Source organism: Odocoileus virginianus, chromosome 27 (assembly GCF_023699985.2).
Source record: "Odocoileus virginianus isolate 20LAN1187 ecotype Illinois chromosome 27, Ovbor_1.2, whole genome shotgun sequence".
Classification (NCBI taxonomy): Eukaryota; Metazoa; Chordata; class Mammalia; order Artiodactyla; family Cervidae; genus Odocoileus; species Odocoileus virginianus.
In genome coordinates, this window is record NC_069700.1 from 18,922,234 (window position 1) to 19,055,727 (window position 133,494).

The following is a 133,494-nucleotide window of genomic DNA, read 5'->3' on the forward strand; positions in this document are numbered from 1 at the left end:
TTAAGCAATAAAAGAATCAAGGCTGGGGAAAAAATCCTTGTACAAACATGCATACATACACACCTTTCCTTTTGCAGACATATATGTAATTATATACGTAATTTTGTGCATGAAATATCCAGAGGATATTAATAGTGAAAATACTGGGTCAAGAGATAATGCATGTTAGATAAGTGTTACAATAAAAACATGCATATATCTCTTGACCCAATATTTATTTATCCTCTGGGTATTTCCTTGTAATTCAGCTGATAAAGAATCCGCTTACAATGCAGAAGACCTGGGTTCGATCCCTGGGCTGGAAAGATCCCCTGGAGAAGGGAATAGCCACCCACTCTAGTATTCTGGCCTGGAGAATTCCATGGACTGTGTAGTCCATGGGGTCACAAAGAGTCAGACATGATGAGCAACTTTCACTTCACTCACTGAGTATTTCAAAACGTGCACCACCCTCTCACCACTACTATTCAACATAGTTTTGGAAGTTTTGGCCACAGCAATCAGAGCAGAAAAAGAAGTAAAAGGAATCCAGATAGGAAAAGAAGAAGTGAAACTCTCACTGTTTGCAGATGACATGATCCTCTACATAGAAAACCCTAAAGACTCTACCAGAATATTACTAGAGCTAATCAACGAATATAGTTAAGTTGCAGGATATAAAATTAACACACAGAAATCCCTTTCATTCCTATACACTAACAATGAGAAAACAGAAATTAAGGAAACAATACCATTGACCATTGCAACAAAAATAATAAAATACTTAGGAGTATATCTACCTAAAGAAACAAAAGACCTATACATAGAAAACTATAAAACACTGATGAAAGAAATCAAAGAGGACACAAACAGATGGAGAAACATACCGTGTTCATGAATTAGAAGAATCAATATTGTCAAAATGACTATACTACCCAAAGTAATCTATAGATTCAACACAATCCCTATCAAGATACCAACAGTATTTTTCACAGAACTAGAACAAATGATTTCACAATTTGTATGGAAATACAAAAAACCTTGAATAGCCAAAGTAATCTTGAGAAAGAAGAATGGAACTGGAGGAATCAATCTGCCTGACTTCAGACTCTACTACAAAGCCACAGTCATCAAGACAGTATGGTACTGGCACAAAGACAGAAATATAGATCAATGGAACAGAATAGAAAGCCCAGAGATAAATCCACAAACCTATGGACACCTTATCTTCGACAAAGGAGGCAAGAATATACAATGGAAAAAAGACAACCTCTTTAACAAGTGGTGCTGGGAAAACTGGTCAACCACTTGTAAAAGAATGAAACTAGAACACTCTCTAACACCATACACAGAAATAAACTCAAAATGGATTAATGATCTAAATGTAAGACCAGAGACTATAAAACTCCTAGAGGAGAACATAGGCAAAACACTCTCTGACATAAATCACAGCAGGATCCTCTATGACCCACCTCCTAGTATATTGGAAATAAAAGCACAAATAAACAAATGGGACCTAATGAAACTTAAAAGCTTTTGTACAACAAAGGAAACTATAAGCAAGGTGAAAAAACAGCCCTCAAATTGGGAGAAAATAATAGCAAATGAAGCAACAGACAAAGGATTAATCTCAAAAATATATAAGCAACTCCTGCAGCTCAATTCCAGAAAAATAAATGACCCAATCAAAAAATGGGCCAAAGAACTAAACAGACATTTCTCCAAAGAAGACATACAGATGGCTAACAAACACATGAAAAGATGCTCAACATCACTCATTATCAGAGAAATGCAAATCAAAACCACAATGAGGTAGCATTACATGCCAGTCAGGATGGCTGCTATCCAAAAGTCTACAAGCAATAAATGCTGGAGAGGGTGTGGAGAAAAGGGAACCCTCTTACACTGTTGGTGGGAATGCAAACTAGTACAGCCGTCATGGAGAACAGTGTGGAGATTTCTTTAAAACCTGGAAATAGAACTGCCATATGACCCAGCAATCCCACTTCTGGGCATACACACCGAGGAAACCAGATCTGAAAGAGACACATGCACCCCAATGTTCATCACAGCACTGTTTATAATAGCCAGGACATGGAAGCAACCTAGATGTCCATCAGCAGACGAATGGATGAGGAAGCTGTGGTACATATACACCATGGAATATTACTCAGCCATTAAAAAGAATTCATTTGAATCAGTTCTAATGAGATGGATGAAACTGGAGCCCATTATACAGAGTGAAGTAAGCCAGAAAGATAAGCACCAATACAGTATACTAACACATATATATGGAATTTAGAAAGATGGTAATGATAACCCTATATGCAAAACAGAAAAGGAGACACAGATGTACAGAACAGACTTTTGGACTCTGTGGGAGAAGGCGAGGGTGGGATGTTTCAAGAGAACAGCATCGAAACATGTATATTATCTAGGGTGAAACAGATCATCAGCCCAGGTTGGATGCATGAGACAAGTGCTTGGGCCTGGTGCACTGGAAAGACCCAGAGGGATGGGGTGGAGAGGGAGGTGGGAGGTGGGACGGGATGGGGAACACATGTAAATCCATGGCTGATTCATGTCAATGTATGACAAAACCCACTACAATATTGTAAAGTAATTAGCCTCCAGCTAATAAAAATAAATGGAAAAAAAAAGAAAATAAAAAACGTGCGCCAAATTATGCAGGAAGAGAAGAATGTGACAGAGGATGAAATGATTGGATGGCATTACAGACTCAATGGACATGAACTTAGGCAAATTTCAAGAGATGGTGAGGGACAGGGAAGCCTGGCATGCTGTAGTCCTTGCAGTTACAGAGTCAGACACAACAGAGCAACTGAACAAGAAGAATATGAGAACTTCTATTACAAATAGATGCTGAGGACTTCCTTGGTGATTCAGTGGTTAAGAATCCACTTGCCAGTGCAGGGGACACCGGTTCAGTCCCTGTGTTGGGAAGATCCCCTGGAGAGGGAAATAGCAACCTACTCCAGAATTCTTGCCTGGGAAATCCCATGGACAGAGGAACCTGGCGGGCTACCGTCCATGGGGTAGCAAAGAGTTGGACATGACTTAGCGACTAAACAAGAGCTAATCACCAAGAAGTAATGCACACAGCATAAAGCTTGACAGCCTGTGTTTGTAATCAAGAAGACCTGGGCTCAAGTCTTGGCTTTGCCATTGTAGGCTCCATGACCTTGGAAAAACCCTTAACCTTTCTTGTTCTGCAAAATGGGGATTACCATTCTAGCCGCCTTACAGGACTGTGATGAAGATGAAACACGGTAAAGAACATTACGATGGTTAACATGGCACCCTGCATGTTGACATATTTGATTAATTTAGCTATTACCATTGATTAATAGACAGCTATTGGCACTCTTCTTCACAACCATCTAAAGGAAGGTTAAGGAACTCTGAAATCCACAAGCTGTAGTCACCCCTACCCTCAAAGTGCTAATGCCCTCATCTTCTGACTCACCTTGGTTAACTATAGCTCAAGAAGCAGGTGACAGATTCAGTCCTAAGGCATTCAGATTCAGAAGTTTCCAATTTTAGAGAATATTTCTCTTTGCTATGCTCTACAATAACATATTTTTCTGGCAGAAATTGAAGCACTTTTGAGAAAACACTACACAGCAAAACAGTGATTAAAACAAGAAATGTTTAAAACACACACCCAAGCTTTTCTGCCTAAATTAGCTCTAAGAGTATTTAATGCCTACAACTGACAATTGAATTGACATGGGGTTGGGGGGTGGCTATGGATTTGGAGATGGTGGTAGTTGACATCAGAGTTAATTTCAGCTAATCAGGCTGTTCTTTATAGGACCAAAAAAAAAAGTCTTTTCTGAATTTTCAGACACTTGTCTTTAATTATTGACCCACCTTACTTAGTGAATTCCACAGATGTCAGTAAAGTTTAGAAATGATTTTTCCTTCTTCCCAGCTGACTCTGATAAGAACCTATCAGAGTGGCCACTTATATATGGTTTTCTAGAAATACAATTGAAGTTGTAGGTCTGGGTTCCACTGATGTGGCCACAAGCAAGGTTTCAAAAAAAAAAAAAGAAGGTGGAAGAGATGGTGGGTGATTCACTCTTTTAATTTCCTACTCCCTGAATGCACTAGTCTTTATTCCTAGCTGCAGCCAATCTTGAACCCTAGAAATAGCTGGGTTTATATGAATACGACTGCAGCAACTGGAGATTCTGAGCATTTGACCAAATGAGGATAAATTCTGTGAAAGTATTTTTAAGGCCTGAATAGACCACTGATTGGGTATATTTAATGGGAGGGCCCCAGGTGGGTCCAAGTCTTTTATGAAACAGCTTCTGGCACAACTTAGAATCATGAACTTCTATCCAGACTTGCATTAGAATAATCAAACTATACACTAGACTATTGAAATGAATGTATATGCACTGGATACTCTAAACAAAATTGGAAAAGTGGCATAATTCTCCCTCCTGGGCATCTGCTGTACTTAATGAAATGGGGTCAAAGGTCCCATGCTGACCAGACGCTAGGGTTCTTGTATCAAGTAAATGTGTAACAGAGGGAAACACAGGCAACTCCAAAGTACAAGGCATTTATTGTTTAAAGATTGAAAAAACACAAAATTTGCTATGCAAAATTACAAAATTACAGTGAAAATTTAGTATATTTTATATTTATAAACTTACATACACGGGCTTCCTCAGCAGTAAAGAATTTGCCTGCAACACAGGAGACCTGAGTTTGATCCCTGGGTTGGGAAGATCCCCTGGAGAAGGGCATGGCAATACACTCCCGTAGTCTTGTCTGGGAAATCCCAAGGACAGAGGAATCTGGCGGGCTACAGTCCATGGACTAGCAAAGAGTTAGATATGATTGAAGCAACTGAGTATGCATACAAACATATATATATACACACACTTATATATATGTGTATATGTATATATACATACTAAAGTAAATGTCTATAAATTATGTTTTTATAAACAAAAGAAAAAAGACAGGAAGGCAATAAAATAAAACATTAATAGTGAATTGTGATAGCATGGTAGGTTGGGTTATTTTCTTCAAACTTTAACATTCTACAATTCTAGTTTTCTACAATGAATCTGCATTACTTTTATAAACAGATACATACAAAAAGAAAGTATAACTTTTTTTAAACTTAGATTCTTAAGCCAAACAGTTGGAACCAGCATATATTTAAAAGAAAACTCTTATATGCTGTTGATGGGAGTGTAAATTGGTGCAGCCACCATGGAAGACAGTAGGGAGTGTCCTCAGAAAGTTAAAAATAGAACTAGCATATGATCTAGCAACCCCACTTCTGGGTATTTATCCCAAGAATACACAAACACTAATTTGAAAATATATATCACCCCTATGTTCACAGCACCACTATTTGCAATAGCTAAGATATGGAAACAACTGAATGTTCATCGACAGATGAATGGATAAAGAAGCTGTGGTGAAGCGGTGCTCTGTGACATCCTAGAGGGGTGGAATGGGGTGGGAGGTAGAAGGGGGTTCAATAGGGAGGGGACATATGCATACCACGGCTGACTCATGTTGATAAATGGCAGAAACCAACACAATATTGTAAAGCAATGATCCTTTAGTTAAAAATAAATAAAAATCAAAAAACAACAACAGTAGAACAGAATAAATAGAATCCACTGGCCAAAGCAGGAGACAGGTTTGATCCCTGATCTGGGAAGATCCCACAAGCCTCGAAGCAACTAAACCTGGGCACCACAATGAAGAGTAGCCCACACAGCAATGAAGGCCCATCACAGCCAAAAATTGATAAATGAATAAATAAGTAAAATTATGAAAAACTTCTAAAAAATCAGCTAAGCAACACTATAGCCCTCAATACAAAAGTAAGACAATGATTCGCTCTCAGTATTACAGATTAACAAATCAAACTGTCCTTTAATATTGATCTTGTACCTTTTTTGTCACCCTGCTTATTTAACTTATATGCAGAGTACATCATGTGAAATGCTGGGCTGGATGAAGAATAGGCTGGAATCAAGACTGCTGGGAGAAATAACAATAACCTCAGATATGCAGATGACACCACCCTTATGGCAGAAAGCAAAGAAGAACTTAAGAGCTTCTTGATGAAAGTGAAAGAGTACAGTGAAAAAGCTGGCTTAAAATTCAACATTTAGAAAACTAAGATCATAGCATCTGGTCCAGTCACTTCATGGCAAATAGATGGGGAAACAATGGAAACAGTGACAGACTTTATTTTCTTGGGGTCCAAAATTACTGAAGATGGTGACTGTAGCCATGAAATTAAAAGGTGCTTTCTCTTGGAAGAAAAGTTATGACCAACCTAGACAGCATATTAAAAAGTAGAGGCATTACTTTGCCAACAAAGGTCCGTCTAGTCAAAGCTATGGTTTTTCCAGTAGTCATGTATGGATGTGAGAGTTGGATTATAAAGATAGCTGAGCACCAAAGAATTGATACTTTTGAACCGTGGTGTTGGAGAAGACTCTTGAGAGTCCCTTGGACTACAAGGAGATCCAACCAGTCTATCCTAAAGGAAATCAGTTCTGACTATTCATTGCAAGGACTGATGCTGAAGCTGAAAGTCCAATACTTTGGCCACCTGATGCGAAGAACTGACTCACTAGAAAAAGACCCTGATGCTGGGAAAGACTGAAGGCGGGAGAAGGGGATGACAGAGGATGAGATGGTCGGATGGCATCACTAACTTGATGGATATGAGTTTGAGTAAGCTCCGGGAGTTGGTGATGGACAGGGAAGCCTGACATGCTGCAGTCCACCGGGTTGCACAGAGTCGGACATGACTGACTGAACTGAACCTTTCTTGTCAATTTGAACGTGCATCTTTTACACAGTTGTGCAATTTTGGTTCCACCTTTTGTTTTTGTTTTTTTTGGCCTCGTCACGTGGCATGTAGGATCCTAGTTCCCTGACTAAGGCGTGAACTCGTGCCCCTTGCAGTAGAAGCTCTGAGGCCTAACCACTAGACCTCCAGGGATTTCCCTGGCTCTACTTTTTCTTAACCTTCTCGTTAACAGTAATGTTTTTCCATGGCTACATTATCTTTTTATAAAATGTCCGTTAAATGACTGCACCACAGCCATTGCCTAAACCACTGGTGCTCAGTGCAAATGTCCAGTCATTGAACCAAACCTACTGAATTCAAAATACAGCTGACCCTTGAACAGGGAGGGAGGTCAGGCATACTGATGCCCCAAAGGTCAAAATCCAAACATAACTTTACAGTGGGCCCTCTCTAACCCAGCTTCTTCTGCATCGTTGGATTCAATCAACCTCAGATCAGTTGTACTGTGGTATTGACTATTGAAAAAAATCTGCCTTTAAGTGGACCCATGCAGTTCAAACCTCTGTTGTTTGAGGGGAAACTATACCGGGAGTAGGACTCAAGAACCCATTTTTGCTTTACCAAAGGCACTCACCGAGTTTGGGGATCAGGGAAGGAAACAGACACAAAGGCCTGCCCTTCCAGAATCAAAATGCATCAGCACCTTTTCGCTTTCTAGGAGTTTGACGCCCCTATGGAGTATGCCCTGGGCCTGATGTTAAGTGTCTCTGCTTGTAGCTTCAGTCCTGTCCTCTTACTGTGAAAGAAATGTGTGACCTCTAATAGCTAAAGAAGTTTGACACAGCCCTTCTACCTCTTTCTGTTAAACTTGAGTCTGCATAAATCTGAGCTTCAGAAGAAGTTTTGGAATTTTAGGGAACTAATTAGGGCAACAGAGAGTGAAAAAAAAGTGTGCAAAATTTTGACAGCAGGTCACTGAGTCATGTGGCTAGAATGAGGCTTGTGGAGCTGAAAGCTGCACATTTAGGCCTGGTTTGAGACCAGAGCAGAGGGTTTCAGGAAAGGCCATTTAAGTTTTGGGTAACTGAGAGTGTTTTGAGGTTTTTGAGGAGGAAAAATAAGATTCTACCTGGATTAAGAAGTTACTTTGGCAGTAGTGAGAAGGAATCACCAGATGGGAGGAAGACGAATCAGAGGGTGTTTACACAGGTCCATGATGAAATTATGGACTCATAGCTAGTAAAAACAGAATGTCGTGGCTGCAGAAGGAGAGAATTCATGAAAGTGATGAGCATCTGGGAAATGTTTGGTAGCATTCATTATCTAAAATTCAGGGCAGGGACTTCCCTTGGTGGTCCAGTAGTGAAGACTCTGTGCCCCCAATGCAGGGGATACAGGTTTGATTCCTGGTTGGGGAACTAAGATCCTGCATGCTGCTTGGCACAGACAAAAAAAAAAAAATTCAGGGCAATAAGCAGGCTTTTGACAGATGTGAAGAACATAATGAAAGCAATTTTGGATATTTTGTACCAGTTATCTAGGACAGCACAACTCATATCATTTATGCCAAGTAATTATGTTCAATTCAGCTCAACCTGTATTTCCAGAGGTCCTACCACTTGTTACGTGTTAGAGATCATAAAAAGATGAATAAGACAAATCTTGCCTTTAATAGCTTTCATGCTGATGAAGCGAATAAATACAAGCAATGATAAAAGGTGAAATACAGTATTTTATAAGACAGGTACAGGAGCCATCCAGACCTGAAGAAGGCAAAGACTATATAGTCCTTTGGGGTGATCCCTAATGGTTAGAATAGGGTAGGCTAGGAAAATATATTTTTTTTAATTAAAAAATGTTTGTTTCTTAAATACCAAAAATATCTATTGAAATCATCAAATTCAGAGACGTCTAGTAAATGTTAACTCAATGTGCACCCAAGTATGATGAATATACTACCAAAATCTTAGTGAATTTATTCCTAGGGAATGACATGAGATGTGTAGGTGAAAATACTTGCCTAAAAACAGCAAAGAAAAAGATTGACATAGATTATTCGGGATACTTGGATATACTGTAGACTATATTTGAAATTCCTAGGTGGCTCAATGGTAAAGAACCCACCTGACAATGCAGGAGATGTGGGAGACTCAGATTTGATCCCTGGGTCAGGAAGATCCCCTGGGAGGAAGGCATGGCAACCCACTCTGGTATTCTTGTCTGGAAAATCCCATGGACAGAGAAGCCTGGCAGGCTGCAGTCCATGGGTTTGCAAGAATCAAACACGACTGAGTGAATGAACCAGAGACTTTACTTATAGAATGGAGATGTGCACACTTTGGTGATTTCTCGTTTCTGCTTCTGAATGATCTGAAATACCAAGTCAGTAGGCTTTCTCTGGCACAGTCAGTTCCCAAGGCAGCTTGCCAGTTGAGGTCAGCTTCTCTCTCTCTTTTTTTTCCCCTTGACTGCACTGCTGGGCATGTGGGGTCTTAGTTCCCCGATCAGGGATCACACCCAAAACATGGAGTCTTAACCATGAACCTCCAGGAAGTCCCCAGGGCAGCTTTTTAAAATACTTCAGTGACTAATGGGAGCACTTGCATAAATGTCCTTTGCAACTCCTAGATTTTTTAGTACTACTCTTTTCAGTTTATTGCTAAAAATGAATATGCATTTTCTTCCAAACTGTCAGCAGTAAGTTCTCCGATAAGTGGAATGTGAGAGCCAGGCTGTGCAGCAAATTGGTCAGTGTCCATCTCCTTCCACACGCAAATCTTCCTTTCTTTTTTTCCCCTGGAAAGAAGTTCATGTCTGGTGGAGTCTGGTACAATTACAAGTAGTGCATGTTTGTAATTGTAAATGAAAACTTTTTCATTTTTCCTTAGAATACCCGATCGTTGCCCCAGAGGAAGCAAATATTCCCCCAGCATCAAGTACTACACCAGCTCCCGCTCTTTCTGACCACAAACGTATGTTTTCAACCGCATGACTTCTTCTCTCCTCATCCTTTTTTGCAGTTTCCCTTTTCTTTGCATAGTAACTAGCTGCTTCCTGTCTCCCAATTGGGCAGTATTTTTTTTTCTCATATCTCTAGTATCATAAGAGTTAGGACTGTGGCCCATGATTCTGTTGGCTCTTTTTCTTTGTTGTCGATGATAAGCTTTGTCTTGTTTTCGTCATCTTTGCTTTCTTTACTAACTCTGAGGTTGGCTTCTAACAGCACATCATCATTAATTGCAGAGTGAGACAGCTCAGGAGTTGTGACTCTGTGTCCCTTCAAGAGAGGTGATGGATCATCGTTTTCAACTTGAGCATTCTCTGACTCGACAGGAACACCTATATTCTCCTGCTTTTTGTCTCAGGACTAGGAGGGTGACTGGAACCAGCCACAGTAGACTTTCCAGCATCTCTCAGCCAAAGCCGCTGCCCTATCCCAGAGAGGGTGTTCAAGATGACCTAGGATCAGGATGGATCTACTCAGCACGGAGTGTTGATGTTGTCTGCTTTTATCTTTAAATTTTTTTATTACAGTCACATTGGCTTATAACATTGGTTTATAACTCACGTTTCATGTGTACAACATTATATTCTACTTCTGTATGCCCTATAGCATGTTTTCCACCCCAAATTTATTGATAGTTTCCGTCCATCACCCACTGTTGGTAGCCCTCTCGCTTGGCCCCCCTCCCCTCCTCCCCTCTGTGCCCCTTCCTATGTTGTAACTGCTACTCTATTCTATGTTTGTTGTATTCTATTTTATTCCTATTAAAGTTCTAATTAACATTACTATGTAAATATTCACATGATTTTAGGAAGACGGCTTCTTGTCAAGAGACAAAGACCAAGAAACAATACAAAACTGTAACCATTAATTTTGCTCATAAAAATCAACGACTACAGTAACTACTAGCACAAGTTTAGAACCCAGAAATGTCCACACCAGGACAATTTAGTGTGCAGACACTATAATCACATTACATATAATATCACTAAAGCTTTCCCAGAGCCACTCAAAAAGCTAAGGAACCTTGACATTTATATGACGTAGTTATTACTAGAATAAAGGGTTTAGATTATTCCATAGTCCCTTAGTATCTCTTGTTGAAATGTATTCTCTAGCATTACAAATAAGAAATGAGTCAAGAAACTTGCTAATTTATATAATAGTGATTCTTCATAGTCTCCTGTTTGGCACCATATCTGTAAGGTTAATCTCAGACAACAGAAGCATTTGATAGGAATGTTTCTTCCCCATGCCTCTTCGTTTCCCTGTAATGCTCACACTTTCCATTGAAGTGGGAGGTGATGGATGCTAGAATCATTATCAAGTTAAATTAAACCAGTTGTTACTTAAGAGACTCCAGCCAAAGTGGATGCTTCTCTATTTTCAGATAACTACCTCTAATTCCTACATGGTCAAGAGCAAACATAACCATGAAAGTGAAAGTGTTAGTCACTCAGTTGTGTCTGACTCTTTGTGATCCCATGGACTGCAGCCCACCAGGCTCCTCTGTCCACGGAATCCTCTGTCCAGGCAAGAATACTGGAGTGGGTAGCCATTCCCTTCTCCAGGGGATCTTCCCGACCCAGGGATTGAAACCCCGTCTCCTGCGTTGCAGGCCGTCTGAGTCACAGTCATGGAATGTCTTAAATAATGGACAGAAATAGCTTTCTTTTCAGAACTGACAAACAGGAATAACTCATATTAGTAACTCAAGGACTTGTGATATCTAAAAACATAATGCAAAGTCCTAGCCATGATCCGACCATTACAATAGAAGTTAAGGGTAAAGTCCCATCAAAGACACAATTCTCACTGAGATTAGGATGTGTGAATTTGGGTAGTATTGAAAATATACTCCTTACTCAACCCCCTCCATACCAGCAACAAAACAACAATGCTATAGACGGTTGGTCCAGGTACTGAATGCTGATAACTATTGAAATAGTCAGACAAGGATATAATCTTAGACCTTATAGAGATCTTTAAAAAGAACCAAGCTACACTAATCTAAAAACAGCAATAAATATAAATAGAGAGGATAAAAACTTATTTGGTACAAACAGCTTAGCATTTACTATGGGTCTGATTTCATTTGCACAGAGAATATCCCTGCATTTTTTTTTGTAGAGTATTGAATTCATATTCTAGGCATAGAGAATGAAATTTTCTTCTGTGAACTTGAGTTTTCCCCCCTCTATTCCCAGGGTTAGAGTCAGTTTCAGCCCAACTCAGATGAAATCTTACTTCTGTAGATGCCTACATCATTCTGCACAGGCTGGACCTGGTGTCCAGCCCAGGTGATGGCCATCCTTCATCTGGGACAAGCTCAAAGACCTGGGCTGTTTCCTAAACTGTGTGGACGGCTGTAAGGATGTGCTGGTTGTTGCTGCTGTTCAGTCTCTCAGTCCTGTCCAACTGTCTGCAACCCCATGGACTACAGAACTTCCCTGTTCTTCACCATCTCCCAAAGCTTGCTCAAACTCATGTCCATTGAGTCAGTGATGCCATCCAACCATCACACCCTCTGTCATCCCCTTCTCCTCCTGCCTTCAACTTTTCCCAGCATCAGGGTCTTTTCCAATGAGTTGTCTCTTCGCATCAGGTGGCCAAAGTATTGGAGCTTCAGCTCCAGCATCAGTCCTTCCAGTGAATATCAGGGCTGATTTCCTTTAGGATGGACTGGCTGGATCTCCTTGCAGTCCAAGGGACTCTTGGGAACCTTCCACAACCCCACAGTTCAAAAGCACATGCTGGGGTCAGGCTCAAATCCCTAAGAACCCACAAGATCAGCCCTGCACCAGTTCTGGGTCTTGGGTCTCACACTGGCTTCTGAGTGTCAGACAATGTCCAACAGTGGAATTTGTCTTAACTGGTGTCTCTCCATCTTCTCCCATATGATTTGTCCTCGGGGCTAGTGCACATTCTGTGTTTGGGTCAGTACTTGCCTGGCTTCTGCATGGTTGAAAACCTCACAAATAGGACAGTGTTGGACACATGAAGACAGTCATTCTCCAAAAACATTCTTAAACTTAAAAACAGTACAATGTTTTGAAAAGTGGGTTTGTTTTCTCTTTTTATTTTGGCCATGCCACTCAGAAAGCTGGATGTTAATTCACCAACCAGGGATCGAATCTGTGACCCCTGCAGTGGAATCTTGTAGGCAGAACCACTGGGCCACCAGAGAAGTTTGGAAAAGTGGGTTTCTATAGTTGAAGTATCAAGGAGTCATAACAAGTGAAACTTCTCAGAGTTTTATGCAAAAGATCAAACATGTGGCTCTGGTAGAAATAGCCCCAAAGCTTAAGCTTCTCTCCAAAAGCCAGAACAGATAGAAAGCATCACTATGATCACAGTGAAAAAGAATCTCATGCTTGTGATTAACATTACTTGTGCCTCACCTATATCTCTTACCTCACTTGAGCCTCTTGCCTCAGATTAGAAAGCTCTTTCACACTAGGTACTCATTTGATCCCATAACAATTAAGGAACATTACACTGGGCTTACTGTCAACTTATCCTGTTACAGTAAAGGAAATACTATCTGCAGAAGGTTCTCATTTCAGCCACAAAGGAAGCACTGAATCTTACTGTGCATGCTCTCCTTCCACCCAGGCTTTTCCTCATATGCCTTTTTATACATAGCATATTCCACCAAATTCTAAATTCTTGGGTTCATCACTATCTGCTACCCTCCTGCCCTCCCTGTAAAACAGACTTCCTGGTGTCATGGACATTAGTGAAACCTTCATCGCAGAAATTTACTCATCCTCCCCCAGGGCTCCCAATTGTTTCACCTAGTGCCATCTAATAGAACATAAGGAGAAAGCCACTTATATAATTTTAAATTTTATAGAAGTCATATTCTGTGTGTGTGTGTGTTTTTAAATTTAATTTTAATTGGCGGATAATTGCTTTAGAAGCCATATTTTTAAAAAGTAAAATCAATTTTTCAAAATGCACTGTGGTAAAGTATACATAAAATTCAAACTTTAACCACTTTTAAATGTACATTTCAGTGGCATTAAAGTACACAATATTGTGCAACCATCATCACTGTCCATTTCCAGAATGTTTTCATCATCCCAAACAGAAATTCTGTACTCATTAAATACTAACTGCCCATCTCCCTCTTCCCTAGACCCCTATAATCTTCATTCTACTTTCTGTCTCTATAAATTTGACTACTCATGTGAATGAAATCATATAATATTTTTCCCTTTGTGGCTGGCTTTTTTCACTCGGCATGATGTTTTCAAGGTTCATCTCTGTAGTACCATGTATCAGAACATTATGCCTCTTTGAGGCTGAATAATATTTCATTACATACATCACATTTTGGTAATTGAGTCATCTGTTGATGGAAATTTGGGTGTGACCATCTTTTGGTTATTATGAATAACGCTGCTATGAACATTGGTATACAAGTTATCTGTCTGGGTCCCATTTTCAATTCTTTAGGCATATTCCAGAATTAATGAAACCAATTCTAAAAATATTTTCTACTTAACCTAATATATCCAAAATATTACGATTTCAACATGTAATCAATAGGAAAAAAGGAGATACTTTACAGTATTTGTGTGTGTGTGAGTTTTCAAAATCCAGGGTATTTACAGTACTTCTCAATTCAGATGGTAAAATTTTCAGCAAAAACTGATCTCTGTTTACATTTCATAAAATTTATAGCTGAAAAAGTAAGATTCACATACCCACATTGTTCTAAATACACTTTGTGTGTGTGTTAAGTCGCTTCAGTTGTATCCGACTCTTTGCGACCTTATGGGCTGTAGCCCGCCAGGCTCCTCTGTCTAAGGGATTCTCCGGTGGTTAGCTATGCCCTCCTCCCGGGGATCTCCTGGACCCAGGGATCAAACATGCATCACTTTACATCTCCTGCACTGGCAGGCAGGTTCTTTACCACTAGCGCCACCTGGGAAGCCCAAAATATACTTAAGAACATGTAAATTAATTAAAATGAAATAGAATTTAAAATTCAGTTCCTCAGTCACATTTCAAGTGCTCAATACCCACATGTGGCCAATGGCTCCTATACTGAACAGTCGCAGGTCTAATCAACTGAGTAGAAACGCCTCTCTTTGACCCACTCAGTCTGCTCCATCCAACCTTACTCAGCCTCCTTCCCACTATTTCCCAACAACTGACCCTGATCATTAACTCAAGAAATATTTATTGAGCACTGACAATGGGCTAACCATTGTGCTAACCACTGGATATAATGAGAAACAAACCCATGTCTGCACAGAGCCCAAAAACAGGTGGGGCCAGCAGACACCAAAAACAAGCTATAGTTATAAGCTTTATGGGGGGAAAAGAAAGGTGTGATGACAGGACAAGCAGATGTCAAGAGAGTCACATGAAAAACAATATCAAAAGTTTTGATAAGTACCTGGAGAAAAAAAAAAAAAAGATCTGAAAGGAGTTATAATAGTGGGCTTTATGTAGAAGAGAAGCTTCTCAGAGGAAGAAACGTGAATCTGAGAAGGAAGGACAGATGAGTTGGGAACAGGGAAGAGAAGAGGGCAAGCTAGTAAGATGACAGGCAGGGAGTCAATATGTGTGAAAGGCCTGGGGTGGAGAGAAAGTTCCAGCTCCGTGAAACAGAGATGAGTACGGTGCAAGTACAGACTCTGTGGCCCTGATGGGGAGGTAAGCTCAAGCCAGTGAAGACAGTGGGGCGAATGGGCAGGTAAGCAGGACCCAGCTTATACAAGTTTTTATATCAAAGTAAAGATTTGAGATTTTGTACCAAATGCAATAGGAAAGCTGTTTTTAAAAAAAAAGTGTTTAAGAATTAGGCTGCATATAAGTTAAATTGTTGGACTGGCATTTCTTTCTATTTTTTTAAGATTTTTTTGGATGCAGACCATTATTAAAGTCTTTATTGAATTTGTTACAATTCTGCTTCTGTTTTATGTTTTGATCTTTGGGGCATGAGACATGTATAATCTTAGTTCTTAGCTCCCTAATCCCCCTCCATTGGAATGTGAACCACTGGACCACCAGGCAAGTCCCTGGCATTTCTTTAAAGCCTGCCCTGACTGTTCGGTGAAGAAAACTCCTGACTCTTCAGCTTGGAGCCTAAAGAACCCTTCTCTCCTTCTTCAACCTTTTGCCCTACGATGCTTGGGCAAAGCTGAACTGTAATTCTTGCCTCATATTTATCTATTGTCATTGTGTGTACTGCTTATGTTTACTGTTATTCATTCATACACTCAGCTCATTAACGCACCTCACTCTAATTGCAATCTTTCCCAGTTGACAATAAAAACTTCTCACCCATTTTTTGTGTATCCATAGCCTGGAATGTGGAGCAGTCAGCCCCCACCCTGACAATTGTTAAATCATATTGAGGTCAAAATCGAATCATAGTTTGCTATTTTCTCCAAAAAGCATTCTGTGACCTAATTAACTCTTTGATCCAACTTTTCTGTACTCCGGTTGCCACAAAGACTGAAGGTCCTGTGCAAGATCTGGGCAGTCCTCCCGCATCCGGGATGGCAATACTTAATTATAAAAAAGGCTTTTGTTTCAAGTCAGGCTAGGATAGTAAAAGGCATCAGCTCATGTGTGACCTAGTATTTCAGAGCTTCAAGGAACTCTCTTACGTTTCAAAGTTCTGGCACAGAAACTCTGTACTTCACAGAGTTTGCAAGCAATGAAAATCCAACTCTGAGAAGTGCCGGCACTGGACTAGATGTGCCAACCTTAGCTAAGGGCACCAGAAGCGTTAGATTCCTTTCTACCTTCCATTTATTGTGGATTCCATCATCTGGGGGTGAAGAAGTGTGGAAAGAGTCCAGACTTTGTGACATACAAACTGACTTTAGCCAGATTAATATCTGAGCCTGTTTTGAAGTCTAAAGCAGGTGATAATATCTATCACTACAGACTGGTTAGGGGGATTAGGTGAGAAGCGAAACTATCTGGTAGCATTTGTGGACAAACTGCTTTCTTTGCCTTAAGGTTTTGGGTGAGAAGGAGGAGAGGGGGGAGGAAGGAGGGATTTACCTTTGCCACCAATAGAAAAGCCACTAGTTTTCCTTTTAATCCTTCACCTAATGGTGAATAAGACATTACGGTAGATAGTTCAGAAGAAAACCAAAAGCATATTTATGAAACATACTAGGAGAGATATTGTCAACATCATCAAGTTTTGAAAATACAAATATAAACATAACTTTACCAGAACAGAAGCAGCCTTTTGTTTTACCCCCACTTTCAGCAGTCTGGACAAGCATTAGCAAAGTCTACAATGCAGGCTAATTCCTGGGTTATAAAAGATGACTGTGAAAGATGCCTAAGGACTTCAAGCTTCTCCTCCAGCCCTTCCCTAGCATCACACTTGGGCTGAGCTGCCCAGAGACACGTTTTTCTTGTTCATTCATCTTCCCGTTTTCTCCCATCCCACGCAATTCCACCCAATGGCCCATCTCAGGACTGGGAGCATCCTCTGTGCCAGTCTGGATGTTCCTCACGGCTCTCTGGGTCCAAGGGGCATTGGACCACTGTAGTCAGGACTGAAGTAGGAAACAAATGGGACCGTGGGCCAGACAGCTGGTGTTTTGTCAAGTGGAGTAAAACAAACTTTGCTCTCACCCAGATACTCCAAGAACAAAGAGAGTGGCAGAAGCCGAGCTCCGCTGAAGTAAAGAGATAAGATTACCACTCCTGAGGTCAAGGAAAACTTCCTTAGGCACACGTCTGTGGTAAAGCTCCATGGGGATCAAAATGGGAGAGGACACCACCCCATAATAATGGTGGACATACCTCCACAGGCTTCTGTAGTGGGATCCATCTTAGCAAAAAGATGCACACATGTTGGCAAGTGTCCTAAGACTGGTCACGTGTGAAAAAGAAATAATTGGTCAAAGATAAACAAAGACCCAGAAGGATTATGCTATATGAGGGATTTAAACTACCTCTTTATTTTGCTACTGTTGCTAAGTCACTTCAGTCGTGTCTGACTCTGTGCAACCCCATAGACAGCAGCCCACCAGGCTCCCCCGTCCCTGGGATTCTCCAGGCAAGAACACTGGAGTGGGTTGCCATTTCCTTCTCCAATTCATGAAAGTGAAAAGTGAAAGTGAAGTCGCTCAGTCGATTCTTGGCGACCCCATGGACCGCAGCCTACCAGGTTCCTCCATCCATGGGATTTTCCAGGCAAGAGTACTGGAGTGGGGTGCCATCGCCTCACCTCTTTACGGGACTACCCAAAAGATCCACTAGTTAGGACTCTGAGCTCCCACTGCAGGGGGCACCGTTCCATCCCTGGAGAGGGACTAAGATCTTGCAAACCATGAGTCTCAGCCAAAAAAAAAAAAAAAGAAAGTTTTTTTTTTCAAATGTCTAACTGGGAAAATGAAATCCTTTAAAAATAAAAATGAAAATTATCTCTTTACTATGTTCCTCCTCACCAGAGAGGATGCCCATACCCTTTTTCTCGGAGTATGTATTTCTGTCTTGCTTCTGACTTAAATAAATAAACTGCTTGTCTGTGTAGTTTCCCATATGTTGCGCTGTGTCCCTAACAATAAACTTTGTACGTGTGTCTGTGGTGTTTGCCTCTTTGAAACATTTTTTGCTTTGGGGGGGGGGGAGGGTGCGGGGGGACGAGGAGGCGAGGAGAGAGCTAGAACCACTTTGTTTCCAGCCTCCAGCCCTGGAGGTCCAGAGGCTAGGACTCCTGGCTTTCATCCAGGATGTCCATGTTCAACTCCTAAGAAGGGATCTTAGGGTTTCTCTTGAGGGGCTGGCTGCTGCGAGATCAGGACCACTTTCCATTCTTCCTCCGAGGCCCTGACTACCCTCAGAACCCAAGACCCCGCCTTCCAGGCAGCGCCGCTCTCCGCCCCGTCACCCCGAGCCTCCTCACCCCCACCCAAGTCCCCGCAGGGTCACCGAGGGGCGGAGGCTGGCCACTGCCCGGGAATGACCCCGGCCTGCGCGAGCCCCGGCGGGGAGAGGACGAGCGCGCGCGCCGGGCGCGGCCCCGCCCATCGCCAGATGCGGCGCCAAGGGTGCGCGGTGATTGGCGGGCACGGCCGCTGGATGAATGGGGTGACCGCGGCGGCCGAGCTGGGCGGGGGCTGCGGAGGGCGCCGGGCGGGGGCGGCACCGCCCTGCGCGGCTGCGGGCAGTTAACGGTCCCCACGCCCTGCGAGTGGAGGAGGGGTCCGGGACGGGCTCTGGTCCCCGGGCCCGGTGAGGGTGCGGGGGCCCGGAAGTGATGGAGGATCAGGAGGGGTGCGGTCCAGACTCGGGGGCGGGATGTTGGGGTGGGGGAGGAAAAGCCGCGCCCGCCCCTCTGACTGGCGACACGGCGCCTGTCCACCCCCGAGGATCCCTCCTGGAGGCTCGGAGCACGTTGTGTAAAGATGGCTCGGAGCTCTTCGGAGGAAGGGCTACGTTAGGAATCCATGTCCGGACACGCAGCGTTTTTCCATCCCTCCACCAGTATCCTGTTTTGACTTCACATTTTACACTGGGTCATCCAGCTAGTGTCTATGGAGCACATACTTTATGCCCGGCACACCCCAGTGAACAAGGCGGACTTGTTTCTGCCATGCCGAAGTTTAAAGGCTAATTGGGAAGGGAGGGATAAAATTAGTAAGCAAAACGATCGCAGTGCTGTGAACTCAGCGTAAACTAGTGGCCGAGGCAAGAGCGACTCCTGAGACGGGACTGATTTTAGCCGGGGTAATAGGAGAGACCTATCTGAAAAAGGGACTTTTAAGTTGAGACGGGAAAGGGGGAGATGGGCAGGCTTTTAACTACAGCCTTTGCAAAGGCTCTGCTGCCTCAAGACCCTTTTCTCATTCTCTCCAATATCTGAATTTCTGTGGCACCTTTTTATGCACTTCTTAAGGTACATCACCTTTTATTTTTAACCAAGTATTGTAGTTTTATTATCTCAATTTTTGGCACACACCATGTCCTCTAAAAACAATCAGTAAGTATCAACGTAGTATCCACTGACTTTCAGATACCCTGCAAAATGCCCCAGTTAATTTAAAAAGTGAACAGGCTATTCATGAATGTACCTTGAATATTCATTTTTTTTCTTTCTTTCTTACTTGTGCTATAGCACCCCCTAATCCCTAATCTATGGGAATTTTTCCTGATTTATTTAACCACAACCCAACTTTCCAGGCTTTCATGCTTTCAGAGCTTAGTTACTTCTTAATTGGCTGATCCAGTAAACTGAATGGGTACACTCATTAGTGAATGAAAGTACCATACATTATTCTTACCATATAATGTTTGTGTTTGTTTTTGTGTTGGTGTGTTAATAGTAACCTGTAATGCCTCAATTCAAAGTTGTTGTTCAGTGGCTAAGTCGTGTCCAACTCTGCAACCCCATGAACTGCACCACACCAGGCTTCCCTGTCCTTCACTGTCTCCCAGAATTTGCTCAAACTCATGTCCACTGAGCCGGTGATGCCATCCAACCATCTCCTCCTCTGTCTCCCCCTTCTTCTCCTCCTGTCCTCAGTCTTTCCCAGCATCAAGGTCTTTTCCAATGAGTTGACTCTTTGCATCTGGTGGCCAAAGTATTGGAGTTTCAGCTTCAGCATCAGTCCTTCCAGTGGATATTCAGGATTGATTCCTTTAGGATTGATGGTTTGATCTCCTTGCTGTCCAGGGGACTCTCAAGAGTCTTCTCCAGCGCCACAATTCGAATGCATCAATTCTTCCACACTCAGCTTTCTTTATGGTCCAGCTCTCACATCTGTACATGACTACTGGAAAAACCATAGCTTTGACTATAGAGACCTTTGTCGGAAGATGATGTCTCTGCTTTTTAATATGCTGTCTAGGTTTCTCATAGCTTTTCTTCCAAGGAGCAAGTGTCTTTTAATTTCATGGTTGCAGTCACCATCTGCAATGATTTTGGAGCTCAAGAAAATAAAATCTGTCACTATTTCCACATTTTCCCCAACTATTTGCCTTGAAGTGATGGGACTGGATGCCATGATCTTAGTTTTCTGAATGTTGAGTTTTAAGCCAGTTTTTTCACTCTCCTGTTTCACTTTCATCAAGAGATTCTTTTGTTCCTCTTTGCTTTCTGTCATTAGAGTGGTATCATCTGCATATCTGAGGTTGTTGATATTTCTCCCAGCAATCTTGATTGCATCTTCTGAGTCATCCATCCCAGCATTTCACAAGATGTACTCTGCATATAAGTTCAATAAGCAGGGTGACAATATAGAGCCTTGACATATTCCTTTCCCAATTTTGAACCAGTCCCCCTTGTTCCATGTCTGGTTCTAACTGTTGCTTCTTGACCTGCATACAAGTTTCAGAGGAACTTGTATGGTGGTCTGCTATTCCCATCCCATAAGAATTTTCCAGTTTGTTGTCATCCACACAGTCAAAGGCTGTAGCGTAGCCAATGAGGCAGAAGTAGTTGGGGTTTTTTTGCAATTCGGTTGCTTTTTCTACGATCCAACAGATGTTGGCAATTGATCTCTGTTTCCTCTGCCTTTTCTAAATCCAACTAGTACATCTGGAAGTTCTCAGTTCAGGTACTGTTGAACCCTAACTTGATGGATTTTGAACATTATCTTGCCAGCATGTGAAATGAGTGCAATTGCACTGTAGTTTGAACATTCCTTGGCGTTGCCTTTCTTTGGTATTGGGATAAAAACTAATTCAAAGTAACAAATAAAAATTGGAGGCACTTGACTAACCCCCTGACTTGAAAAAATGTTTATTGATGTCAGAACGAAAATGAGGGTCTCTTTCCAGTAAGCCCTCATTCAATGCAGTAGCAGTTTGTTTCCAGGATGGCCTGTCTTGATCGCTATCTCCTCCTCGTCAAATGTGGCAGCCTCTCCCTATATGTGTAAAATTGTTTTGTGTGATAACAGAAAACCATAATGGGAAAGGCAAGCTCTTGCAGCTGGAATATTGACCTAGTTATCAAAATACTAGGCATACCTAGATTGTTCTGACAAGTAAGGTAAATAGATTTTATTTCAATTCTTCTGTCTCTGATTTCTGTTTTTAAAAGTAAACTACTGATGTTATCTTCATGTGTACGTGCTCAGTTGCTTCAGTCATGTCTGACTCCTTTGCAACCCCATGGACTGTTGCCAGAGTCTGTTGACAGACTCCTCTGTCCATGGGGATTCTCCAAACATGAATATTGGAGTGGGTTACCATGCCCTCCTCCAGGGGATCTTCCCTACCTGTGTCTCAAGTCTCCTGCATTGGCAGGCAGATTCTTTACCACTAGCACCACCATAGGATACATAGCTATTGGTTTGTAACAATTATCTCAAAACAGTGGCTTGAAACAACAGTTTTTTGGGTTTTTTTCTTTTTTCTTTTCTGTCAAGCCACTTGGCTTGCGGGATCTTAGTTCCCCAACTAGGGATTGAACCCAGACCAGAGCAGTGAGGAAAAGAGGAAAAGGGGGTGACAGAGGATGAAATTGTTGGATAGCATCATTGACTCAATAGATATGAGTTTGAGCGAACTCTGGACGATAAAGAAGGACAGGGAAGCCTGGTGTACTGCAGTTCATGGGGTCACAAAGAGTTGGACATGACTTAGCAACTGAACAAAAACAACAATATGGCAGTGAAGGCACCAAGTCCCAACCACTGGACTGCCAGGGAATTCTCACATTTTTAACTCAAAGCTTCTATAGATGAGAAATCAGTGTGTTGCTTACTTAGGTGGGTTCTCTGCCCCAGGGCTTTTCACAGACTATACCCAAGATGCCCACAAGTCAGGATAAAAGATGCCCTCGGGGCCTGTAATCATCTCAAGGCTTCAGTGGGTAAGGATCCACTTCCAAGCTCACCCAAGTGGTTGGTGTCAGGATTCTGTTCCTTGTAGACTATCACATTGATGATTTGAGTTCCTAGTTGTCTATTGGCTAGAGGCCACCCTTAGTTTCTAACAAGACATGTGAGCATTTCCAACATGGTACTTGTTTCAAAAAGGCCTACAAGTCAAGAAGCTATGTTTATTTATTTGGTGGTGCTGGATCAAAGTTGCAGCTCACAGGAGCTTTCATCTTCCTTGCAGCATATGGAATCATTTGGTTTTGGCATGCAAGCTCTTAGTTGTGACATGTGGGATTTAGTTCCCTGACCAGGGATCAAACCCGGGCCCCCTGCAGTGGGAGCTTGAAGTCTTAGCCACCAGACAACTGTGGAAATCCCAGAAGTCACTTTTTTCCTATCTAATCTTGGAAATATCATTCCTTCATTTTTGCCATGTTCTTTCTGTTAGGAGCAAGTTACTAGGTCTAGTCCATAGACATGAATATCAGGTGCCAGAGATTACTGGAGGCACTTTCAGAAGCTGCGTACTACATTATTAAAGAACATTAAACTGCTGAAATAAACTTGGGCCTTCCCAAAGTCTCTCATGCATATCCTGAAACAGCCTACTATGTTTTATTTGATGTCTTTATCATGAAGAAAGTAAACAGTCTTTGGAACCTTGTTCAGTAAACATTCATTGAATATCTACTATGTTTCTGGCATAGCATAATGCTAGAGGAACAAAAATAAATGACACATCTTCTGGCTTTAAGCAAGAGAAGTATAAGCAAATGATTACAATATTAACATTATAAGTGATAAAACAAAGGCCTGTACAGAATGCTCTGATTACAGGGAGAATAGGAAAGAAACATTTTATCCTAGGTCACATCAGAAAGTAAAAAGGGTGCAGGAAGTTGCAGAGAAAAATGAAAAGATTAGATACAGATTAAGACTATGTAGAAATTAATCTTACTGATCAGCAAAATACACAACAAGATATTATTGTACCTCTAATTTTCTAGGCTTTAAATAACTTTGTGTGTATAGGGTATCAATCTGACAATAGGATGTATTCATTCTATTGAAATACATCTGATGCAAGTCAATGCATCATTTAAACATTCAGATCAGAAGACAATACAACAAAACCATTAAACCTGAAAGGGAGTTGACTGAGTAAACCTAACATTAGGGAATGTATGAAAAAAAATTTTTTTAATGTGCTTCACCACCAGACGCCAAGCAATAGTTTACAGACATAACTGCACAGCAACATACACTGTAGATTTAATTTGAGACTTAAGATGCCACATTCATTCTCAAGGAAATTTGAGATTGTGAAATGAAATGGCATTGCCAGTTTTTGACATGTAAGAACATGTCTAGCTCTGTGGGTACACAAGAGGAATAAATTTTATGATATGTTATGCATGAAACTAATAAAGACCATTACAGTATACTAACACATATATATGGAATATAGAAAGATGGTAATGATAACCTTATATGCAAAACAGAAAAAGAGACACAGATGTATAGAACAGACTTTTGGACTCTGTGGGAGAAGGCGAGGGTGGGATGTTTCAAGAGAACAGCATAGAAACATGTATATTATCTAGGGTGAAACAGATCATCAGCCCAGGTTGGATGCATGAGACAAGTGCTAGGACCTGGTGCACTGGGAAGACACAGAGGGATGGGGTGGAGAGGGAGGTGGGAGGGGGGATTGGGATGGGGAATACATGTATATCCATGGCTGATAAATGTCAATGTATGACAAAAACCACTACAATATTGTGAAGTAATTAGCCTCCAACTAGTAAAAAATAAAAAAAAGAAGAATCACATTAGAAAAACATAAGAAATGAAGTCAATAAAACAAGTTTTAAGTCATTTATTTAAAAAAAAAAAAAAAACTAATACATTGCATAACCTAGAATAATTAAACCAATTATGGCTAATGTTTGGGAAACTTGTTCCATAAATGTCAGAATTAGAGCAAAGTATATTCTGTACCATATCACCAACATCCAAGCCATCTAGAACCCACTTCTCAAGTAGGACATAGTCCACACAAACATGCTCTTAACAACAGAACCACATCACTGCTCTTTGCCAGTTGCACATAGTTTTTAGCTAGAAGTGTGGTTATCATCTGCTTTTGTCTACTTTCTAGAATTCTTTAGCTCTTTCATATGTTGTAGAATGAAATATATCAATTAAGACATTTCTCTTTGGATAACCAGAAAAATAAAAGACACATTGAGAAGCTTTCCTGGTATAAGATCGTGTCTTTAGCATAGCTCGGCTAGTAGAGAGGTTGAGGGCTGAGACCTGAATTCAATCTTACCTCTGCACTAATTGCCTTTGTAACCTTGGGTGTATCACTTAAGTCTTTTGTGGCCCAATTTTCATCTCATTATGGTGCTGAAAGGATAAAAGGAGAGTGTAAATGGAAAAGGTTTTAGAAACGTATGAGTAGTAAAAAGAGAAAGAACTGGTACCCAATTTGACTCGTCATCTAAATGATGACCATAACAGTCTCTATTTCAAGAGAAAGTACTTGATATTCAAGATAACTGATACATTTATAGAAGAATCAGTCAGTCAGTCAGTTCAGTCGCTCAGTCGTGTCTGACTCTGTGACCCCATGGACTGCAGCAGGCCAGACTTCCCTGTCCATCACCAACTCCCGGAGCTTACTCAAACTCATTTCCATTGAGTCAGTGATGCCATCCAACCATCTCATCCTCTGCTGTCCCCTTCTTCTCCTGGCTTCAATCTTTCCTAGCATCAGGCTCTTTTCCAACGAGTCAGTTCTTCGCATCAGGTGGCCAAAGTATTAGAGCTTCAGCTTTAGCATCAGTCCTTCCAATGAACATTCAGGACTGATTACCTTTAGGATAGACTGGTTTGATCTCCTTGCAGTCCAAGGGACTCTCAAGAATCTCCAACACCACAGTTAAGACATCCCAAATTCATACGAATTTAAGACAATGGTATGCCTTTTTCATCGTAACCAGAGTTACAGTCTTTTATCCTCTTTTAAAATGGTGTTTTAAAAGGTTAGGTATTCTCTTAGAATGTGTTAACTTTTCAGATTTTTAAAAATTTTATTCATTTACTTATTTCTGGCCGCGCTGGGTTTCCATTGCTGCGTGTGGGCTTCTCTGTAGTTGTGGAGAGCCCCGGGGGCTACTCTCTAGTTGTGGTGCTCGGCCTTCTCATCACGGCGGCTTCTCTTATTGTGAGCACTGGCTGTCGACACGTGGGCTTCAGTAACTGCAGCTCACGGGCTCTAGAGCACAGGCTCAATAGTTGGGGTGCACACATAGGCTTAGCTGCTCCGCGTCATGTGGGATCTTCCAGGACCAGGGATTGAACCCATGTCCCCTGCACTGGCAAGCAGATTCTTAAGCACTGGACCACCAGGGAAATGCCTAACTTTTCAGATTTTAACATTTCAGAAAGGTGGCAGGAAAAAACAGAACAGAAAAATAATACCCATCTAGAGTAATTTTTTAAATTATTGTACTTGGTATTTTTTTTCTTAGACTTCATTTTTGGCCAAGTGGTACCTAGTACAAACATAAGTGTAAGTATTACCTGAGGTCCCACTAGGTGCCAAGCAGGGTTCCAAGTGCTGAGGTTTCAAGCAGTGGTGAAGAGAACAGTCTGTGCTCTCAGTAAGTTAATGGCACGAAGATAAATAAATATTAAAAGTGAACCTATGCTATGTCTGACAATAAGTGCTAGGGAGGAAAAAAAAAAAAAAAAAGCAGAGGAAAAGCTTCCAGAATGGGGGAGGCAATGAGGGAGATGTTACAAATTTAGAAAGTGATCAAGGAGAACTCCCCAAAAAGAGCACATTTATAGAGATCAGAGTGAAGCCAGGATGCAAGACTCAGAGATTTCTGGGTTAGATTATTCTGGGCAGGATTTTGCTGATGCATGGAGATAAGATGTGAAAGAGAGAGAGGAGTTAAACATAACTCTAAGGTGTTTGTTTTGAGAACACCCCAAGGGGAGCAAGTCTGGGGAAAAATCAAGAGCTCATTTTTTTTATTATTCTCAGTTTGAGATACCTTTTAAATAGACACCCAAGAGAAGGAGTCATTAAAAGGCAGTTAAGAATATAAGTCTGGAATTCAGGGGAAAGGTCCAGGCTGGAGAAAATACATTTGAGAGTTAGTAGATTATAGATGGAATCTAAAGCCATTAAAGGGGTAGTGATAACATCACTGGGAAGTAAAGATAAAGATGAGGACACAGATCCTTTCTTTCATTATCCAGTTGCTCCTAGAGAGAGAACTAAATATTCTAAAATGAAGTGCAGAAGACAAGACCAGAGAATCCAGAAATAGTTTAAATTGTTTACATTCGGCAGATATTTATGAGCATCTGCTATTTGCCAGAGGTTCTGCTAGCTGTTGGGTAGCAACATGGTAGCCAGGCATGGGCAGTGCCTTCCAGTAGCTCACATCCATCAAGATGTGAGGACTAGAGATAAATCTGGGTACATGTTGACCAGCAATAAAGAGGAGTGGCAGCAAAGTAACAATGGAAGCATAGAACTAATTCCAAGGTCTGAGAAGGAAAGGAAACTGCCTTTTAATCTCTCTCTCCAGCAAAGACAAAGCAGGCCAATGGGAACCCCAGCAACAAGATAACAAAAAACACAAATTAGAAAAGAAGAAAAAAGAATCACAGGGAAGAAAAACAAAAGGCAGAGATTGAATAACGTCACCCTTAGCTATAAACTAGCTCACGAAAGTGAAAGTATTAGTCACTCAGTCATGTCTGACTCTTTGTGACGCCATGGACTGTACCTTCCAGGTTCCTCTGTTTATGAAATTCTCCAGGCAAGAATACTGGAGTGGGTTGCCATGTCCTCCTTCAGGGGATCTTCCCAAAACAGGAATCAAACCTGGGTCTCCTGCATTACAGGCAGATTCTTTACCATCTGAGTTACCAGTTAACTAGGTTATACCTGGCCTATATTTTAATCAGAATTCAAATGTCCAGAGGCAAACAGGGGCTTATATATTATTACAAAGGACAGGTTTCGCTGAGTTGTGCAAATACCTTCTCAGCAGATATAGTATTTCATCTTTAAATCAAACAACACTCCTTCAAATGGTATGCTTGTGAAACTTTCAATCATATTTCTTAATTCAACTTCAGTTGCTGTAACAATAGAAAAACATTTCCAATATTTCTCAATACTGAAGCAACCTTCTGATACAAATGGAAGTGTATGGTTGAAGGAGGTCTGGGATCATTGAAGGGAAAATATTGCCAGAATTTAAAAAATAGAGAAAAGCAAGAGGAGGAAGAGGAGAAGGAATAAATAGTCAACTATTACATGAAGGTAATTCACCAATCACTTTTTGGGGGATTACCATGGATGCTTTATGAAATCAAGCAAGAGTTACAGGGCTTTGTATGGCATCTACTTGGGTTCACTTTTGGCAGGTTGGTTGTTAGGTTTGGAATGACTTCACCACAGGGCGTAGGACCCAACTTGGCAAGGAAGTTGATTCTGACACTAACATACTTTTCTTGAACTCTGGCATGGAGTCCTATCCATTATTCTGATTTTGAAAAAAAAAAATAGCCACAGTTAAGTTGGTGAGCCATTTCTTACAACTTTATCCATGAATATGATGGAGCAACCAGATGGAGTAACTCATACTGAGGTCATGGCAGCCAGTTTACACTGCAGGGTGTGAGATGAGTTAGGTGGGGGCAGAAGTTCCTCCCTGAATTATATATGTATTGGGAACCCTAAGTCTCTGGATGGGGAGAGAATAAGAACACGACCTTACTAGCTTAAGTTTGAGAGGAGTCAACAGTCTTGGGACCTATCTATCTGAGAGAGTTTTCGAGTTCTGGAGCAGGAAATGGAAGTACCAATGTGATGATGGTGAGGCAAGGATAAGAGCTCACATACTTATTAAAACATATTTACTAAGCTTTTATTATTTATCAGGACTGTAGTAATATCTGAGAATAAATAATGATCAAAATTCAACACACAGTAAACTCCCTTCCAATAGACTTTACAATCTAAAGTAGGGGTCTTCAAAGTGGAGGTGCAAGCACCCTACAGACTGAACACGATGTGACAATCAGGAAATTACAATGCAGAGTGAAAAACGCCCTAATGGAAACCAAGATACACAGATAATAACTAAAGCGTCTGTCAAGAGCATGTGAAAAGACATCCTTTGGGAGATAGGAATAAAATTATAATAAACTTTATATTTATCTTAAAATGAGAAAAAAATGTTTAATATTTAATGTATGATGACAGTTACATAAGTCCATGTGCATGCATGCTAAGTCTCTTCAGTTGTGTCTGACTCGGTGCGACCCTATGGACTGTAAGTACATCAGGCTCCTCCATCCAAGGGATTCTCCAGGCAAGAATACTGGAGTGGGTTGCCATGCCCTTCTCCAAGGGATCTTTCCAACCCACAGATCGAACTCAGGCCTCTTGTGTCTCCTGCATTGGCAGGTGGATTCTTTACCACTAGCACCACCTGGGAAGCCCATATAAGTCCATAATTTAAAATAAATACAGATTTGGTGGTTCAGATAGTAAAGAATCTGCCTGCAATGCACGAGACCTGGGTTCGATTCCTGGCTCAGGAAGATCCCCTGGAGAAGGAAATGGCAACCTACTCCAGTATCCTTGCCTGGAGAATTCCATGGACAGAGGAGCCCGGCAGGCTATAGTCCTGAGGGCACTATAGTCCTGGGGTCGCAAAGAGTTGGACACGACTGAATGACTAACCAAAAACAACAGATATTTTGATAGTATGGGTTTAAAACATTTTATTGATAGGTAAACACAATAAAAACAATTCTGTGTGGTATAAAACTTGAGATTTTTGGAATATCAAGTTACATTTGAAAATTTTAAAACCTGTTAAGATAGATTTGGATAGGGTGACAGAGTTGAACCACCTCCGGCCTTGAACTTCCAGCAGAAGAGTGAAGAGTAAGGGAGGCATCTTTGCTCAACTCTCTATGCCTCTGACAGATGCTTTTTCACATGCCCCTTGACAGAAAGTTATTCATCAACTTATGTATCTTGGCTTCTGTCAAAGCAGTTTACCATTCTGCACAGTTGTTGTTTCCTGACTGTATCATTTTACATGGGGGAGGGAATTCTTGCAGTTTTTTACACCAAGCATAATATTGAAAACTGCTGTCAGTGTTGGTGGAGTAGAATGGCAATCAGATATTAAAAAGCTCAGTTATTTGTGTATGTTTACATTACCTAATTTGTATATACGTTGAACCTCTTAATTCTTACGGCAATGGGTAATGGCCCAGTGCCTGGAACACACTTGGCACATGATAAACATCACATTGTAAGTATGTAAAATAAATTTTCCTGCATTAAATAGGTGGCTGTGTTGGATCCATGGGCACTGGGTAACAGAAATACAATTAGAGTGCACTGGGAGAAAGGTTTAATTTCTGAGACCTGATATGAAGAAAGCATAGCATACCAGGATGATGAACGCCTTAAATTATCCAAATATCAATGAAAAACAGCAAGGATCTACTCATGCCCCGAACACAAAGCACTTTGTCTTTTGTGCTTGTCACGAAATATGTCACTTACTCCATCACCTTATTTCCTACAAAAAGTCTTGAGGAAAAATGGAGTTGGCAGTGACCACTAAGGGAAAATCAGAATCCCTAAGAAAAATCACGGTAAATCTACCAACAGGGAGTTAAGCTATAGCATCAGTTTCCAGCACTTTTTTTGTTGCTGCCCTATTTCGTTAGCTCTGATACTCTCCGTAGGCATTTAACCCTTTCACCTGAAATCAAGAACTGGCTCCCTTCCAGAACCCGCTAGGAGACAGCACCACAGTGGGCATCTGCCGTCCAAACGCAGCCACACAACCCTGCCACGCCTGGCACTGAGAGAAGCGGAGTTCAGGGCATCAGGAACTTCACCGGTGCTATTGCGCAGGCTCTGCGTTCCACGCAGGCTTATTAGGAAGAAAGCGGATAAAATTGCCCAGAGACACGTGAACCAGAGGGGACCAACCCGGACCACGGCCCTCCACTGCATCGGATTCTGGAATTTACAATCACGAAAGTTCTATTGTCTCACGATTGGCTCCCGGGCCGCATGACATCATAGCGCTAGATTCGGCCTCCGGACGGCGATTGGCTGGCCGCGCCATTGTGACATCACGGTCAGCCCAGGTTCTGGTTGTAGATACCCGGCGCCTTCCTCTTCCCATCGCCGCTGCTCCTGCTGGCCGATACCTCCCTCCAGCCTCCTCCCGGCTCGGCTGGTCCCCGGGCTCCGCCGCCACCGCCGCCTAGCCGCTTCTCCGAGCCGCCGCTGCGCTCGGCCTAAGAGGTAAGCGGGCGGCTCCGGAAAACTTCGGCTGGCCGCCGCTCGGCCATGACACCCGCTCCGACGCGCGGCCGGGACCGAGGGATGCAACCCGGCGGTTGGGTTCTGAACCCGGTGCGCACGAGCGACTGCCGGCCCGGCCCGCGCTGCGACCGCGTGGCGAAGGAGCCCGCCGGACCCGGGTCTCAGGGCGCGACGGCAGGCATCTCGGCCGTTTTGGCGCGATGCTGTCTCACCTGTTCAGCGGTGGAAGCCGCCGGCAGGCGATGTGCCCACTGACTGGCGCGGCGGGAATGCACCCGGCTCGTCTACGGGAGGCAGGGCGGGTGGGCTCTGCGCTCGGGTTCACCCGCCGGACTAGATGAACGCGCGGCCGGAGGTCCAGGGAAGAGCCCCGAGAACGATCGCGCTTCCTCGGAGAACAAAACCCGCGTGAGCCGGGAGAACCACCGCGGGGCCGGGGGGTCGCGGCGCGGGTCGGTCCCCTCGGGCCTTTCGTTTTCTCTCTTGCCCTCCCGCCTCTGCCCCCGCCCCGGAGGCGAGCCCGCTAGCCTGGGAACGCTTCGGTCTTTATTAAAACCAGATAACTGTAGCCAGCGGTCCTCGGAGAGGATGAGGCCGGTGGGGAAGCGCGGGGGCGGGGACTCGGGAACCACCTGGGCTACTCTTGAGGGAATCGGGGCGCGAGGGCGGTGGGGTCGCGGGCTGGAGCGGCTCTCGGCCGGGTCGTGTCTGCTGCGAGTAGCAAGGAAAAGTCCTCTTTTACAGTTTAAACGCAGATAAGACTCGCCCCCCACCCTACCCCAGCGTTCACAAGCCCGCCTCGGGGTGGAGGGAGTCGTGCCTGGAGCAAGACTTGTTCTTCAGAACTGTGTCTTGCAACCAACCGTTCCGTGCCCTTGCACTTTTAGGCTGATGGTTTCCCCTGCTCACGACTGTAGTTGAGCTCAGCTCTTGGCTTCTTGATTGCAAATTTGGATAATGCATTTGGCCCACTTTGGGGTGGGGGTGGGGAGTCCCGAATGGAAGAATCCAGTGCATGACCTACGAGCTGGGCTGCGGAACCTAGGATTGCGACGGGAGAGTGAGCCTTAATTCTTTAATAGCGGGACCGGTGGCAGGAAGTGCTTTCTTTATAGAGTGGCACGGAAGAGCTCGTGTTGCTTGTTAGGTTTTGTAACTTAGGTTTTGTTTCCCTAACCACACAGTAGATAACCTGTTGGTTTGCACTTGTTTTGCTTGCACCTCTCAGCCAACAGCACTTGGGGCAGAATCTAGAGATGCGGATACAACCTGTTTGGCGTTCGGTGGCTGTGGATGAACCCTATAACTTTCCATCCGCGGTGAGGGGACAAGCGCATCACTTTTTCAGTCCGCTTGGATGCTGTTCGCGATTCTCCAGGGAAATCTCAGTACGAGAAATGTCACTCGTGTCCCTTTTACATTCTTACCCTAGATTATAACTTTTCATCGGCAGGAAGTTTTTCTAGACAGATTGTTTTTCGCATTCTTTTTTGTTTCTAACTGAAAACAAAAGGAGGAATGTTACTGATGGTCACTGATGGCTAGTTTTACAGAATATAGAACAGAACTTAGCTGAAAGTGAAAGTAGAGAGTGTATTAAGATTTGATGGTCAGATTTTTTTTTTCAAGAACAGTACCTCATTACTTCAGATTCTGTCCTCAGCTTCTTGACTCAATTTCGAAATCGTTTCTGTCCACGGGTTTCATGTTGCAGAATTGTTAGGGATTCCATGATATGATACAGTTGAAAGTGCCCAGGATGGGGGCTTGCCAAGTAGTGGTTTGATAAATGTTTCTTCTTCACTTATTTTTCTTCTTGGGGAAGGGGAAGTGAGGTTTAGCAGATGTGGCCTGGAATAAAGCTGGAGAATCTCAAATAACTGAGAAAATATTTAAAACTAGGTTTTCACAGACACGTATTCCAGCAAAGCCGCAGTTGAAAATGAGGTGAGTTATCCCTTTCCCTGGGATCAACTGAGCTTTTTCTTTGGGGGCGGGGAGAGGTGTCAGAATTCTTAATTTGGGGATGTTTGCAAGGATCTCTTTGCCACTACCTCCTTGTTTTCTCTCAGCATAACTGTTGATTGTCCTTCTGTTTGTAGAAGTGAGTATCAGTCCTTGGGTGTCTTATTTCCAACTTGAATTACAGAAATCACGGCAAAGCTGTTTACCATCTTCTAGGGTGACTTTGATGCCTAAGTAGATAGTAGAGAGTATGAATGATGGTTCTACTTTTTACTCAGCCCCTCACTCGGCCACATCCTGTCCCTCTCCCCTAAGAAAATTTCTAATTATTTATAAGCCCTTCTTTGTGCCTACCAACTCTTATGTTACTGATGGGAACAGTTACTGTTTCCCTTAGTTACCCAATGGGTTTGTCTTTGCATACATTCAGTTTCAGGTATTACTGATGTGGGCACCTTCCTATTAATAGTTGCTTTCCATAGATAATTCTTACAGCCTCCCTGTGGGAAGTGATATCCCCTACCTCTTTTATAAAGAATTGAGAACCGAGGCCCAGAGATGCCAGGTGACTTGTCCAAATCATGTAGATCTCTCTCCTGCAACTTACCTGTCCCGTCCTCTGTCCTTGTGCTGCTTGGATTTGTTCAGTGGGCCCTGCCCTTTATGTAACTCTGTTAGTCTGTAACTTAAAAATCTAACCTCATGATGAAAGGTTCATCTTCAGGCCATCCAAGATTAACAATTTGCCATCTTTCACATCTGTAAAGTCTGTTCTTTCCTTTTAGCCCACATTTGATTCACTCTATTAATTTATTGGCTTGTCAGTTACTGAGTGTGTGCTGTGTGTGTGTGTCTTAGGGTTGTATACAAAGCTGAACAACACAGTTTCTGACTCCAAAGGGCTTTCTGAAGTGGCTTATACTTTAATCCTTTTACACTTGTACTTAATCTGCACCTTAGACTAGAAGGGGATCAGAAGCAGATTTCTGGGGGGGGGGGGACTTGTCTCACTGTATCTGGGAAAGCTTTATGGCAGAGCTTGCCAGGTTATCAACACCTCACACTGCCCAGTTGGTTAGGATGCTTTTTGTGCAAGAGACAGAGAACCCAGTGCCAGATGGGCTTAAATGACCACCCGACCTGAAAAGTCCCATAGGCAGAACTTATGTTCTGTTTCTCTGAAGTCTTCTCAGATGTTTGTTATGTCCATAGGCTGATCTTGCAAGATGACTGCCAGTTACTGTCTAGAACCCCCTGTTACCATATTCACATATGGGAACTTCCACCATTTTCCAGAGAGGGTCCTTGGCCTTGATTTAGGCCTTGGTTACTTGAAGTAATAACTAGAAGAGTGGAAATCTGATATCCTGGATCCCACCCCAAACTGGGGATGTGGATTTAAGTTTCACCTCACCTACCTGGCTGCTAAACTACACCTTCAGGGAATGTCTCTGTGGATATAGTGGTGTTTGCCAGTATCAGCTATAAGGGCCTCCAAGGATGTCAGGCCCCATCAAAGAGAGAATTGAATTAAATGAAACAGAATGGAATCCACATCTGATTTTCAGCTTACCCATCATAGAGGAATCTTACAGGTGCACAGATGATGGGCATTCTAGGAGAAAAAGTTTAGAGAGCAGACAAGTGCACCACTGGACACTAAAGCAAGTAGCCCAGATGCATGAAGCTGACAGGCAGAAGTGGAAAGAAAGGTTAGAAGGACAAGTAGTTGATAATAAGGGCTAACTTTTATTAAACTATTACTGCGTGTCAGACTCTGCACTGAGCCCTTACATGGATTTTTCTCAAGTACTATTAGTTGGTACTCTAAGCATTCTCACTTTACAGGTGAGGAAATGGAGGCTCAGAAGTTTAGATGCTTGCCCAAGGTCACAAAGCATTCTAGCCTGGGTGGTCTTGCCCTCCTAGCCTATTGTCTTTCCTGAGATGTCACAAGACCACTGAGGCTTTTGGACTGGAAGGAGTGTATCGTGAATGTTGTGCTCCAGGGACATGAGTGTTGTCAGAATGCGTGGGATGGATTGGTGAGGATGGACACAGGGGATATGAGGGCGGACTTGGAGGCTGTTGGAGTAGGCCGGGGCAGCGGTGAGGCCTCAGCTGGAGCCATGGCCACAAGCACAGCTGGAGCGCGCTAATCTTTCGAGAATGTCTCTAGGAGAAGATCTATGCAACTTGAAGACCAGCCGGATTGAGGGCCAGCAAGAGGAACGGTGCTCTCGGGCCTGGGGGTTAGAAGAACTGCAGTGTCATAGAGGGAGGGAGAGGAGGCTTTGTTCTGCAATGGAAACATCTCAAGGGCCCCTGATCCATCCAGACAGGCCCTTTCTCCCCCTCTGGTCCCCATTCCTCTTTGCAGCCAGTGTTTGTCTGCTGCATTCGAAGGATGTGTTTCCACCACATCTCATCAATTTTCAGACAGTTTTTCACATTTTAACATACCTGGCTAGTGATGAAGCTTGTAATCAGTGACATGGTAAAATCACACGAGCCCTCTTTCCCATTTTAATATTACTGAAATCAGCGTGCTTGTGGATGAGAAAAGGAAAGTCTCAGTATTGGTGAGCTTGTGGAGTCAGTTGCTGGCAGAGTAAGAACCAAGGCCTCTGGGTCCTCTCATCCACTGAATTACCTAAACTCACATAAAATAAACATTGCCTTATAAAATAAACATTGTAATACAGGATTATAGTAAAGCACATGCGTGTTCCTTTGTTTATTGTAATGGAAGTAATCTGAGAGGTTTGGAAGGCACAGTGGTTTGGGTAGGGTGCCTCATCCTTGTATAGAACCTGGCTGCCCTGGTTTGTTATCCTAAACCGGCCATCAACCTTAAATCAACTCTGGGCGTTGGCCCTTTATTTTAAAAGTAAACAATTACACCAAGGTGAATTTCAGGATCCTTTCAGAACAAAAATTTTTTATTTCGCTTTTGCAGAGAGCAAATCCTTTGCTTCTGTTTGATCAGGGATAGAGAATGAAAGTTGAAATCCTTTAGGTCTTTGAAAGGTAGATGTCAGAAATCAGGGGTGGAAATTACAGTTTTCTCTTTAAGAAGTTAAACGTAACCGCTGGAGTTATTCTGGCCTAGCAGAGATAGTTGTTCAGAAAGGTAGATCCTCCTCATGTTGGGGTTTGTGTCATAGATGCGCCTTCCCATCCCGTCCTGATTTCAACCCATAAATGTTACACTACCAAGCCGCTTGGTTCCTTCTGACATGTTTCCTCCATGAGGATACTTTTATTTGACTCGAATACATTTGCTTTTAAAATTGTGTGGCCCCTGGATTGAAAATAGTCATACTTGCTCAGTTTTTAGGAAGACTGAATCCTGTCCTCCCTGCCCATACCCCTTCTGGTCCCATTTGCGCGCAGTGGTGTGTGATAACCTCAGTGTTCCTTGTATCTTGCTAGACTTCAGTACCTTTTGTTTGATGTCTTCTTGCTGACTGGGGTTTAGAGAATAGTTTTTCACTTAAGATTTCTAGTGCTGGGACTCTCATGCTTTCTCTGGTTAGAATAACCATTTTCTTGAAACAACTGCAGCTTCAAATGACAGTCCTTATACTAAGTTCACACCCTCTTGTGAGCATATGCTCGTTACAGGTTCCATCTCTATGTTACAATTCTTCCCCTGTTGTCAACACTTTCACCCTGTCAGAGCTAACCTCTTATACATGCATACTAAACAGGCCTAATTAGAGCCACACTGGAGAGTTGGCCACTCCAGTCCTTCTCTGAGTTATCCTGAACCCTGGAGTACCTGTTCCTTTTGTCTTGGCACGGCACATGCTCCTACAAAGTAATTGATGTGAATTTCTCCTTCCCCAAAGAATAGTTCTCATGACACCGAATTCAGTAATTATTCATTTGCTTCACTGGGAAGTTTCGCCATGTGCTGATGTCCCTTGGGGGTAGCGTTTAGGGTACCTCTGCTTCAGGCTTTGGCAGAAAAAGTACATTACCTTAATATTTATAGGAGCTGTTGACACTTGTGTCTGCCCTGTTTTTGAGCTGATATGTACCTTTGTGAAAGTTTGAGTTTACCTCTTACAAAATTTCCAAATGTTTACTATGGATCTAAAGTGCATTTATTCAAAGTATCTACTACATGCTTTTAAAAGTTAGCAAAGCAGTATGGAGGGGACTGGAGAAGAGGCCTTTCAGGTTAGCAGCTGCATGGAACCAGGGGTCCAGCTGTGCCCTGAGAACTGGGCAGGCATTAGTGGGCCAATCGCTGCACCTCTGAGACTTCTGTGCCTACTTTGGGGCGGAGGGGCTGTTGAGACTATCAGTATTATACATAAAAATTAAGTAGGGGACTGACTGAATTTGGTGAGCATCATTAAAAAAAAATCTCTCTATTGACTAGAACGTTCACTGAAGCATTGTTTATAATAGAAGATTGAGTCAGCTGAATAATGTTCTTCAGAAGAATAAGTGATGCTGCATTTGAGCAGTGTAATACTTTGGGACTTAGGAGGAGGATGAGGCTGATTTGTGGGTGCTAAATACACTACGTTAGGTACTTTTCTAAGGTACCTCACCACCAAAGCCCCCCCATGAGGTAGGTACCCCAAGTTTTACAGATGAGGAAACTAAGGCACAGAAAGTTAGGTGACTTGTTCAAGGCTTCCCAGCTTGCAGGTGGCAGAGGCAGGGTTTGGATCCAGCCTGGTCGAAGGTGTCCAGCATCAGTTTCCTTGTCTGGCCCCAGGCCCACCTGGGTTTGATCTAGGAGGTGTGTAAGACCTGAGCGGTGTGGGCTGGGAGGGAAGGGCACCCTCATCCTCTTGGGAGCCTCCTGCTTTCCCTTGGGCAGAGATGTACATCCTATGTGTTTTGAGAACATCTAGATCCTTCTGACATGGGCCTGATTAAAGGCTGCTTGTTCAGGTTGTTGAGGCTAACACCTTCCCCACCCCTTTAGTTCTCCTGGGATTCTTTCTCTTTTAGGACTTCTTAGTTTTCTTTCTGGGTGTGGGTCCCTAGGTCTGACAATATTATGATGGCTCTAAGTACCATAATCCCTAAACTACGAGGATCACAGAATTCAGAGTGGTTTATATATTAGCATGGAATGTAACCAGGTGGTAAAATAACCGTTGGCTGTCGAGGAGATGATAGATAATTAGTGGGTTGTGTTTGCTTTTAAATATGCCACATGGTAGTAGGCTTTTTTCTTTTTTAAATACATTTTAACTCTGCCTGTTCCTCTTATCGCCCCCCTCGCACCCCACACCTGAGCAATTATAAAATGTGGGGGTTTAGATTGAATTTTTTTTTAATAAAAAAGAAATGTGTTTTCCTGTCATATCCTTATTTATGTTACGCTGTTTGAATTTAAAATCTAAGACCTTTTCTCTCGAGGGGGTGCATAACTTATCTGTTAATTATGTCCCTCCATTCTCTTTTCATTTAAGCTGAGGCTGTAACACTGCCTTTGTATATTTTGTAATGGATTGTCTTGGAGAACATGATAATTTATTTTGAATATTCAAGGAATCACATCAGTTAAGAGGCTGCAGTCAGATTTAGAATTACAAGCAGCTGCTCACAGCAGATGATGTTGCTTAAAAGCCTCTTAAATGTTTATCTCCCGGCCACTTGTAATTGCAGTCTGATTTGTATGTTAGAAATGGGGTTGAAGTAGAGCTCAGTCTCCTGAAGCCGGGTCTTTAAGGGACCAGTTAGAGACTTGCAGAGGATTGCCTGTCCTCATCAGTGCAGCCGTTGATTGTCTGCAAGTCTGCTTCATCCAAGAAGGTGGTTGCCTTGTGAAACAGGTCAGAGCTTCTCCAAATAAGCCCTTAAATACAGTGTTTCGGGACCTCATGTCCCGGAGAATGCTTTATGTACTATGCTTGTTATGGCAGCTCCTTCCTGTTTGCTTTGCAAGACATGGTAGTTTGGAAGAGGCTCAGTAACCCCAGAGGAAGGTGGCTCTGAATACAGAGTGATGGTGGGTGCCCTACATCCGGCCCTGGTACGGAGCTCCATGCTTGAGTTTACCATCTTTTTACAAATGAGACTGGCATGTAATAAAGGACTTCCAAAATTCAAAATGTAGGTGAATCATTGCAAAGTACTCTTGGAAACCCAATCTCAGTGGGTGATTTCCTTGTCCACGGATTCACGTATCCACCTGCCCACCTGCTGTCCATCTCAGACATTTATTTCTAATCCACTTCTGTCTTCTGAGCTCCAGATTCATCAGAAGCTCCAACTTCCCATCAGCTGATTCACTTGGTCGCCCTCCAAACCTGTCTCCCATCTGCCGGCACGACCCGGAGCATCCCCGTCACCAGTTTGCCCAGGCCATCGGTGCCAGGGTCCTTCTCCCATCAACCACATCCTTCCTCCTTTCTTCTATCTGTCAGTCACCAGGTGTTGTCTATTTGGGCTCTGCTGTGTCCGCTGCCGCCCTGCCTTCACAGCACGCCAGCCCTTGCAGCCGGTTTCCCCTGGCTCCTTTCTGCCTCTCTCTGTTCAGGTCCCAGCCTGGCTGTCACAGAGATCTTCTGACACGTCAGTGGGATCCACACACTCCATACTGAAAGCTTCGTTTACTTTCCCTTAGGGCCATCCTTGATCCCGCTTCACTTGCTGCCTGCACTTCTCACCTGAACACCCCACAGACTCACTTCTCCCCACCTGCCCTGTCAGCTCCATCTCTGCTCAGCACTGCTTCCTCGATTGCTCCCCACTGACAAAAACACACGAAAGCAAAGCCAACTAAACAGCAGAAAAGGCCCTGTTCCTTGTAAGTCAGACTCACACACCCTGGAACCTCTGATGCTATTTACTCAGTTAGCAGTTCCTACCCCTTCTGGCTCTTGTAACCTTGGTTATAGCTGACCTCTGTGTGTGTCAGCCTCCTCCTCATCAGGGGAGGACATCGAGTGCTTTCCTCCCCTCTCTGCTCCAGGTCTGGCATGTTCCCTGTGTATCCTTGGTACCTGTGTGCTGTCTGGCATGTGGTAGGTATCTGGCAATTATTTGCATAAATGTTTCTCTCTCTGTGTACCGTTTGGGTATAATCAGTTCTGTAATCTGTGCTTATGGCTTTGTGAAAGGTGAGTATGCCTCAATAGCCTGAGAAGTTTGAGAGTTTGTAACACTGCACAGATGAGGAGCCCACCCGGGAAGCCGGCCCTGGGAGACAGCAGCCTTAGGGGGCTGGAGTCCCTCCTTAGGGTTGCTGTTCCCCCAGCCAGGCTGAGGGAATAGAGCAAATTGCTAGACATCCCCCTGCCGTCTGCCAGGAGCAGAGGTTGCTGTTTCAACGTGCTGTGTTAAAGGGCCTTGCTTATTTTATTTGCATGTTACCTGGTAGAGCTTTTAGGTGGAATGAGCCAGGGATTTATTGTGGCACTGTGCCCAGAGAAGGAAGAGAACGCACGCTGGTGTCTAACCTTTTGGCTATTCCCTGGTCAAATAATGGTCGAAACTGACACTCTCTTTTTAACCTAATTTTGGTTGGCCTCAACACTGAGCCAAGTTAAGGCGGCCCATGTAGGTTGGACGGAGCCTGTCTGCTTCAGTTGCCACGTGGTCACTGATTCACTGACCATGCACACTTACTCCCCCTCGTGTTCTCTGCTGCCCCCTGCTCTAGCGCTTGGATCCTGCAGAGACATACGACAGTACATCTACTGACAGATCGTAACCCAGTGGGAGAGGTGAGGTATGAACCTGGCGCAGTAGATCATTATTGGTGCTGTGGGTAGGGCTGTGTGTTGCCACTAGGTTTGAGTGCTAGTGACAGAGACCCCAGAATAATGGCTCCACTGATGGCATCTCAAAACAAGGTGTTACTTGTATTTTGCACAAAGGGCTGGGGAAAGGGTACAAGGATGACCAGCTGCAGGCTCCTAGCTCACTATGTGTCGGGCTCAGAGGCAGCAGGATGGAGAAGGAGACACAGTAGAAGGGGCTGAGGATTCAGTCGTGTTTTCTCTTAAGGGAAGTTCCCAGAAACCAACCCTCGACAGTGTCGCTTATGTCTCCGTTAACCAGGACTTTAAACATGCAGCCTCACGAATCTGCAGACAGACTGAGAATTCTCATCTTGATTCTGAGTGGCTGTGGGCAGCTCAGAGTCCTGCCGCTGTACCCGGAATCCTGGTGACTGCCCCCCAGCCTGTACTAGGGTGGATGAGAGTGACTGTGCTGCCCATGTGGAAGTTGGAGTCTGTGGAAGAGACTGACAGGGAACAGATGCTGGTACCATAGTGACGAGCACTGAGAGCGCAGTGTGGGGTGCTGTGGGCAGACAGGAAGGGACCCCCTAAATCAGACCCAGGGGGCCGGGGAAGGGTGCCTGCAGACTGAGCAGACATCTGCCTGCTGGAGAGCGGAAGCGGGCGTTCAGGCAGAGGCTGTGAAGGAGGAGGCAGGTAGCACATGAGGAACTGATTATAAGGAGAAGCAAAGGAGGATGCAGGGGCCTGAGGCCACATTGAGGGATCTGAGCATTGTCCTATGAGCCTTTAACTGGTTTTGAGAGGCGTAACCTGGAAAGATGCTCTTTGGGAAGTGGGAAGCAATGCCAAGACCAGAGGCAGGGACCCTCCATCAGGAGGGCGTGCAGTAGTTCAGCTGATGTGATGCTGACCTTGATTGGATAGTGGCTTTCGGGATGGAGGATTTCCTAGAACTGGGAGCAGATTTAGAAATAGTTTGGGCTGCTTTTCACCGGACAGCTGATGAAAGCAAGGCGGAGAGATCAGATGGCGGGGCCGGGCCGCACAGTCAGCTGGCGGCAGCGCTGGGGCACCCCCCCCCCCCCCCGCCTGAACTCTTTGTGTCCCTGCCGAATGGCCAGCTGGGGCCACAGGGCTTTGTTGGGCGTCGGAGAGGGCAGGTGGTGTGTGAGCTGGAGCGTGGAGAGCGTCTGCGGGGACGAGCACGGTGCAGGCCCTGGAGTGGCTGTGAGCAGAAGTGGGTGAGCTGGGTGCTCCCAGTTCTGCAGGTTGAGATCAGTACGAACGGACTTCAGGGAGATAAAGTAAATCCCGTGGGAGTGTTTCGAAATCAAGGAAGGCTTCCCTGTAAGATTAAGTGGTTTAGGCGTAACTCTTTAAGCACTGGGGGCCAGTTAACATTTGGTGTTAAAGGACTGACTGGAGCTTTGACAGCATGTTGGCCATGCCCAGATCCTCATATCAGGTGCTTGCGGGCAGCAGAATAAAGTCCCTCAGAGATGTGTCCCAGCGCCCCACCACTTGTGACCGTGTGGAGAATTAAGGCTGCCCGTCAGCTGGAGCGGCCTAGGTTTTCCGGGTGGGCTCAGTGTAACCAGCCCCCAGGGGTCCGTAAGGGGTTTCCCCCGTGGCTCAGCTGGTAAAGAATCCGCCTGCAAGGCAGGAGACCTGGGTTTGGTCCCTGGGTTGGGAAGATCCCCTGGAGAAGGGAAAGATTACCCACTCCAGTATTCTGGCCTAGAGAATTCCTTGGACTGTGTAGTCCATGGGGTCGCAAAGAGTAGGACATGACTGAGCGACTTTCACTTTCACTTTTCAAGGGTCCTTAAATGTGGAAGAGGGGGGTTGGAAAGAATGAGAAGGGTGGGGTGTGAGGAGACTGGGCCCAGTGTTGCTGACCTTGAGGACAGAGGAGGTAACAGTGGAGCGATGGAAGGCAGCCTGTAGAAGCTGGAAAAGGCCAGAAGGATTCTCCCATAAAGCCTCCAAAAAGCAGTCAGGCCCGTGCCTTGATTTTAGTCCAGTGAGACCCGTTTTGGACTTCTGACCTATAAGATGCACTTGTGTTGTTAAAAGAACTTCTGGGGCTTCCTTGGTGGCTTAGACGGTAAAGAATCTGCCTGCAGTGCGGGAGACCCAGGTTCGATCCTTGGGTCAAGAAGATCCCCTGGAGAAAGGAACGGCAACCTGCTGCAGTATTCTTGCCTGGAGAATTCCGTGGACAGAGGAGCCTGGTGGGCTGCAGTCCATGGGGTCACACAATTGGACACGACTGAGCGACTAATACAACAACAAGCCACTAAGTTTGTGGTCCTTGGTTACCTGACACAGCAGTCAGTAAGTGTGTGCTGAGTGAATGAGTTGAGCTTTAAGAGATCAGTGTGAAAGATGTATGGATTAGATGGATTGGATGCGGGGAGGTTCTGGAGGCCAAGGAGTTCATAGAAGACGGTTCTGGCAAAGAGGTGATAGGACAGGACAGGATGGGGGTAGGGTGACTGGAGTCACAGGGCTGGCCTGGGATCCATGCAGGGGGGAGCGTGCTTTCAGGACTGGGTTCCTGGAAGGTGATTGGGCAAGAGCAGAATCACCTGGATGGAGTCAGGAGGCAGGGAGGCTTGGCTTGTTGGGACTGAGGTGCAGACGCACCATGTATATGTCGGTGGCACAAGCGCGTGGAAACAGCGCTTGAGTGTGGGATTGAGGAGACAGGACTGGGTGTCATTGGTCATGACTTACCTGTTCCTTTTCTTTAAATTTTTTTATGGTGAAGAAACTCAGCAGCTCTTTTGAAGGATTTAATAGGTCACATTCCTTAACATTAAGAAGTTTTTTTCCTAGTGTTTTTTGTCTACATTTTTTTTCTGCCACTTGAGTTCTATGAACCTTTAAAAAAATTTTAGCAAATAAAAATAAGTCAATACTAAATTATTGTTTTAAAAAACTAGAAATAACATAATCTCACGACCCTTGCATAGTTCACCTTGTGTTGGATGTCATCTTCCCAGAAGCCTCTGTGGCTCCCGTTGGTCTGTCAGCCAGCCAGTCACTAGTGGTCACTACCCCCCACCACACATACACACCCCAGGTCCTGACCCTATCAGATCTCACCTACTCAGCTGGGGAGGATGGAGCCTAAACAACACTTGGCTTGTCCTAGCAAAAGGGAAATGGATGGTACTTGCTAGAAAATAAAATTTGTTTTTTTAAATATCAGTTTGCCACTGAACTATATATACACTTGTTTTAGACTTGATTACGTCCTGAAAGTCCTTGGTTTCTGAATTCCTTTGTTCTTTATAATGAACTTGGTTGCAGTGATTGAAGTGACAAGTGTATCGGTGATGGAGGTGTTTTCCTGTAGCACCACACTCATTGCCTTCCTACTTGTCTGTTGCTGCCGTCTTCCCTCTCTGATCACTGACCTTCTACTTGGTGGCAGTTGCACCATGTAATTTGCATTTACAGGTTTTCAGTGAAGATTGTACTAAATTTAACTTTGATAAAAGTTTAAAGCCTGTAAGATGAGTTGACCGATAATGGTGGCGCTAGTCATAAAGAATCCACCTGCCAGTGCAGGAGACGTAAGAGACACAGGTTTAATCCCTGGGTCCAATCCCTGGGTCGGGAAGATGCCCTGGAGAAGGGCATGGCAACCCACTCCAGTATTCTTGCCGGGAGAATCCCATGGACAGAGGAGCCTGGCAGGCTGCAGTTCACGGGGTCACAGAGAGTCAGACACGACTGAAGTGAGTTACCATGCACAATGTCCATAAACCACATGTGAAGAAAATTAGTTTAATTTCAAGGAGTTCCATTTCATTCTCCAGAAAAGGAAATAAGATTATTTCCTTCTTCTTCTTAGAATGAAGATCCCATTCATTCTAAGTTAACCAACTCAACTTTCTCTTCTTTCTTCCCTTTGCCCGTTGATTTGGTTAAATAAGACTTTTGGGTGCTACCTCGTGCGTTGTCTTTCACATCAGTTGGTACCCTGGTAAGACAGAGCCCCCACAGTATCCAGGAAGTGTAACCAAGTATAGCAGAGTTAAGCCGTGTTGATCAGGAGGTGGGAGAGGACGCGTTGGTCCCATCCCCAGAGCCGCTTCTTGAAATTTCAGCTGCTGTCCCCTCGAAGCAGTCATGATGTTTCTTTTCTCTTGAAATCAAATTGTTTCCCTTAATGAGATGGTCAGCGTGACATGCAGTCATTTTCTCTGATGTATTCCAATCTCAGAAAGCAAATAGAAAAACATTTTATAGAGAAACCTGCAAATAGCTGTTCTGTGGCCATGACCTGGGGTGAATGCCCTGAGCTGTAGTCTGAAAGCCCTGGGTTTCTTCACAGACAGATGGGAGGGCGTGATGCACCTTTATAGCAACTGAGTGTTCAGCGGCACATGGATTTCATTCTCTTGTTAGCACTGCTCTCTGTCAAAGGAATAAATGATGGCAGTCATGCTTGGAGCTCTGTAATGTCACTCTCAGATTCTTATTTTGGAGAGAAGGGTGTGGCCTGTAAATTTCTCCCTCTTACTCATATTCATTCTGTTTCTGCTGACCTGCTTTTCTCCATTCAGTGGGGACCCTGCTTTCCTGTTGGTAATTGCATTCCCCAGGTGATGTCAGGGACGTACCTGCCACTGACACATGGTTTAGAGGAAGAAGAAAGTGAACCCTGGACAGGGAAGACAAACTCCCTTGAGTAGGCTGGGAAACTTCCTGCATGAAGCTCCCTTGAGCCTGTTAGCATCATGAATCAGAGAACTGAAGACTGGGTGACAATTGGACAACTGAGGTGATAGGCAAATGGAAAGTGTGGTTTTTTAAAAGGTATTTTGTTGTGGCAGAAAAATGCTGATTCTGAGCTTTCTCTTTCTCGCGTATATATATATGATACATGTGTTAGTACTTAAGCTCTTTAGCATCTGTATCCTGGCTGACGAGTTAATACATTCTACCTAATGTGACTTCACCACGGGATGTGCAGGTCTTATTTATTACTTAAAACTTTAGGTTTTGGTGAATGAGTTTCCATAAAGAGTATCTTCATTGGAAAGGAAAGTTAGTATCATGCTAAAGAAATATTCAGAGGTTTTAGCCCATATGCTAATGTGAAAATCAGCCCAGCCTGCTATATACAGTCTGATTTACTGGGAAATCAATAAGAACTTCCTTCACAGAGTGCTTTAAATTATATATATTGTACGTTTTATTCATTGTTTCTCACTGGTGCTTTTTGAGGTATTTGGGAATTTTGCATATAAGTTGAGAAGCCAAATTTATAATGCCAGTTTAGAGATGAAACTTCACAGAGGAGGAGAAATTCTGTATGCAATTTTTAATACAGCAGCTCTCAGACTTTTTGTTCTTAGGACTTGCACTTTTAAAAGGTGAGAACCTCAGAGAGCTTTTGTTTTTGTGGCTTTTACCTGTTGACATTCATCCTATTAGACATTGATTTTTAAAATAATTAGCAACATCTAAAAATAGCCGTTGCTCATTCATGGTAACATGATCTATATTTTCATGAAAAAAATTTTTTTCCAAAACTTTAGTGAAAACAGTTTGAGGTGTTTGCCCATCACTTTGGTGTCTGGCTTAATGAAAGACCGCTGGCTCCTCTTCACTGCTTCTGCATTCATTCTGCTGAGATATCATACGTCCTGTAGCTTCTAGGTCACTTAATGATGAGATGAGATTGAAAAAGTCATCTCTTGGTAACATTACAAAAGTATTCTTGATCTTACAGAACCCCTGAGAAGGACCCAAGAACCCTTGGGTATCTGGCCTACAATTTGAGAACCCCTGTTCTACCTAGACCCTATTTACTGTATTTTAAAATAAGAGCCAACCTTCTACTTGGCGATGAAAACATCCTTGGGGTGGAGGGTGTTATTTCATCAACTCTAATCTCCTGAGTCCCTTTGCCTAGTAAATTTCTTGATTTATGTCACAGGAGAATCTCTGAAGGTCACCTTCCTATGTGAACTTCATCGGGTATACTGGTTTTGGTCATTTTAAGGTCTGTAAGTACCACCTTTAGGGTAATATTTAAAAGTAAATTTATGTCCTCTAACAATGCTGGTGGCTTGCATAGATGCCATATTGTCAGTTTTTAAAATAAAAATCCAGAACGGAAAGGAGTAACTTAAGAAGGTCTCAGTGTGGTGTAAATACCTTTTTAGATATCCACTTTATTTTTTTAAATCTCATTCTCTTTGCCCTCTGTACATTATTGTATCTGGGCCTTCCGATTGGCTGTCTTTTAGAATAGTTTTCAAAATAGCTAATTTCTTTTTTGTTCATGTCTGTTTGATAGATACTTAACTTTTTTTTTTTTAATTACTGTTGATTTTAACAATGATTTTGCTTACCCTCTGAGCCATCAGGGAAGCCAAGCATCACATCCCCACATCTCCACCTTGTTCTGTGTAACCATTTAAGCTTTATTGTTTTCTTGTGTTACCAGAAGGTCCTTCTGGCCTTCTTGTATGTCTGACCATGTAGCGTTCTGCTTTTGGGAACTGTCAACACGGCATCTGCCTGCCCTATCCTTTACTCTGGGGACTTCTTTCAGGCTGTTTATAACCTCAGTTTCTGTGACGTCTTGAATCGCGCCGTGCACAGTGAGCCGCTGACTTCCGCGTGCTCAGGTGTTTCTGCGGGATATGTTTGGCATTGTCCAGTATAGTAGTCACCAGTCATGGGTAATAGTTACTACAGCACTTGGAATTTGGCTAATGCAACAGAGTTTTTCCACTTCCTTTTAATTTACCTTTCAATAGCCCTGTGTGGCTCCCGTCTCTCCAGAGGATACAGCTCCAGGGAATATGAGAGCTTCCTTTTACTGACTCACGCCTGCCTCCATCTTGACCTCAGAGTTTCTTGCAAGTTCGCCCATGCATTTTTATAGGAGTTTTGTGTATATCTTACCTGTCACTTTCAGAAGTGTTTGTAGCATGTCGATTTCAGCATCTGTAGACTGTTTACCACCAGAAACAGAACTAAGAAAGTGAAGGCTGTTTGAAGTTGACTGCTTTTTATGAAATCTTGAGATGGTTCTAGGTGATGTTCAAGGGTAGAATAGAGCTGAGAGAAGGATTTTAGGTTGGAGAGACTTGAACAGACTTCTCAGCTAATAAAAAATTGAAGATAAAGGGGGAAGTAGAGTTTAGCAGTCAGTTCTTGAAGGAGGCAGGCAAGTAGGAGATGCTGAGCCTCCCTTTATGGATTGGGAGGGGAAAAGTAGCTTTGTTTTTTTTTTTTTTTTTTAAGTATTTGAATTTTTTTTGAAGCAAAAATCATATAATAGGAAATAAATTTTTTTGAAAAGATTTTTTGGCCTCACAGCATGGCATGCGGGATCTTAGTTCCCAATCAGAGATCAAGCCTGCATTGTGCCCCCTGCAGTGGAAGCTCACAGTCTTAACTACTGGACAGCCAGGAAAGTCCCTGAAATTAACCATTTTAAAGTGGAAAATTCAGTTCACCCACACTGTGGTACCCCAGCCACCTCTGTCTAATCCCAGATCATTTTCATCTCCCAGAGGAGACTCTGCCCATCAGCCATTCTCTGCCCTGCCCTTCCCCACCCCCAGCCTTTGGGCAACACTGATCTTTCTATCTTTAGACCCTGATGCTGGGAAAGGTTGAAGGCAAGAGGAGAAGGGGACGACAGAGGATGAGTTGGTTGGATGGCGTCACTTGACTCGATGGACATGAGTTTGAGCTGCTGTAAGGACAGGGAAGGCTGGCGTGCTACAGTGCATGGGGTTGCAAAGAGTTGGACACAAATGCACAACTGAACAACAAAGGCTGCATATTTTGTATAAAGAGAATCATACAATATGTAGCCTTTGGCGTCTTGTTTTCTTTCACTTGGCATAATGTTTGGCGTTTCATCCACCTGTAGCAGGTAACAAGCACCTTGACATTTGAAGGAGAGAGTGAGTTTCAGGGAATTCATACTGACAAGCCTGAATCTCAGTAGAAAATGTCAGTTCAGCTAGTTAGATTTGTCCAGGATTAAGGGTCCACAGGGGAGGATGTGGCAGCAAGAGTATCTGTGGGATGGTTGACTGAAGATGCACCCCAGGAGCCAGCGCTGGAGTGGATGGGGCAGGCATCGAAGTTCTGGATCTGATGATGGTAATCGCCACGAGTGAATTGGCTGCCAGGGGGGTAAAGGGGGAAGAGTGGGTGGGGAGGACCCTCCCTTAAGAGGGGGAGGAGTGTCCTGTTTCTAACTAGGATAAATTTGGAGCCCTGAGTCAGAGCCCATCTGTAGCGGGGACCGTCTTTCGCATACAGACCACGGGCACCGTCCCGCCACTGCATGAACCAGTGGACAGACCGCGCTTCCGAGCCGGTGCGGTGGAAGCCATGTCGTCCTGCTGAGCTAGGTGATGAAGCAGTCCTGCTGGCCCCGGGGGCTTCTCACACAACCAGAAGCAGGGGGGTGGAAAGCAGACCCAGCCTTTTTTGCTGCTGCCCTTTGATGAAGGTCTTAAAGCTGAGTCAGCTGCCCTGGTTGGTGCTGGGAGCAGTGATGGAGACTGCGGTGTTGCCAGCGAGGCCACGTGGGACCAGGCTGTCTTTGCCCAATGACATGAAGGTCAGAGGACTTTCAAATCTTCTCCATCTTGTCCCCAGTCTGCTCTCCAGCCCAGCGACCATGCACAACTCATCCATCCCACCTTGTGATGGGCCCAGCGCCACGCTGTCCGTCCATGTGAACCTTGCCCTCGAGGGCTGATTGTATCTGGGATGTGATTCGAGTGTAAACAGAGGAACCTCACCAAGCCTGGGGCTTTGGGGGAGAGGAGTCAGGGGAGATTTCTCTGAGGACCTTTATGCAGAGGTGAGGGCAGGGGGATGAGGGGCAGGAGGCAGAGGGAACTTTCCCTGCGCAGGGCCTGCGTGCAGAAAGGAGGAGGTGGCAGGAGGCGGGTGTGGTCGGGCTGTGGGCAGGGCAGGGAGGGCAGGCTTGGGCTGGAAGCCGGGGTGAGCCAGTGATGGAGGGGCCCTAAGCAAATGAGGGGTGTGGGTTCTCTGCAGAGAACAAGGGGCACAGTCGTTGAGAGGCTTCAGGCAGTCGTGGGCCTGTCGGTTTTGGTGGCTCTGGTGCAGGGCGGAAATGGGGGGCCGCAGACAGCGGGAACAGGGTGATAGCTGAGACTGGCCATCTGGGGGACCTGGAGGAAGAACACGGTCTGGGGTGGTGGTGTGGCTGGGAGAGGTGGATGTGTGTGAGGTGCGGGGGAAGCATCAGCACACTTAGAGATGGTGCTGTTGCCCACGTGTACCGCGCTCACCCCCTGTATCCTTCCACACCTCCTTGCATGCTGTGCTTCAGCCTCAAACAGCCATCCACATTCGACCTCCTAGGTCTTTGACTTGTTAACCCTTAATAACCTGGCCCCATGCCACCTGTATGAAGTCTGCTCCGATTCCGCTGAGAATCAATTCATTTAGCATTTACGGAGCATTCACATGTTTCAGAATGCTTTAAATCATTGCTGTCAGCTTTCTGGTGAAGGCGGAATCATGGCCCATGTGACCGCTTCATCCTTCTCAGGGCGTGGCAGCCCCCTTTCCCCTCTGCTCTTGGATCGTGTCCTTCCTTTGGCATGAGGTGAGGTGAAGCGTTAGTCACTCAGTTGTGTCCGACTCTTTGCAACCCCATGGTCTGTCCATGGAATTTTTTCCAGGCAAGAATACTGGAGTGGGTTGCCATATCCCTTCTTCCGGGAATCTTCCCGACTCAGGGATCAAGCCCAGGTCTCCTGCATTGCAGGCAGATTCTTTACCATCTGAGCTACCAGGGAAGCCCTTTCCCCAAATCCCTTGGCCTAACCACTCCCACTGCTCCTTTAAGGATGGGTCCCAGCTCCGCTCCTCCGGGGAGGTCTCCCTGGGTGCCCCAGCCCCAGATCTCTCCCTCCCCCCACCCCCCGCCCGTGCTCACCCCTTTGGTGCTTCTTCTCTTTTACCAGGTTCCTTGTGGTCTTAATTTTCTGCATGCATGTGATTCCAAATAGACTGGACAGTTGTAGATTCCTCCCAGTCCACTCCAACAAGAAGAGTGTATGTAAACGGTTGGGACGCTTGTGCATCCACAGCGGGCTCCTATCCTCAGTTCCCATGATAGATAAGATGTGGGCACTGGAATAGATAAGGTTTGACACTTGGATGTAAGTATCATGTGCCTGGTTTGTGACACAGTAATGGCTATCTTAACTTAGAATTTGTTCTGAAGAGTAATACCCAAATGATTCTCCAGTGCTGTAGTTTTTCTCCATACGTGGTTTTGTTCTTGGACAGGACCTTAAACCCCTGCGAGGTTGGTCAGGAGTAAACAGTGTGACACACAGGGCCTCCTGAAGGACCAGCTGGGCACCAACCTTCCTGAGAGAATCAACCCACCGCTGGGATCTTTACCTTGGAAACTGGGCCTGGGGGCAGAGCAGAGTCAGGAGACCTGGCAACCTTTAGCACAGTGCCTTTCTACCTTTTTCAAGAGAGTGGGGTTTATTAGTGTCCAAAAAATAGTCCTTGGCCTCAGGTTAATCTGTAATCCCAGCCTTTGAGGGAGAGTGCTTATTTATGCAATGTCCCCACGGGCCATCTCTGCTGTTTGCACATCTCTGAAAGTTCTTCTGTGTCAAACCTCAAGCTATTTCTACTGTTTCTTGATCCTCTTTGTAGATGGAAACATGCTGATCTGATGATAGAGCATTCTTCAGCTTCTTCTCTTGGTCTAAGACTAGATCATTATCCCAAACTCATTGCTGTAGGTGTCTTTATTTTTTATATCTTTTACCTGTATATCCTTGTTCTAATAGACTGGACAGTTGTGGATTCTAAAAAAAAAATGTATATTTTTAATTGCATCAGTTGATGTAATACCTAGAGATAGATCTGTAACTGACTATATGTTCCATTGTTGCTGTTTGTTGTCCTCCAGTCACTAAGTCAGGCTTCCCTTTTAGCTCAGTCGGTCAAGAATCTGCCTGCAATGCAGGAGACCTGGGTTCGATTCCTGGGTCAGGAAGATCCCCTGGAGAGGGAAATGGAAACCCACTCCAGTATTCTTGCCTGGAAAATCCCATGGACACAGGAGCCTGGCAGGTTACAGTCTATGGGGTCACAAGAGTCGGACATGACTGAGCGACTAAGCACACACAGTCACTAAGTTGTGTCCAGTTCTTTGCATCCCCATGAACTGCAGCGCGCCAGGCTTCCCTGTCCTTCACTCTCTCCCGGAGTTTGCTCAGATTCATGTCCACTGAGTTGGTGATGCCATCCAACCATCTCATCCTCTGTCGCCCCCCTCTCCTGTTGCCCTCAACCTTTCCCAGCAGCAAGGTCTTTTCCATTGAGTCAGCTCTTCACATCAGGTGGCCAAAGTATTGGAGCTTCAGCATCAGTCCTTCCAATGAACACCCAGGACTGATCTCCTTTAGGATGGACTGGTTGGATCTCCTTGCAGTCCAAGGGACTCTCAAGAGTCTTCTCCAATACCACAGTTCAAAAGCATCAATTCTTCGTTGCTCAGCCTTCCTTATGGTCCAGCTCACATCTGTACCTGACTACTGGAAAAATATTTTAAAGAAATTTGAGGATTCATTACTCATCTTGGCTCTAGAAACTGACCAGGGCTGCACATGGTAGACACATTTCACATTCCATATCATTTTATCCCACAGGGGACTCAAACCAGAAGTTTCCATGTGAGATTTTTTTCAGTCATAGCCTCACTGAAATTACTTTATCACCTTTATTTGCTCTTCTATCATTTCTAAGCAGGCTTGCTACATGAGAGCAGGATGCCAAACTTCTTTCTGATTCATTTGAATAGGGAAGAAAAACAAAATCAAGTGTGTTGTAACCTTGGGCCCAGGGACGTTCTGCTTTGCACACCTCTGTCTTGGTAGTTAGGATGCCTTGGGCATAAATCTTTCCTTACAAAACCTTAGTTTGTTAACTTAGAACCCAGCAGTGTGTTATATATATTTGTAGGTGGCTTTGGGATGCACTTTTGTATTTTCCTTGCAAAGTTAAACTTAGTCTGATTTTAGTTTGTGAAGTAGTTAAGAGCTTAGTTTGTATCCTCTGAAGCAAGTACAGGCTCTGTCATCGTGTATAGTACCTTCCAGGGTGTGAGCCTCCATTCCCTCCTCTGTAAAATGGGCAAAAGACCCTTTGCAAGGTTACAAAGATTTGAAATAAGTGGTGCATGTCAGAGTGCCTGGAGTGACACTTAAACACACTGAGTGTTCAGTGTTAATTACTATTCTCATGGTCATCATTGTGTTTTTTATATTTAATGATCTTACCACCCTGATGGTAGGGATTCTCTAAAGGAAGAATATCACGATTTTTGTAATAAAATCCTCTTAACTCATTAGTGAGGCATTACAGCCTGTGATGATCCAAGGTTTGTTTGATCCTGGAACAAATCAGGCCAGAGTTAATGCTGTTTCATCCTATTAGACCTGGGGTAGCTTATCCCAATGCCCGCCTGACATTTTGTGGATCGAGGTTTTCTTTCACTGGGGCTTCCTTTCCCCCAAGGGTGGCCCACTTATCGTCAGGAGGATTTTTATGATGCACGTAACAGTTGGTTGATTCTCAATTGAAGCTTTGGGTTCAACTTTTTTTGTTCTGGGTGTGGGTGAGAGGATTCCTTGGGGCTTCTCATTTGTATCCTGTGAAATGCATGGGCACTTTCTCTCTGAGCAAGTCAAGCTATTTTTCTGACTGCTTACTCAGTGCCTCCACATGGGGTTTGAAAAAAAAAAAAGCTGTTTTATTATGCTTTTTACTGACAATAATACTGACATAAACTGAATTTGGCTGGCTTGGCTACTAATGAGCAAACAGTGGCCTGTCCTCTCCAGGATGTTATGTACACAGTTAAAAACCACTTGGAAGCATCATCTTACTTAAAGTTCTTAAACACAGAAAACACTTAGCTTTTTAAAAGCTAGTTTTATGAGCCTCTATTACTAGAACTGGATTTACTGCTGTTTTGTGGGGGTCCTTTGTGACTAGGTTTGTAGATTCTGTTTTTTAAGAAACAGCTCATGTTCTTAGGCAAAATAGATACTTAAACACTTGGTGTATACTTTTTTAAATGCAAGATCACTATTGTGTGTGTAAGACGCATGCTTCTCTTTTTTAAAAATTGTTAGCTAGACTGAATTCCTGGGCTTACGGGAGGATCTTTGTGGAATGCAGACAGTTCCATTTACTAATAATCTGTGTGAGTTATTAGTCGTGCCCAACTCTTAGCAACCCCGTGGACTGCAGCCCACCAGGCTCCTCTGTCCATGGGATTTTCCAGGCAAGAATACTGGAGTGGGTTGCCATTTCCTTCTCCAGGGAATCTTCCCAACCCAGGGATCGAACCTGGGTCCCTTGCACTGCAGGCAGATTCTTTACCAACTGAGCTACCAGGGAAGCCCAGAAAAACTTTAAGTGACCAATTAAATACCAGTTTGTATTCACAAATCAATCTTTCAGAAAATAGATGATACACAGAATTTATTATTCATTTTTCTTTTATAACCATTAGCCAGAAATGACTACATACATATATTTGATGTTTATTCAGCTATTGGGCTTTCTGTATGATTTATATTTTTAATAGCATAGAACATGTTGTATCAGACTGGAAAAAAACACCTCTTTTTCCCTCATAACATTACCCATTCCTGGCCAGGATGCAGTTTTATAGACTACTCACAAATTCCCTGCAGGTGGGAACATTAATAGGTGAAAATGTTTTGGAAAGAAATTTTGCACAATATATTATATGAAGACTCTTTGACATAATTGGCCAACTTCAAGTATATGCTTTGTTAAAGCACATAAAAAAGTGAAATATATTTATATTTCATTTCTGTATTTATTATATAGTGTTAGTATCAGTTTAGTTGCTCAGTCATGTCCAACTCTTTGCGACCCCATGTATCGCAGCACACCAGGCTTCCCTGTCCATCACCAGCTCCCAGAGGTTAGTCAAACTCATGTCCATCAAGTCGGTGATGCCATCCAATCATCTCATCCTCTGTCATCCCCTTCTCAACCCGCCTTCAATCTTTCCCAGCATCAGGGTCTTTTCAGATGAGTCAGTTCTTTGCATCAGGTGGCCAGAGTATTGGAGTTTCAGCTTCAGCATCAGTCCTTCCAATGAATATTCAGGACTGATTTGCTTTAGGATGGACTGGTTGGATCTCCTTGCAGTCTAAGAGACTGTCAAGAGTCTTCTCCAACACCATAGCTCTGTGCTAAATGCACACACTAACCACTTCATCCAATTAGATATTATTTTTACTTCCATTTGAAGGGACTACTTCAGGTCAGCCGATTGAGGCTTTCAGAGGTTGACTTGCCCAAGATCACTGTTTGTAAATGGCAGAAAGAGGATCATAGATTTTGCCACACTCTCAGAGACTTTTTGTTTCTACTTTTAAATGAACCCCTTCCCCTCCCCCCAAAAAAGCCCTCTTCTATTTTTTCAAGTTTCTGTAATAAACATCCCTGTTTTATTTTTACTGTAACATAGGAGTGAGTGGTTAAGAGAACAGGCTCTGGAGTCAATCTGCCTGCTATGGACATGACCTTGGATAAAGGACTTAACTGCCCTCTGCCCCAGTGTACTCCCCTGTGAGAGGGGATGTGGAAAGGGCTGGTGGAGGTCAAGTGAGGCCATCCTTGTACAATTATAGCAGAACGACTGGCACATAGTAAGGACTGTTAGTTGCCATTAGTATCATCATGCTGCTCTAGAGAAAAGGACTTGAAAATAAGAAAAATCATTTGAAAAGATGGGCTGGGCTGTCCTAAGTGGCTTTCAGATTCTTTTGGAGAGATGGGATGGGGGAGTAACTTTGGAATACTTTTTCATAGCCGTCATTAGCACACCATTTAGTGGAGTGAAATATCAATTTGCTAAATATTTCAACCTCCCTGAAGTGTGTAATTCATGTTAGAGTGTAGCTGGCTTGGTGTTTTCTTAGCAAGAGCACAAATCCCTAAACACATGTGTGGCTTAGGTCCTAGCTTATTTAACCTTGAGCTTCTTATACTTAACATGACAGACTCAGTGCCCAGTTCATCTTGCAGATGTTTCCCTACAAGAGAACATGTCGTTACAGAGAACATTCACTAGTTTGCACTCAGTAACTCTCCATGCACGGCCTGCCTCCTGACGCGGCAGGCACGATGGGTCTGTGATGAATAAAATTAGTAGCTGGCAGTACATTTCTAACATCCTCAAAACTTTCCTTATCTCCCTTCTCCCCTCCCCATGACGCTATGCTCCCTGATTCATTGACTGTCGTGCCTGTGTGGTGCAGAGTCAGAACCCGTGGGTTTCCTCTCCCTCACCTCGTTTTCCCGACATCTCTCCTGTGGCCCCTGCCTGATTCCCTCCGCTGCTGTGGCCTCACAGTGCCCTCCATCTCCTGCGTGGACAGTCTTCGGACAGCCTTGATAATTACCTTCTTTCCAGCCTTCCACCCGCCCCCAGTGTAAAAGCAAACACTAGCGCTCTTACCTGCTTCTCCAACATATGTTTTCACTTTCCTCTCTCCTCCTGCCATCCCATTTCCCACTGGCAAGCCTCACACGTGCCCCTGTGACCCACTGGTCCCTGCGTGGACTCTGCACATCCTTTGTCAGGGCGTCTCCTCCAGCTTGTTGGTTACCACTTCTGTCTCCCTGGTGAGACTCTGACTTCTCTGCAGGCGGCTGTACTGTCCTGTGGTCCATGTCCCAGTGCCTCCCACAATGCCGGGAATGTCTGTTTGGTCATAAAGACAGCTGCCACGTGTGTCTTGACAGCTTGGAGTTGAATTGAGGTGCCCATGCATTGCCCCCAAGTGTCTCATAAAATCTCACAAGAATCCTGTGGGATGAGGGCATTATTACACATGTGATGGATCGAGAAACCGAAGCCTGTACAACTTACCGAAGATCGCACTATACTGTGCAAGTGTCAGAACCTGGAAGGTAGTGACTCACAGGACAAACGTTACACGAGATTATTTTCTTGTAGGAATAGTTGGCGCTTTATTAGTTTAGGGCTCAGCCGGAGATCTGTCAGCCATCTGCAGCTAGGGTTCCTAATTTGGGGATTGAGGCTTCCTAGAATGTGGGAGACTGTCGGTTTGACCCAAACTATCTGTCATCTGGGGATAGAGAGAAGGTCACCTTTTTCTTATTTTTTTTTAACTTTTGCTTTAATTGTATTTTTACAATTGGGGTGGAATCCCCAAAATGTCTAGAGCTACAAATATCACAATTTCTATGGAAAATAGAATACAGAAATAGAATTTTCCAAAGGCCAGTTGACTAGTTTATAAATTAACATCAGGAACACAGGGCTTCCCAGCGTGGCACAGTGGTAAAGAATCCGCCTGCCTATTCAGAGGACGTAAAAGACAGGCTGATCCCTGGATTGGGAAGATCCCCTGGAGAAGGAAATGGCAACCCACTTCAGTTTTCTTGCCTGGAAAGTTCCATGAACAATGGAGCCTGGCAGGCTGCAGTCCATGGGTCTCAGAGAGCTGGACGCAACTGAGGATGCGCGCAAGAACAGCAACTATCTGGAATGCAGCCCTTTTGTAAAGTCGAGATTATGTGTTTTGATAACTTGAGGGAGTGAATGAATGAAAATGATTCACTTTAGAGGCTAGGTTTTTTTTAAAGTAGCAATTTTCTTTAGACTCTGTAAACAGTCATTTCCTTTATCTCTTAAAACCACCTCTTTGTTATTATAGACTGAATGTTTGTATGTCTCCCTTCCACCCCCACCCTCCCTTCCATGGTTCATATGTTGAAACCCTAGCTCTCAGTGTGATGGTCTTTGGAGGTGAGGCCTTTGGGAAGGTTTCAGTGAACCTTGACCTTGGTCTTGCCAGCCCCTCAAACTGGGAGAATTAAAAGGTCTGTTGTTTAAACCACCTGTCTATAGTATTTTTGTTATAGCAGTCTGAGCTGATCAAGACACACTCCCTTCCCTTCTCCAACCTGAGGGCATATGTTAAATTGTTCAGGTGTATGAAGATCATCATTGGAGAAAGCCATAATACATTTACATGTCACTGCTTCTGTAGTCCTATTAATTTTCTTCAAGTGCATTTATTTGGTTCTTTCTAGGAACATGTGATAATCTTCCCAGATCAAAGTAGGATATCATGTATTCTTTTATATCTGTCCTCCGCCCCCCCAGTTAAATGTCTTGTCTTGGAACATTTGTGTTTTTAAATGAGCAGCTGGACAATAGCTTGATTTCTGATCAAAGGACCACATTGCCTATCTCTGCCTTTACTGTGATTCCTTAAACACATTTGATGCCCACGAAAGGCCTGTTGCTAAATAGTAATATGTGCCATTTTACCGCCTAAATTCTTTTCTTGAAATTTCCTGATTGAGCTCTCCTGGAAAGATGTCTTGCAAGTTCCATACGTAAGTATGTTTTTCTCCTCCTTAACTGTGTCCCTCATTTTCACTTTCAGACCTGTTAGTGCCTCTCCATGTTCTGGCTGTAGGTGGGCACCTAACTGACTTCATGCTAATTCAATCACTGGCTTCTGAATCTTCATTTTGTTACAGCGAAATGGCTTTTATGACAGCTTGGAGTTGAATGCTGTTACTTGGGGAGAATTGAAATGAAGGAAAAATCTTGTTCTCAGCCAGTCAGAATATTCAGTTACACTCATGTGACTTGCTGAAATACTTGGAGTTCCACTAAAATGGAATCACCTTAGGGCCTCATTCTCTGCATTTCACCTTTAATGGTTATCAGGGGGGTTTTAAACACAGTGGCACCGTCGTTGAAAGTAGCACTTGGTGAAAAGGAGAAAAGCTTTGCTCAGAAGAGATCTAATCTTGCTGCAGAATTTCCAGAGAGGGTTACAGAAGTCCCTACAGCCCTTGCTGGCCAGTGTCTCTGCTCTGGGCAGCTGTGGGCGTTGAAGCCTCCTTCCCATCCAGGGCCACCAGGGCCCCCTGCAGAACACCACTTGCCACCTACACTGCACACACCCAGGAAACTGGAATCCCAGAATGGTAGAACTCCTCCACTTTATAAAAGTGCTTCTTCACCTCTTTGTGTTTTTCATTGGATTGACAAGAAAATGGCCCCAAAGACAGAAGAAAGCAGTTTTTATTTTTCATAATGAAATAAGCTTTTCTTGATATTTTTATCAAAAAACATCTAGAATGTGACAACTCGAAACTATTGATACCTAAAGTTTTCTGTGTTGTGTGTAGGAGAAGAGAAAATGGCACAGAAATAACGGAGGACATGAAGTTCTTATTTAAAACCAGACAAGCATAATAGATTGACAGATGTATCCCAGCTATCTGTGCCTGCTCATCCATGGTTCTGTTAGATGGGATGGGGCGTTCAGAATTCTGACTCTGGAACCCTTCAGGATCACAGAATGCCCCCGAATCATCAAAGCTTTGATTTTATTTGGGAAGATTTTATTTGGTATGCTTAATGATTTTCTTACTCTCTGAAAACAAGCCTGTGTGAGAGGTATGGTCCCTTGAAGTTAGTCAAAACATTAGACTGGGGACTTCCCTGGCAGTCCAGTAGTTAAGACTCCATGCTTCCACGGCAGGGGGCACAGGTTCAATCTCTGGTCAGGGAACGAAGATCCCATGCACCTGGAGGCAATGCCAAAAAAAATTAAAAACTTAAACTACTCAAAGAGTACTCCCATCACCCGAGTAGTCTGGGTAAATCATATTGGAAAGCTAAATTAGATAGATATGAAAATTAAAATAGTGGGAACTTCAACATTTAGATGAAAGGTTAAGTTTTCATGAATGAGGTCATAGTTCACACTGTTCCCTTCTGGCAGAAACTCTTAGGATGCCAGAAAGTCACAACTCTGTTCAGTAGGAGGTGCGAGGGAGGTGTTTGAAATTTTTAAAACGTTGGTTGCTTACTGTTGTTTATTGGGTTTTTTTTTCCTCACTTTTGTGGATCTTTTTTAAAAAATGTAATTTATTATTTTGAGGTAATTTCAGGTTGATAAGCAGTTATAAGAAATAACACACAGATCCTAGATCCCAAGTACCGTACCCTTTACTTAATTTCTCCTCCCTGGTAACATGGTGCAGAACTGTAGTTTGGTACCACAGCCTGTTGCTGACATTGTTAGAGAAAAGTAGAATGTTTCCATCCGTACATGTTGCCCTTTTATAGCCACATCCCCTTCTTTCCTGCCTTCACTCCATCTCTAACCCCTGGCAACCACTTATCTCTTTTCCATCTCTGTAATTTTGTCATTTCAAAATGTTGTATAAGGGGGTTGGCTTTTTTCCACTCACATTAACTTTCTGGGAATTCATCTGGGTTGTTACATGTATCAGAAATGTGTTCTTTTTGTTGCTGAGAAGTATTCAGTGCTGTGGATGTACCCAGGGTTTGTTAATTACCTTTTGAGGACCACCTTGGGTGTTTCTGATTTGGTGCTGTTACAGATAAAGCTGCTCTGAGCATTCATGTCCAGGCTTTTGTGGGAGCTTCAGGCTCTTCTCTGGGATAAATGCCCAGGAGCTTCATTTTTATTTATTTATTTATTTATTTATTTAGGAGCTTCATTTTAATAACAACATACTGTTTAATTGTGTGCCTGTCCCATAATTTAGCAAATTTCTTTTAGATGGATATTTAAAGCCCCCCCCCCCCATTTTTCTGCTGCTGATATCACTGATGACAATCGTATAAGTAAATCCTAATGCACTTCTGCTGTTATTTTACTAGTATAAGGATTTCTACAAGTGAGCTTGAGAATGCAGAATTTTAAGGCTTTTTTTAAAAAGTATCTCTGGTTTTTTTAATGTTTATTTTTAATTTTAAGTGCATCTAATTCCAGAGCATTTTCATTACCTCAAAAACCCCAACATGGGCAATTATTTTCCATCCTCCCCTCCCCAGCCCCTGGCAACCACTAATGTACTTTGTGTCTGTATGGATTTGCCTATTCTGGACATTGCCTACAAAATGGAATCGTATAATATGTGACCTTTTGTGTCCGACTTGTGTAATTTAGCATAATGTTTTCAAGGTTCATCTGTGCTGCAGCATGTATCAATACTTCGTTCCTTTTTACGGCTGAAAAACATACAGTGCTGCCTTTTATTTATTCATCAGTTGGTGGAAATTGGGGTTTCACCTTTTGGGGGAGGCTATGATAAATATTGCTACTGTGAATATTTGTGTGCAGGGTTTTATGTGGACATCTGTCTTCATTTCTTCTGCGCTTATACCTAGGAATAGAATTACTGGGTCATATGGTAGCTCTGTGTTTCACTTTTTTAGGACCTACCAAGCTATTTTCCACAGCAGATGTACGATTTGACAGTCCCAAATGATGTATGAGTGTTCCAGTTTCTCCATGTCCTCACCAACAGTTGTGTTTATGATTACAGCATTCTGGTGGGTGTCATGTGGATCTTTTTAAAAGTGAAAGGGCCAGAGCTATTGGGATGGTACTACCTTGCTGATAGGTGGCCCCCTCACCTACCACCTAGGGAGAGCCTTTGGACATTGCTAATACAGGACTTCCCAGTGGTGTCAGCAGGCTCTCTCTTGGCTGTGTGGAGAAAGAGGAGACTGTGGCCCTGCCTACACCTCATGCCAGAGCACCTGACTTGGGTGCTTATCTGCAAGGGCCCAGGAGGCTGGATGGGGCGAGCGGTTGCCTACTCATTCTCTGTGGACCCAATTGCAAAAACTCAGGCTGAAAATTTTCCTTGCTGGCTTTTATCATAACAGCAATTGTTTGACTTTTTTGTGGGGGAAAAAGTCTGTCTTGGATCCTGTGAGATTAAAGGCTAGAAAGGCTTGTGGTTTCCATTTTCATTGGTGACATTTCAAAATTCATTGCAAATCACAAGCTGTCAAAATGATAGCTTTTAAAAAGTACTTTAAAAAAAAATCAGCTGTGTGGTGGTTTGCAGAGAGCACAAGATTCATACATAGTAGAGTAACCAACTCTTATCCTAAGTGCCTTTTTTTTCCCCCTCATATCAAGTCCCAGGAAACCAAGTTCCAATAAACCAGGACACTTGGGCGCTTTAAGTCATATAAACCTGCAAATAACTAAATGGATCTGTTTGTTGTTTGGCCAGGTTACTCAAAGTCTCTGAACTTTAATTTCCTCATGTAGAAAATGGGGATAAGTCTCCACTGAGTCTTTGAAAATCTGGGTGTGTAATAGATAATAAATGTTAGATCCCTTGTCTGTCAAGCTTCAGACTAACAATGAAAGTTTTATACTCTTTTCATAACCAGATTCTCTGCTTTAGAGTATACAAGGCTTTTCACTTCCTTCCCAGTTGTTAAATCAAGGTGTGTGTGTGAGTGTGTTTTAGGGCCGTGTTTCTAATCAGTGCCTCTGTTGAGTGTGGTAACCAAAAGGAAAATCAGCAAGGGAAGGGGGAGTTGGCTTTGAAACACCCCCTCTAACCCCCACTGACCTGTTTGTTTACTCTATTGCTAAGTAACAGGTTACTATAGAATGCAGCAGCTTAAAACAGTAGACATTTATTATCCCATGCAGTCTCTGAGGGTCAGGAGGCCCAGAGAGGCTGAACTCGCTGGTTCTGGCTCAGGCTCTGTGATGAGTCGGCTGTGGGGCCACAGTCACCAGCAGGCCCAGTCCAGAGGGTCCGCTTCCTTACTCATGGGGCGGTCATTGGTAGAGGCCTCGGTTTCTTTGTGCATGCCCCCCGCCTCGAGTAGAATGGCTCACTACAGGGCAGCTGGCGTCCCCTGGAGCAGCTAGTCATCTTAGACGCACACTGACCACGATGCCAGTCACAGTGACTCTTTTAACTTCATCCCAGAAGTGACACCCCATCCCTTTTGCTGTGTTCCGCTGGTCACGCCCACGGCCCTGGTCCAGTGCAGGGGAGGATCTCTGGGGACCATCTTAGGGGCTGCCTTCCGCAGATGCCAAGTTCACGTGAAGACATCTCAGTCCTCTAATCCAGGGAATGAAACCGATCAGAAGTGTCTCAGTATAGGACTGACGGTAACGGAGCCTGAGCCTGCCACTTGGCCAGGGTCCAGATTCTTCCCATTGTCCACCTTGCGTCCTTCCAGGCAGGACGTCTAGTTGGCTGTGGGCAGGTATGTGCCATGAATTCTGACAATGGCAGCCACTCGGTGGCACCTTTGTATTACCCAGATCAGTGTGACCAGGCACGTGGTTACTGAATCCATCCTGTGCCAAGAACAGCTGCTGGGGGTCACAGGGAGCAAGGCAGATGCTCCCTGGCTGAGCTTTGCAGACCTGGCCACCATTGACACCTGTCAGCCTGGGAAGTACTTCCAAGGAAGCCTACAGTGAAATATTACTCAGCTTCCCTGGAGGCTCAGTGGTAAAGAATCTGCCTGCCAGTGCAGGAGAGTTGGGTTCAATCCCTGGATCAGGACGATCCCCTGGAGGAGGAAATGACAACCCACTCCAGTATTCTTGCCTGGGAAATCCCATGGACAAAGGAGCCTGATGGGCTACAGTCCATGGGGTCGCAGAGAGTTGGGCATGACTTAGCAAATGAACAACAGCAACAACCAGCTGCTACTGGGGAGTATTCTTTATAACAGCATTCCAGAGTGGACGTGGATTTTACACTACTTAATACGTGCTGACTATATGGTATATATGCTATGTGATACTGTTTTAAAAATATAACTGATCTCTAACATAATGGGCTTAGAGATGACCTCCCTACCACATCACCTGATCCTGCTGGTAGAGCTAGAACAAACAGGGAGTTGTAACTTAATTTGTCGGAATGAAAAACATTTTGTCCTTGACTGCTGTCCTAGTCTAGACTGTCATTGTGATACGTAATATGGATACTGTCTGCCACAGATTTCATTAGTGTCCAAAAGCCCAGTTTATATACACAGAAGTGGTTCCCAGAGAAGGTTACTCATCAAAATTACCTAAGGAACTTAAAAAAAAAAAATTTCTCAGTCCCTTGACTGCTAAATCATTTCCTAGAATTGGGTCCCCGAAAATTTTGTTTTTTAAAGCTTCTGGGTGATTCTGAGATGTGGGTTTGTTCATTCATGTTTTCAGCCAGGAATTAGCAGTTTGTATCTTCAGGCTCTGAAGATACAAATGAGAAGGCCAGAGGTTCTGCCCTTGAAGAGCTTGGAGTTTAAGGGGGATTGTGAATAAATAAGCACATAATTACAGCATGACTGACAGTCACAGCACTTTAAACATAAGCCTGTAATTTTATCACTGATTAAGATAGTGAAAGTAGTGATGGGTATTTGAAAATGAGGCCAAGGTGAATTGCCACCATTTTCCTACTGACTTCCCAAATAGGTCTTGTATCTTAGTCGCTCAGTTGTGTCCGACTCTTTGCAACCCCATGGACTAGCCCTCTAGGCTCCTCTGTCCATGGAATTCTCCAGGCAAGAATACTAGAGTGGGTTGCTATTCCCTTCTCCAGGGGATCTTCCCAGCCTAGGGATCAAACCCAGGTCTCTTGCATTGACAGGCAGATACTTTATCGTCTGAGCCACTAGAAATTTCTAGGGTCTCTTACCCAAGCATCATGGGTGAATACACTGCTTACCACTTTGTTTCAGGAGGGCAGAGGGATGTCCATCTCTGCCGTTTTCCTAGCAAGCATACACTGCTTGGCACACAGTAGGTGCTTGTTAAATATTTGTTAACGTAGTTGAGTCAGCTGCCTTTCCAATGACTGGTGGCATGAAGGGCAGTCATTCTCTGCATCACTGCGAGCACAGAAATAAAACTAGTCACCGGGCGACCTGATCCCGACACTTGACCTTTTGCCTTGTCTCCCCGCAGCCTTGTGCGGATTGACGAGTTTCTGTTTTCTAAGCTCTTTGGGGGAGCAGAGCTCTCCATCCATCCACAGCAGCCCGGTCTGCATCCACAGGCAAGGGGCTTTCTGTGTCTAGATTTGCTTTGTCTTCTTCGAAATGACAGTGTGCTTCAACCCAAGCCAGATGTCACCTGTCTTATTCTCCTGATTTCACATGAAAATTAAGTCATCCAAGAGTAATTATATTTATTTACTTATCTGACTTAGATGGGTCTTAGTTGCCACAGTCCAGGTTTTTCGTTGCGGCCTGCAGGCTTCTCTACTGCCCCGTGGCATGTGGGATTTTAGTTCCCTGGCCAGGAATCAAACCCGTGGCCCTGGCATTGGAAGGCAGATTCTTAACCACTGGACCACCGGGGAAGTCCCTAACCTGTCCGATTTTTGTATAAGGGAATACTTGAGTGTGGCAGCACTTAGTTTCCCCTCGATTGTCCATTACACCAGAACAAGGGCCTCAGCCTTCAACCACGGTGCTGACCTGCAGCTGGAATTGGCGGTGCCCCAGCTTTGCAGTGACTTGTCTGAAGCCCAGACAGAGCCGTGTCCTTTCTCACGTGTACAGTCAGAGAAAACGACTCCATCAGAGCATTAACAGGAGTTGGGCATGGCCTTAGAACAAGGGTAAGAAAGTATGAGAAGCCTGTGGGGGAAGGAGAAAAGGCACGGATTCCAGAGTTGTCAGAGTGAGGAGGCCACTGTTGATGTGGCAGACAATTTCTTCCACGCCAAGATGTAATCTGGAGTTAACATCTATTTAAACGCTGGCTTTCTGAAGGGATTCTGTCATCAACTTGCTTGCCTATCTGGAAGTACTTGGATGTTTTTCCCCTGGAGGGTCTTTAGGATAGTTTTATATTTGAACATTTCTGAGCAGGTGTGGTTAGCTTCCTCCTCTCACTCCTAAGCTGATTTTCTCCAGCTGAGGAAAACCTTGGGAAATTCAAGAAACAGTGTTGTAACTACCAAATTAAAGCACCATTTAATGTTCTGTGGTGTTGGCAGCGACCTGAACAGCATTCCCCTGCCTGCTTGACAGGAGTGGACTGTTAAGGGGGTGAATGGGTCAGAGAACAGAAAGTGGAGGGAGACTTCTCCTGACCCCTGGGAACTGGAAGCTTGGCTTAGCTGACTCATTTTTAGCCCGACCGTGAGATTCTAAATGAGTAAACAAATAGAACAGGGCATGATGAGGAAGTTAACAGTAGTTAAGTGTTTGCCATAAACGCATTTTTAAAGTGGGAGCAGTGTGACCTGACTGATTTTTACAGGAAAGGAGCCTTTCAAAGCAGACTGGCTGCTCCCTGCTTCTTCTGCCTTGGCAGCAAGAGAAACCAAGCCTTGACCCTGAAAATAAACCTTCACTGCTAAGCTTTAGCGTCAGCAAGAAGCCCAGTTGTGGGTTTATGAAAATTAACCTCCTTTACTATAGTAATTTTTTAAAATCTTGGTAACTTTTAAAGCAGATTTGCCTTAAGATCCTGGTACTTTTCATGTGCTCAGCAGCTTTCTCGCTTTCTCCTGCTCCAGGTATAAATGGCCAAGATGATTAGCATTTGCATTCTAACTGAAACTCATAACTTCATCTCGAGAATTGTGATGGAAGCAGCTCTCTTTAACCCAGCCACCTTCCCTTGTTGCCACCCCCTCCGCCTGTTTGCTTGCAGTTTGTTGTCCCTCTCCAGGGCCAAGTGGGAAGGGAGAGGCGGGACTGGTTTGCTGGGAAACTTGTTGTAATATCTTATTTCAAGCCTCCAGCAAATTCTGTGTGATTCTAGATCATAGTGAAAAAAGAATGCTTGTTCAGCCTCATGCAGGTGACTCACCTGGCACTTCTCCTGGGCAGAGCTGACTCCTGGACAAATGGATCGTCCACAGGAGCCCGGCTCTCTTTAGGGGGCTCAGGTTTTGGCCTTTTGTACTCTGCACTCTATTCCAGGTTTTTTAATATTCTGAGCTCTGGCAGTTTTGACACATCGCTTGAAGTTAGGCCCTTATTAAGGCTAACCTCAATCCTGAAATACTTAGCAGGTGTGCCAGGAACTTGCCCGGGGTCACAGAACTAATCCTTGATTTAGGTGAAGGTGCACTGAACACTCGCATCCTCTTTAATACAGAGTAATTCCTAGCCCTAGTTAGTAATTTCTTTTCTTGGTGAGACACATACAGTGACACAATTGTAATATAGCCACATGGTTACCAGAAACACTAGAATTTGATAGTGGGGGGTGACGTTCAACAGACAGTGTCTTTTGGAAAATGTGCATAAGAGGGATTCTTCAAAATCTGTTTTAATATACCCACCTCTGTTTCGACCCTTAGCACTTTGCACAATGTCCAAGTGCAAAGTGTCCCGTGGGCCGGGAACGTCCTTGTCCTCGTTTTGTGTGTGTGGCCCTTGACCTGGTGAAGAACTTTGGGATACTGTCGTGGTTAGATTTTTTTTTTTTTCTTTAATGGATCTGACCCCTTCCCATCATGACCTGTGGTCCTGGAAGCCCCCGTAGGTTGGGTGGGTGCCAGAGACTCCTGGTTAAAGAGGGTGGAGAGGTGATGCTTGGCCCGGTGTCAGCATGGCCAGCCTCCTGGGAGGGCTGGCATCCCCTTTTCCCGTCTCAGTGTGGAGAACCAGTCACATCAAAGAATGGCTTATTCTTTGCTGAGCTCAGGACCAGAGCTCCTCTCGCGTGGCCCAGTGCCTGGGCTTGGTCCCTGCCAGTACGATTGTCCAGAGCAGCTGGGTGCCTGCATGGCCGAGCTCGCCCCGAGCCGCCAGTAGGATGACTCTGGTGGTGAAGTGACGTTCCCGAGCCACGGGTGGCTGAGAAGATGGGAATCTGCCGTGGGTAGGCGGGCCGCAGACCCGGCCATGCACTTGGACATTGTGCAAAGTGGGTCATGCCGTTCCCGTGATCCCCGATCACCAGGCAGAGTGTCAAGGGCTTGGCAGGGCCCCGTGCCTCTCCTGTTCTTTTAGAAAAGTACAAAAGAGTACAGCTCAGCCCACAGGCCGCTCAGCAAGTGCCCAGTTCCCCCAGCGGGGCGGGCCACCCGGCGGGAGGAGTTCCCTCGCTGGGACCTTTTGTCCTGCTCTGCAGCGGCTGGGAGCTAGCTGCAGGGGGATGTGGGGACAGGCTATGAGCACAGCTAAGGTGCCGCGTCTCCGGCCAGCCTGTGGCCACGTGCTGCCCGCGCCTTGGGGTTGATGTCTGTGAACCCTGGTGGGCGGGGAAGGGGAGACAGATGTCTCCCGGCCACTGCCCCCAGCTGGCCCTTGAAGTGGAGTGCCCTTTCTCTTTGTTCTGTGGTTACCTTCTGCGAGTGGCAACTTCATTTTCCAAAGGAAATTTTTGCTCCATGATCGATCCCATCCCCTTTACTGTGCTTTCTCTTTTCATGCCAACATTTACTTTACGTATTTTACACGTGTGTGTTCCTGCCCTAGCCTGGAATTTTTGCCCCCAAGGGGCAATTATTATTTCCCACATGTGGCAGGTAGGAACATGGGAGGGACTTTCTGTGGTGACCCAGCAGTAAAGAATTCTCCTGCCAGTGCAGGAGATGCAAGCTCAGTCTTTGGGTCAGGAAGATCCCCTGGAAGAGGAAATGGCAACCCACTCCAGTATTCTTGCCTGGAGAATTCCATGGACAGAGGAGCCTGGAGGGTGACAGTCTGTGGGGTTGCAAGAGGGTCAGACACAACTGAGCGACTAAACAGCAACAGCAGCAGCTAGGAGGTTAAATAACTCCTGTGGTCCCGGGTCATGTTACTGGTAAGTGGAGAAAATGAGTTTCAAACCCAGGTTGTCTGATAAAGAGCCCACATGGAACCGCTTAACCCCCTGCCAGCCTGTCGTGCTTCTGTCTGGTTGTGTAACTGCTGAGGGGCAAAGGTGGCATGTCTAATTGTTGGCATTTCGGTGTGTGGGGAGCTGGTGGCTTCTTGGCTGAAGGGAGTCCGTGACCTCCTGAGTCAACTCCCAGGGAAAGACAGATGCTGGGACAGAACCCTAGTAGCTGTGGCTTTCAAGATGTCATTGATGGCTATGCCCGTGCCTCTCACAGCCAGGCTGGGTTGACTCAGTTGTTGTAACTACTAGAATCCATTAGGTAATTCCAAACTACTTTAGTTAATCCATGAAATTAGACAAAGGATAAGACATAGGCTTCAGCGTGGCCAGCCAAGGGAGAGACGTTGCATTAAACTGCTAGTTGATGAAACCTATTTTCCCTTTGCCCTTAGAAGGAAAAATACTTGTGGTTATTTCTGTAATAGTAATGACCAAGACAGTTAAACATGTGCCTCCTGACTTTCATATAGAACATATAGTAAATAAATGGCACAGATGAAAAGATGCTTCGCAAACTTGTAAATGTAAATCTCAAATGGGGTAAAAGTAGGGAGTTATAAAATCTTTGAAGATGGAGGTAGGTCTCTAACCACTGTTAATGAGACAATCTCCAAAATGTCGTAATACATGCAGTACTCAGTGTACGCATTTTTCCAACGTTTTTCTTTTTGTGCTTATTTCAGTAAGAATGTAGTTTACATCATACCCATAAATAAAGGTACAGTAACACTGAAGATTCATGGCAGTATTTATTCATTCTCCCTAAGGAGAGAGCACTCTGATTATTATGATTAGTTTGTTATTTTTAATGCAAAGTTGACTTGATCATGTATCAATTTTAGTGGGTTGCGACCAACAATTACAGAAGCTCTGATTCAGCCTGTGTCATCTTTTGTGCATAGAGGAGAGAAACCTCCAGAAGTATACCTAAGAAATGGTACCAGGAAGCTCCTTCTAACAGTGGGTCTGAGGGATTGTGTTGGACCAGAATGATGAGATTTTTCTTACTGCCTCTTTTCATTTTAAATGTTTGCATTTTTTGCTGTGGACATGAAGTATGTTAGGACAGTAATTAATAAAAACACCCAGCAGAGGAACAATTTTCTCTCCATGGTAGTCTTGTTTGCCCTGATGGACTTTCCCCCTTCTGCCCGCTTTCTATCCGGTTCTGTCCTTCTCCCGTCTGAGATTTCAGCTTCACAGAGAGAATTTTTATGGAGCTGAGAAAAAAGAAGCACAGAAAACTGGCGCTTCGCTTATTTATAAAGTGAATTCATGGGATTGTGTCTTTGTTTTGCTTTTCAAATGAGAACTTAGCACTTTGTGAGTTTAAAAAGAAGTTGTTTGAACATGAGGAACTTAACCTTGTCCAGAGTGTCTTCTCTGAAAAGGATTTGTTCATGTTTTATGGAAAAAAAAAAAAAAAAACAGAAAGCATTTTGAGTAGAGATTAATCAATGTCTCGTTTTCTTAATAGGTTTTAAAATGGAGCACTTCGATGCATCGCTTAGCACCTATTTCCGGGCATGGCTCGGCCCCCGAGGTAAGGTGGTTTTGAGTCTTGCTCTCCCATCCTTCCTCCCATTCCTTGTTATAGGCAACTTGTGAATATTGCATGAAGACAGTCTAGAAACCACGCGCATTTTCCAGTGATTAGATACCAGGGGCTTGGAGTCCTGAGGTCGTGAACAGGTGCAAGGTCCTCTGACAGCTGGGGCAGAGACACAGATGCTGGGACCCTCTGCTGACTTCAGTGGAGGTCGGATTATGTTGCAAGCTTACAGCCTGAGCATGCCACAGATTTCACCACTGTTGGTGGCACAGGTTGCTCAGTTCTTGTGAGTCTCCAGCTGAATCCGATTTTCAAAATGCACTGCTGCAATAGGGGTTTAAAACCCTTCCTGTTTTACAGTTCTAAGGGCTTTCTAACGTCTTTTTGTGATGTGTCACATCACTGGATAAGTATATGTGCCTGAGCTCACTTCTTACCCTCCTCATCTTTCATTGTCCTTTAGAACAAGTAAGTCAGCTCCAAATATTATACCTTCTTCTAATGTCATCTCTTAAGTCTCACCTGAAAGAGGGAACTTGGGAGGTTCACAGAAAAATTCATAGAAAAACTCCCAGAGGCTTTTAAACAGATAGAGTCTCCATTTTACTCATGGTTTTTAAAATACAAAGAAAACAATAAAAGGAACTTCATCTGTTAGTAAGGCAGAGATGCAATAAGGCTTTTGCCATCTGTGATAATAGGAAGTGGAGAAAGTCTTAACAGGGTAACCTCTCTGGAGGGCAGTTTTGTTTTCTGTTAAAATTAAAATGCACATGCTGTTTGACTCAGCAGAGATATGTATAAAGAGGCTGCTTAGCGGCATTGCTTGTCAAAACTTGTTCCATAGGGAATAAGCTCAGTTAATGTGTGGCCCCTGGAAAAGAACAAGCCAGATCCATCTGTCTGTGCTCATGGTGGGATGATGCCTTCTTTCAGTGTTGTGGGATCAAAATTCCAATTTTAAATGGCTGAAACAGTAATAAAAATTATTAGCTTACATTGGAAGGACTGAAGCTGAAGCTCCAACACTTTGACCACCTGATACAAAAAGCCAGCTCATTGGAAAAGACCCTGATGCTGGGAATTATTAAGGGCAGGAGGAGAAGGGGATGACAAGATGAGATGGTTGGATGACATCACGGACTCAGTGGACATGAGTTTGAGCTGTTACAAGGACAGGGAAGCCTGGCACACGGCAGCCCATGGGGTCGCAGAGAGTCAGACACAACTTGGCGACCAAACAACAGCAATAGCAACATTATGCCATCTGAGTTATTTTAGGGGCTCTATGATGTTACCCAAGGACCCTGTTCTTGTCATTTCCTGCCTTACATCCTCAAAGTGTCAGGAGCTCTGTGCTCAGGTCAGGTCCCCCAATCTCTTGTGGTTGCAGATTGACTGCTGAAGCTCCAGGCTGCACCTCCAGAGGAGGAGGAAAAAGTCTGATCCTTTGCATGGTTTTAAGAACCAGAAGACTTCCCCAGAGCACTTCAAGCTCAGTGGCCACAGTGCTCCACATGCTGTTATCTGAACCAGTCCCCCAAGGGGTGAGTTAGGGCTTCATGATTGACTAGCTCCCTAAGGATTTATCACCTGGGGTTGGGACCAGCCACCCAGGAAGTACTTGGATACTTGGTGACGCAGGAAAATGAAGACCTATTAGAAAATTAAATTTAATTAAAATTAAATTTGCAAGATGCAAAATAGCTTTAAATAAAAGGAAATGGGGGGTTTTCATAGGTGCATTCATTGTGTTTGTGTTATGTACACATAAACATACACAAGGGTCTGATGTTAATTGCTAAGTAGGAACTTGTGTTCTCAGAATTGATAGCTTAAGGCCCAGAGCTGAGAACAAAAGGTGTTAAGAATCCTCTTGTTACTGATGAGTTTGCTGGGGCAGCCACTTCCCTACAGGGCTTCTGAGAAGCATTTATCAGTGAAACCACCATCATCATCACCCTAGCATCAGTGGAGAGAGAGAGGGTGGAGGGAGCCTCCCTCTGAAGCCAAGAAAAAGAGACACTGGGAGAACTTAGGGTGTCTGCAAGAAAGGAGACTGACAGTGGTTCCCCAAGTGGACGTATGTTCTACTTAGGCTGTGCTTGTCCTGCAAGGTCAAGGGAAAGAGCCCTGGAGAGAGAGCAGCAAGATGACGGAGCCAGGAGGTCAAAGAAGGGGCTGGTCCACTGTCCTTTTCCTCCTCCTTCCTGCCGAGGGGAGGGGAAAGAAAGGGAGGTAGGAGGTCCCTCTGCATCAGTAATGTCCTTGAGTCAATAATGTGGGTCTTCTCTCTCACACTTCTGCTCTTCTCTTATCTGGTGGTTGCTGCTTCACTCACTTTCTAAAAAGTTATCGCCCCTGCTGCTGTTGATCATGGCACTCCGCAAACGAGGGCTGTTGAATCAGGGACTATCTCTGAGCTGGCCGAGCGGCACGTTTTCTGAGTCCGCACATGCCAGGCAGACTGGCTGACAGTGGGCTGACATGGAGAGCTTCGGACCTCAAAGATTGCCATTTCTAGGGTTTCCTTGACCCATGCGTAATTGAGCAAGCCTGTTGAATCAATCCAGTTAGTGAAAAATTGAGTTTCTCCTTGTTTTCTTCAAGATTTTTTTTTTTACTTGCATATTTTATTTTATTTTATTTATTTTTTTTTTACCTTTTCTTTTTTTTTTTTCCATTTATTTTTATTAGTTGGAGGCTAATTACTTTACATCATTACAGTAGTTTTTGGTCATACATTGAAATGAATTAGCCATGGATTTACATGTATTCCCCATCCCAGTCCCCCCTCCCACCTCCCTCTCCACCCGATCCCTCTGGGTCTTCCCAGTGCACCAGGCCCGAGCACTTGTCTCATGCATCCAACCTGGGCTGGTGATCTGTTTCACCCTAGATAATATATATGTTTCAATGCTGTTCTCTTGAAACATCCCACCCTCGCCTTCTCCCAGAGTCCACTAAGAACAGATTTTATAAGAGTCATTTAGCAAAGCCCCTGATAATATGCACATTATTATTTAGAACATGAATGAGAGCCTCACCTTGAGCTTACATACTGAAGACTCAGTTCCTCTTCGAGTTGCGTTTTTGGCTTGGGAACATTGCGATTAGAGAAAATTTTTTCATGTTCAAAGCACATTGTTTATTATTTTTATATCTACCTTATTATCACTGAATGTTTTTTCTTTTACAACTTTCCAGATACTCGAGTAAAAGGATGGTTTCTTCTGGACAATTATGTCCCCACCTTGGTCTGCTCCATTCTGTACTTGCTAATCGTGTGGCTGGGACCAAAATATATGAAGACAAGGCAACCGTTCTCCTGCCGGGGGATTTTAGTGGTGTACAACCTCGGACTCACTCTGCTGTCTCTCTATATGTTCTGTGAGGTAAGGCAGAGGCCGGCACGGCTTCCTCTTGCTTCAGAGTAGTTGTGTCACTGCCTGAATCTCAGTCCTAACTGGAGAAGGCCAGCGGTGGGGTGGGGGAGGGGAGGACAGGTACAGGAATGCGTTTTGAGTATGTTCTTAAAATCAGTTTTTCAAAACACTAGAGTTATTTGTACAGATGTGCCTTCTGAAATATCTAAAATAGAAGCCTTTGCTACTGATTCTTTTGTTATGTATGTTTTGTGTTATACTCAGAATTAAACATTTTCAGAAACGCTCTCATGCAAGCAAAATACAGAGTAGAAATTGAAGAGAACACACAAAAACAGATCTGGGAGCATTTTATTATGAAGCGTTTAGTAAATGCCTGATTCTTATTGGGAGGCAATGGGGGGAGGAAGTGGGCAGAGTCTGCGTCTGGTGTAATTGTGGTCAGCCCGCCTCTCTCCATCTTGATCTGATCACTGTAAACAGCTTGGAGATTGGACAAGGTATTTTTATAAAGAGCTGAGAAGAGTAGATAGTGAGATTGGTGTTTAGTGTTTGAATGGTCTGTGTAAGTTCAGGCCAGATTGTTTCTTCTATAAAACAAAGATGTTGAAAACCAAATTTGATGATCTCAAAGGCTTAAGTAAGAGTGAAAGATTAACATTAGAATCAGCACTTAAGCCTGCTGTTTTGACAGCACAGTCAGGCTTTAAAGTAGGAGAGGAAAGCTCTCTCTAGGATAAGCACGATATATATGCATTTTAGGAGCAGAACTGCACTGTTCAGGTTTACAGCACAAAACGACTCCTAAATCTCTGGGTCGGAGAATGATGCCATACATAAAACAAACACTTTCAACTACTCCTGTTTAGATTTTTAACCTTTCATTGTGACTTTAATTCTCCAAGGAGAGGAAAGGAGAGGAAAAGGAGAGAAATTAATATGAATCTTACAGTGATTTCCCCACTTGCCTCAAGCTGTGATGGGGGGATCTGCCTGACTGTGTGGGGATGGGCGGGGGGTCTGTGATGCAGGAGCTGGGGGGAAGCAAAGTGTCTGATGGTCAGAGACGCTGCCACAGAGGGAGGCCTGGGTCAGGTTCCACCATGTGAATTTCTTAAGGCAAGGTAAAGGTTTTATGATTAAGAATTTGTAGATGCTATTCTCATTGCTTTTATGCCAACAGTCTGTGAAATGCTTACAACTCCCTTTTTTTGCTTCTTTTCTGTCCTGTTCTAGAGCGAAAGCAGTTTAATTAGCCTCCGAGATGGAGATTGCGGGCCTGGAGGCAGGGGCAGTGACAGGCCTGGGCCCAGCCCTGTGCTCATCTCTGTGTTCCAGGAGCAAAGCCGCAGTGAGCAGTCAGGTGTCTCAGAGTGAACCGCATACTTTCCCACACTTGTTAGATAAGAGAGCCATTTCCTTATGAAGGCTCTTATAGAGTTAATTATTACACATAGCAATATTCTAGAGAAAAAGTATTTAAGACTGCTAAATCTTATAGAACTTAAGTTATCTGCCTTATATACTTCTCAAACCCTAGAGATATAATCACAACTTCATAATTTAACCTCTCAAACAGCTAATTGGCTGGTAAAGAGGGGAGAAAAGTGCTGGGTCACATGCCAAGTGCATGTGACTGAATTTGGGGGATCTGTTAATAAGAGTGTTGTAATAGGAAGGACCAATTTTTCCTCCGAGACAGCTTGGTGGGAACATTAGAAAACATTGAGCAATATCTAAGCCCTGAATATGGAGATGTAGGAAATATACAAAGAAGGTTAAATACGTTTAGCTCACAACTTAGAATACATAGAGAGGTGATGAATAAGGGGACAATAATCCTTAAATCAAGTTTATAAAAATAGAGCCAGAGCAGATATTCTCGAGTTGAAAATTAACCCTAGTATCCACATTAGATGATATTTACTTTGGATTTTGTCTGACTTGTTTTTTTCCTGTACTTACATAAACCCTTCAGGAATATCCTGATAACATATCTTCTGTCAACTTTTAAATTTGATCATAGCTACTGGTTTTTCCCTTTTTTCTTTTCTTAGCACTTAGTCCAGTGAATACTAAGACATAGGACAATTATGGAGTTTTATAACCGAACAAATAAAAGGGATCCCAGCTGGCCCCTCACTTCAGGGTAATGTGCCAAGAGTTGGAGCCGTTGCCTGTGGTCACACCATTGGTGTGGTCATGACCATTAGTCTTTATTTACTCTCCTGCTTATCTGTGTATTTGGGTCTGTAAAGAATTTTAAAAATAAATATGTAACCATTGATATTTTTGTTTGTTTAATCCTGTGGTATGAATTCATACCTGCTTGGCAAAGTTCTGAGTTAATATAAATAAAGTTAACTGTAGACAAGAGAAATCTTATTTGAAAGAGGGAGATAAAAAGAAAATGAAAGGGGAGTCCCTGAAGCTTTAAAATGACCCGAAGAAGGAAAATAACCAAATGACTATCTTAAAACTGTGAAATGCAGTTTAAGGTATAGTTTATGCATTTGGTAGAAAGCAAATCAAAAGGAGAGACATGGCTTACCTTTTTTTAAATAATTAAATTTATTTATTTTTAAATGAAGGATAATTGTGTTTGTTTCTGCCAAGCATCAACATTAATCAACCATAGGTATACCTATGGCTTTACTTCTAATTACCTCATGAACTTGATGTTCATTTCCGGGAAAACGGTCACAGATCTCTGAATTAGAAGTATTGTATGTTTGAACAACGGTATGTTTTAGATTGGGATTAGGTGGTGTCTGAGATCACAGTCAGTGGTAAAGGCTTGAAAATAAAGTGTCAAGTTACAAAAGAGAAACAACTAATTTTGCATTACTTACTCAGTTTTGTAAAATTGTGTGCTCCTAGCAGACATAAAGATCTTGCAAGCCTTTCTACCCACCCTACCCCCGAGGGGCAGGGCATGTTTCATCTGAATGGAAGCCCCACTGTGTTTTCTGATCATCCTTATGTCTTTCCCCTCCCTCATCCACAAGATCAGAGAATCCCCACCCACCAATGCCAGACTGTGACTTTTCCCTCGTTATTCAGGGCTGCACTGGACCCGGGTTTCCCCTGTTGTTCTCAGCCAGCAGAATAACTCCTTAGTTAACATCTCAAACCCTCAGGTGGCTGATCTGCCCTGACCTGGGACTTTTCTGGTGTGTCTGCCGTGCTCTCCTGGGCTCTGGGCTCTTGTCACCAAAGCCGGAAGGATCTAATTGCTTGGTTTGTCACAGTCCCGAGGGGACCGTCCCGTGCAGGAATCGTGGGACTCGGCACTAGCAGTGGGAAGCAGAGTCAGCGCATAGACCTTGAACTTGAATGAAGAGAACTGCTGGCTGCCTTCCTGTATCCTGTCCACTCAAACCCCCAAGACCAGGTTCTTCCTTTCTTTGGGTCTCTGCTCCCTAGAAACTCCCAGTTTCTTCAGACCCAAGCCCGCCTCAGTTTGACAGTCCCTGTCTCACTTCTGAGGACCTGTCTCAAGGTCAGTTCCCCCGTGTCCTCTTGAGGGCTCGGCTCTGAAGCAGCGATCCCAGACTCTCCTGCCTCCTCTGTGGTCCCAAGGAGCCCGACGCCTTCTCCCCCATCACGATGTCCCGGGGATGTGCCCTCCAGCCTGTGTCCTTCACATGCACCTCACTGCTGTGGTTACAGTGTTCCTTCCGCGTCTTTTGTGTCCCGTTGTTAGCCTGGCTCCAGCACTGAGACAGAAAAAAGCAAATGTTGGAACCATGTTTTATTAATACTATAACAGATAAATCACAGACTAAAAACACGATTGTTTTTTGAGTGTTTATTCCATTGCAGTGAGAACTGTGTGTTGGTGAAGTAGTATGAGAAAATTCAGTGACATGAATCAACGATTCAGAACATTTAAAATGTAATTTTAGAAAATGATTGATCGGCTAACTGGATCGGTGATCTGAATTGGCATAGATTCACAACTTATTTTTTTTCTTTCCTTTTTCAATCTTTACTTAGAATTGTAAGTTTGAAACTACTTCAAAATATGAAAAATAAAATCACAGAAATATTTATCTAGGTACCTAACAAATATTGACATTATGGGTTTGAGTTTTTTGTTTAAAAAGAAAACATAACAAAAAGGTATCAGAAGTGTATCCCCTTACAGATGTAACTTTCTTCCTAAGTGCATGTTTCTTTCCTGGTTACGTTTCTGTACATTTTCCACATATGTATGTATATATGTGACAACTTATAGAATATTTGGAGACAGTTTTTTTTTTAAACTTACATGAGTGGTGTATGGCTTTTATATATACTCTTTTTCAAGTAGCTTTTTTCAGTCAGCATTATGTTTTGAGAAGATATGTTGACTCTTAGGGATTTCATTCATTAGTTTTAACTCCTCTTTATTACTTAACTGTTAGAATTTATTAAGTCATTTGATCCATTTTTCTTTGGGCGGACATGTTGGTTGTTTCCAGTTTAACAATGTTGAGTTGAGATCCTTGAAGAATTGTCTCCCAACACTATATTTCTCCTTCACAGAAACTTCATTCTTATTTTGCATTTTGTAGTTTTTTGATACAGTACATAAGCAGAGTTTTGTTATTTTCTATTTATCCTCCTAGGCTGCGGTTCTCCTGTGCTTTCATAGCTAGAAATAAATGTATGTGTTGGCATTTGAGGTAAAGGGCTTTTGCAGTTTAGAAGGAATTAAAAAGTACTTTTTTTCTCTCTGATCAGAAACCGCCCCCCAAAACAAAAAACAGTGCTGCATTGAATGTTCTTTAATGTGTCCCCTCTGCCGATATGAGTGAGTGAGTGATTTTCGCCAGGCATACAGTTAGGAGTTAATGATTGAATCTCAACACTTTTAGTGGGGAACTTTTAATCCATTTTCACTTAGTATGCTCATTATTATTTTAGAATGATTTCTGTCACCTATTGTGTGTAAGTTTTCTTTGCTCTTTTGCTTTCTTTCCTGTTTTCTGTTGAACTTTTTTTTTCATTTTGCTGATTTAAAAGTTACTTATTATATTATTTGGTAAGTTACTTGTAAGTTTTCAACATGCACCTTTGACTTCATAAATTCTCAAGTGAATTGCTATTTCTACTCCTGAACAATGCAAGGATCATAGATGATGTGGGCTTTGAGCCCACATCATCCATGATATTGTTGTCAGGGTTTCATTCTGCCTCTTTCTGAGACCCTAAACTGTCGTCATTACAGTCTGTGCTCAATGCTTTTTTTTTTTTTTTTTTTGGTACACTGTTCATCTGTGAAACCCATTCTTTGCTTTGAGCTTCAGTTTTCTTCTGAAGTAGTTCCTTTTCTGTGAAAGGTAAACTCTTAGTCCCTGAGTATCATGTATGTGTATGTATGCTTGAACATATTTTAGCAGGGCATAGAATTCTAAATTAGCAGTTATTTTCCCCCAGCACATTGCAAATACAGAGACGTCTGCCACAGTCCCATTTTTGTTTGTTTTGTAGGTAACATTTTCTTTCAAGATATTTCTAAACTTGTGTTTAAGAATAAAAACAAAATGTTATCTAAATAGTAGTTCACTCTTAATTTGTCTCAGGATTGTATGCATCCAAGCCAAGAATTCATATATTTCTTAATTTTGGGAAGTCCTCAGGCATTGTCTTCTCCATACTTCCTTCTCCTCCTCCATCAGCTCTGTCTGGAGCTCCTGTTAGACGTGTGCTGGACATTGTCACACCTGTGTACTCTCTCTCAAGTTTTTTGCATCTTCTTTCTCTTCCGCATTCCTCTAATTCACTTGTACTCTCAGCCATGTCTAATCTACTATTTCATCCATTTCTAGCTTCAGTTACTGTGCATCTTATATCTAAAAATTCACTGCTTGTTCTTTTTTCCACCCCATAACCTGGAAACTTTTTTTTTTCAATCCATGGTTGGAGGTGACAGGGTCTCAAACTTAACCATTTGCTGGTATTGCTTTTAAAAATAGTCTTTAAAAAGTGTTCTTTCAGATGTATCTGTGAGGTCATGCCTCTGGGACAATTATTATATCTATGTTGACCTTCTTTTTAAAAACAAAAACTGAACGGTTTATTGGGTGTCCTGTGTGAGCATCTGAAGCTGATATCGGTGGGGTCATCTCGGGTAAATGTATCTGCCCGAGAGAAGAGAGATTTTTTTAAAGGGACTTGAATATAAGCTCACTTCCTCTTTTCGGAGTTCTTTCTCGGGGAAGCAGCACCTTTATATCAGGGCTTCCCTGGTGGCTGAGACGGTAAAGAACCTGCCTGCAATGTGGGAGACGCAGGTTCCATCCTTGAGTTGCAAAGATGCCCTGGAGAAGGGAATGGCTACTCACTCCAGTATTCTTGACTGGAGAATTCCATGGACAGAGGAGCCTGGCGGGCTGCAGTCTATGGGGTCGCAAAAATTCAGACACAACTGAGCAGCTGACACTAGACTCGCCTTACAGTTGGGCCTCAGTGGTGCCGGAGCTCTCCTGCTGGTCCCCATAGCATTGGTGCGTTGTGCTAACAGTGAGGGTGATGGTTGTGCTTTAGTCCAGTTGGCTGCACTGCGAGAACAGAAGTCATTTTTTAATTTGAATCTTTTCATCAAAACGTCCGGGACTTCTTCACAGGGAAGATGAAAGACATTGAGCATTTGATGGGACAGGTGTTTTATTTTCCAGCCTCTCTCTAATTGTGGAGGCAGTGCTGTCGACACGTCTCCCCAGGCACCTGGCAGCCCTGCCTCCCCGCCTCTGGCTTTGAAGGTCCTTAGTAGAGCTGCGGAGCAGTTGCTCTGGAAACATTATATTCTAAACAACCTTGTTTTTCTTTCCCTTCAGGCTTTCCTAAAATAGATAGGTTATTGTGGGAAAAACCGGATTTGGAAAAACACTTAAAAGACCTGGGCAAGTAATTATTGCATTTTATTTTAAAATGATTTTGTTTACAAAAATATTTTGAAAAATACATTTAGTACTCTTCTGCTTTTGCCTGTTGAACAGAGGTATAGAGAGGCTGAGATGTTGGTGATGTAAGTACTTACAAGAAAGGCCTGACTGTTGCCTCAAACACTTCTCACACACCGTTCCCTGACAGTTGAAATTCCTTGCTCAGAAAGAAACCTCTCTCTGGGGGAAGCATCGCCTCAGTTACTTGCCCATCCATTCACCTGGCACTGCCCTAGAGAACGCCTGCAGTGGGCTCTCAGAGAGAAGGATGCAGCCCAGACAGCCTCTGCCTGAGCCGCACACCCAAGGGACAGGGAGGGAAGGCCTTTCAGCAGAAACGAAGCTTTGGCGTTGGTCCAGAGCCAGGCTAGACTCTTCTTAACTGACCTGCAGACCTTGGTAACCCGGCCTTGCAGCTGATGTTAACAAGATGGTGGTAGGCTGTTCAGGCACCCAGTCATTTCCAACTCTCTGCGACCCCATGGACTGTAGCCCGGCAGGCTCCTCTGTCCATGGGATTTCCATGAATCCTGAAGTGGGTTGTCATTTCCTTCTCTAGGGTTGCCATTTCCTCCTCCAAGGGATCTTCCTGACCCCGGGATCAAACCCACATCTCCTGCATTGCAGGCAGATTCTTTACTGCTGACGCACCAGGGAAACCCGGTATAACAAGGTTCAGTTCAGTTCAGTTCAGTCGCTCAGTCATGTCTGACTCTTGGCGACCCCATGAATTGCAGCATGCCAGGCCTCCCTGTCCATCACCACCTCCCAGAGTCTGCTCAAACTCATATCCATCGAGTCGGTGATGCTATCCAGCCATCCCATCCTCTGTCGTCCCCTTCTCCTGCCCCCAGTCCCTCCCAGCATCAGGGTCTTTTCCAATGAGTCGACTCTTCGCATGAGGTGGCCAAAGTATTGAGTGTCAGCTTCAGCATCAGTCCTTCCAGTGAACACCCAGGACTTATCTCCTTTAGGATGGACTGGTTGGATCTCCTTGCCATCCAAGGGTCTTCTCCAACACCACAGTTCAAAAGCATCAATTTTTCAGTTTACTCAGCTTTGTTCACAGTCCAACTCTCACATCCATACATGACCACTGGAAAAACCATAGCCTTGACCAGACAGACCTTTGTTGGCAAAGTAATGTCTCTGCTTTTTAATATGCTGTCTAGGTTGGTCATAACTTTCCTTCCAAGCAGTTAGCGTCTTTTAATTTCATGGTTACAGTCACCATCTGCAGTGATTTTGGAGCCCAAAAAACAAAGTATAACAAGGTACCAGTCTACAAATGCTCAGCTAAAGCAGACTCAGTTTGCACAGCAGGAATCAGTAGGTAAGCTGGAGATCTCTCTTTAAATTACACAGAGGATGCTCTGCTGGGGCGTCTGTATACAGCAGGAGCAGACCTGGTCACGAGCCTTCTACTATTTGGGCAGGAAGAGCAGACGCTTGTCTGGAATCACAGCAAAGACATATACAGTACCTGCCTTGTGCCTGGTACTGCTCCCACTCACTCAGTGTTCATCACACAGTTACTGACCCCATCCTGCAGAGGCAAAGTCCTGGGTGGACCTGGGATTCAAGTCTGAGATTCAGGCTATTGTGCATCACCTTCTCAGAACACTATCTCAGCTTGGGTTTTCTCTCCCAGCCACCAGCAGCCCCATAAAATAATGAGTGTTTTTTGTGGGATGTGTGGAAGCAGCCTACCAGAAACCACTGCTCAGGAGACTGAACAGAGAGAGAAAGAAACTGCAGCATAAAACAGGGCCCGAGGCTGAAGGATGAGTGCCAGACATACCTGTGTCACGCTTGTCTGGGGACAAGCTGTTTCTTCGTACTTTGTTCTGAAGCCTCCTCTAGTGCACAGAGCCTGTCCTTATGATGTAACCAAGAGTATTGCAATCAGCTGTAACCCAGGGGTGTTCCTGGTCCTAAGTGGAAAAAAGCACATTTGGAGGTCATGGGTATGAAATTATCTTAATGGGCATCCTTCTGCTCTGGACAGGAGAGATGTGAAATTCACACCCACATGCTTTGACTTGACCCTGTTTCATAATAGCACTGCCAATATTGACCAGCTAAACCCTAGAGAAAGGGTACTTTTCCTTTGGGAGTAGCTGATGGTTCATTTTATTTTTTTAATTTTTTTAGACTTTTTGTATTGGGGTATAGTTGATTAACAGTGTTGATAGTTTCAGATGAACAGCGAAGGGACTCAGCCATCCATATACATGCATCCATTCTTCCCCAAACTCCCTTTCCATCTAGGCTGTCACATAACATTGAGCAGAGTTCCATGTGCTATACCGGAGGTCTTTGTGGTTATCCATTTTAAATATAGCAGTGTGTACATGTCCATTCCAAACTCCCTGACTATCTCTTCCCCCGCATCCTTCCCTCCTCTGGCAACCCTAAGTTCATTCTCTTAAGTCTGTGAGTCTCTTTCTGTATTCTAAGTTAATTTGTTTCATTTCATTTTAGATTCTACATGTAAGGGATGTCATATGATATTTCTCCTTCTGTCTGACTGACTTTACTCAGTATGACAGTCTCTAGGTCTTATGGTTCATTTTAAACCAGGCATCTGCTGAAGGTAAAGATCCAGTGAAAAGTCTGCTTTTTCGTAAAATTCTTCATGGTTAGCATATCTCTGTTGTGTTTTTATTAAGAACTCAGAACAGACAAAGGTGGTCAGAGGAGCTTGGAAGTGCTGTTGGAGATTACATTTGAACCCAGAGTCAGGATTTCTCGGGTGCTGATCCCACCAGCACCATCGAGAAGCTGTGTGACCACACACATCGCTATTCATCTGTTTCCTTAGTAAAAACATGAACTTGTTCCAGGTCTAAAAAGTACACACTTGTACACGCCCACAGGGACAGTCAAATCTGTGACATCAGCCTCACACATTATCGGTGGTGTTGCTCATTTTAGCAAAGTCCCTCGGGTCCTGGGATGGTTGAATTTCAGCATGGTTAGTGTCTGTTCTCATTACCTTTCATTCCATTTCTGCTTAGATGGATATAACCACACAGCTCATCAATCTCTCATCACTAAAACCATTAGCCCCTTTTCAAAAAGGGATCATCTTGTTGCTCTGAGATCTTGGGATGTGGAGTGAGTGACTGATAAGGGCCACACAGGATGACAGTTTTCTGCTTAAAGTGTTTCAGATGACCTTGTTTTCTTGAGATGCTGTGGTAGTATTTCAGTAAGTGCCATGGAAGTGGTTATCATACTACAGGGTATGTGCCCCGTTTGTGGTTAAATTGTGGTATTAGATGAGAAAAGTCATCTCTTTCCTAGAAAATCAACTCGAGATGGTTCACTCCATGAACTGCATCATCTAGACCCAGCAGTGATGTTTCCCTCAGTTTTCTTCTTTGAAAAGATGCATGAAACCACCTTTGCTTATTGAATTTGCCTCATAAGGAGAGAAGAAAGCTTCTAGCTGGGCTTTAATTACAGCTCTGCACATGCTCCTGGCCTGATCGAAGTTTGCTTTACTCCAGAGAAGGGGCGCGATGCTTTTCTGCAGTGCTGTGTGCGTCTTGGTTAATTGGGAAAAGCCAGGTGTAGGGTACCTGGAGCTGCCTTGGTTGCTCTTGGAGTGGCTGGCAGGATCAAGGGCTGGGGAGGGTGGTGGCCAGCTGCTCGCTGTGGCCTGCTTTTCCATTGGAGCACAGCCCTGCCCTCTCAAAGTGATTCTCAGAAGTCAAGGTTGAGCCCCGCTGCCCTCACTTCCGGTGCCTCACCGCTGGCCCCGGCCCCTGGGTCCTCCCCCAGCCTGCAGTGTGCTGAACGTTCAGGGAGGGACCAGAGCTGCTCTTGGGAGGAAGCCAGGCCTGGCGAGAGCATTGTCTCCTCCGAAGCACTCCTCGCAGGCTGGAGGGGAGGCCAGGCCTTGGCTCTGAGAGCCTCTGGGCTGTTACTCAGACACACTGTTTTCTTCTGATGGGAACAGAGAAACCAGGTTCCTGATACCGGCCACTTTTACAAAAGGTGGCAGAGATGCTTAGACAAGTCAACTCAAACTCCAGTGCTCGATCCTCATGTGTTAAGTTATGCTGCCCCCTGCCCCCCACCGCTCCTTTTTTTATCCTATCTCTTTTGAAGCCAAGGATATTCAAGAATTAAAACTTTCCATGTCCCCAGTAGGACATCTGATGAGGACTGATTTTCATCTTGTAAACAGAAGACTTTTTTTTTCTGCAAATAAAGCATCAGGTCTAGATTTAAGGAACAAGAAGCAGCACCTTGAACTCTGTGGTTAGCTGAGCAGATATTTGTTCAGCATCTCCTATGTATGAGTACCCCCTGTGCTGGATTTTGTGGCTGAGGGAGCTGCAGCCAGTGCCGCCAAGAGCTTAAGACAGAGCCAGTGACACAGGGCTTAAAGATCACATGAGCAGATAGGTGTAAGTCTTGGAAGGGTAGGCCCCGAGGCAGGAGACCAGGCTTGAGCTGGGGTGCTCATGGGAGCAGTCATGAAAATAGAATTTTAGCAGACCTTTGAAGGATAGAGAAAATTTAGAGAGCTGGAGACAGAGCATTGCAGTTAAAAAGGATAAAGTAATGGTTTCCAGCAGTTACTGTGGTTATCTTTTCTACCAGGCTGGGTGATATAAGCCTTCCACACTTCATCTCATTAACTTTCCATGACAGGCGGAACAGGAGACAGTCTTTATCCTATTTGAGGAGTGAGGAAATGAAGACCTAAAGAACTGCTGTCTGTTTTTGTAAATAAAGTTTTATTGGTTTCCTGCTTTATGGTATTTAAGTGCGCCGCAACCCCACCCCCACCCCCACCGCCATTGGTGATATGAAGAACTACAAGTTTCTTTTTTCTTTAAGTCTACCTTTATTTGGGGGGCTTCCCAGGTGGTGCAGTGAAAGAATCTGCCAATTCAGGAGACTCAAGTTTGATCCCTGGGTCGGGAAGATCCCCTGGAGGAGGAAATGGCAACCCACTCCAGTATTCTTGCCTGGATAACCCCATGGACAGGGGCGCCTAGCAGGCTACAGACCTTGGGGTTGCCAAGAGTCGGACACTACTGAGCCCAAGCACTAACTAACTTATTATTATTGTTCCTTAAAAGTTCTCTGGCTGGAAGAGCTCTTCATTGTGACGTGGGGGCTTAGTTGCCCCACAGCATGCGGAATCTTAATTCCTGGACCAGGGATTGAACCACGTCCCCAGCTTTGGAAGGAGTCTTAACCACTAGACCACCAGGGAAGTCCTTGAAGTTTCTGTTTTTAAGAGAGGGCTTCTGTGAACAAAGACTTTACATTCTCTTCTGGTGTATTTGAAAACATTTGCTCCTTCTTACTGTCAAGGGGAAAAAGTGCACGTACTTAGAGCAGATGCCCAGGAGTGCTGTTGAGTTCGCTTTGAAGTTTCTACGCTGTCTCTATTTGCTGCTCCTGTGATCAGAAACATCAATTCAGGAAACAGCCCACTGGGCTCAAGGTGCGGCAGAGGTGGGGGTACAGTGCACTTTTATAGAAGAGAAACAGATTTTGCCCTTGGAGAATGTATCCCACCTGGGAGAGGATCGCACCTGTGACCTGGGCTTCTTTGTCTACATCCTTTAATCCAGTGGAGTTCCAAAAAGTTCTTTTTCTGTACCCTCCAGCGCAGAAGATAATTTATCAGTTCCTTCATAGGATAGAAGGAAGGGGCAGCAAAGAACACTGAGTTCTGTCTCCCCTCAGGTTTCCAGCCTAGCAAAAGTGCCACACACACTCTCTCTCTCTGTCTGTCTGTCTCTGCTTTAAACTCAGGCTTTATTTCATAATTGCTGGGACTTGTAATAGGTCTGTATGGAGTATGCTTAACTGATATGACTTTAGAAAGGGAAAGACCAGAAAGATACTACACCTTCCAATAAATTCTCTGTGGGTCTGGTTTTTCGAAGATAGTAGAGTATAGCTTACATGTGACCTGTTTTCAAAAAATCTTAACATAGTACTGTAAAAAATTAAAACAGAACCTTTGAAAATAATTTAATCCAGCCTCCTCCTTTTAGAGTAAGACATGATCAAGGGCTAGGGGGATTTAGGTGACGTGCTAAATTCTGCTCCCTACTCCTGGATTATTTTCATTATAAAATGATGTGCTCTGAATCACTGTGCTTGTCTTTGGCCACATAACTCGTGCTTTTTTCAGGTGCAGAAGGTGACAATGCAAAGCAAAAATAACAGAAAGGAAGTTAGTAGAAGGAAAGTCAGATTGAGTGAGGCAGGGTGTTGAAAGTGAGTACAGTGGCTACAACCACTGCTAGCTTCTATCTCTGAGGTCAGACTGGATGGAAGTTGAACTGTTTGTCCTCAGACCCTGGTGATCAGCTGATGTTCCCTGGATGCAACCCCCGCCCCCAGTCATGCTCTGTGGGAGAATCTTGAGCCTCTCTTGTGTCTCAGTTACTCTTTCTCACAACACTGTAGGCGAACTGTTTCTTACTGGAATCAGATAGCATGGAAGGAACCATTGGCTCCCACTCCTAGTTGCACATTCCAGTTGCCTTGAGTGTGTTGTGAAAGGCCCCACAGTGGCCTGGAGGAGGCCAGGCATTAGTCATTTTTAAAAGTTCCTCCAGTGAGCCTATCATACAGCTGGGATGGGAACCACTGTTTAAAGCCAGTGGTTGTGAAATATCAGTTGCATTGAAAATCACCTAAATAGCCTGCTTTTACACCATGGAATTTCACACCCAACAATGTCTGATTTGGTAGGTCTGGGGTTGGGCCCGAGATTCTGTATTTCTAGCAAATTCCTGGGTACTCCTGGGAGAGGCTGCTGTTGGGTGGGAACCACATTTTATAAACCACAGTGTTAGATTCTCTGGAGTTTTGGTTCTGACAGTCCAGCTGGGGCCCTGGCATTTGCATGTCACTTGAGTTCCCTTGTGATGCTCATGCAGCTGGACTGGGGAACATGCTAAGAACCATACATTGAGGCCCTGGGACCGGTTCCTCATGTGGGATCCACGGATGAGCTCAGGCGTGAGGTAGACCACCTCTAATTTCTCCTCCCCTGCCCTGTTGACCACCAGAGAGAGGGCCTCCAGGAGGACGCCAAAGCTTCAGAAGGAGGTGGTGAGCTGCAGTCTACATGGAGAAAGAGGCACATCTCATGGGTGTCTGGCTGGCTGGAACGTAGTGGGTAGACAGTGTGGACATGCACAGGGGCTCGGATCACACGTTCCCTCTGGAACAGGTCCCTAGGTCTCCCCCAGCAGGTAATGACCTGGTGTGGCAGCTGAGGCCCCCACGGAGAGCTGGTGACCCTGCACTCTGCCCCCCCCAAGTCAGGGTCCTCTCTGTGGCCCCACAGTGCCCACTCTGCTGCAGGTGAATTCTGCATTGTGGGCACCGCTCAGTTCTCGGAGGTCTGAGCCATGGATCTGCAGGTGACGCAGGAAACAGTGAAGAGGCTGAGGCTGGGCTCAGTTGCCCCAGGCTGGCAGCAGTGCTTCTCCTAAATGGGGGCTCTAGACCGAGCCTGAGGTTCACCTGGGAACCTGCGAGAAATAGGAATTCTTGGGCCCCACCCCAGACCTGCTGGACGCCCAGACCTGCTGGACGCCCATCCCATCTGCCTTTCGACATGCCTTTGACTTCATTCTGGGCCTACACATTCAGGTTTGAGAAAGCCAGTCATTTCCCCCGAGGCCGTGGCAGGGCAAGACCCTGATCTGATCAGAGAGGAGCCCACAAATGTTTGGATCCCTTGGGCCTCAGGACTGGGGAGGTGCTTGTGACGGAGGGTTCTGAGGAAAGGCGGCCTGGCCAAGAAGGACCTGTGGAGGCGGCGGCCATGGCTCTGGGCCCGCCCCTCAGGAAACTGAGTCCCTCGTGGACTCCCCCGGCTCACCCTCCCGTGTCATCACGGTTTTCTTGCCCAGAGCACCCTTGCCTCCGCACAGCCCACAGTCTGCACAGACTCTCAAACTATGAAGTCTAATTGAATAGGGCGTCTTCTGGTTCTGATTTTGTTGGTGATTGGCTTTTTCTCTCTCTTTTCCTTTTTTCCCCAGTTAGTGACGGGAATATGGGAAGGCCAGTACAACTTCTTCTGTCAGGGCACACGCAGTGGAGGAGAAGCCGACATGAAGGTACTGGCTCTTAGCTTTCTTAATAAAGAAATTGTACAAGAGACAAGATGGCCGTCCAGGTAATCCCTGTGGACATATTTTAGAAAGAATTTTAAAAGCGGTGTGCGCCTGTGGTAAGGGAAATTAAGCAGCCTGGAAAGTATAGGAAGGGAACTAAGTCTCCCTGTCTACAAAAGTGAGTCCTGTTAACAACTTCCAGGGAAGACAGCATGTATGCACTTACCAGTACTTGCTCTCTGTTTACACAAACAGGTTCATCGGGGTGACGTCTTTAATCATCACCTGAGTGTGATCTGTAGAGTCCAGCTTCCATACTGGAGTATTTTTCAGGGTTTTGTTTTTAATAAAAGGCTGCAATCTACCCTCAGCCTGGCAGTCACTTCCTCAGAGCCCCCATGAAGAACCCCCTGTATGGCATTTAACTGGGCGAAACACAGCACTGGATATCTAGATTTCTTTCCCACTCTGCCATGTGTCCTGTCACCTGCTCCATGCCAGCCCCTGAAATCAGAAGTGCCTTTCTCATGGTTTTCCTCCTCCTGATGGCTCCAGAGGGAACAGGCAGCCTTCAGGAATGTGTTAAAAGTTGTGAAGGGCGTGAAGCCCTGTAGAGCTTGCCCTGCCTTCACAGCGCCCCCACCCCCACCCCCCCAGGTGTCCTGGTCACAGGCCCTGCAGCGAGACTAGCTTCAGCGGGGCCCGTGGGGCGGTGAGGTCCTAGGGTGGGCGCACAGCCCAGCGAGCGACACTGACGGCCCCTTCGTCCTAGATCATCCGAGTGCTGTGGTGGTACTACTTCTCCAAGCTCATCGAGTTCATGGACACCTTCTTCTTCATCCTCCGCAAGAACAACCACCAGATCACGGTCCTGCACGTGTACCACCACGCCAGCATGCTGAACATCTGGTGGTTCGTGATGAACTGGGTCCCCTGCGGCCACTGTGAGTCTGACGGCTCGGGGGCGGGTGTGGGCAGGGAGGCCCCGCGGCCACTGTGAGTCTGACAGCTCGGGGTGGGTGTGGGCAGGGAGGCCGAGTTGAAACTAAGGCTCTGAAAGGAAAGGTGCTGCTTCTGCAGGTCTCTAGGTCAGGCCTTTGACCGTGGTGTCCAGACTGCCTTTAATGACACTCCGCGTGGCCTGTGCACCCAGCAGACCAACAGATCCTTTCTCTGATGTGAGGCACATCCTGTGCTGATGTGGCAGGGTGAGGAAAGACCAGATTCCCAGCCTGGGGCACTTGAACAAATCTGGACAGAATTCTCTGTTCCAGGCTGTTCATCCTTGTTTGTGTACACATTTGGAAGGTGTTTGACCGGCAGGGACAGACCAGGAAGATGGAATTGCGCCAAGGAGTGGGCTCCAGAGAACAAACTTTCACTGCAGTACCTCAGGCATCTGCACTTCCTCTGACATAGTGACCCTCATGTTTCTGAAACGTGTTTAGCTGGGCAGCTTCTGGGACAAACACCAACATTTGAAGTAAATTCTCTAAGAAGGCCCTACTCCTGTCTCAGCACTACTCCACTCAAGCACAATAGTAGTAGCAGGCATCTTCCTACTAATTCGTTTCCACCCACTAACAGAAAACAATAAATTTGCACAATCCATCTTACTATGCCTAGGGGCTATCACCACCCTATTTACAGCAATATGCGCTCTTACCCAAAACAACATCCAAAAAATCATTGCTTTTTCCGAAAGCTTGTGATCTGGAAGTCCCATAGTTTCCTATGATTAAGTTGTCCCCGTCGAGTTCAGTCCAGGAGGGCTAATATGGCCCAGTCGGAGTTCCCGATATCCATCACCGACAAACTTGATCCTCTCAGTCTGGTCACGTGTTTTCCCCCAGGATAGCACCACCCTTGATTAACTTAGCCCACCAGGATGCACACAGTCAGAGGAATCTAGAACCAGCAAGGGCTTTCCAAGTACAGCTCCTTCCACTTTGGGAGAACCCTGAGACAGTAGAAGGGTTGGTAGAGCTCACGGCCCCTGGCTGTAGGTTACCTGCCTTAACTTTCTAATAGAAATGGCACCTGCCCACATTTTAAAGTGTGTTAGTCACCCAGTTTTATCCAACTGCTTGTAACTCCAAGGACTGTAGCCTGCCAGGTTCCTCTGTCCATGGAGTTTCCCAGGCAAGAATACTGGAGCGGGTAGCCATTCCCTTTCCCAGGGCGATCTTCCTGGCCCAGGGACTGAACCCGGGTCTCCTGCATTGCAGACAGATTCTTTACCGTCTGAGCTACCTGGAAAGCCCCACTGGAAGAAGGCTTTAACTGTCAGATCCCACAGGATGACAAATGAGAAACAAGCAGAGAATGGATGTGACTTGTCCAAGGTCACACCCCCAGTTACTGTCATAGCCCAGCCTGACCACAGAGGGAGGGGAAAGCTGGTTGCTTTGCTTGGTTGCTGGCTATGGGGGCAGAGGACGGAGAGTCTGAAAAAAGACGGGTAGTTCTACTGGAAATTACAAATTGTGACATAAATAACGGGTCTCTCATCTCTAAGGAACTGGGCTCTAGACTCTCTCTTACTTATAAGAATATATGGCCTCTGCACCACAGCCCTCCTCCCCAGACCTCAGCAAATGTGTAGAGACGGCCAGCTTTGAGCATTCCACCCTTTGCAGCTGTCTTTCCCCAAGGCTTCACTGCTGTATCGGAGGCACTTGGGCAGCATCCCCTGGGAGTAGGTGGGGGCCTGGTGGCAAAGCCTTTAGCTGCCAGAGCGGGGTGGGTGGTTCCTGACTCCTGACTGGATGCCCACCTGGTAGCTGACCCTGGGCTTAAAGCCTCTTGAAGGCTGCCAGCCCAGATGGAAATTGATTTCTGATCACACGCCCATGCAGTGCCAGCTTGCTGGTGCAGTGTTTGCCTGTTCAAAAACTTTTTTTTTTCATTTTTGAATTTAAAAAGAATCTTGGGTTTTGTTACTTGTCACATACGGAACACTGATGTAACCTCCTCGCCAATTCCCTCTGTTCCTATAGCTTACTTTGGCGCCACACTTAACAGCTTCATCCACGTCCTCATGTATTCGTACTACGGCCTGTCGTCCATCCCGTCCATGCGGCCATACCTCTGGTGGAAGAAGTACATCACGCAGGGGCAGCTGGTGAGTAATGCAGCCTCTTTCCGCCAGGACTCGCTGCCTGGGGTACACCGAGCTCTTCCTGGGCTGCCCTTGCTGCCACCCTGACTTCAGTGTTGTTGACTAGCTCCTGACAGGTGCGTTTCCCATCCTTCCTCTCTCTCGATTCAGTTAAACACCTTGAAGTGAGCAGAGCAGGGAATTCCATCCATTTCAGTCGATGGAGACACCACGCCGGTGGGCAGGCAGCTAGTTGAATTGGGGAACAAAGACTAAATCTAATTCTCTGACTTTAAGTTCAGCCCTGTCTTCTTAGTTTGTACACAGAACATCCATGTGTGTCCATGTTTTCTAATTATAATCCAAATCCAAGGTGCAATCTGTGTACCTGTGTTTCCAGGAGTGCCAGGATTTGCTGGGAGGAGCACAAGTCCAGGGTTTGCTAAGTCAATTCAGTCATGAATCGACTTTTTGCAACCCTGTGAACTGTAGCCCACCAGACGAGCCCAGGGTGCTAGGCAGCAAGGATGCAGGTGCTGGGTGACCATTCAGCCTGTGTGGTGGCGGGGATGGCACTGTGGTGCCCCAGGTGACAGCCCCCTTCCTGGGCCCACGTCCCAGCAACTGTTTGTACTTGATGGTTATTTCCCACCATCCTTGTTAAAGCTTTCCTTGGTTGTCAGTATACTATACAGCCTTTTCCTCTCCTCTTGTGATTTCTTTCATAAACTGATTAATAATACTATCATTACTGTTCAAATGCTGACCTTCCTTGAGCTTATTACCATGTGCTCATGTCAAGTGAGCAGTTTTACAGGAATTGTTCTAGTAGCCTAATTTCATGTTATTATCCCTACTTTATAGAGGAGGATGCAGAGGCGATAGTCTAGGGCTAGCTGACTTGTTGACATTAGATATTAAACTCTTAGCCCTGGTCTTGCCTTCTTAACACATTCTTTTCTAAGGAAACCTAGCTGATTCAGATCCCTCTGTGTCAGTTGTCATTCTTCAGTATTGAAAAATAGCCATCTGGGGAAAAAAGAAAATTTGAGAAGACCTTCTGAGCTGCTTATGTGTTTGGTGTTTCATTAGCACCTCTTTGCCGGCTTCTGGACAATCCTTGTTATGTCCCCTCACCCACCTGTGAGGAAGGGTCACTGTTCATCAGCCTCCTCCTTACACATGAGAAGTGATGCCAGGGTTGACAGGTTGATGCAGCAGCGCTTAGTGTGGTTCTGCTGAAGCCACAGTTAGAGCAGGCTGGAGAGCTGGTCTCCTGTTGACCTCTGCCTTTTGAAGTGGAAGATTGCAGCCAGTTTGCCGGTATTTATTCTATGCGCCTCTTACAGTTGCTTCTCAGTCTAGAATACTTACCTTAAAAAAAGGAAACAACAACAGCAACAACAAAAAAAACAGTTCCCTGCATAGAAACACTGAAAGGTGGCCCGAAATCCAGTGGGCAGAGCCTGGTCCTTCACTGTCACCCCTTAAAGATGCCCGTCCAGCAGCTGTTCCTTATCTTAACCCCTTCTCGCTGTTTCCCTGCTTCTCAAGATGTACCTGTCAGAAACAATCTATGGAATTAGCATTATATCCTAGGAAGAGAGTAAGTCTGTCTCCCAACCCCAGCCTTCACCAAATCAGAAGGTCCACGGATAAGAATGGGGAAAGGGGCCCGTGGGATTGCACATCCTGCAATGAGGTTCCCGGTCCCTCTAAACATACACTCCATGCCCATCCTTCCTTTATGAAGAATAAACATCTCCTGTACTGCATTCCTGAAGTGTGTGTGTGTTGGGTTTTTTAAACATGTTTCCTTTTTTCCTTCCTTCCAGCTTCATTGAAAGCTAATTCACATATAATACAGTATAAGTTTACAGTGTACAACATAAGGATTTTGATGTATGTATGTTGTAAATCTGCTCCTAGCACTTGCAAGTATACAATGAAAATGTTGCTGGCTATTCCCCGAGCTTTAGAGAAGGTGCCTTAAGCAGTTGGAAAGGGAGGAGAGTATACATAAGACAAATACAGATGCCTAACAGGTTTGGGATACGTTTAGCATATGCCTCATGATTTTGAAATTACCTCTGTATCTACAGAAAGGTTAGTAAGTGTCCATTCCCAAACTCGGGGGTGCAGGGTAGAGCGCCCATTTGGCAGACGCCTTGACTGTGGGCCATGGCCGCATATTCAGCTATATCTGCTCCCCACCCAGCTTCAGTTTGTGCTGACCATCATCCAGACCAGCTGTGGGGTCGTCTGGCCGTGCACCTTCCCTCTCGGTTGGTTGTATTTCCAGATTGGATACATGATTTCTCTGATCGCCCTCTTCACAAACTTCTACATTCAGGTAAATCTCACTCTTCTGTGGTGGTTGGGATTTGGGGTCATTCGTTCCTTTATTGAGGAGCCCCTGCCTTGGTGAGAGTGGGGTGGAGGTGGGGTCGTTGCCACTGTGGAAGGTGCTGAAGTCTGGCCAGACCTTGGAGTTCTGGGGCTTCAGCACAAGAGGCTCTGGGTCCCTGTGGGAAAGCAGGGCTGTCCCGTTCTGCTTCCCTGGGGCTGCTGCAGACGTGGCATAGTGAGTCTCAATCTCAGTCTCTCAGCCCCACTGCCCTAAACTCCAGGGCTAAATTAAATATCTGAAGAATTTTCCATTACAGTACCCAGCTACAGATAGAAATCAGCCCTTTTCCCCAGTTTTCTTACACTTCCTCTCCCCACTGCTCAGGCTTGGGGGCGCAGATCATTCCCAAGTGCATGATGTGGTGTAGGTTCCTGCCCACAGAAGGGTCTGTTTAGGGCTGATACCTTGGGGAGCCTGACCTTGTGTGGTCACTGTTGACTCTCCTACGTCCCATTACCCCTGCGTCTCGTGTGTGGTCTGCTCAGCAGGGCCTGGCTCCCGGCAGGCACAGGGGCTGAACAGGAGCAAAATAAGAGGCCCTGAGCAGAGGCAGGAAAGCCAGCTCACATGCAGCAGCACCAGCCCCCTCCATGCCCGGCCGGGGGGTGCCCAGCACACTTGCCCCTCCCTGCACCCCCTCCAGACAGACACCTTTTCCCAGACATATCTGGGGTGGCAGCTCTGAGTTGCATCTTTCCTCCTGCCTGGCTGGTAGCTCATGCTGCACTTCAGGGCAGTAACAGATACAAGGGAGGTTAAAGAAAAGATGGGGCCCAACGAAGCTGAAGTCACACCTGTTTTGACTGCCATTCATGGCAGAATGCTTTTGTAAGTAAAGGGCCCAGACAGTTGCTGAAGCCATGAGACAGTTTTGAAGGCAGAGGATGTGAGTGACAGCAGGAGACAGCAGGGCAGAGCCGAGTGAAGTGTAAATTGTGTTTTCAGTCTAATTGTCAAATAGCATCCATACCTCTGCCCATGACTCAGTGAACATACCCAGGCTGAACCTCAGAAAATGAAAGAATGATTGAAACCAGTGGCAAAAAAAAAAAAAAAAAAACACATTTTCCAGATCACTTGACCACAGACATTGCTGCTTAATATGGGAACACCGGTCCCCAGAGGCTCTAGCCCCGGCATTAGGGATGTGGCTGGGCCCCACCCCGACCCCCATCCCTGCTGTGGCCCCCATCTGCCCTTATGTGTTGCAGACCTACAACAAGAAGGGGGTCTCCCGGAGGAGAGAGCACCAAAAGGACCACCAGAACGGCTCTGTGGCCGCCGTGAATGGCCACACCAGCAGCTTTTCTTCCCTGGAGAACAATGTGAAACAGCGGAAGCAGCGGAAGGACTGAGGTCCGAGGGTTGGCAGCCTCTGAACCGCATCGTCTGATTGTAAGCACATCTGAGTTGTGCCTGATGCTCGTTAACAGCTGCTGTAACTAGTCAGCCTACAATAGTGTGACTCACGTAGGACCTCTTCCATCAGTTCCAAACCCCTAGGAAACGTAGACAGATTATCCAATTAGACGTAAGATTTTTTAACATTTCTGGGCTCTCACCGACCCCTGCGCTAGACTGTGGAGGGCGTGTTATTGTAGTACACGACACTGCTGTTGCCTTATTAGTTATAACATGATAGGTGCTGAATTGTGGTTCACAATTTAATAACACTGTAATCCAAACTTTTTTTTTTTTTTACTGTAGATCATGCATGTGATTGTAAATTTGTAAAATGTTGTTACAGTAGAGAAACACACATGCCTTAAAATTGAAAAAGCAGGGCCCAAAGCTTATTAGTTCAATTAGGGTATGTTTCAAGTTTTTATTCATTTCTAATAGCTCCGTTCAGAAAAGTCAACAACCGTGATTTATGAAACTTAACGTGTGACACAGAACTTCAGGTGACTTGTCCGTGTGAAATCGGCACCTTCAGTTTTTGTAATGTGGCTTTAAATCAGGCAGGTTCAGATCTAGTGGAACAGTCAGTTTAACTTTTTAACAGATCTTATTTTTTTATTTTGAGTGCCACTATTAATAATGTAAAAAGGGAGGGAGGAGCTAAAGCAGTCTTGATGAAACTTAAATATATATTCTTTGTCTTCAAGATTTCAGGAAGTGTGTAGGATGAGTAGGCCATTTTAAATTTCCGAAGTGTAAGTGTTTTTATACAGGAAACAAAGCCCATTTTGCTTTCCACTTAGAGAAGATGTATACTTTTCAAGAGACATGACTGAACAGTTAACCATTTGACAGAGGCCAGTAGATGAGCAGTGGGGGGGGACTGGTTGCCAGGGTCCAAATTTGGATTGATTTCTATACTGCTATCTATCTGTTTTGACACAAACTTCCTTTGAAAATGTGCCTAGCTTACCATAATGAATGGGGAGGGGTGGGATGGGAAGGACCTTAGAAAAATTTAAGGTAAAATTAAGCAGATAGCTGCAGCATGAGAGAACTGGAGAACTGAGTAGAGATGATTTGGTTAATGTGAATCTAATAGCACCTGTAAGGTTTTTTTTTCCTGCTCCGACTCTAAAGATTTGTTTAGAAATGCTTGTTTAAAAATAAGACTGCTTATCCTAAAATCATGTCTCATACCCTAGAAGCAGTGGTCAAACAGATAAAGACTGTTGTGTGTGTGTCATTTTAAAGTGTTGGAATTTAGCCTCTGAATACCTTCTCCACTGGAGGAAAAAAACATTCATTGAACCACTCGTGACACATCTGAAAGGTCATTGACAATGTATAAATGAATGGTTTGATATTTATGTAAATATCAGTTTATCATGCTTTAATTTTGCACATTCATATTACAGGGAGCCAGTTGGGTTCTCTTAATTAGTCTTGTGGGTTTTCTGTTTGGAAGGAGTCACGGCATCTGTTTACATTTACCTTATCAAATCTAGAATGTGTATATTTGTAAATGTATGTCTTCCTAGGTACTAGTTTGAGAATGTCTTTACATATTTCAACACAGAAACTATAACATTCAATAGTGTGCTGTCAAAGTGTGCTTAAGCTCATCTGGATATACCCACAATGTTAAATAATCTCTAAAATTAATCATTAAAACATTTTTGATTACCTGTGCTTGGTTTTACATTGTTAATATGCTACTAATTCTGAAAGACTGGAGAAAAGTCTGTTTTCTTCACCATCTAGGAATTCACGCGAAAAAATGATGTAAATAATTCAGTTTGGAAGGTTATACTGTTGCTCAGCTCTTATTAGGAGGGATCCCCACATCGTTAGGCATGGTGGTGGCTGCACCCCACTTCCTTCCTCTAAGCCTTCCCTGGTTTCCATACTAAAGATCCCAGCTCTGAGCCCACTCCTTTTTCTTCCCTCCCCTCCCCCTTCCTCTCCCCAAGCTGTTAGAATTACTTTCCTAGATCTAGACCAGAGGTCTAGATTTTTTCTGTAAAGAGTCAGCTACTGCCTGTTTTAGGCTTTGCTGTCCACACTGCTCAACCACCTTTGGTAGAGCTCAAAAGCAGCCTATTACACAGGTAATTACACAGATAATATGTAAATGGTTGGCCCTGGCTGTGTCCCAGTAGAACTTTATTTGCAAAACAGAAGACCTGTGGCTGCAGTTCTGTGACCCCTAGTCTAGAGTAACAAGGATCCACCTGTCAGTTTCTTTGCCAAAGACCATTTCACATCCCAGGTCCTGCCCCGCACCGCACCCCCCTACCCCCCGCGCCTTCCCCAGTCTGACTTACTGGGTCTGTCCATACCCACGATAGAAGTGAGGAAATGAACAGCCCCTTGTCCCTTCCTCCACTTCATACCACATGGTTCCTAGTGCAGGCCTGACCCTGGCTTTGAGTATGTTCTGATTTGTCAATATCACCTTCAAAATGTCATCAGAAACTGAATATAGTATTGGGAATATCACTTGAGAAGTGCAGAGGACTGTTGGGGTTTGGTGGTGGTGATTACTTACATCCTTGTCCTTCCCCTCTGAGACCAGAACAAATTGAAAAGACATCAAAACCAGACTGATGGAAATCAGCATAGCTTATCTGTCACTGAGGAGGCTGGCTGGGGACACACAGACAGCACCAGGGCTCTCCGAATACCCTGTTGACATACCACGGTCAGCTCCAGCTCGCTGCTGGTTGTGGCTGCCCTAGTCTGTTGGTCTGGTGATGAACTGATGATTAAGATATTTTGAATATCAGCTCTGGAATTTACCCAGCTTTAGCTACAAGCTCCCTTTCTGTGTCGAGTTTTGTGCCCTGATGCCTACGATGCTCAATAGTATCTCCAACTTTGGCAACCAGAAAGTCGCCCTCCTCCTTTTAGAGGAAGTGAGTGGGTCAGAGCCAGAGCAGGCCAGATGGTTTCCACCCTTTTCTCTCGTCTGTATGGAAGTGGAAGGGCAAGTTCACACACCTGTATGGAAAAGGGAGGATTCCCACTTCCCCTTCTGAGCAGCCTTGCCATTTACAGGAAAGGCAGTGTAGCCTAATGTGGGAAGCACAGCTTGGAGGCCACACTGCCGGTTGGAATCCTATCTGTATGACCTTTAGGCAAATTGCTTTAACTTGGCCTCAGTGTTCCCATCTACCCAGTTGGGATAATGTCAGTACCTACCGTACAGACTCATTACGAGGGTCAAATAGATGAACAAAGCATACCAAGCTCTTGGAGCCAAATCCAGCAAAGTGAACCACAGTGAACACTGTGTTATCTGTTACCTTCAGTCCATACCACTGATCGCTCTAAAGATCAGCTGTTGTTTTACTGTTAGTTCCTTGACTAGTTGTTCTGACAGTCCTATCACAAAGGAGAGGAAGTTGTTGGGTAGGATACTTTGATGAATCAAAAGAGTTGAAAAGTAGACTTCGTTGGTGGCTCAGTGGTAAAGAATCTGCCTTACAATGCAGGGGACATGGGTTCAATCCCTGGTGTAGGGAGATTCCAATAGGTCTGCATGCCCGCAATGAAGATCTGATGCAGCCAAATAAAAACAATTTTTTTTTAATTTATAAAGATTGAAAAGAAACCAGCAGTTGTTAGGAGTATGACTATTATTCCAAATTTTGTGTGAGTTTTACATTACCCCACTATTTTGGAATTTCTGGAATCTGCTTTATACCCTCTTGGGAGAACGGCAGGTTCATCAACCTCTGGTCTGTCGCATCATTCCTGCAGAGCCCTGCCGGCAGTTCTGTGATCCATCCTCAGACTTGGGTATATTTCACGTGAACTGATTTTAAACAGATGTCTCACACTCTTCCCTTATCAGTCTAGGATTTCAAATACTAATAGCTTCTCCTCTTCAGCATGAATTTGGAGAATAGTGCCCTCGATGGAGATGGCAGCAGAATAGAGTTTGCCTTAGTTTGCTCTTTGCTTTCACTAATTTTCTCATTCCAGGCGTAGATTTAGAACTCATCCATGTCATCCTTGGTATTTTTATGAGCTTCATTTTCTCTCTTTCCCAACATCCTTATGGCACTTACTCAAAGCGAGAAAGTTCCCAGACTGACTTTTGCCATAGTTTGTGTGGGATGTTGCACCCAGCTTATGAAGACATCTTGGGCTCCGGGACAGAAGTAGGAACAGGCAGAGTGGGACCTCGTGACTGGTGACTTAGTGGTGACAGAGAGCCAACCGTGGTGGTCAGTGGGCATCCACTTCTCAGATCATCCAAACTCCTGCCCCGTGCTCACCATCCCGTGTCTCCCACGTGTGTGTTTCGTGTTGACCAGCTGGTTCACTGGGACAGCATCTGGTGCAGAGGACTGAGGGGTATTGGGCAAACAGGGATGTGTGAGAAATGCCAGTCCCCAGAGGAGCCGTTTCTAGACTGGGATCAAACATACGCACAGATGACTCCCGAACAGGATGGTTTGTGGTGGGAGCATGACATTGAACAAGAACCACAAGAGTCCAGGGAGAGAGAATCCTCCTAGCAAGGTGACTAAGAAAAGCTCATTCAATCTGAGTCTTCAAAGATGACCTAGATTTCAGTAGATGGTGGCTGAGAGTTGCTAGGGAGACAGCATTCCAAGTTCAGGAAACAAGTATGGAAGAGACACAACACATTTCACAGAACTATTGGATGTGTGGGAGAAACAGCTTATTTTTAAAGTAAGAGGTATAAAGTGGGAGGAGAGTGTAATTTGGGTGTTCCCATTGATAAATGTGCAGAATGTTGCTCAGAGTTCCCAGGGCTCTTTCTCTGGAATTACGCCTTCCTTCCTTGCTAGTAATCAGCCTTAAAAGAACCATCGGTAGCCATGCCTCCTGCCCAGATGCCCGCCTCCTCTTCTCCCTTTCGAGCAGAGCTAAGGAGGAACAGGAAGGTGGTTACAAGAATTGGCACTCATGTCATAAAATGAAGGGAGTCATGGGACTTCCCCAGTGGTTCAGTGGCTAAGACTCTGTGCTCTCAATGCATGGGGCCCAGGTTCAATACCTGGTCAGGGAGCTAGATCTCACATACCACAACTAAAAAAAAAAAAAAAAAAATCCACAACTAAGACCCAGTGCAGCCAAATAAATATTTAAAAAAAAAAAAACCTGAAGGAAATCATCAGAGGGAGCAGACTCAAAGAGGACTCGGACCTTCTGAAAAATTCCTCCAAACCAAAGACAGGGCTTTAGAGTCTGAAAACTTAGGTCATGGGCCTGATGTTTGAAGACTATATTTGAGAAAGAACTAACAGTATGTTTTAAATATATCTCAGTACAGAAAAGAATAGATGGGCGGTGGTTTAAATGTGGCCCTTTATGAAAGGAGGTCAAGGATTCAAGTACCTGCCAAGTGTCCATGCTGAAACCCAAGATCAAAGTGCATGTGTCTTGTGTCCCAAGACCTGTGGTGGGATCAGTGATGAGGTTTCTGTAGACGCAGAGGCAGGAGAAGGGGAAAGTACAAAGTTCAGATTAAAGAGAAAAAGACTCGCTGATGGAATAAAAGCACCAGAGAAGGAGTGGTGTTCTAGAGGCAGCAGTCTGTCTTCCCATCTGAGCTGAGCAGCTCTGATGCTTCTGAATCACTGAAGGCACACCGCTTGGTTCAGATGCTGTAGAAGGGAGTCAGGTGGGGAACCCTGCTGTGGTCTGCATGTCTGTGTCCCTGTAAAGTTCATGTGTTGAAACCTAAGGAGGTGGGATTGGGAGGGGATGAGGTCATGAGGGTGGACCCCTTGTGATTGGGGTGAGCGCCTTTTATAAAGGAAAGAGGCCTCAGAGAGCTTGAGCATCCCTTCTGCCAGGTGAGGTTATAGGGAGAAGATGACCAAATCTGCACCTTGGTCTCAGCCTTTCCAACCTACAGAACTGCCAGCAATAAATGTTTGTTGTCCTAACCCTCCTGGTCTGTGGCGGTGTCACGGCAGCACCAACCACCTGAAACTTGCGTCCTGTACCTTGGCTCCACTGAGCATGAGACACACGTGTTTTCCTCCTCATGTCAGGTAGTGGCGTCTGTCAGCCCCTTTTTACAACCGAGGAAGCTCAGACCCAGAGAGCCTCCGTGACCTGCCCAGGTAAGCATGACATCAGAGCTCTAATGGACCCACCTGTTCCAGGCTGATGTACTCACCCTACAGGGAGCTGCCCGGAAGGCAGCCCCTCAGACCAGCTCCTAAAGCACAGGATTATGGCTCTGTTACTCCCATGCTGGCTGCTTCCCTTCCCACCAGGGTGATCATTTAGCTCCACGCTATGTTGGTGTGACTTTAAAGTGTTCAGAACCTGCACATTGTCTAGTGAGAGGTTTCAGTTAATGGATTAGAGATGCTGGGAGAGTTGTACAAAGATTCCCAAATATTAAACTAATTTAAAACTATCTGATTTATGCTTATTATGTATATTTCTTCCTCCTGTGATGCCATTGAGTAAAGAAAACTGCCAAGTCCTAATAGATAATACCAAATCATACCTATAAATTTTAATAAAAGTTTTTGTCAGAAAAAAAATCACATTTTCATTATTACTGTTTTTTAAAGAACTGACCATAGCATATATTTACTTAGATATTAATACAACACTTATTTCATCAGCATTACCGTAAAACTTTTGAGTCAGTTTCCCAGACACTGAAGACCGTTCCAAATCGCTTTGGTCCCTGGTAATAAGTAAATGCCATCTTAGAAATATGCCCTTCCCCCCACCCTTACTGATGATCCAGCTCTGCTCCAGGCATTTTGCCAGTTGCTGGGGAAACAGCAATGAAAAGATAACCTCATTTTGGAGGAAAGACAAAAACAAGCAAACCAAATAATTACATATTATCGTGACTGTTCTGAAGGACACAAGCAGGGTACTGATGCTGAGAATATCTCGGGTGCTATCATACTTGAGATGGTTTTGAGGCATATGGAAGGATACTGGGGTGTCTGCCTATGTGTTTAAATTGGTTGTTCTTATTTTCCTGAGCGGAATAAGATATCACTGGAAGTTTCCCACGTTCTCTCAGGAGCCATCTGGAAGGTCTTGACAGAGCTGTCCTCCACCTGAATGGTGGCCCTTGGTGGAGGGTGAGTGAGCCTCATACTGGGCTCTGACACTTCACTGAGCACCTAGGGTTCCGGCTACTCTCTATGTGATTGGCAGGCTTCCACACTCATACCTTATCATTTCAGCCCTGTACCATACGGTGAGCTCTTGGAAGATTTTTTTAAGTGACAAGGATCCAAATTTAAGTGATATCCAACTGAATTGGTAGTACCAATGTCATCTGAGGACAAATGGGGCAGTGGGTGATTTTCATGCCTGGCAGTGGCCCATCCTGCATGGCAGCTGCCAGCATCCTTTAAATGAGAAGAATAAAACAAATCTCCATTTCAGAAAATCTAAAATGGTGTGTGTGGGTGCATATATGGGTGGTACCGGCTGTGTTATAATCTCACTCCTTTCTGGGAGATGCAATATGGATTCTGAACAGCCCATTTGATTGTAAGACACTTGAGGACAGGAATTGTCTCTTGTGTCCAATCCCTAGTGTGTGCCTAGCATAGCACCAGACACAGCAAATGTTCAATCAGTGTTTTGATGAATGAATGGAGGAATCAGGAAGGACTAGACATCATGGTATATAGTAAGAAAAACATGCTTTCCAGTCAATTAGATCTGAGTTTACATTATATCATGTGTCATGGACTGAATGTGTGACCCCGAAAAATGCATATGTTGAAAACCTATTCCCCCTACCCCATGTGATGGTTTTAGGAGATGGGCTCTGGGAGGCAATTAAGATAAGACGAGATCCTGAGGGGGGAATCCCCATTAATGGGGTTCATGCCCTTCTAAGAGTCACAGGAGAGCTTGCTTCTCTGCCTTCCACCATATGAGGATGCTAGAAGAAGTTGGCAGTCTGCAGCCCCAAAGAGGCTCTCACCAGAACCCGACCATGCTGGCACCTGATCTCAGACTTCCAGCTTCCAGAACTCTGGGAAATACATTTGCCACCTAGTCTATGGTGGTGTCAGAGCACCCTATGACCTTGTCCAATTATGTAACTTCATATAACTAGTGTGGCAGTCCAGGATTGGGGAAATCACACAGATCACATGGTCTACAGGGGAACACTGATACAAATGAGCTTACTTACAAAACAGAGACAGACACATAGACATAGAAAGCAAACTTGTTTATCAGGAAGGAAAAGAGGTGGGGGAGGGTAAATTAGGAGGTTGGGATTAGCAGATACGCCTTCAGTTCAGTTTAGTTGCTCAGTCGCTTTGTGACCCCATGGACTGCAGCATGCCAGGCCTCCCTGTCCATCACCAACTCCCAGAGCTTACCCAAACTCATGTCCGTTGAGTCTGTGATGCCATCCAACCATCTCATCCTCTGTCATCCCCTTCTCTCGCCTTCAGTCTTTCTCAGCATCAGGGTCTTTTCAAATGAGTCAGTTCTTCACATCAGGCAGCCGAAGTATTAGAGTTTCAGCTTCAACATCAGTCCTCCCAATGGACACTCAGGACTGATCTCCTTTAGAATGGACTGGTTGGATCTCCTTGCAGCCCAAGGGACTCTCAAGAGTCTTCTCCAACACCACAGTTCAAAAGCATCAATTTGGCACTCAGCTTTCTCACATCCATACATGACTACTGAAAAAACCATAGCCGTGACTCGATGGGCCTTATTGGCAAAGTAATGTCTCTGCTTTTTAATATGCTGTCTAGGTTGGTCATAACTTTCCTTCCAAAGAGTAAACGTCTTTTAATTTCATGGCTTCAATCACCATCTGCAGTGATTTTGGAGCCCAAAAAATAAAATCTGCCACTGTTTCCACTGTTTCCCCATCTGTTTGCCATGAATTGATGGTTCTGGATGCCATGATCTTAGTTTTCTGAATGTTGAGCTTTAAGCCAACTTTTTCCACACTCTTCTTTTACTTTCATCAAGAGGCTCTTTAGCTCTTCATCACTTTATGCCATAAGGGTGTCTGAGGTTACTGATATTTCTCCTGGCAACCTTGATTCCAGCATTTCTCATGATGTACTCTAATATAAGTTACATAATCTGGGTGACAATATACAACCTTGACATATTCCTTTCCCAATTTGGAACCAGTCTGTTGTTCCGTGTCCAGTTCTAACTATTGCTTCCTGACCTGCATACAGATTTCCCAAGAGGCAGGTCAGGTGGTCTGGTATTCCTGTCTCCTTCAGAATTTTCCACAGTTTATTGTGATCCACACAGTCAAAGGCTTTGGCGTAGTCAATAAAGCAGAAATAGATGTTTTTCTGTACACACATTGCCTCTGCTGCTGCTGCTAAGTCGCTTCAGTCGTGTCCGACTCTGTGCGACCCCATAGACGGCAGCCCACCAGGCTCCCCCGTCCCTGGGATTCTCCAGGCAAGAACACTGGAGTGGGTTGCCATTTCCTTCTCCAATGCATGAAAGTGAAAAGTGAAAGTGAAGTCGCTCAGTCATGTCTGATAGTGATCCCATGGACTGCAGCCTACCAGGCTCCTCAGTCCGTGGGATTTTCAGGCAAGAGTACTGGAGTGGGGTCCCATTGCCTTCTCCAGTACACACATTACTATATTTAAAATGGATAACAAGGGCTTACTGTGTAGCACAGGAAACTATATTCAATACCTTGTAATAACCTATAATGGAAAAGAATAGACACATGTATATGTTTAACTGGATCACTTTGCAGTACACTAGAAAGTAGCAACATTGTAACAACTGTACAGGTCAATTTTTTAAAAATCACTAAATGCTCCCGGCTTTTTGGCACCAAGGTTATCACGGCTGGGTTCAAGGACTCCAGAGTCTGCAGTGAATGGCATTTGGAATATGGCATGATAGAGCTGACCAAGGTCCCCTCAGGGTCACCATCTTCCCCCTGCCTCAGGGCCACCTCCAAACAATTGCTCGCCAACAATAAAAACCTAGATCTTTCCCACGGCCTGTGGGATCTTTCTGACCTGCCAAACTCCCTCAGACCTCCCGCCACACTTGCTCAGGGCTTCAGCCACACTCTTCACTGGTTCCCTCTCAGAGCCCTTACCATCCTGAGGCCTTGTCCTTGCTTCTTCATCCCCAGATAAGCTATTTCCGTGACTTGATCTTGCCACCTTAAATGCCACTTCCCTAAATTTGGAGGCCTTCTCTAAGTAGTAGTTGTTTAGTCGCTCAGTCGTGTATCCGACTCTTTTCGGCCCCGTGGACGGTAGCCCACCTCCTCTGTCCTTGGGATTTCCCAGGCAAGAATACTGGAGTGGGTAGCCATCTCTTCTCCAGGAAATCTTCCCAACCCAGGGATCAAACCCAGGTCTCGTGCACTGGCAGCAGATTCTTTACCACTAAGCCACCAGGGATGTCCCCTTCCCTAAGTAGCAGATCTAAAATATCTCCCCCAGACCCTCCTCACACACGCCTGTCTCTTACTTGGCTTTATTTTCCCTTGTAAGAGTTTCATGGTTATGTATTTATTTGTCTCCCACCTGGAAGACTGAGGGCTTTTTCTCTTGCCTGACACATAGGAGAGTCTCAGATGTTTGAATAAATGACTTTGTGAATGAATGGACAGGAGATGATTAGCATGGAGGTCGCTCACACCGTCTCTGAGTGGGGTGGGGGCCTGCGGTAATCTTGTCCTTCACAAGAAGGACACCGTCCTGGAAGAGAATGTAAAAGAAGAATGTCTATATTTATGTATATGTGTAACTGAACCACTATGCTATATACCTGAAACTAACATGACATTGTAAATCAACTGTATTTCAATAAAAAAATTTAAAAAGGCACTAACACATATGTATGGAATCTAGAAAGATGGCACTGATGAATTTATTTTCAGGGCAGCAATGGAGAAACAGACATAGAGAACCAGCCTGTGGACACGGGGGGAGGGGAGGAGGGAGAGGATGAGATGTATGGAGAAAGCAACATGGAAACTTACAATACCATATGTAAAACAGATAGCCAATGGGAATTGCTGTATGACTCAGGGAACTCAAACAGGGCTCCTTACAACCTAGAGGGGTGGAATGGGGAGGGGGATGAGAGGGAGGTTCGGGAGGGAGGGCACATGGGTGTACCTATGGCTGATTCTTGTTCATGTTTGACAGAAAACTACAAAATTCTGTAAAGCAATTATCCTTCAATTAAAAAATAAAATTTTAAAATAAATAAAAGTAAATAAAGGGGGAGGTCCCTGAGCTAAACAAATGCAAAAAAAAAAAAAAAAGTTCAGGAAAAAAAAAGGCATTGTGGTTATCAATAAGATTATCTATGTCATCTCAGCAAAGTGGGCCCATATGTATTTCAGAATCGAACATATGATGGTAAACAGTCAAATCCCACCACTGTTAAGAATAAATGAGCTGTCTGTTCTCTTATGAACTTAATGGATAAATTCTGCTGCTCTGTGCTGTTCGGATTTAGAAGTGAAGACAAAAGTAATTGTGAAGGTGAAGGATGGCACTAGAAACTATTTTTAGAAGCCTGCAACCCAAGAGATTCTTTTTTTTTTTTTTTTTAATTTTGAAAGGTGCTCAGTAAAAAAAAAAGTGCTCAGTTAGGCCTTATTTGATTTTATGACCTCTCTTCAGCTGTTTCTTGAATTACAACTTGGAAATAATGATCAACCCAGTTGTTCTCCTTGTCATTAGAACTCACCAACTAATAGTGCCTGATGAGAAGAAGATGTTAGCTTGGTCCAGCGAGGAAATGAGAGGAAACCCCGAGGTCACCTTTGTTAATTACCCCTGGGCTTCCCGCCACTTGCCAGAGTGGCTCTGGCAGGGCAATGGGCTGCACCTACAGGAAAACCAACTGTACAGTGATTTACCAAAGGGTTTTGAGCACCTGACTTCAGATACCATGACAAGGATCCCTCAAGGACGTGCTACTCTTAGAAATAACTTTTCAAGCACTGAGTTGGGACACAGAAAACATTCATCAACAGCCGGAGAGACCAGGAGGGCTGTGATGAGAGTCATCCCCACCAGGCAGGGGCCAGGGAGAGTGGAGGATGACAGCTGAAAGCAGTGGCAGCTACAGAGGAGGCTGACATGATGAATAGTGTGAAGGCCACGTTAGAGGAGCAGAATTGAGAGCACATCACAAGGAGGGGACCTTTACAGAGGAGACACTTGAAACCAGTGGCCTCAATTCTCTCCCTCTCCAACCGACAAAAATCAAGCTAATGCCTATTACCTCTCTATCTGCCCCCATTTTAAATTTTTTGCAAACCAACACTCAGACAAATCAGTGGGTGAAAACATCACTAAATTTTTTATAAGATCAAGGATGCCCATTGTCGAAGTTTTTTAAAAAAAAAAAAAAAGTAACAATCTAAAAGTCCCTCCAATGGGTTAAATGAATTAGGTACTATCCATTCTTAGGATAGTATGCAGTGGATCAAACGTGCTTTGAAAAAAACTGAATCGTGAGAAAAATGGTCACGGAAATGATAAGTGAAAAAGCAAATTATTCATCAGTTTATACCACATTTTTTTCAGTTCTTAAAAGATGGTTCTAGGTGCCTGAAAAAAAGACAGGAAGGATAGCAAAATGTCAATAGCAATTATAGTTTTAATTGTTATAACAAGTATATAACAATTACACCTGAATGGGAAATTACAGGTGATTTTTATCTTCCCCTTGGTGTTTTTCTAAAATTTCCAGAGTTTCTGCAATAAACATTATTTGTAAAATGAGAAAGTCATTATTTTTTTTTTTGACAGAATCAGTCTATCACCCAGAGATTCAACTTACCTAACTAAAATGAGTGCTTTGCAACAAAAAAAAAAAAAGGTGGGGGGAAGGGGAGAAACCCTCTTTCCCCTTGAGGATACTTCTTTTGATGTTTAAATTGTGATTTTATAGAAAAACAACATTTTTATTTTAGAGGCAGCAAGAAACTATGTGATCTTGCATGGGTCATTAGATAATTTCCAGGTGAATTGACAGTCCCTACTGTGTTAGAAAGACCCGAGTTCAAGGTCCAGGTTCCTGCTGGGCCCCTGGAAACCTGGGACATGACGGTCCTTCAAAGCTTCCCCACGTATAAACAGCATGCTTGCTTTTCTGTTCACCTCACAAGATTATTTTTGAGTCCAAACTCCTCACATTACATGGAAAGTAAGACAGGGCCGTTCTCCCAGAAATGCAGTCAGGACTTTTTTTTTTGTTTTGTTTTTGTTTTAACTTTTTATTAAAACGCTTAAGATACAGATTGACTCTCTTTTGTAAATAACTGTTTTACTTTTCCTGAGATAGGACATATACGCACTCTGATAAAACAGAATGAAAAGTCTCAATTTACGGGAGTTCTTGTACAAGGCTCTGATCTTAACTGTTAGGAGCCAAGCTCCTCACAGCATCTTCTTTCCTCTATTTTATTATAGGAACTGTGTTTTCTGTGGGGGAAGAAACAGACAGGTGCCACTTGATTTTTCAATCCCAACTCTTTCTCCGGTGGCCAAAATAAACCACTTTCACAAAGAGCTGCCCTGTGTAGAATCCATAGTTTTCTAGCTTGCTAAAAATTGACTAGGGACAAATAGAAAAAAAAATAAGAAGAAGAAAACTAACACTGAAGCAATCACACCTCTCATATCTCTGGATAGAGAAGTATGGGTTACCTTTAGCCAAAGGAAATCAAAAGTATGCAATTTAACTACCTAGTTCATTCACCATTAGCTAGATTTGTTCACTTAAGGCTTTAACCCCTTTCCAAACCAGCTATGCTTGCTAATAAATGAAAGACTTGTTCTTCCCAGCTTTATGCTTCATTGAGCCTCTGCATTTGGTACCGAGCTGTGAAAAAGTTATGCTTTCCCAACAGGTCAGTACTAAAGACTAACGATGCGACATCCAACTAAAGAAAAATATTCTCACCCCAGGAATGTGTTATCCACACTTTCCATGCTCTCACATTAAAAGCAAGAATCCACTGACTTTAGTTCAGTCCTCGGCAAATAAGCCTCAACATCACAATTTTCAGTTCTGAGAAAAATACCTCTAATTTTTCATTAAAGAAGATATATTTCCATATGAAGACCGTCTCTTATCCCTTCATCCTCCAAGAGTCTGCCTGCTCTCATCGCCCAGTGGGGACATGTGCTCTTCTGCGCACTGTTGGAAGGTACTGCTGCCCCACGTGCTGGTGCAGCTCAGCACCCCGGGACTTGAGGTGGCAGGATTTGTCGAGTAGAGCCGTGTGCCATCACGGGCCACCTGGAAAGAAAAACACGTCTCACCGCTGTGGTTGATTTCAAAACAAAGTGATTCTATTTTTTAAAGAAAGTGTTGTTAATGTAATTGGTGACCCTCCTCATAACTTTTTTAAGTTCACAATATACTTGGTCCAGAGTTTGTTTTTTTTTTAAATCTAGTGAATGGCATTTAGACATTTCATAAAATTATGCACAGATACACGTTGGGAGTCCAGAGCTCAGTTCAGTGAGCAGCAGGCTGGTGAGAGAGGCTCCCCGTCTCCCTGGCTGCCTTTGGTAGGTGGCACCACCCTGTGCACAGAGCCCTCGGAAAGAGCAGAACTCCAGCCTTGCAGCTGAGGCTGGTTTCCACTGTGGTGGGCTCCGGTCATGTCTCATCCCAGCATGGATAGTATATGGGTCACTGCGGAGGAGTTAGTTCTAGTGTGGGTTATTGTTACTGTCTTTACTCAGTAAGTTACCAATTTCAGCCAGTCTTTGCTTTTATGCAGTTTTAAAATTTCGTTTCTTTCTGTAGCACCTTTTTCATTTTCAGTTGTAAAAAGTGACTTTCACCTCATGAAAGATTTGAGAACATCTCTCATGTTGTCACACACTGCAGGTGTGTCTCAGTCATTTTTGCAAATTCTAGGGGACATTTTTTTTTTTCTCAATAGGAGAGTCACACAGGACACAGATAACAGCTTAAGGACTCTTAATTCTGTGAGTTGAGAACTTCGACATCTGATACTATAGCATTTGTTTGAATCTAGGAAAGATTTACTCCACTTGCAGAGTTTGGTTTCTTTATTGGACTCTTCATGAACTCTTTTTTTGTATTGGTAATCAGGTTTTTTTTTTTTTTTTTTGGTGTTAAAGGTTATCATCTGTAACTTTTCCAGATTTGGGGGGTGGGTGGGTGGGTGGGAAGTGTTATGAAATTGTCTTTCTCCAGGCCAGAAATAACCTGGGGAAATTCTAATCCAAGAACTGTGTGTTGAGCTGTTCCTTTTGAGCCAGCATCACTTGTCAGTTAGCACCTGGTATAAGTCTCAGCGTCCCCAGCGGTGTGATGAGGGTTATTTTTATGGCATTCCATTTTCCTAATGTCATGTGTGAAATTGGATTTTCATGAACTTAACCAATGCTTTACCCAGTCAGGACTTCTTTTTCGACATAGGGCATCTCTCACTGGAATGCCAGAGGGGAGGCTGGTTCAGAGAGATAAATCCCTGCGGAGATAAGCTGTGAGTCACCCAGTGAGTCACGGAGGCCAGCAGCAGAGGAGGCAGGACCCACCAAGGTCTGCGGCAGAAATGTAAGTTCGGCCTCTTCCCAAACAGCGTGGGACTCACAGTAAATATTTTGGCTGCTGTACCATCTGGCAGTATCAGTTCTCAGCCAGCCTGGTTCTGAACATCTCTTCTGAGAGATTCTTGGCCATCTCAACTAAGAAGGAGTGGATTGCTTTGTAGTTCTACTCAGCCAACACTCAGGTTCAGGGTCAGAGGTACACAAACTGGTCAAGCCACCACCACTTCACACCAGCACCCTCAAATTTCCTGCCTTTATTCTTTCCCCATCTTCCCTTGACTTGTCTGCTTTCTCCGTCTGCCCTGCTTTCCTGTCCACATTCCTGCCTACCTTCCCTCCTCCCCCAGCCCTGGCTGCCCTCAGGCATGTCCCTTCACCTAACTTCTCTCTGAAGTTGCACAAAGACCCATCACTTTTGCTTGAAGTCTTCCCAATGCAGATGTTCTCCAGAAGAAAACAGCTGTTCATTCTGCTTGAGGGTGGCAATAATACACAGAAGAACTATACAAAAAAAGTCTTAGTGATCTAGATAATCATGATGGTATGATCACTCACCTAGAGCCAAATATCCTGGAAGGGTGAAGGCAAGTCTGCCTTAGGAAGCATTACAATGAACAAAGCTAGTAGAGGTGATGGAATTCCAAATAAGCTATTTCAAATCCGAAAAGATACTCAATATGATAGCAAATTTGGAAAATTCAGCGGTGGCCACAGGACTGGAAAAGGTTAGTTTTCATTCCAATCCCAAAGAAAATCAATGCCAAAGAATGCTCAAACTACCATACAATTGTGTTCATTTCACATGCTAGCAAGATAATGCTGCAAATCCTTCAAGAGAGGTTTCAACAATATGTGAACCAAAAACTTACAGATGTACAAGTTGGATTTAGAAAAGGCAGAGGAATCAGAGATCAAATGGCCAACATCAGTTGGATCATGGAAAAAGCAAGGGAATTAAAAAAAAAATAAATCTACTTCTGCTTCATCGTTTACACTAAATCCTTTGACTGTGTGGATCACAATAAACTGTGAAAAATTCTTAGAAATGGGAATACCAGACCACCTTACCTACCTCTTGAGAAACCGGTATGCAGGTCAAGAAGCAACAGTTAGAACCTTACATGGAACAACTGACTAGTGCAAAATTGGGGAAGGAGTATGTCAAGGCTGTATATCGTCACCCTGCTTACTTAAATTATATGCAGAGGAAATCATGCAACAATGCCTGGCTGGATGAATCACAAGCTGGAATCAAGATTGCTGGGAGAAATATCAATAACCTCAGATACGTAGATGATACCACTCTTATGGCAGAAAGCAAAGAGAAACTAAAGAGCTTCTTTATGAGGGTGAAAGAGGAGAGTGAAAAAGCTGGCTTAAAGCTCAACATTCAAAAACTAAGGTTATGGCATCTACTCATCATTTCATAGCAAATAGATGAGGGAAAAGTGGAAACAGTGGGAGATGTTATTTTCTTGAGCTCCAAAATCACTGGAGATGGTGACTGCAGCCATGAAATTTAAAGACACTTGTTCATTGGAAGAAAGGCTATGACAAACCTAGACAATGTATTTAAAAGCAGAGTCATCACTTTGCCAGCAAAGGTCCATATAGTCAAAGCTGTGGTTTTTTCAGTAGTCATGTACGGATGTGAGATTTGGACCGTTAAAGATGGCTGAGGGCTGAAGAACTGATGTTTTTGAGTTGTGGCGGTGGAGAAGACTCTTGAGAGTCCCTCGGACTGCAAGAAGATCAAACCAGTCAATCCTAAAGGAAATCAACCCTGAATAGTCATTGCAAGGACTGATGCTGAAGCTGAAACTCCAATATACTGGCCACCTGATGTGAAGAACGATTTAGGGCAAGAGGAGAAGGGGGCAACAGAGGATAAGATGGTTGGATGGCATCAATGGACATGAATTTGAGCAAACTCCAGGAGATAGTGAAAGACAGGGAAGCCTGGAGTGCTGCAGTTCATGGGGTCACAGTCAGACTTGACTTAGCAACTGAACAAAAACATCCTGCTTGATGCAAGTGAATTTATCAGATGCTTTCCTGGAAGCAGGCTTGGGTTTAGAGAAACAAAAGAGGACGGAAGGTCCTGGGGCTGGTAATTGTGTACAAGAACCTCAAACAGGAAAAAAAAAAAAAAAAAAGGTTCAGAAAGGTGGGATCAAGAGTAAGCTTTCATTTTACGAAACCAGAGCCCTCTGTCTGCAGTAACGCATCTCATCTCCTGGTTGGCTTAAAGACTGTGGGCAGCCCCAGCTCTGTCCTTCCCTTTCACCCTCAGTCCCTCAAATGCGTCAAGAAGACATTGTCGGTGAGCACAGAAGAGGCTAGGCGAGCATTTCTTTATGGCTCTGAGTATCTGGGTACAGAAGTGACCCAGGCTCAGTCTCTGGGCCTGGCTCTGGACTGGGGTCCCCTCTGCACTCTTCCCCAGGCAGGGCCCTAAGTGGGCACCACAGGAATCCCAAAGGATAGAGGCTTGCAGAGGTTGAGACCAAGGCTCAAGTTCCCATAATCAAGCAAACTGCTTTCGTGGGGCCTCCTGATAGACTGCAGTTTCCTCTGTGCACGGCTTAGAGTCTCTGCCTCATATTTGGGTCAGAGCACCAGGAGGGTCACATGACTTGCTTTAAAATTAACCTCAAAACTCACTGTACAACAGCTCCCATTGTCACTAAACAGAAGGCTTCTTGGCGAGGATAAGCACAGTGTTTGTAATGAAGTCTGTCTGGAGGAATCATCTGGGAGAAAACTCTTTCGATTCACCGAGATTCAATGTTTCCCCCTGTAAAATGGGGTAGCTTTGTATGAAAAAAAGAAATAAAAGGCAATAAAATAAAAATGGCCACTTCATCCAGATCCCCTTCCCCCAAGCACCACCACCACATATACCCACTCATACACACACACAGATATTGGGGTCATCAGCTGATAGAGGGAAAAACCTGTTTAATTCCCAAAAGATAGGGCAAAAGCAGAAAAGGAAAGAAATACTTACTTTCTAAATCATGCCATCAGCAGTGTCCAGTGTTGACATTCTGATAGCATAGCGAGCTCAAAGAATATATTTTAAGTCTTAAGAAAATAAACTTCTCTAACTATGTCTCCTGGGACATAGAAATAGTCTTCGCATGAATTCAAAATCAGCAAAAAGAAACCAACAAGAAACCATCCTGACGGCTGTCCTTCTCCAAGGACAGCTAGTTCCTCCAGATCTCTGATTCATCTTGGCAACATCTGTGAATAAACCCCAATGACCTAGCAGTTAAAGAGGTACAAAGAGCTATGTGTGTGCCTGAAATGTTTCTTTATAACAGGAAACGGTGTTCCCATGATCCACTGAGTTAGCATGATATCTGGCTGTAATTTACACCCCACTTTGAGGTGGCAACAAAGAGCTTCCGGAGAGGGTTAGGGTTCAGGGAGAGGGCACTAAAAGAATTGGGCCTCTTTTTAAGTAAGGAGTCAGTGTGGGTGGTGGGGAATACGTGACACTCAACCAGAAGCCACCAGATGAGGGGCTTGTCTCCAGGACAGCTGGATGAACCAGGCAAGGAGGCTTCACTGAGTGCTTAAAGGAGGACTTTGGAGTCAGACAGAACTGGGTCCAAACCTAGCTTATAAGCCATGCAGCCTTTGGCAAGCTACTTTTCCTGTTTGAACCTCACTTTCCTCATCTGTAAAATGGGGATAATAAAAGCACATATCTTATGAGGCTTAAATGAGATAATGCTGGTTTAAAAAAATAAATGTCTCTTTAGCAGAGTGCCTGGCACATAATCAGGCCTAATAAATGCTCAACATTATTAGTAATTGTTGTAATAAGCCCTGATTTCCTGGGACTGTCATGACAAATTAATACAAATGTGGTAACTTGAAACAATAGAAAGCATTCTCTTCCAGTGCTGGGGCCAGAAGTCTGGAGTCAGGTATGGGCAGGGTGGTGCTGCCTCTGAAGTCTCCAGGGGAGAATTCTTTCTTGCTCAACCAGCTCCCGATGGCTGCCAGTTTTCCTTGGCTTGTGGTTGCATCACTCTAGCCTCTGGCTTCCCCATTTCCTCCCTCTGTCTCCTCTGTCTTATAAGGACCCTTGTCCTCTCTCACCCCAGGCCCTACAAGTGTTGGCAGCTGGCCTGACTGTGCTTCTGAGTCTCCATCTATAACATGGGGAAGCCTCTGCACTTACTGAGAGTTTTCTTGATTTAGAATGTCTTTCTCTGGACCTTTGTCAGAATGATACCTCACTCATCCAAGAAGAGGATTAGCCCTTCTGGTTTTCCAGGCTCATCGAAGGAAATTCACAGAATGCAAACACCTGACCATGGGTAGCTTTGGGGAACATCATCTCTTAAACTCGGACCATCAGAGCTTAAAACTCGGGAGTATCCTCAGTGGTCTGCCCTCACTCATAAAAGTGCACCGTATTATACAGAGTGTAGTAAGTCAGAAAGAAAAACACCAATACAGTATATTAACGCATATATATGGAATTTAGAAAAATGGTAACAACAACCCTATACGCGAGACCGCAAAAGAGACATAGATATAAAGAACAGACTTTTGGACTCTGTGGGAGAAGGCGAGGGTGGGATGATTTGAGAGACTAGCATTGAAACATATATATTACCGTATGTGAAATAGATGACCAGTCCAAGTTTGATGCATGAAATAGGGCAATAAAGCCAGTGCACTGGGACAATCCAGAGGGATGGGATGGGGAGGAAGGTGAGAGGGAGGATCAGGATGGGGGACACATGTATACCCATGGCTGATTCATGTCAATGTATGGCAAAAACCACCACAATATTGTAATTAGGCTTCAATTAAAATAATTAATAAAAAAAAATGCACCGCTTTCATTCACCTCTGCAGTGTCCTCATCATCTAGGTCCTAAAGTTATAAATGGACAGGTTCATATATAGCCCCTTCTAGCTCTTTCCTTATTTCTAAACTACCTTTAACTCATTCCTACAGAATCATTGCCTTAGTTTCTGACCATGTATTGTTTGAAATTCTAATTCTGCTGGTATACAGTTGAGGATCTCTCCTAGTTGGAGGCTCCGCAGTGTCCCATCTGAGTCCCAAGGTTTTCATGTGTGAAGGTCATTCTCCTGGGACATGTGGGATACAGAGTGGGAGGTGGAGCTTGGCTTCCCCATGATGGGCAGGTTTTGGCTGGGCCCCCTGCTGAGAGGGGCCAGGGCTGCAGATCATATACCAGCTGGTCTCCTAGCCCTGCTCCTGACCAGCCCAGAGGGACACTCTTTTCTAATTCACCCACCAAGGATGCATTTTTTTCGATCTTGACAAACTCATCTGTGTCGGCTTGAGGCAGCCCTGCTTCCATCTAGAACCTCCATGGTCCTCCTCTCCCTCCTCTACAAACCTGGGGTCAGAAGGGGCTGGCATTTAGCCTAGATGAAGTAAAATAAGATAATAGCTCCCAAGCTGTTTATACTGCAAACAAGCCTGTCACCTTCCCAGGTGAGTTGCCTTTTGAAGCCTGTGCTTTCATAGCAAATGAACAACAGCCAGAGTGCCACCCCTGAACAAATGATCCTGAGCTCTCCTGATCTGGAGGCCCACTTAGAGACCAATATGCACACCAACCAGCTGGACACTCCTGGAGGCTCCTACCAGCCCACAAGCTCCAGCCAGAGGTCCGGGAAAGGCTCCCTTGCAGAGTGTACTGGCAGCCTAAGTTCTCTAAATGCATTTTTTTTTTAAATCTTTTATTGGACTAGAGTTGATGTCCAATGTTGTGTTAGTTTCAGGTCTACAGCAAAGTGAATCAGTTATGCATATACAGATATCCACTCTTTTTAGATAATTTTCCCATATAGGCCTTTACAGGGTATTGAGTAGAGTTCCCTGGGCTATACTGTAGATCCTTATTAGTTAGCTACTTTTATGTATAATAATGTGTATATGTCAATCCCAATCCTCCAATTTATTCCTCCCCACTTACCCTCTGGTAACCATAAGTTTATTTTCTACATCTTTAAATCTATTTCTGTTTAGTAGATAAGTTCACTTGGGCCCTTTCTTTTAGAGTCTACAAGTAAGTGATATCATGTGATATTTGTCTTTCTCTGTCTGGCTTACTTCAGTTAGTATGATAATCTCTAGGTCCATTCATGTTGCTACAAATGGCATTATTTTATTCTTTTTTTACAGCTGAGTAATATTTCACTGTAGGCTTCCCTGGTGGCTCAGGGGTAAAGAGTCTGCCTGCTGATGCAGGGGATGCAGGTTTGATCCTTGGGTTGGGAAGATCCCCTGGAGGAGGACAAGGCAATCCACTCCAGTATTCTTGCCTGGAAAATTACATGGGCAGAGGAGCCTGGTGGGTTGCAGTCCATGGGGTCACAAAGAGTGGGATGTGACTGAGCGACTAAACAACAGCAAGAATATTTCATTGTACATTTGCAGCTTGGGCTTCACCTACTGGCTTACCACTTCTCCCTTTCCCAGTCTATACCAGTGGTTCTCCACTAGGGCATTGTTGCCCACCTGAGGGACATTTGGCAATGCCTGGGGACTCTTTTGGTTAACCTGAGGAAAGGGTGCTGCTAGCATCAGATGAGTAGGATGCAAGGATGCAGCCAACCTTCCTACAGCACACTGTCCCAAATGCCAACAGTGCCAAGGCTGAGCGAGCCTCCTTGTACACCCTGCACTTGGATCCCTCTACTGGAGTTCTGTTCTTCCCATCTTACTGATCCCTGATGGACTGACATGTCAGCCACCCTGACACCTGACATGACTTAGCCACTCTTAGTCAAAAGCCCACTCTCAGCTTGGAAGTAAATGCCATGTTCTTTTCCATTCCGAAGCCTGAAGCCAATAAGCACAGTCGAGGCTGCCCTCATCTCCCAGGTTTCCTATAAATTCTGTCAAATGCTGTCTGGAGCTCTGTGATGAGTTCAGACCCTCCTCAGTGACCTTCCACCCCTAAAAGCCAAGTCAGGCTCTGCAAGACTAACTTAATGCTATTAATAATACAGGCTTGCTTTAAATGGTGTGAGTTTTAGATATTTAGTTCCATTTCATGAAAGGGTGATTCACAATAGAGGAAAAATAATCCTACACTAAGCCTCCCCTCTGCTCAATGCTTCTAACACTGTTAACTGGCATTGTCCTATTTTTGTTAATGTTGTAACTTATCTTCTTTCTTGGATTTTTTTCACATCAATTCTCCCTACTTCTTTGTACCCCACAAATTAAGCCTAATTTCAATTTTTTCGTGACCTCCTTTAGTTTCTCAACCCATACACTTCTTTAAACAATAGATTTCATCCATTTGGTAGGCAGAAAAATGCCAACCCCCCACTCCCAAAAATGTCCACACCCTCATCCCCGGAACTTGTAATGCATTACCTTACATGGCAAAGGGGACTCAGCAAATGTGGTTAATTTAGGGACATTGAGAGGGGGAGTAATCCTGGAGTGTCTAGCTGGGCCCAACCTAGACACACGTAGTAATCACACGGTTCTTTAAAAGGGGAGACCCTCTCCCAGTTGTGGTCAGGGAGGAAGATGTGACAGAGAGCGTAGTCACTGAGATGCAGTGTTGCTGGTTTTGAAAATGGAGGAAGGGAGCCACAAGCCAAGGAATGTGGGCAGCCTTTAGAAACTGGAAAATGCACAAAGTGAATTCTTTTCCAGGGCCTCCAGAAAGGGACATGATCTTGCTGACAACCTTGCTGAGTCCAGTAAGACCCACGTCAGAGCTATGACCTCCAGGACTAGAAGATAATTCAGTTTGTTATTATTTTAAAATTTATTTTATTTGTTTGGCTGAGCTAGGCATGTGGGATCTAGTTCCCTGACCAGGGATGAAACCTAGGCCCACTGCAGTGGGAGAAGAGAGTCTTAGCCACTGGACCACAAGAGAAGTTCCTTGTTGTTGTTTTTAAGCCACCAAGTTTCTGGCAATTTTTAGGCAGCCATGGGAAACATTGCCATCCTTCACACTCATTAAGGTATTTTTTTCCTTAAAACTATTCTTGACTTTTAAAAGACTTTTCTAGCTTAAGCCTTTTTCTTTCTTAAGCCTTCATCTCCCATTAGCAAAGATTTATCTAGACATCCCCCCCTAATGTTTCTAAGAGCTGTGAAGTTGCAGATTTTTAGTTTGTTGAGCATGCAGCCTATTGACAGCCTACAGGTCGCATTTTGCACATAAGAGCCGGAACTTCAGTGAGGGCAAGCTCTTGTCAAGTTCATGCAGTTTCCAGACCAACACCACATCCCACGTCCTGACTCACCAACTGCTCTTATTTTCCTTTCCTTTGCCTTAGAAAAAATAAGACTATTCAATTGGTTTGAGAAGAGCATACTTGCTTCTTCTGCATAGGGGGGCTCTAAAAATAAACCTACAATTGATACTGTATAGATCAGGGTTTCCTGGCAAAAGACTCATGGAAATTGGGTCAGGGAGATACTCCAGGAAAATTGTTTTAAAGCTTCTGTTGTCAAATAGGTTGGGAAGCCCAGCATGTTTAGCCTTGTCTTGGAAAATCAATATATGCATAAGCATAATAAAACTTCACAGAGTGTTGTAAAAAGAAATCAGTTCTAACCCTTTCATATCTAACCAGTTTACCCTTTCATATCACACTGTTTACCTGCAATGAGAAATTCTCATGTAGGGACCCCTACCTTTGGCCCTTCAGCTATTGCATAGTTGGTTTAACTCAGTATGTGGAAATGGCCTGAATACACAGTGTGGGATCCTTTGGGAGTCAAGCAAGTGAATGCTGAAACAAGACTGCTGATTACCTTTTTCCTCATTTTATTGGGGTCAACAAGTATTGAACTAAAACTATTTGATTTCTCAAACTCCTTTGAAGTTAAGTGTGACCATAGACACAGTTCCAGCCAATGAGATGGGAACAGAGTCTATAGAGAGACTGCCAGAAAATCTCCCACATGTGTATTCTCTTTATCTTTCATCTTCTTCCTGCTTAGAGTATAGAGGCAATACCTGGAGTTTCAGCAGCCATCTTGTGACCATGAAGTCAATAGCCATTTACCAAGGGTGGCAAACAAGAAAATTAGCAAGAACCTGAGCCCCTGATCATGTGGAATCATCTCACCAGCTTTGGACAGCTTCTGGCCTACTGGAGAATGTGAGAAAATAAGAAACTGTTACCAGGTTAAGCTTCTGTGGTCAAGTTTCTGTCCCATGTAGTGAAATGTCTTTCTAACTGAAATCAGGTTTCAGTATTTATCTCTGAGTCTCATAGAATTTTGCTCTGTGAGTGTTGTGTTGGCTTTCTTTATGAAAGGCAATTAATTACTGGGGAGTGTATAAGAAGCTTACAAAGCAGCCCAGCACCAGCGTCAAGTCACCCAAGTCAGTGGTTCTCAAAGTGCGGCCCAGATGGGCGGAGTTGGCCCCACTTGACCTCTTACTAACCATGTACATTCTTAGCCCCCACCCCAGACCTATTGAGTTGGAGACTCTGGGGACAGGGCCCAACAATCTATGTTTAGCAAGCCCTCTTGATGATTCCCTGGTGGTTCAGTCAGCAAAGAACACCATCTGAAATGCAGAAGACCCAGATTTGACCCCTGGGTTGAGAAGATCCCCAAGAGAAGGAAATGGCAACCCACTTCAGTAGTCTTGCCTGGGAAATTCCATGGACAGAGGAGCATGCAGCCTATAGTCCACAGGGTCGCAGGAGTCAGACATGACTTAGTGACTAAACCACCACCACTTTGTGATTCTCAGGTACACTGATCTTGAGAGTCACTGACGAGTTAAATATGATAACTTCAGTGACTTCAAACCCAAGGCAGGAAACACTCTGAACAAAATAGTTGAGTCTGAACAGTAAGAACCATGCCAACAACTAACAAAGCTCTCTGGGAAGAGGTGTCTTGCTGTGCCCTGACAACTCAAACTGAGATAGAAGCAAAGATGATAACAAGAGAAAGCGCCCCCACTTAACAGTGAGGTTAATCGTGGTTCATGTCAAGGCTCCACGGAGCCCAGTTGCAATTTGGACAGGAAACCTTCACCTTACTTTCCTCAGTTGGTCACAGTTTGTTCTCTTGCCTCCAGCTATGGTCACAAGGCAACCAGATCAGAGGGGAGATAGGATTTATGTTGCTGTTGTTGTTCAGTTGCTCCATCGTGTCTGACTCTTTGCAATGCAACCCCATGGACTGCAGTACGCCAGGCTTCTCTGTCCTTCACCATCAAGCTCAGCAATTTAAAATTTGCATATACATATGAGAACAGGGGTGGGAGGGGGGTGTGATTAGAAATGATCAGTGTGTCTGGAAATGTCACCAGGATGCTTCAGGGTCTAAGATGAGATCACTCTAAACTTGAAATTTCTAAACCCACTCTGTGCCTGCTTTCCCCCTTCAGTTAAATAGCCAACAATACTGATCACTCTAAGTTTTCCAAAGATGCATACTCTTGTTTAATGAGAATCTCTGGAGGCTGATCTTTGTCATGGACGATTGTTGAATTCTTGGAAGCAGAGGGGACAGGAAGTCCTCGTGTGTGGGACTTTCAGGACGCAGAAGCTGTTGAGAGTTACTCAGAGTGGCAGTGGGCTAAGTCACTTCAGTCACATCTGACTCATTACAACCCCATGGACTGTAGCCCGCCAGGCTCCTCTGTCCATGGAGATTCTCCAGGCAAGAATATAGGAGTCATGCTCTCCTCTGGGGGATCTTCCTGACCCAGGGATGGGAGCTGCATCTCTTATGTCTCCTGACTGGCAGGAGGGTTCTTTATCATCAGCACCACCTGGGAAGCCCAGAGCAGCAGTGGTGGTGCTGAGAATTCAGCTCTGATAGCAACGCCCAGAGTGCAGTGGAGATGATGTCAATCCCAGTTTCCCAACCAAACACATCCTGAGGCTTCAATCTTGCTTGATGTTGCTTGTTCCCAGACCTCCCTTCATTTCTGCACATTTTATGAGCCTCAGTATGTAAGCCTCCTTTCTATTATGTGAGTTGCCCCCAAATTCATCCAATAAATTCCCCCTTTTGCCTAAGTAAAGCAGAGTCATCTTCTAAAGCTTGCAACCAAGAAATGTGACAAATACATTATTACCATCTTTTTCAGCTAAAGAAACTGAGATACGGAGGTTAATCTACTTCCGAAACATGTCGCAACTAACCAGCCTCCGGGATGGTCCAGATGATCCTCACCTCTTGGGTGCTCACACCTTTGTGTAATCTTCTCTTACCCTGAATCAGGACTGGTATGTAGGGCATGTCACAGGTAAGCCTGCTTTCCTTAGCTGTCTGTTCCTTCTTGTGGAAACCGCAATAAAAACTCCTGTCCACGTGTCTTGTAGTCTTACAAGAGGAGGAAATCTAAGCCAGAGCTGTTCATCCAAGCCACTTGCAAATTTGCCAAAGATAATATGTGGTTGGCGTTTTTAAGTTGCTAAGTTTTGAGATAATTTGTTCCTCAGTAACAACTTACAGGAAGTGAGAGTGGAAACCAGGTCCTCCTGACTCTAAAGCTGGGGCTTTCCTCCTTGCTTCTCCTGGGGGCAGGCATGAGCTACAGTAAGCTACTTTCGATCTCTGATTCAAACCATAAGACAAAAGTTTTTACCTCGCATAGCAAGAATTCAAGAGATGGCGGGGTTCCGAGGTTGATTAAGCAACTTAGCTACACCACCAAGGACCCAGATGACTCTGTCTAATTATCTACACAGCCACCCCGCCCATCAGTTCAGCTTTCTCATCTTCAAAAGATGCCATGTCATCCATGGCATTGCATGCCGACCAGACAACATGTGCGTTCCCAGAAGTCTCTCAACCGACCACACCCACTGGCTAGAGCTGCAGTACCTGTCCATGCCTGAACCAGTCACCAGTGAGGACAGTAGGAGACAGAAGCAGTGATTGACTCCCAAGCGTTTCTGCTTGAGGCTGAGAGACCCTTGGAGACCTTCACTAAGCCATCTGGGGTCGGGGCCACCCTTGAACAAAATGAGAGTTCTGGCAACAGGGAAGATGTTGCAGAAAGGTTGGAGTGATGAATGACTTGGGTACATTATCTTCTATATGAGCCAGCTTGGAGCCAGCTGCAGAGAGTCTTAGGTGCTGTATGGAGGATCCGTAGTTACTGCATGAGGGATCTAGTTCCCTGGGAGTCTGGAGTTTTAGCCACTGGGTCACCAGCGAAGTCCCTAATACTGGTTATTACACCCCTGGAAAAATTTTCTATGCTGAATACTATGCCATATCTGTAACCTTATTTTCTGAAACACAGAATTGTTTGCTAAAATGTTTTTACAGTCCTTCATGTCTGTTTGGAAATGAGAACTATACTTACTATTGAGACATTTATTTTTTTTTTTTTTTTTAATTTTTATTAGTTGGAGGCTTATTACTTTACATCATTACAGTAGTTTTTGTTATACATTGAAATGAATTAGCCATGGATTTACATGTATTCCCCATCCCAGTCCCCCCTCCCACCTCCCTCTCCACCCGATCCCTCTGGGTCTTCCCAGTGCACCAGGCCTGAGCACTTGTCTCATGTACCCAACCTGGGCAGGTTATCTGTTTCACCCTAGATAATATACATGTTTCAGTGCTGTTCTTTTGAAACATCCCACCCTCGCCTTCTCCCAGAGTCCACAAGAGACATTTATTTTTAATGTTGTCTAATTAGACTTTCAAATGCGACCCTTAAAACATTTAATCTAGTGTTTACCGAAACAGATCAAAAGTCCAGCTAATAATATTGTCGTCCACTTAAGTTGCTCTCCAATAAATTACATAGAAAGTTATTGAGAGTAATACTTTTCCAAGTGATGGGCAAAATTAGGGACTTCAAGTCTCCAGTTCAAGAGTTCACTGGACTCATTACTTCAAAGAGAGTATAAATAAGCTTCCTGGGATGATCTTTCTAAAATAACTCTTCTCTCTTAACAGCTGACTTGCAGAACTGACTTTGTACTCAGATCCACATGACTGGGTGTGAGGGACTTAATGGTGTTGGGAGAATATTCCAAGTTTTGTCTTCTTAGATGATTTTCACTGTTGGTTTCTTGTTTTGTTCGAAGAAGTCAAAGGGAAGCTTCATATGCCAACTGAATGGGTCTCTTTTTCATCATTTTCTGTAACTTTCTTTTACAAGATTCATTATGACTCTGGAAATGTGGTAACATCTGTCATAAGGGACTCTAATAAAGATGAAATCTGGTAAGGTGGCTCTAGGGAACTCTGTGTGTGTGTGTGTGTGTGTGTGTGTGTGTATTGGGGGTGGGCAGAGTTGGGAAGAAGATAAATTTTGGAGTTGCAATTGGAACAAAGGAGGAGATTTAGTGTACATGCATAATTAATGTGCATCTTCATCATTTTAAGTATTATAATCCCAAGTAGAATAATTTAAAGCATTCAATTCACAGGTTAAATAAATGATTCACTGATAAACAAAGGCAGTCTGTCAGTAACTATCATTACTTCCCCTACTAATTTTCAGGTTACCAAATGACTATCAGGAAAAAATTTTTAGTCAACTAACTATGTAAGATTTATTTGTCCTCACCTCATCTAGGCACACAAGTGAATAAGCGAAGGTGGGCTAGAAACAAGATGAGCAACAAACCCTGATTAAACAATGAATTCACTGGGACTTCCCTGGTGGTCCAGTGGTTAAGACTGTTGGCTCCCAATGCAAGGGGGCTGAGTTCCATCCTTGGTCAGGGGACTAGATCCCACATCCTGCAACTAAGATCTGGAGGGGCCAAATAAACAAATACTAAAAAAAAAAAAAAAATTCACTCATCAAATGTACATCAGACATTTGCTTGAGACAGGAATTTTTGCTGCTATGAAAGAAACTGTAAGCAGGAGAAGGCAGACTCTTGATTCAGTCTAACACTGTAGTAGAGCGTGCATGGGAACATACTGGTGAGGTACCAGTCCTGATTTGAGCAAAGAGATAGTCCAGGAGGAATCTCAGGAGGAGGTGACATGGAGCTAAAGGTGGAGGGATGGGTCGGTGTTAGGCAGACATGAAGGTAAAGGGAGCAGGAAAAAGAAAAACTTGGAGGTATGAGGGAGGGGGCGCAGGTTCCAGGACCTCGAAGTCAGTATTACAGAGGCAAGGGTGGTGGGGAGGGAGGAGATGATGGATGCGGAGGTCCAGGGGTTGGCTCCTGCAGGGCTGCATGTGCCTTACCAGACCAGACTGTACGCCAAGAGCAGTGAGAACTATTGAAGACATCACTTCAAGCAGATAAGATTGATTTATTTTAGATTTGTTTATGTATTTATTTTGGGTTTACTGGCAGAGTAGTGTGGTTGATGTTTGCCCGTGTATGTTAAACATGGTGAATACAAATACAGTACAAGGTACCCAAGATGGAAAGTGCCAACACACTTATTGCAACATTCTCTTCATTCACATAGCACATGAGGATCAATGTACTTGCATTGAATATATCCTTCTTCTTTAACATGTGAGCAGAGTCACTGTTTTGTGAAAGAGAGGGCAAATGGAAGAGATGCCAAACTTCAGTGACATTCTTTTTAAAAGTCATTTCATTTTATTTTTGAGATTTCAAGTTCTGTTTTTTTTTATTTTTTTAATTGCAGTATAATCTACATTATTAGTTTCAGGTGAGCACCATAGTAATTTGACAATGCATGATGCATGGATTACCAGGCTAGGTTTAATAACCATCTATCACCATACAAAGTTATTGCAGTGTTATTGACTATGTTCCCCACACTGCATGTTACATCCCTGTGACTTATTTGTTTTACAAATGAAAGTGTGTACCTCTTCATCCTATTTTGCTCCTGTCCCCACCCACTTCCCCTCTGGCAGTCACTAGTTTGTTCTCTGTATCTGAATCTGTTTTCTCATGGCTTTTTGTTTTGTTTTTTAGATTCCACATATGAAATCATATAATATTTATCTTTCTCTGTTCAGTGACCTCTATTTGTCTCAAATATGATTTCACCACTGGTGCTTCATCCCAGCATTTCACACTGGCTGCCTCAAACTTTTTCATCAAAGTCTTAACAATCATCCTGTAAGTGTGGCCTTAAAAATAAACTGTACAAAAGGCATCTTTTGGGGACAATATGTTCATGGGGAAAAAAAAACTCTGTCTCCCTTCTCCCCACCCATCTGTGCTTCTGCCTAAAGTCATTTGTATTTCAGAGCTTAACACTGTGTTCCTTAGATCTTAGGTGCCAATTATCACCTGCATGAGCCATACTAAAGAAACTGAGAAATCCCTCTTTTGACTTGACTCCTTGGAACTTGTAAAGGATGAATAGTAAGATCTACTGTCAGATTCAGGCTTTATGTAAACGCTGCTTTAGTGTATACAAGGGCAAATTCTGTTTATTTAAAATTTTAATTATTACATATCAAGAACTACCATAACGGGACTCAGTACAACTTTAAAACACAACAGATGATGTTAGCAAGATCACCAAATGTGTCCATTTTTCATTGCATTCAACCTCAAACATCTTTTAGATTTTGCATTCAACCTCAAACATCATTTTTGGCTTTCTTACTGATCACCACAGTCTTTAAAAAAAAAAAAAGAAAGAAAGAAGCAATACATTTTATCCAGTAAATTGATATTAGGAACTGTTCATCACTCACATAGACTGTGCTTTCATATTATAGGTATGAACATTCTCAAAATGTTAACTATTTGTGTGTAGTCTTCTCTTAAGAAAATTTATCTGAAAGATGGTCTTTGATTTTGAACTCCATGAAAGAAAATCCTAGTTCTTGTTCTGAGATTTTTTTTTTTTTAAGATTAGTAAAGGGAATTTCCCCACAGTACCGTGATTAGGGATATACAGTCTCACTGCCAAGGGCCCAGGGTTTGATCCCTTGTCCTGGAACTAGGATCTTGTGGGCCTCGTGGTGAGGCAAAGAGAAAAAAAAAAAAAGATTAGTAAAGGTTAATTTAACAAAAACAAACTACAGAATGAAGTTAGATTTTTTTTAAAGTATTTTGTAGATTTATAATTAAATATTGACTTCACCTGCCTCTGCATTTTCATGACTGGACTTTAAATATAATCAAAGGTTTATATCACAAGGTTCTCCCAAACAAGCCACCGTTCTGCAAACCTAATGGAGATGATTTTAATAAGAGGCGTGGAGGTGGGGGCAGAAGATGGAGAGCTAGGGGTGGGGGGAATGAGGCAGATTGAAAAAGATGAAAAAAAAGTCTGATTTCTGTTTGGGTTGAAGGAACATTTTTGCTTCTTGCTTCCCCAGAAACAACTGGAAGAGGAAGCATGGGTTAACGTTCCGGAGTCACTAGGAGTTAATCACTCAGTACAGATGAAAGCAAGAAGGTATTCTAAAAATAATGCCTTCTACTTCAAAACTGAAGCTGTTGGCAAGAAGCAGGATGGGAGGGAGAGCTTATTAGCTCCACTCCTCTGCCCTCTGCAGCTCAGGCTCCCAGTTGAAATCGGGCACTTTCTGAGATGAGAGTTCGCTCTGCGAAGGTCAGAAGAACTAAGGACACCGAAGGAGAGCCATCAGGTGAGCTAGGTGGCACAAAAAAGCAAGGTGGCAAACCCACACACGTGTCGGGGGCTCCTCTGACCCCTCATGCCCGTTGTGGTCCACAGAGGTAACTGAAAAGGAGGCAGCCGGTCAGGGCCGCTGTAGACGGCCATCCCGTTGGGCTGCTGCTCCGTCATCCTGCCCGCTGTCATCCTCCGGTGTCAGCTGCTCCGGGAGGAGCAGGGGCGGGTTGCCAAGGCATTCATTTATCTGTCCATGTCCATTCTATTTTCTGTGCCCTTTATGCAAAAGAGGCCCGCTACAGCCCCACTTCCTCCCAAAGACTTGCCACCGAGCCCCACCCTGCGCCTTTCTACAAACCCTGAGAACTGTTTTACTCCACGTGGCGACCCCGTAACTGGTGCTACATCATAGATCCCTCCCTTCTTTCTTCTCCTTCCTCCGTCTTCCTGCCCTCAGACCGTCTCGGCCCGTGCTGGATGCTAGAGGTACAAGGAAGACCGGGACATTCCCTGCCCTCGAGTCCTTCTCAGACCAGTGAAGGAGACAGAAACCGAGGTTCGAAAACTTTGACTAATGAAGCAGCATGTCGCAAGAGTTCCAGCTCATATGAAAAGGAGAACTTACCTCTTCAGACTCATAATGAAGGCCTCCGTGCTCAACGCCACATACAAAATGTGCTATGTACACAAGGATGAGTTCCATCAACAAACAAATTGATCATTTCAGAAAAGGCCATTGTGCCCAAACAGCAGCATTTCAAGTACTGCCCTTTCTTTCTCCCACTTGCTAAAGGGAGAGCTTATCTGAAAGAATATGTTCGCCCATGACTAGAGAGGCTGTCCGAAGGATGTAGGCCTTTCTTAGCGAAAGATTCGCGGTCCAGGTAAGAAGGCCCTTCCCTCGTCTCAGGGGTCACTCCCAGCGCTGTCACAAAGCAGCTCCTGAGGCAGATGAAGAGGCAAGGCCTGGCCAGCCAGGGCTGCCTTCTGGAGGGCCCTGGGCCCTGCAGGTCTGTGGCTGGTGGCCCAGCAGAAGCAGACGTCAGGCCTTCTGGGAAATTCTTCCTTGGTAGACAACAGATGTCCTGCTGCAGCTAGGCTTTTAGAGAGTGGTCGCATAGCAATAGGGCTTCCCTGGTGGCTCAGTTGGTAAAGGATCTACTTGCAGTGCAGGAAACTCAGGTTCGATCCCTGGGTCGAAAAGATCCCCTGGAGAAGGAAATAGCAATTCACTCCAGTACTCTTGCCTGGGAAATGCCACAGACAGAGGAGCCTGGCGTGCCGCAGTCCATGGGGTCACAAGAGTTGGACATCACTTAGCGACTAAACCACAACCACCACTGCCGCCCCATGGAAACACCCAGAAATTCAAGCTGCAGGGCTGGACACCAGAGACCAGGAGAGGTACCAGGAGGGATGAGAAGCTTACAAGTTTACAGGCAGCCTGGTTACTCAAAATCAGAGAAAGCATTAGGGACCTTTACTTAATTCCTTACGAACAACTCCCAAATCTTTCTGCTGTCAGATGTTGCGAATTCATCCCACCAAGACTAGACCCATAGGTCTCAGAAAAAAACAAGTCTCCATTGCTTGAGTAACTACTACTTCACTTATTATCTTTAAACCCTACCCTACTGTGAACTGCCAGACCCCTTCCTCTTTCCCCACGGATCTGAAAATGGGTATTTATTTATTTATTTATTTATTTAGACTGTGCCCCACTGCACGTGGGATCTTAGTTCCCCAACCAGGGATTTAACCCGTGCCCTCTTCACTGGAAGTGTGGAGTCTTAACCACTGGACTGCCAGGGAGGTCCCCTGAAAAAGGTTCTGTAAACACAATTTGAAAACCACAGTCATGGTACAATATTGGAAAAGTGTTCATGTGCTAAAGCTGAAACATCCATTCTATTTCAAAGGGCACCACCTCCATGTTTCGGTTAGCTACAGCTGTGTAACAAATTACCTAAAACATAGTGGTTCGAAACAACAAGGATTTTATTTGTTCCCAGCACTGTCCCTTATTAGCAACGTCAATGTGAGTGATTCTATGAGGTAGGAATTCAGCAAGCTCAGTGCAGTGCTTCTGCTGTATGCAGGGTCAGCTGGGGTCATCTAATGACCAGGCTGGGCTGGAAGATTCAAGAAGGCTGCACTCACATGGCTGGTGCCTAGGTGCTTTGCCAAGTGGTGCCTCTCTATCCACATGCCTAACTTGAGCTTCCTCACAATGTGGTGGTCTTAGGGGAGTCAGTCCTAAGTCCCTGATGTCTGGCCTCCAGGTGAAAACATTCCAGACTACAAAGACAGGAACTGCAGATCTCTTAGGTCCAGCCTCAGAAGTTACACAGCCTCATGTCTGCTGTATTTCTGCCTGTCAAAACTAGTTACAAAACCAGCCCAGAATCAAAGGGAGGGTAGATAACTCTGCTCTCTGTGTGGGGGAAGGGCAAAGAATTTGCAGCCACCTTTAACCTACCACAGTGAGGGCAGCCTTTCCAGACTTCCAACTGAAGCCTCAGACTCTGTTAGGGGTCTCTCCTTGCCCCTGGAATTTCTGTTCCATGACGTTCATCATAAGTTAGCTATGTGATGAGCTGTCTCCCTCATCAGGACCCTTATGGCCAATAAGGGCAGGAATCTGTTAGACTAACCACCATATCCTCACTGCCTGGGGCAGAACTGATGCATTGCCGGCTTTTGGGAAATGTTCAGCGGATAGGATAAGCCATAAGGAAAATAGAAAATGCATACTTAGGGATAGTAAGAACAATACAATGTAGCTCAAGTGATACAGTTCTATCAGAAGAAACGAGATAAGATAGTGCTCTGGGTCTTTCAAATCCATCTTTTGGGGTACCAAATTTCTCATTAATCACCTAGAAATCTCATACTTCCTATCTCTTCCACTACAGAGGAAAAATCTGACATATTCCATCTAAGCATATCTGTGTATGAATATTCTGGAGTAGCTATATATTTTTTTAAAAAATTTTAATTGTGAAAAAAAAATTTTAATTGTGTAAAGTTACACAAAGAGAAAATTTACCATCTTAATCATTTCAATAGTGTTAAGTATCTTCACACTGTTGTGTAATCATCTCCACCATTCATCTCCAGAACTTTTTCATCTTGCAAAACTGAAACTCTACACCCATTAAACAACTCCATTTCCCCATCTCACCAGCCCCCATTTCATTTCCTGTCTCCTTCAATTCAGTTCAGTTCAGTCAGTCGCTCAGTCGTGTCCGACTCTTTGAGACCCCGTGAACCACAGCATGCCAGGCCCCTGTCCATCACCAACTCCAGGAGTTCACCCGAACTCATGTCCATTGAGTCAGTAATGCCATTCAACCATCTCATCCTCTGTCATCCCCTTCTCTTCCTGCCCTCAATCTTTCCCAGCATCAGGGTCTTTTCAAATGAGTCAGCTCTTCGCATCAGGCAGCCAAAGTATTGGAATTTCAGCCTCAGCATCAGTCCTTCCAACGAACTCTCAGGACTGATCTCCTTTAGGATGGACTGGTTGGATCTCCTTGCAGTCCAAGGGACTCTCAAGAGTCTTCTCCAACACCACAGTTCAAAAGTATCAATTCTTCGGCGCTTAGCTTTATAGTCCAACTCTCACATACATACATGACTACTGGAAAAACCATAGCCTTGACTAGACGGACCTTTCTTGACAAAGTAACATCTCTGCTTTTTAATATGCTCTCTAGGTTGGTCATAACCTTCCTTCCAAGGAGTAAGCATCCTTTAATTTCATGGCTGCAATCACCATCTACAGTGATTTTGGAGCCCCCCCAAAATAAAATGTCACTCTTTCCCCATCTATTTACCATGAAGTGATGGGACCGGATGCCATGATCTTAGCTTTCTGAATGTTGAGCTTTAAGCCAACTTTTTCACTCTCTTCTTTCACTTTCATCAAGAGGCTCTTTAGTTCTTCTTCACTTTCTGCCATAAGGCTTGTGTCATCTGCATATCTGAGGTTATTGATATTTCTCCTGACAATCTTGATTCCAGCTTGTGCTTCTTCCAGCCCAGCATTTCTCATGATGTACTCTGCCTATAAGTTAAATAAGCAGGGTGACAATATACAGCCTTGACGTACTCCTTTCCTGAGTTGGAATCAGTTTGTTGTTCCATGTCCAGTTCTAACTCTTGCTTCCTGACCTTCATACAGATTTCTCAAAAAGCTGGTCAGGTGGTCTGGTATTCTCATCTCTTTCAGAATTTTCCACAGTTTATTGTGATCCACACAGTCAAAGGCTTTGGTATAGTCAATAAAGCAGAAATAGATGTTTTTCTGGAACTCTCTTGCTTTTTCGATGATCCTGTCTCCTTATCTCTACTCTATAGATATGTCATGTAAGAGGGTTCATATAATATTTGGTTTTTGGTGGTTTTTTTTGATATGTCTGGCTTGTTTCACTGAGTATAATGTCTTTAAGTTTCATCCATTTTATAGTATGTTAGAATTTCCTCTTTTTAAAGACTGAATGATTTTCATAACCATCTATATTTTAACCTGTTTTTTCTTGTAATTGTGAAACTAACAATATCTATCCTAAGCGGATGTAAAAGAATGCAGTGTTTCAAAACACTAAACTTATCTGCCCATGCACATCAGGTAGATTTATTTTTTTTTTAAGTATAGTTGATTTACAATATTGCTAGCTTTTGGTGTACAGCAAAGTGATTCAGTTACATATATGTATTCTTTTTCAGATTATTTTCCTTTATAGGTTACAAAATGTTAAGTATAGCTCCTATGCATTTTAACTATTCTTCATGTTCTCCAGAAGATGTCGCTGGTCCTTGAAAATGGAAGGTCACATTTGGCCATCAGGTGATTGGATGATAGTTGTTGTTCAGTTGCTCACTCATGTCCGACTCTGCGACACCATGGACTGCAGCACGCCAGGCTTCCCTGTCTCACCATCTCCTGGAGTCTGCTCAAACTCATGTCCATTGAGTCGGTGATGCCATCCAACCATCTCATCCTCTGTCGTCCCCTGATAGATTTCCCTTCAAATAATTCCTACTCAGTTACCCTGACAAAGGGTCACTCAGACCCTGGGTTGAGCATACCCAGAGAATGGTGCCCCTGACATCCTCCTATTAGCCTTTCAATCTCTTTTCCTCTTGCTATTTAACACAACCTCCCTACATCACACCCTCCTCCTCCTCCCATCTTTTAATACTAACCTGTTCCAGGAGTCTCTCTCCTGGGCAGTCACCTTGGAAGTTAGTAATCCCTTTCTCACCCTGCAGACTCACCTGCAGTGTCTCTTGTATACTAGGGACCCTTCCCAGTAAACACCCAAGTGTGAATAGGATTGAAAATGATATTTGTGAGTGGAAGATTTATAGCTGTTTTTTTTCCCCTTTCTCTGTTTCCCAAACTTTTTTTTAATTGGTTACACATTTTATAATTTAAAATTAGTTTTTAAAAGTTAAGCCAAGTTTTTACTAGGTCAGCGATGCCATAATTGTACTCTCAGTTCAGCCTTTTATACCTAGCCTTCCCGGTTTTTGCCATTACTGAGCACCACCTGTGCTATTTGCCTAATAACTTTAAAACAATTTTTAAATTTTTTTATTGAAGTAGAATTGATTTACAATATGGTACAATATGCTGTATACAATGGTATACAGCAAAATGATTATATATTTGTATGTATATATATATTCTTTTTCAGATTCTTTTTCATTATATATTATTACAACATACTGAATATAGTTCCTTGTGCTATACAATAGAACCTTGTTGTTTACCTATTTTATATATAGTAATGTGTATCCCTCTCCCACCGCCTATTCCCTTTGGTAACCATGTTTGTTTTTCTGTGTCTGTGAGTCTATTTCTGTTTTGTAAATAAGTTAATTTGTATCATATTTTAAATTGGACATATAAGTGATATCATATGGCATTTGCTTTTCTCTGTCTTACTTCACCAAGTGCAATAATCTCTAAGTCTACCCATGTCACTACAAATGGCGTTATTTCCTTCTTTTTAT

The 133,494-nt window shown here is 44.2% G+C and overlaps 1 protein-coding gene and 2 long non-coding RNA genes across 6 annotated transcripts; 2 read left to right on the forward strand and 1 right to left on the reverse strand.

Moving 5' to 3' along the window:
* Positions 1-30,832: 30,832 nt before the first annotated feature.
* On the forward strand, positions 30,833-97,068 carry ELOVL5 (ELOVL fatty acid elongase 5). 3 transcript variants are annotated; one of them, XM_020902627.2, is made up of 8 exons: positions 30,833-31,013; positions 69,962-70,027; positions 73,244-73,431; positions 88,397-88,474; positions 89,244-89,415; positions 91,471-91,595; positions 93,790-93,924; positions 95,193-97,068. In XM_020902627.2, exons 2-8 carry the CDS (start codon positions 69,970-69,972, stop codon positions 95,334-95,336), a joined length of 900 nt encoding a protein of 299 aa, XP_020758286.2. In that variant the 5' UTR covers positions 30,833-31,013; positions 69,962-69,969; the 3' UTR covers positions 95,337-97,068. The 3 variants fall into 3 exon arrangements, with proteins under 3 accessions (XP_020758286.2, XP_020758292.2, XP_020758332.2); XM_020902633.2 differs by lacking the exon at positions 30,833-31,013 and adding an exon at positions 49,424-49,589; XM_020902673.2 differs by lacking the exons at positions 30,833-31,013; positions 69,962-70,027 and adding an exon at positions 74,659-74,785 and having other exon boundaries at positions 73,341-73,431.
* Positions 44,312-56,483, reverse strand: LOC110143133 (uncharacterized). 2 transcript variants are annotated; one of them, XR_011483870.1, is made up of 4 exons: positions 56,295-56,483; positions 50,697-50,893; positions 47,663-47,864; positions 44,312-46,409 (listed from the first exon to the last, which is right to left on the reverse strand). It is a non-coding gene; the product is annotated as an uncharacterized lncRNA (long non-coding RNA). The 2 variants fall into 2 exon arrangements; XR_011483869.1 differs by having other exon boundaries at positions 44,312-47,864.
* Positions 97,069-119,526: 22,458 nt separating the features above from the next.
* Positions 119,527-128,534, forward strand: LOC110143128 (uncharacterized). The gene is made up of 5 exons (XR_011483871.1): positions 119,527-120,092; positions 122,051-124,152; positions 127,211-127,290; positions 127,391-127,483; positions 127,928-128,534. It is a non-coding gene; the product is annotated as an uncharacterized lncRNA (long non-coding RNA).
* The last annotated feature ends 4,960 nt before the right edge of the window (positions 128,535-133,494 follow it).

Coding starts and splice junctions, on each gene's coding strand:
- ELOVL5 (XM_020902627.2), top strand. CDS start 69,970: ATGGAGCACTTCGATGCATCGCTTAGCACCTATTTCCGGGCATGGCTC. Junction 70,028..73,243: donor GGCATGGCTCGGCCCCCGAG/GTAAGGTGGTTT, acceptor ACAACTTTCCAG/ATACTCGAGTAAAAGGATGG. Junction 89,416..91,470: donor CTGGGTCCCCTGCGGCCACT/GTGAGTCTGACG, acceptor CTGTTCCTATAG/CTTACTTTGGCGCCACACTT.